Genomic DNA, 121896 nt, shown 5'->3' with positions numbered 1-121896 from the left:
CTCAATCAGACACTTGGGGGCAGTGTGAGCCGTTTATTCCGTGGAACAGATGAGTGCGGTCACAGAGGTGTAGCTGCACGCAGTCAGCTCATAATGAGACAAGAAAGAAGGAAGATCATTTATCTGACCAGATGGAAGTATTTTATTTACTGTTATTTTACTTCAGTCTGTTTCAGGACCATATTAAAACCCAACCTGTTCACCTGCACAATTGAAAGATCAAAGTGAGTGATTGACAGTATGGGTCAGAGACACGATCAGCACTCTATCGCTTAAGTAAACAGTCTCTGTTTTATGCTTCAAAACTATGAACATCTCCAAGACAGTCTGCATGTTTTTTTTTAAAAATTTTTTTAGCACAATCATTAAAACAACTTTAAACTATCAGATACTAATTGAGGTGAGCTCCTTCAGGGTCATAGGACAAGTGGTGGAAGGAGATAAGTGTTGGTATAACTTTGGTTTTGTGTGTGTGCTAAAGGGAATTAAATTGTTCTCATCTATTCAAGGACTGTGCTTAAGCATAATTTTGCCTTGTATTACTTGAATATTTCCGTTCAATGTAACCTTGTTTCCATTTGTCTCGCCAACATTTCTCACAGGGATACTTTTTACTCTATACGCATTTGAAGCTTAAGTGACAAGTTATTTTTGAAACAAGGACACACAATGTGTAACGAATAAGCAGCTTTTAAAACACGGCTCAAAGTTAAACATTAAGCGTGCCGTCTCTAAACTTTGCATCTTGCTCGTCTCATTTCAACTGAATTCATAAAAGCTCCAATAAATGAGATGGCCCTTCATTTGAAGTAGCATATTTTTCTCTTTTTCCACCATCCAAAAACCAGTTGACTGTGAGCATTCTTGCTAGGTCGTGATTGATAATAAAAATAGCTGAGCCTGAAGAAGAAGGATAGATTAGTGTCCTTAAGACTCACGGGTTATTTTTGTAAATTTGATCGTCTTATTTTCTGCAGGGTAAAACTAAGACACAGCTACTGCCTCTCCAGTAGTGTGTGTTAGTGCCTTCTAGCAGAGTGTTCTGGTAGACACTCTGACAGCTTGTCAACCTGTGCTGACAGTTAATATCGACACTGAGGCTGCTTTATTGTATTCACCCAGGGTCAGAAGGTACTTGTTGCAGATTTGAGGACAAACCCCTTTAAACTCTTTTTAAATTTGTATTTTACCACTGTAAAATGTAAAAAAAAAAAGCCCAAACACGTTGCAGATATATAAAGCCATAGCTGTTCCATTGGGCTGCTTGTTGGAGGGAGATACCCCAGATTTATTTTCTGGCATTTATTTTATGATATGCTCTTCTTCTGCAAACAATGTGAGAACTTTTTACAAACCTTGCATCTTATTTTCAGTCGTGTTTCACAGTGCTGAAGTAGGTGGACAGATATGTGTCGTGTCAAAATGTCACACGAAATATGTTGTTTCTATGGCAGCAAGCAACATTTTTTTAACCAGCTGGGGCCGATGTGTGTGATAACATGAAATATCAAGGCCTCTCAAGGAATAGAAAACCACTGTGCTAATGTTTACCACATGTCATGACCTTTCCTAGTTCCCCTAAAACAAATAGACATCATTAAAACACAATCCTCATTTGGTCAGTGAAGCAGGAATCGCATCAAATGACGTCTATTCTCTGTTGGTATTATGCTGTTGCGGTTTCTTCCTCTATTTGTCCTACTTAGAGTAGAAATATCACAGAAAAGTGACAATCCTGTAAATCAGCTACGTGTCTATGGCAACGGGGGATATATCTAGTGTTATTTTGAAATGCCATTGAATAATTGATTTCCCAACTGTGACACTGACTCTCTTGTTCTCCTGATTTTGCGGAGGAGTGTTGCAAAGAGAATATTACCCCGTAGATATTATATGTGTGTGATGTAAACACACCCATGCAGAGGTATGTTTCACAGGGTGTTCTTATTTGTAGCAGTTATTGTAATCTCTTTTTACTCCAAGCAGGGGGACCTATTGCCATTTGCTGATCTTTCCTGTAGCCCACACAGCTCATAGACTGCGGTAACAGGATGATTTCCATCAGCCTAATCATTAAATTCAATTCTCCATCGTTTGATATGCTTCATACCCTCAAATGCAATTGATTTGTCACAGGCTGGTCAATGTTAATTCACTTATTGATCCAAATTTGCATCAATCAAGTTTTAAGTTTCTCTGTCAGTGATAAATGAGTTTAATCTGTGAACATGTGTGTGAGCATGAGACAAATGGACATTATTCATTGGTTGCTTGATCATTTTCTGTTTTACCCCAATGTGGCAGGGTTGCCATGGAAATGGGACCTCAGATCACTCAAGCTCTATTTAGGATATCAATGACAGGATATGATGTGACAATAGACAGAAAAATATCCTGTGTTTGAGTTTGTACGAACGGTGGACGTCTGTGTGAGAGATCAAAGAAATCTTTAAATCTTCTCTGTGAGCGAGATACTCTGATGTCCAGTTTGCCTGAAACTTCTATCTAACGTAAGGTGAGGGTTTTCTAAGCTCTAACCTCCAATACTCTTCATTTAGGTTTAAAGCTGGGGCATATGAACAGATGAGGGATTATTTTACATCCAAATTAAGAGCCTGGAACCTCCAAAGTCTGCACTTTAAGACCAAATGTGCTAAAAAAAAAAAAGAAAGCCTAATCTGCAGCACACATCTGGTACGCAGTCATCTGAATCCCATAATCCATTGCAGGCAGTCAATTTTTAAAGTGGTGCATTCAAGTGATCACCAACCATGTTGTCACATCTGTGGTTGTGTGGTCATCAGTCACCACTGAACACATGAGGTAATCTGAATCAACGAAAAGAGAAACTGCATGATGTAACTGCTGGAAATCAGTCCTGAATCTGAGTGTTTTTGTTGGCGTTTTGATTAAAATGACACTGAACAAACTCTGGAGTGAAAGTTAGACACAACAAAAGTGATCAAACCTATAGCGCTGAAGGAATCAGATCCTGGTTATGTAATGTTTGTTTTTAGACGTAGAATGAAGACGAAAGTGAAGCGTCATAGCCTGACGATAGCAAATAGCCTGTGTAAGAACATAATGCAACTAAAGGAATCACATTTGTTTTTGGAGGCAGATTGGCTCATCGAGGAGATGAACAATACCAGTCTTACAAAAATAAGTGGAGACAGGACAGATGATTCTGTTCAGCCCCCGAGTAAACCCAGGACTCGCTGGAAGAATTGCATCTCTTGGCTGGCTTAGGAACTCCTAAAAAAGAGTCTCTGAAAGAGCTGGATGTTATAGCTAGGGGGTAGAAAGGTCTGGGCATCTCTGCTGCCCCTACAACCTTGTCTTAGATAAGTGACAGAAAATATATAGAGGGATTGATTTTTTTTTCAGCTGCTCTTTCCCGGATGCTTTGACACTTTGACCCTCCCAAAGTGTGCAGTTGATTTAAAGCAGCCCAGTCGCCACAGTAAAATGTAGTAATTGCTCTGCCAAAAGAGCCCAGTGTCACCCTCATGTCATCGCACGACACTTACTGTAGAGCGGGCTTCCCCAAACAGCACCCAAGTTGCTGTTAAATTCAACCACAGTTACGAGTGTTCATTCAAAATGAATGAACATATTATCTGTCAATAAATTAGACTAAACAGAGAGTTATGATAATCGCTGTTGGAAACCTTTTTGTAGTCCTCGCTAAGCAAACTGGGTTTTTTTGTTTAATCTTAGTATTTGCAAAATGTTCATCAAGCTTCTTTTGATGCTGTCTGGCAAAGTTCTTTTCGACAATATCCTTTGCAAAACCACAATGGGGCTAAAATGGAAAATTGTGCGACGCCTCATTATTTATACAAGAAAGTTTTTGTGTTGCATAGATTTTATACTTTCGGGGACCTGTATTTTCAAAGGAATCAATCTAACTCAAATGTTTTTATCGCATAAGATTAAAAATCTTGCATTTACCCAATGTAAGGAGGAAAAAACATCAGAGGGGAGCAGAAAAAACAGCCCTGCAATTCTTAATAAATTTATTGACTGTTCATGGGAATTTAATCAGTTTAGTTGTGTGCAGAATGTCTGACTATACTTTTATAGAGTATTGCTAGCTCCTTAAATAAACTTGTTTTTAATAGGCTGGCACATTTATACTGTGTCAACAGAAAAGCGGTTTGGTTCTGGTTCACAAGCAAAGCTCCTGGTTGTTTGGAACCTAAAATGTTGGTTTCTGACAAGACAAGGTGTCTGATCCATGGAGACATTGGGGTCACCGGTGGGTGTGTGCTAAACAAAAAACTTAAACTGGGAACCAGTCACCAGCGGACACCAGATGCAACTTGCCGACCTCTCTGATTGGAGAGTGGCACCGGGGCTGCAGTTGAAATGTGTCGGTTCATCACAGGGCAACTAGAAAGCCTCTCAGGTGGACCAAAAAAAGCTTGAGAGTCTAAGGCAGGGATGTCAAACTCAGGTCCTCGAGGGCTGCTGTCCTGCAGGTTTTAGATGTTTCCCTGCATCAATGCACCTGAATCAGATGAAATGAATCTCTTCAAAAGATTGTTACATTCTGCACAAACCAGCTAATGAGGCATCAATCTGAATCAGGTGTGTTGGAGCAGGGAAATATCTAACACCTGGAGGACAATGGCCCTCAAGGACCGGACTTTGACATCCCCTGTCTAGGGGCTAGAGGGGACATTGTTCTTATTACTGCTTGTGTGATTCGTCTTTCACACTTTAACCCCATAAGTGCTGAATATACTTTGTTCATTTCAGCATATGCTTGTATGACACTTAAAACCTGCTCCATGTAAACTCATATATTTGACAGTTATCTATTTGCTTTAATAAAACAAGCTAAGAAAAGCAAGAATGAGATAAAACAGAGACCTCGTTTTTAAGCTATGTTACGAGATGAAGTGTGTGAATGCAAGCAGCTATGTGCGAGCATGTATATGTGTATGCTCTTTTAATGGTCGACTAATCCCAAATGCATTTGGCTGACAAATTAATCCAAGCCTTGTCAAAGCCGAGCTCTAAAGCCTCCACTATCCCATACAGCTATCTCCATCTCACCCTAGATCTCTTCCCTGGCTTCGCTCTATCAGTATGTATCTCCAGATGGTATCTTGGAACAAGGTGTGATGTGAGATAGAGGAGAGACAGACCGTACACACAGAGAGCGGGTGGGTGACCTGTGACGAGGAGGGAGCCTCTTCATTAGAGCGCTGCATAGAGGAAGAGAGAGGAGAGGTGGCTCATTTGTTGCAGTCGTGAAAAAGTAGATTAAGCACCGCGAGCATGATGCCGTGATACACGCCTAAGGGATGCTGCGTTTCTCCAGGAGTATTCACCCCTGCAAGGAAAGGTATGTGACTCCAATCTCTCCACAGGAATAGCCTAGAGGCATGAAGAGATGATTAGATGTCCTAATCTAAGATCATGTGTCAGTTATGCATCTCCCCAGTTTGACTGCTTTTCCTTCTAATAAGTGAACCTGCAATGTTAATTTTTCAATCTCCCTAAACTGCTATTTTCGTGTTACTTTGACACTGAACTGTTACGCGCAGGTCTTGATTTTTGCACATGCAGTTGCAGCATATTGTTTACTGATTCATCCAAGATTATAAAAACATTGACGAACTCGGGCTGTACGAAATGAAAAGTTGAAATCTCATTAGAAGAAGCCCACACAAACGAGTGCCCAAAATAGCCCGTCGCTAAAGGCTGTTATGGTCAGTGTTCGCGTCGTGGCTGTGTAGGAGAGAGCGGGACGTTTCCATTAAATTTGTATTGATTTAAAAAAAAAATCTTTCATGATTTGATCTCAGTAACTCCTTTTTTTTTTCAAGTGGACACCAGACTAAGCTATATATAGGGTAATGGCTCTTTTACTCCCGTGACCACTGTGAGACTTCAAATGTTATCGATCTCTTTCACTTCACCCTTATCCCAGCCCGCAGTGTTACCACTTGATCAGTAAGGAGAAAGAGATGAGCCCATGGGCCTCGTCCACCGTCATCCTACATATATGTGGCTCATGGAGAGGAGCTTCTGCAGTGCATCTTCGGCTTATGTATGAACTTTTTCACATCTTGAAGTTGATGACGCGAAGATGAAACCTGCTGCGTGAGGACCTGCTGAGAATCGCGTCAGAGAGGGAGGAGGGGTGGGGGGTGGTCGCGAGGGACGCGAAAATTGGTTTAACCTGGTTGAGAGACAGACTGACAGACAACAGGCGACATAAGCCTTAAAGACACCAGGGACACAACTTGATTAGCTCCCTTTTCTTAGTTTCTCGTCTTTGTGTAGTGCCCTCTTGTGTTACTTGATGTTTCCAACTGATATATGGTGTAACAGGCCTTGGTAATACCATTCGGTGTAATTTCTTGACCCCTCAGCCGTTGTCCAATTAGACAGAGAAGCCGGTCTCATGTGGAAAAATCTGCCGCCGGCGGTCACAGCATCGGCGACGAGTAACGAGTTTGAAAGTGCAGCCCGCTGTTGCAGAAACCTCAAATAGCTTGTGAAAGATGAAGGGTGAAAAACACGTTTTTATTTTTTTTGGTGAGACCAAACTTAAGCATCAAACGGGGATTTAGCAGACAAACCAAATGAGTCTTTGACACAAGTCAACAGGCCTCACCCTGTGATTAAAATAAATAATGAAAATGCTATGAAGGTAAACAAGTAACTCTGTGGAATGTACAGACAAGGCTAAAGACTGCATATTTACAAGCAATGTGTGGTTGGTCATCATTTTTCACCGCATCATCAGGAGGGTAAATGATTACCCATCAGGAGGGTAACACAAGATGGCTTATGAACTGTCTCTAATAGAAATTGATGGTCAACAAGCACGCTGTTCATATAGGCACGAAACAGCCAAGCTGTGAGGGCGAAAAGGCAGATGGGGTAAAAGGGTGTGTGTTGGAGTACAGGGACAATTATAAAAAAAAGAAAAGAAAAGAGCATCAGAGAGGTAGAGACAGAGGAGCGGGAGATGTTGGGCAAAAAGAGGGGCATGTGGGATGTGAAATGGGGGAAGGGGGTGGGGGGATGCTGTGGAGAGGAGGAGCAGAGGGATGGGATGAAGGAGAGAGGTGTTTGGAGAGAGACTCAGGTGTGCGTGACTGGAAAACGGAGGAAGCTCTGAAGCTGCACAGCGATCAGGGGCAGCTTTGGGCTGTTTGACATTGGAGTATCGACAGGCTCTCTCTTTTTTTTTTTCCTGTGGTGGCACCACGCATCCTGTTTATCAAGCGAGACTCTGCGAGTGCCTTCAGAGAGACATGTAGGTAAGATTTCGGTGAAATACACCCTGAATGGAAAAAAAACAACAACTGTAATTTATTCAACAGAAATGTACCCAGTGTCCCTACTCCTGCATTCGGCTTGGGAGTCAATTTGCCGCACTTTTCTGGCGTTTTTCTTAAAGGCAAAACATCTGGACCAGTTATCACTTAATATAGTAAAAGGCATCGTCCCGCGTAACCTACTTAAAGAAAGCAGCTCGTCGCACTGATGGATAGCAGATGCAAATAAGACTGAGTGGGCTAAGAAACCCCCTTTTATTCGGTGCATGCTGTAGCCATGTTCATTTCAGACGGTGTCTCTGTCATGTTTTGCATCATTCACTCGTGGTAAATTGTGTGCGTGTGTGTGTGTGTTTGATTCGGTGCAAATGATGGACTCATCTTCTTTTGCGGTTGACGGATGCAGCGCTGCGCCAGTATTTCTCCTTGGAGAGAGGCAGTTTGACCAGACGCCGTTTGTCAGTGATTTATTAAAAGCTTGCAAAATGTCACACCGGTCAATTGATTAAACTTAAAATGGATGCTGTACGAGCACAGTCGAAACCACGATAGATGGAGAAATTGAAGTAGATAACAGGTTGCTGAGGACCGATGATTGAGGACTAACAGCGCACGTCGCAGTTAAAACATTGCAGGACAAGTGATTTAAGGTCAGTCCTTGTTTGGGGAAGTTATGCACTGTCACACCTTGTCTGATGTTTTTGCAGCAGGCATTGCGTTACTGTGGTTGCACTCCCTGGTGACAGCGGTTACATGTGTGTCACTGACACTAATTAATATATTAGTGCCCATTAACAGGTTTCTGATGAAATGCTCTCTATTCTGTGTGGATACTGTATTAATCACCTGGGTTTAGTTTGGGCATGGATGCAATATGTTATTTATTTAGGCCTTTTTTTTTTCTTTTTTAGAGAAACAACAAATTGTAGCTCTCAGGTCATTTGGAACACCAGTAATGCTACACCAGTGTTGGTGTCATCCTTCATCTGAGCACCAGAAACATTTGTCAGTGGCACAGAGATAATTCCAGAAACCATTGAGCTATAGGCTACACATGATGAAAATAAACCTTTAGAGTTTCTTTTAAAACATGCTGAAACATACTGTTTCCTGGGGCTCTGGCAAAAAAAAAAAGAAAAGAAAAAAAGAATCTTTTGTCCAATCTGTAACAAGAAACAAGAAGCACACCGAGACACTTTTCACAAGCTCACTCAGCAAAAAGCCTCTGCTAAAAAGCTCAATGTGTACAGTCAACAGAAAAAGCAATGTGACCCATTTCAGATCCTGGCAATTAATTTGAGAAATGTGTTTCTGTTAAACATCCTTGTCCCTGAGTTTACTGATGCTGTTGGATGGAGGTACACCAAATTCTTCACTCAGAGACAAGGAACTTCTCTTGATATGTGCAAATCTGTACACCTTATGCAAACTCAAGCCTGAAAGAGTCTGCCGTAAAAGAGGAGCACACACACACCAACAGGATGATAAAGGAATAGTCTCTTTCTCTCATAAATTCATGTGGGTGGATGCATGTCTATTTGTGAATGGCATTAGTGAATGCTTGCCTCACAGTCTCAGTTTGAGCATGCGTATTGTGGATAATTGTGGGTAGCTTTCTGATGCATATTTGTTTTAGGACCCCCCCCCCAATATACCGTTGCAAGTCTACATGTACTGACTTTTTTTTTTTTTTGTGCTAAGAAGAGCAGCTACAATGTATTTTGAAAACTCCACACTACCTCCCGCCCCGTCATTAATTACAAGCAAAAATGTATTTGTGTCATATTGAGCAAGATGGAGGAAGTGAATGAATATTTGCAAGGGATGTCTCTAAATATTCCGCTGCAGTTAATGTCCCCTGTTTAACACGCTGTAAATTAAATGCTTTCTCAACATGCAGAACAGCGTGCCAGCACTAATGAAATTCAGTGAATTAAAGAAAGGAAAGGGGTTTGTTTGCTTCTGCCTATGCTGTGTGTTTATATCCGTGTAAAAGTGGATTTGGAAGGTTTTATATCACATTTGTGTGTAGTTTGGATAGAGCTAAAGATATTAGTGCCTAATGGTGTGTTGGAGATGTTTGCTTAGGGAATGAGTAGTTGATTTGGTATGGTTAGGCCTGCATAACAAGAAAGCGACAAAGATGGAGTGTTACAGAGTAGCACGGCGTGTGTGTGACTCAGAGAGCGTAGCAAATGAAATGGTGGAAAGAGAAACGTGTAAAAGGATCTTAGAGGGAATGTGTGTATGGCTATAAAGCAGTAACATGAAGTAAAAAGAATTAGAATTAATGTCTGACCCGTGTGTGCGCACTACGACTCGTGGAGCCCTCTAAACATGGACACAGATGGGCTCATATGTCGCACCAGGCCTTAATGGGTTAATGGGCTAGTAGACAGAGAGAATAGGAGACAGAAACAGACACAGCACTGATTCAGACAGGGTGTATGCGTGGGACAGAGCCGAGTTTTGTTTGATTTGTTCATTATTGGAGCAGCAGTTAGCCTTTTTGCCATCCTGACACAGTCAAGTTAATTACAGTCAGGGAGACTCTCTGTCCCCTGATGCCTCTTTTTTTTTTACTGCCCCTGCCTTCCTCTCTTTCTTTTATCTCTTTCTCTGTCTGTCTGTACCTCCTGAGGCATACACTTCCCCTCTCTATTTCTTCTCCCACCTTCCCCTCTTTTCTGCTTTTTTTCTGTCTTTTCATCTGAGGCACGCAGCCTCCTTCCATTTTCTGTGTCCTTTTCATCCTCTATTTCTGTATTTCCTAACATTCCCGTCACGACCTTGATCCTGTTTTGCATAAGCAGTGGCTTCTTTGCTGTCCGAGCCGTCCCGGGTCACCTGCTATTTATGTTCAATAAGATCTTTGCATTGTAAGGGAAAAAATGTGAGTTTAAGCAGACGATAAGTCTTATCCCTTCAGGTAGAGAAATGGTCGCTTTTAACACTCCTGAGTGGAAGACACTGATGTTCCCTCTGATTGGAATGCTGTTAATCTCAGGATGCCTGTTGGATGTCCTGTTTCTTGATGTGTCCTGTAAATTTGTTGGAATCATCCTCTCCGTAGCTTTCTTACCTGGATTTTTCAAAGGGGATTCTTCACGGCTGCCTAACCTCAGTTTTTGAATTTAATAATTTATGATAAGACGAAACGAGCTGAAGTCTACCTTATTTTCTAGAACAAAAATAATCTAAAATACCCAGAAATGTTTCCTCCGTTCCTGTACACACTCGTTGTCTGTATTCAATAAGGATCTTTAAAACCTGAACATAAGTTATATTGTAGTGGCCAAAGCAGTGGTTATTATGTGAGTTATATTTGCAACATCTGAATTCTCATCACATTGTATTGGCTTTGAAATTGGCCCAAATAAGATATATCAGTTCAGGCTCTCATTTACAAAGTTTTCCACACTTTTCAAGACCTATCTAAATAAATAAACTTGTCTCCAAATGAAGATTTTTGAAAAGAACAAAATCATACTCTGATTTTTAGTAATGTATTTGCCTTTGACCTTATTTAGAAGATCGATCCAAAGCATTGTATGTACTATAAGCGTTTAACCAAAGCTCAATAATGCTGATCTCCCAACTTGTTTGTTTGTCTCAGGTTTAATGAAGGGATACCAGATCCCATGCTGTCATTACAATGTTAGAAGTAAATGAATAAGCTTTTCAAAAAGATTGAACTTGTGTAATTCAACATCGGTAAAGAATTTCAAATTCTAATCGAATCTTTTTCTGCTCACAGGTTCACGTGAACATGTATTTCTGTCAGCTGTTACAGTGGAGACCAACTCAGCCTTGTAATTGGGGAATCCTGGAGTTGTTTCAGCCGACGAGAATTAGTCCAGATTTTCTTTTTAATTTCCCAGGTTGCACCGCTGCACCTGTCTCAGCTGTTTCACTGATGGTCCCACCTTGACATCCAAAGGAAAGAGAGGCAAGCTGGGAAGCAACATATTAAAATACATTTTTCAAGTCCTCCACTGTGCTACAAGCTCATGCTATGGGCAGGGAAAGTGTTTCTGGGACAAGTGGTACCCTGTGACGACTCTGCACGGCAAGTCTAAGATCTGCTTCTGCTTTGTTACCTCAACGGGCAAAGATGGCGCTTTGGCTGCTGCTCGTTCTGTCCATTTGGCTGGAGCTTGAACAAGTTGACTCTGCTCATTCCAATGAACGGAGAGTTGTGGCACATATGCCTGGTGACATCATCATTGGAGCATTGTTCTCTGTCCATCATCAGCCTACTGCTGACAAGGTGATTTACTGTTTTCTGTGTCTCTGTCTGTGGTTCACTTACTGCATGCATGAAATTTGTAAAAAGGCGGTGAGAAAAATGATATAAATTTTGCCAAATTGATTAACTACTGAGCCAAGAGTATTAATGTTGTTTTGCTTATTAAGACCAAAGGAATACATTCGGTTTGTAAAATGGTTACCTCTTTTTGAGTCCATGATCGTCCAAGCTTCATTAGTTGCCCAAGGAACCAGTTGTCACCCACTGACATTTAATCTTTTTTTTTGTCTCATTATGGTTAATTGCAAAAAGGGGGAAAAACAAGAATCTTTTAACCTGGCAACCATGTAAATGTAAAACCCTTCTTAGCAAAGCACTAAGGCGTTCAGTGCATAGTTTAGAAAATGTTCTCATTTACTCGGCTAAATAAGTATTTAATAATCTGCCTGAATAATTAATAAGATTACTGGTTGTGTCAACACAAAGACAACGTTGGTATCTAAATGGCAATTCGCTTTGACTTGATTTACTTTCTCCTTCTACCCTGTCTGCTCAGGTACATGAGCGCAAGTGTGGTGCCGTGCGAGAGCAGTATGGCATCCAGAGGGTGGAGGCCATGATGTATACGCTGGACCGCATCAACGCCGACCCGCAAATTCTCCCCAACATCAGCCTGGGCTGTGAGATCCGAGACTCCTGTTGGCACTCGGCTGTGGCTCTAGAGCAGAGCATCGAGTTCATCAGGGATTCACTGGTCTCTTCTGATGAGGCTGAGGAGTGGGGCGGCAGTTCTTGGGGAGGTGGAGGAGGCGGGGCAGCGACAATGAAGTGCTCAGACCCCTCTGCTACTCCGATGCGAGGAAAGAAACCCATCGTGGGTTTGATTGGACCGGGGTCGAGCTCAGTGGCCATTCAGGTCCAGAATCTGCTACAGTTATTCAACATACCACAGATTGCCTACTCTGCTACTAGTATGGACCTCAGTGATAAGGTGAGCACGGTGACTGATGTTGTTGATTCTGCACAGATGCAGACATGTCAATATTAGAGAGAATCGATTTGTTCCACTTAGATGTAACATAACTGAATTATGCAAATGTATTCATTATCCACTTTGCTAAATGTCCTACTTCCTGCTGTATAAGTGCTTGTCACTGATTCAGCCTCCATTGTTTCAGAGCCTTTACAAATATTTCATGCGGGTGGTGCCTTCGGATGCCCAGCAGGCACGAGCTATGGTGGACATTGTCAAGAGATACAACTGGAGCTATGTGTCTGCCATCCACACTGAAGGTACAACCACCCACACTTCCAATCTCCAGTATACTCTTTTCCTTTGTCTTGTTCTGTCTTTGTCCTCCATGCAGTGATCTTGCCTACTCATTTTTATTTAACCATGTATCTTTTATGTGCAACACTGTCCAAGTAATGGTGTGCGCTAGAATGTTTTCATTCCGAAAACAAATGTCATGTTTCAAGAGAGGGAAGTTCTTGAGAACCAGAGAGCAAAAAAGTTGCATTACAAGCAGCGCCGGGCTGATTTATTAGTTAAAAGAAAATGAGAAATGGGAGAAAGAAATCTAATTGACAGGAAGTGAAGCAACACTGCAGCAGAAAGAGAGGAAGAAGTTGTTTAAAGCGACAGGTTTAGAGTTTATAAAGGGAAATGTGGTGAAAATTGAATTACTGTAGCTGGGATGAAGCCAGCTATATGCCAAAAGACTGATGAAGCAGGAGTGTCCTAAAGTGGGGAAGTAGATCAGCAGGTAATGGCTGGAGGACAGAGGGAACCAAAAGGTCACAAGAAACACATTCCTCTGATTTACAAATGCTTCTCAAAATAAAAGTCCAAACTCACAGTGAAGAACGACAAGGGAGAAACACCTCGGGGAGGATTATGTACTACAGACAAGAGAAAATCCTTTTTAGAGCAAAGGAAAAAATCTTTCAATTGTGTTACTCATCCATTCACTCACTTACTATGGAACTAGTATTGAGTTGAGTCAGAGTTTACTAATGGGAGATGTTGCAGATAGTGTGTCAGCCACCTGAAGTGGAGGACAATGCATTGGAGTCTGAGTGCATTTGTCCACTAAGCCAAGGGTTGCTCACCCCCTGTGTGATAAAGAGTGATAAGCACACCCACATATGCACACACATATGCACACACACTGTTCCACATTAAAGACTGCAGATTCAGGCTTCTGGCTTTATCGGGGGTGTAACAAGGGCATTTGAATGTAGGTATAAATACTGTGTGTGTGTGTGTGTGTGTGCTAGTGGTGTGGTCTGCATGTGTTTGCGTATATTACATATATGTACAGAATATTCATGTATGTGTATGTGTGTGAGAGAGAGGTTTGTGTTAGCCTGGTGAGTGAAATGGAGGAGGTGGAATATATAATGCAATGCTGTAGCTGAGGCCAATTTGTGTGAGGCATACTGTTCAAACATTGACAGATTTTAATGTAAAACTACAGACAACACTAAATCTAATTTATTTATTTGTTTATTGATGACCCGTGAGCATTATTTGATTTTAAGAGATGTTCTAATTCATTAACTTCTGAATCCGTGATCAAATTTTCTGTTTGTCTGAATTCATAATTCTTTAACTAATTTACATTTAATGTTCAATCATTGAAAGTCACTGCATTGAAAGTATAGTATAGCCATTGAAATCTGCAGGTCAATCAAAATTCTGTTCAAAAGTTATAGCAACAACTTGAAAAGGGGATAAGAGGGAAAAAGAATGTGCCTCCTCTACTTTTTCATGCCAAAGATGATTGATATACACAATAATCAGCAGAAGATAAATGGCGTCGTAGGATGACACGCTTAATGAGCCACAAATGACATCTCTTGACCAGTCCATGATGTACCCTCCTATAGTCCAATGGCAGCCGGAATAGGCTCCAGCCACACCCTGCCAATGGTGAATTAGATTAAGTGGGTATACAGTGGATGGATGAAATGTCTGAAATGTACTACATTTAAACAGAGGCGGTCACATCATAATTACATGCACGCTGACATGCTCTAGGCATGGATATTCTTCACCAGGAGTTTTGAAGGTTAAAAACGTACAAATTATTCCAATATTTAGGTTAATTGGTGAGTGTAAGATTAACGAAATGTATATATAGAGCCGTGAGAGCGGGCACATCAGATCAGCCTTTCTCCTCAATACTCACAGATGAAACCACTCGATCAAAAGCAAAATGTTGTTTGCACGCGAATGACACTTCTAGGTGGAAGCTACAAACAACTTTTTCTTCTTACCAAAACTATCGGTCCTCTGAGCCTGATGAATTATAGGTGTTTTTTTTCTAGCAGGGAAAAGAGCAGCAGCCCCTGTGATCCGTCATGTTAGATTTAACATCTACGAAAAAGATGCTCAAAGTGAGAGGGAGAGGACGTCCTGTTTAATTTGGAACATACAGTTGAATTTTCCCTGCCATCAGTCATTGTAAAAAAATCTAAAAGTCAAAAACTGGAATTGGTAGGTTAGATGAGAAAATGAGAAAAATGAAAGAATCAGTTGGCATTGACCAAGAAAATTGCAATTGGTACAAACTCTATAAATAAATGTAATTGAAATAGTTGACACTGGCCAAATCAGACAGTGTGTCATTCCATTAGAGAAGACTTAGAGGAGACTGTGTCGCCTGATATAGCCTCATCTGTTCGTTTGAACAACAAGATGACTACGCAAGGATCATCGGCGGGAGCGAAAAATGAGAAGCTGCAGTTGTGTTCCACGCTCAGATGTGCTGAAAAGAATACAAAAAGTAAATGCCAAATGATTTTCCACCACACGTTCTCATAACACGAAGCGGAAGGGTCATTTTCTCACCTTCAGTATTGTGCTTTTTCTGGTGAGGTGGGTCTGATTGTGTTAGATTCAAAACCGAAGAATATCACTCTCAAATGTGAGCTCTATTATGGTAAATGTTACATTAATATGAAGGGTGAGAATATAAGGCACTAATACTACCCATGTTAATTATTTTTATAATAATTATTTTTATTTTCTGAAATTGCTTTAGTTTATGTAAATAAAGAGTTGCAGACAAATCAGCCTACGTATTTATAACAGTGTGGCATCAGAAAGAACATTTGTTTTACTCGTGACATTTATTTTTCCTTCTCCTGCGAGTAATCAGCATATGAGTGGGGTCCTGTGCTCTTGATCATTTATCTTAGCAGCAATGCGAGGAGCATGTGCGGTATCTTTGTCGGAATTTTAGGAGCCTGTTGTTGTTGTTGTTGTTGTGTGTACAACGTGCAACTTTGTCAGGAAAGTGTCGGTCTTTGTGCGCACACAGAGAGGTGGGTTTAACCTTGGAACTGGTTCTCAAGGTTACACGCTGTCTTCTCAAACACAAGCTCTCAGACACAGAGTAAGAGAGGAGGGGAAGGAAAGAATTTGTAAGGGCTGGAATATAGAGGAAATGAAGGGTCTGCTGAGGGGGGAAAAAAGGAGCAAGGATAATTGGGGGTGAGGAACAAGGGAGGAGGAAAGAATGGGAGAACAAGTGATAACAGTGCCAGAAAACCACAATGTGGGTATGTTTGTGTGAGTCTATGTGACTGTGTGCATGGGTGTGGGGTGTTTGGGATAGATAGGACAGCATACAGAAGCTGCAGAATCGGAGAAAAATTGGTGGGGAGGTTTGTAGAGACTCATTAATTCTCTGCATTAACATTTTGCATCTGGGTGCGAAGGACAGGGGAACTGATATACAGCAAACTGAACAATTCATGTTATGTCAGAATAGTAAGTATACTGAAGTAATAAAACTTTTTCATTGTAATGATTTATCAAGTGCTTAATTATGTAACTGTTTTTATCATATAAAATGGATATGGAATGCAAAGAAGTCTGTCTGGCCTAGACCATATTTCTTTGCAGCTGGGGCTTCTGGAGAATTCTCAGTAGGTTCCTTAACGTCTGGGCTGGTGTTCTGGTCAGAAAGAAAAAGATACTTAACCTATCTTTACGCCACTTTATCTGCTCAGTGTGTTTACATTTTATTTTCTAGAATTATGACTGTGCACCATCAGGATTGCAGTAGATAAGGCGGATGCTACTACCTGAAGCACTCCCCCCTCCTCCAAATTTGTTAAAGGTGGTCAAGACCACACGGTACCACTTCACAAGAGGTTTTGGATGCAGCTTGATTGGTGAAATAGAGGACAAATGAGCACAAGACTGGCAACTCAAGACAAAGAAAGATATGAGAATGGTAATTACTTTGGATTGTCACAATGTCAGCGTGTTTCCTACAAAAATATCAAAGTCGGCAGCCGTAGATGTTCAAAAGATAATCGAAAAAGAAGCACTGAACAACATTTTAAAGCAACTTCAAGCTCAAGCTGTGTGTAAAACAACAACCCCTGTCCCCGGCTGAGAATGATGAGGATGAAGTTGAAATCCGTCGTGAGGACTCTGACTCCTGAGAGAACAGGTCGGATACCGGTTTACACATCACATGTGGATTCAAGTTATGGCGGCTTAGTAGAAAATATTCAAAAACAAGGTGTACAGATGGATTCTACATGAAATCTATATGGTCAGAGGCTTCTGATTATCATCTTGTTGTGTTATGTTAATCAGAATAAGTAAATCAGTCATACTGTGCCGCTGGCTGTGATTTCAATGCTGAAATTGATGCACAGCTCAGTACTGTTACTGGGGGGCTTGAGATGGACAACAAAACCACTGTAGCATTTTCCTGCAACACATATACAAAACAGGGTTACTCTGGAAACCCTATTTGATGAGAACATGCTCTTCTATGTTCCATAATATTCAGATGTTCCTCAAATGTTAGATGACAAACCTGTCCTAGAGGCAGGTATATGTTCTCATTTGATCTTACCTTGTTACTTACAAGAAGGTACAGAAGTATTAGAGGATTATTTGCTACATGTCATAAGTCGACTGATTCTGTAACCGTCAATCTGTCTCAATCTACTACGTGAATGAATTATCATTGAGCTCTGTGGGGCATCGTTAGTCACACAGTAGGAGGAGAAGCAGCAGAAACACGGTCATTCCACTGCTCTGATATGTACGGCTGTTTGTGTTTAGAGAGAGTAGAAATTTGACAATGTTTAAGTCCTTTGTAGATCACCTTGTGAAAACCAGCCTGTAAGAGGATGCTGTCAGGACACAAGGAGGCACTGGACTTTTTTTTTTTTGTTGTCAGCATTATCCTTTAATCCATCTAATTTTAAATGTATGTGCACTATACAGGTCAAGTGTGCGCATATTGAGTTCGGTTTCAGTTTTTTATCTTAGCCTTTTTCATAGTTTGTTCATCGAACAAATGAATAATTCACAGCTCCGACAGGGTTATAGTATTCATTCACTGTGTGTTACAATGAAGATGGCCCCCATTGTCAACATCAACTATACTGAATTCAGTATTTTATAATCCTCATGCTTTCTCTGCTGTCTCTCTTTGTTCTTCGTTTCTGTGTTTCTCTCTTTAGCTCAATTCAATTCAGCTCAATGGGTTTTATTGACACAAAAATTGACATGTTGTACCGAACCTCGCTCCGACAGCAATTGATCGATCTCTCAATTAATCAAAATACGACCCTGCTCTCCATCTCTCTCTTTTTACTCTCACTCTTACTCTTTTTCACTTTTTCTCATTTGTTTCCTCTATCTGCCGTTAATGGCTCGCAGATTCTGTCTCCCCTTCTATTGTTGTGGTTTTGTCTCCCTTTCCGTTCCCATCATCCTTTTATCAGTTGCACTCTCTCTCTGACTCTGCAGCACAACATGGCCTTTACGTATTTAACTTCTGTGGCATTTGAAGGATTACGGGAGAGAGGAAAGTGGGATTTGGGGGAGACGGTATAGAGAAGGGTTTAATGAATGGAGAAGGGGAGAATGACTGAAGCAGCTTATGTTTTTATAATCGTTGCTGGTAATGTTGCCTGAGGGTGAACATTCAAAGTGGGTCATGGGCCAGTTTTTTGTGGGTCCTGGAATAATACGAAAGCTTACTTTAATGATCATTGGTCACAAGACTACATCTCCACAAATTGGTCTCCTGTTTCGGAATTCCTGTTCTGGGAATCTACTTAATGTCTTCTGTTAGGATAATAGATGAATTGCCAGTCATCGTAATCCTCAAGCTTCCATGACATCTTTAAAGAAGTGTTAGGGCTGTGCAATTATTATTTTTTAATACAATATCGGCATGTTCTACATAAAATGGGTTATCAATTTATATCACAAAGATGATGATGTTTGCATGAAGACCACTTTCCACTCCACAAATGAACTGCAAATTCATAGATTTGGTAATTGGTTAAAATTTGAACCAAATGAAATATTCTTAATTGCAAATGTGCTTCATACAAATGTACTTTTAACGGCGGAGCCTCTCCACCTAAGGAGACATCTTTGTGGGTTTTCTGATTGTGATGTTATTACAGTGGTTGGTCAGGACGCAGCAGAGCCTGACCTTGCTGCATCTAAGAAATGCATACAGTCAGAGATGATCAGATTACTCTTATTCAAGACGTGTCTGGATAGGCTCAGATTACAGAATAATGTTTTGGACAATGTTTTGTAGGGTTGTCGTCAAAAAGTCAATACTGAGATATCAGTGGATACCAAAAGTTCACGCTGGACTAGATACTCTCTTTTCCCCATGGCATTGAAGGTGATATCAGATATGAAGTGTTTTCTCTGGCACTGGTGTCGAGTTTGAAAACCCTCGTGTTCAGCGTCACAGAAGTTAAAATGAAGACCAGAAGCAAGGTTACAGTGTTGTCCCTCTTTGTCCCTGTGATGAAAAAGCGAGAGATCAGCTTCAAGGTTAGGGGCCTTTGTTTCAACAACAGGAATGGTATTATCATTATCAGATAATTCAAGCACTGCTGTTAATTTGCTTGAGGTTGACGCTCTGTTGATTTTAGCCAAGAAGTGTCAAGGGTGGTCTGTTGCATATCACCATTACCTGCCTGTGAAATCGAGTGCTTGGTTTCCATTTGTTATCCCAAGCAGAATGTACTCAACTCGGTGGGTGGAAAGAACTCAGATTTATTTCCTCTTCTTGATTTGTGGGGTGATTGTCAAACAATGCTGTGGTGCATTACATTTTGCTCAAACATTCAACAGTGTTGAAGTGAGATTGTCAAGGATTATTATCATATTAACTTTAATGGCCCTACTCCAAATGTTTTGTTCATGTGGAAGCTGTGACTGCCATGTTCAAATGAGTACCTACAAAATCAGGTACATAGTGCACACAGAGTACTACAACTGAGGTCTACTAACTTCAGTATTGGAATGGAGACACACATGTCTTTTGCTAACAAAGCTGCAACTGTTTTTTTTAATTATAGAGCTGATTTCATTGCAAATAAAATAATACAGATATAATAAGAATGATCTGAAAGTTTTAAATGTTTTTTCACATCCCGTAGATACTTAGAGTTATAGTTAGCTGCTTGAGTTAGTAACTGACGGTAGAATTACAAACAACATTATCAGCAGGGGTGGAGTTAATTTACATTTCAGTTATTGTGACCATGTGAAATTATTTTTATATTGGTATGTAATAATAATACAATGTTAATAATAATCTATGAATGCGTTGTTCAGCAGTCAGAAGACTGACTGAGGCTTTGACTGGAGCTTTTATTTGAGCTCTCGGTTTGAACAGACAAAGGCACATGCGTCAAGCAAAAATCCAGTTTGATTCCAGGCAGCAAAGTTCCTGCATGATTTTCATAAATGGTTCAAGTTTATTTCTGACTTGTTTACTTTCTAAATCCCTTATTGAAGAACACTGACTAAAATTCTTATTTCTTTTCCTACGTGCTTGCATCCCACCTAAAAAAATAACATGTACCATATATGGGCTTTGTTCCTGTCATACGTGTAAACAGGATGACACAGAATCTCTGCGCTGGGCCTGGAGTTTTTTTGCTCGGAGTTTGCACATTACAAATTTACATCCTAACCAAAAGCTTGTTGTACCACAATACAACAGTTTACATCACAGAATAAATGACAAAAAAAGTAATTAAAGTTAAAATTTTAGGCAGTCCTACAAACATAAGCACGGAGATTAGCAGCAGTAAATGGGGTGATCCCCTGAAAGCCACCACAGACATACATTGCACCCACATCTTCACATGTGCACAAGTTAGGGCAATGAAACTCTTGCACCATGCACAGATGCCCACTCTGCACTCCAGTGAGAATGTTTGCGTAACACATACCCATTAATCTCTCAGTACTGTCGACATATATTGACACAGACAATTAAATATGATATTAGATTTGTGAACCTCTACTTGTCTGTCTGAAAGTCAAGCTTTCTCCAACAGATGTTATGTGGAATTTTTGGAGTACTGGGAAAATATTAGAGTATGAAAGAGATCAAAAAGAAAAGAAGACTGGCCTTATGTATTTTAACAACGCGTTTTTTTCCCTCCAGCTCATGCTGTGACAGAGGGGACTGTGGAAACAGAAACTGAAGAAAGAGAGGGGAAAGAGGAGAAAGATGCAAATGTTTAGACCAAAGAATGCTGAGACTGAGAAGGATGCCAGGTGGTTGAGAGGAAGTAGAGGGAATGAAATGAGGGGCAAAAAGATGTCTGCTGGCTATGTATCTAAATTTCAGTACCTGTATTGCTGCTGCAGACAAAGTGACAAAGCATGATAGAAAAGGAGAGTGGTGACATGTGGAAGAGTGGGAATTTCACAGAGGGCAGCTTTGCATTTGATTGTGTGTTGCAGTGTCCCGCTATAACCTACCGGACGAATGACACAATGGAAGTGGGGAGGGATTCATGCAATTTTCATTCCTGTTTTTAAAACTTTCAGGCGAGGCAGAAATTTCGAATTGAAACTACAGTGTATCCTTCTCTACTTTGTGTTTTAACCCCATTTCCACCAGACAAGCAGAGATATGTGCACTCCTTAGAACAATAGATTTGATTTAGGAATGAAAGAATATCTGCTTTTTAGGGTAAAGGAACAGCCAGACGACAGTGAGGGAAGAACTATGTCTGAAAGAAACTGTGAATGTGTGATCTCGGTTGTTTTTTTCTGTGGAAGGTGATAAAACAAAGTAGCACATGTGTGAATGAGTTAAATGTCCTGTGTATGAGGCAATTTGTTTCGAAATGTGATAATTTTGCCCTTTGATGAGAAATCAAACAAATGGATTCAAAAGAGTGACAGAGTCCGCACAGACAATAAGATCAAATAAGTAGATATAAGGTATGGCTGAGGTAATAGAAAGTGAGTAAAGTGAACAGAAACCAGCAGGGTGAATGGTGGTGTGGTAGTTAGCACTGAAAAACGTGTCTGTTTGGTTAGTAATAAGTGTGGTGGCCCTGTGATGGATCAGCAACCTGTCCAGGGTATACCCCACCTCTCTTCCGATGGCAGCTGGGGTAGGCTCCGGCTCACCCCACTCCCCCATATAGCTCTTAGCAGATTTAGAACAATATGACCTTATTTGGACCTTGTGTTATGCCCAAATAAGATCATATTTAAAGTAAGCAACAACTGCATTGAGCTTTGTTCTTTGTTGCAGTGTGTAAATCTTTTAAATCTTGCGTCGCACACTGTTGCTCTACGACGTATATTCGAGACTCCAGCAGAGTCGGTGCAGAACAGCATGGCTGTGGGTAAAAAGAAGACAACACTTTTGGGGTTTGTCTGTTTTTTAAAGGATACAAGTGTGTTGAAGGATGAGGAGAAACACGGCAGCGGCGTAAGGGGATGTAATCTGGGCATGAATCATTAATCGATCTACGTTCCTTAACATATAAACGGAAACATAAATGGAATATCCTTTTATGAACAAAAGACGATATGTATTTAGAATAAACTATTAAGTTTATTTAGTGTAAACTTGTATTGTTGAGTTGAAGGGAGAATGCATTTGTATTTGAGAAAAAAACGAGAGGCCCGAGGCAGATTTACCAACGAAAAGAGAAATGATTCTCACATGAAAATCCCTGCAGAGTCCAGCAGGTTACAAGGTTTACAGACTTTTTTTTTATAATGGTACCAGTATGAATGCATATGTGTGCATGTGTGTGTGCCTCAAAGTGCGCACGGGAGGGATAGTCTGTACCATCTGTCTCTCACTCTTCTCACTGAGACACTAATTACAGGACTTTACACTTCACTCCACCACCCTCATCACTGGACTGACTACACATGCGTTGGTCTGGGATTATGGGACCTCGTCTTCCTTCCTCCCCTTTCCCTGTTTCTCGCTGTAAGCTCTTCTTTCCCTGAATAATTTTCCATCTCTTTCCTTCGTTTCCTTGTCTCCGCTCTTTTATCACCGTCTGTCTTCTTTGTCTCCTTAAAGCTGTCTTTTTTTCGTCATCTTATTTATGTAGAGCGTAGGGATCAATGATACCAAATTAGAATGCACTTTGTAGGTAGTTGCACACAATAAAGTCATCAGAGATGAAAAGAAAAAGCACAAAAAAGGAGACTTCTTTTGTATTTTCTTCAATCAACATGGAAGAGGGAAGACGCAAAGAAGAAGAAAGAACGAAAAATTACAGAGGGGAATCCTGTCATATTCTTTGCCAATATGCACAACCCTTCATTAGCATAAATTCCAGGTCACCCACTTTCTCTGGCAAAGAAAGGGGTGCCACAGTGGGGAGACGCTTTCTCTGACATATATTTGAGCTGGTATGTGGAGTACAGGAACAGCCAAATGAATGCAGTTTTGGGCCTAATGGGCCTGTTTTTGAGAGAGCATCAGGTCCTTCACATATTTTTCCCCACAAAGGAGAATCGTATCTCTTTCTATATCTCTGTGACCCTGTCTCCTTACATACACCCATCCACATACTTCACCTTTACAGTTGTTATTTAAGTAACCTCAGCACAAAAAGTGAGCCAGTTCTGCAACCCTTCTGTACTTTCTGTGGTTTTCCAGGCAACTATGGTGAAAGTGGGATGGGAGCGTTCAAGGACATGGCGGCCAAGGAGGGCATCTGTATCGCCCACTCTGGTAAGAGACAACAGGTCAACATAAGCACAGAAAATTCAACATCAATCTTAATCATTACAGATTTTTTTTCAGTAGGGAAAAAGTTACTGTCGTTGTTGTACAGTTCAGTGTTGATTCAAGTATGACTCTCAGCATTTTTACACCCACTTCAGAGTGTTCCTTTTGCATACAGAAGAGCATTATTATTATTTTTGTCCTTTTACTCCTTCTTACACCAAATGTTGTCAACAGCGATAGAAAGGTGTTGAGCATAATTTTATGTTAACTGCAGTAAACATGCACTACATAAGAAAGCATATCTTCTGATGATGGTCTCACTGTAGGACCATATTTATGCCTGGTGGTCGCCACTGCATTTAAATTAAACTACAAAAAAAGGCTCAAAGTTAACTCCTCAGATGAAGAAACGGTGATCTGGAATCGACACGAGGGTCACAGGCTTGTGTTTGTCTGACATGTTTTCCCCCCAGGCAAAATCTGGAGCAATGCTGGAGAACACAGCTTTGATCGACTGCTGGAGAGACTGAGGGCACACCTGCCCAAGGCCAGAGTGGTGGCATGTTTCTGTGAAGGTATGACTGTCCGTAATATCCTCATGGCTATGAGACGTCAGGGACTGGTGGGAGAGTTCCTCCTCATCGGCAGGTCAGTGAATCTCTGTTGTGTTGACAGATCTTGGCTTTACAATGTTTTGACCAAGAAAATATCTCAAACGTATTTGATAAAGTACTAAGCAGATTGATTTGTTAATGACATCAATCACTGCTGTTAATGATTAAGAAGGATGTTGACCATAAACTGTAGGCACCTTAAAAAATAATAATATTCAAATTTTACAAACATGTTTTTCTCTTGCACAGAGCAGCTCACCCCGACATTGCAGACAAGACATTGTTGCTGTTTATGAATTGCCCAAAATAAAACAAAAAAAAACAAAGTCTGTGATTTTAGATTATGGTTAATTCCATTACAATTACTTTCCTTTTAAAACGAAGCTCCTAAAAGGATTTTTGTTGTTTTACATCTGAGCATGTGCATGAAAGCTGTAACAAAGCCTCTTGAGTTTGAGTCGTCATGCCAACTGAGTAATTAACATAAGATGAATAATAATTTCAGCACCTTTGCCTGCTAACCTACCTTGAAGAAAACAGAATTTATGTAGACTTGAGACAATATGATATGATTACCATTGAAATGCCAAAAATATAATTATTTTCAATTCTGCTCTACTTCTCCCCCAGTGATCAGTGCTGTGTAATTAAATCATCGTAGCAAGCATATTTTGTCTAGTCGTCTCACTCATCTAACTCATCATCATCCACATCACCATCATCATCATCGTCCTTCGGGCAATGAGGTAAAGTCTCAAATCACACTAAATCTCTTGTTTGTCTGTTTTGCCAGTAGAAAAAAGGGTTGAATGAGAAAGATCATAAAATGAAGACAAATGTACTGTCGTCACTTAATTTAATGACTGGGTTTGTCATAAATTTGATGGACTGTAAGAGGATGATTAAAAAGATTAGCAGTGACAGTCCAAAACTGGTAAAACAATATGATAAACTACTAAGATAATTAATTAGTTAGACATTAGACAAGCCGGATGGTTTGAACCATTGGTTTGAACCAAAAAAAACAAGAAAAAATATTTATTTGGTTATTGGGTGAACCGTATCTCTATATTTATCACAAGCAAACTTCAACCAATCATGTCAGTTCAGAGGAGTAAGTTGGAGAAATCAAACTTTGACAAATACCCATGTGGAGAAAAGCGAAACAACCTTCCACCAGGAAAAGCCTTCAGTGCCCTTTTTTTTTTAAGAGAAATACCCTCTGGTTCTGATACACGAGATGCCATAGCATCATCTCTGCTAAAATCTTTTGGAGTCACTACTAATCCCACTCCTAAAACCTGCCCATAGTTGCCTGTATAGAACACATATGTACTAACGCATAGCCAGAGGGTTAGCGAGATGGAGTCTAGCGAGAAAGCTGAGCCTGGAGGCACTTTCATTTGAACTGCCTCTGTAAAATACTTTGTTAAACTTTACTTTCCTCATGAGGTCATCCAGAAATGCTTAATGACAACTTGATGTCAATATCAGATCAACTTCTTTGATCAACCACAGTTTCCTGACATCATATAAAACCATCTTGAACACAGTCATAAATTCATATTATTTTTCTCACTTTGAAATGTTTTTTCTATGAAGCAAACTGGCTTTTAGATACTGAATCTCTCACCATTATGCATTTTAGTTGCTGAAGAAAGTTGTTAATAGTTTGCTAAAGTAGATAGTTTTTGCAGTAAGTCCTCCGTCTCTGTTAATTGAATATCATCCTTCGTTAGCGTCTTCATCATAAACGGACTGCAGTTACAAATTGGAGACCGTCATGGGTGGGTGCCTTGCTCACAGGGGGTCTGTGGAAGCAACTTCAGATTAACTGAGTTGGGCAGACACTCATTTAACACCAGGATAATTACGTTACCAGAGGAGCATACAGATGATGATAAAGCAGATTATTCAGTTTCCGGGGAAGATAGTTATGAAATGCCTTAAGATCTCTGGACCCTAACATTTTTTCTTACTTTTTAAAAAGACATATGTGCCACATACCAAACAAGACTTTACAATGAGCATGCCGATGTGTTATGTTATTACCTCTAATATATCCTGGCCTAAAGATTCACTGCCCTCTCCTTTTTCGTCTGTTGTTCAAATGAAATTGGGATCTTGATGAATTTGTTTTTTTCAGGAACATACTTAAAACCCTTTCAGTGACACCGTACAAACCCACTTATTGTATATTCAAAGTGAGATTGTCTGATATTGCTTCATTGCGCTGCTCAGAGTGCATAATAAGTAATCTGTTGTAGACATTTCACCAACTGCAAACACATCTTAAAGAAAAAAGGCACAAGCAGAAATGGTTGCCTGTTCAAATGCTTACTCATGTGATTAGAAGTGTGATTGAAATGTTCAATACATCAAAAGTAACCCCGTATTTGCGTCAACTAATTTCCAAAAAGGCAAGGTAAGCAGGTAGAAAATATTTTTTTGCAAAACAAGGAAGTCTTTCGGAAATGTATCACGATCCCTTTTGCCAGCCCACTCCCAAGTTCTTCTTTCTAAATAACTGCTGTCGCAACATACAGGCTAGCAAAAAAACTTTTAAAGCATGTGAATTCTTACGACAGTTCCCTGCTGTATTCCGTTGTGGGTACATTTGGGTACATGGGTACATATTTTCCAGACCTAATTCTGGGCAGCTGGCTGGGTAAACGTCCAGCTGTGTTTAACATTTGTCTGACATTTTTGCTCTCAGGTGAAGAACCTAAGGGAGATGTCTCAAATAAACAGCTTATGACTGTGCTGCTTCTCAGTTTTCCTCCTGCATAAAAGTGTACCTGCACTGTCGGCGATATTGTAATGTTGAAATAAAATACTGCAGTGCCTATGCACTTTTAAAGAACTGCTCAGGTGAGTTTTTTTGTTGTACATAAAGGTTACCTCATTCCCACACGTTATAAATCAAATCACACAGTTTCAGTGTGTTTCTGATTTGTGTGTTTCTCTCCTCTTAGAAATGATCCTAAATACCCACATCTGGTCCTCGAGCTAACTACCACATCCCCAGAAAACTATGTCACGCACACATACACACACGTTCAACAACGTAACCACACAGGCAGACCTTTCTGCCTCAATTTATTGATTATTTAAGTCCTATAATTCCTTGTGGTTCCAGAGGGCTACAGACATTAATGAGTAGCTGGACTGAGATAAATATCTTTTGCCACATGGGACACATTGATACCACTCTCGCTATATACGTACACACACGTTTGTCGAGTCATTAGCTTTTAAAGAAATTCTCCTTTGTTTGGTTTCATGCAGAAGATCCTCTGTTTAGTGAAATGTCGATAAAGATTATCAATTCTTAACACAATTCTTCTTAGCACCACTAAAATGTTATATTTCCTTTTTTCTGTATCTTTTAACTATACACGAGTTGCAGAGCAGTTGGCGTTAAGAGCAGTGACTTATTGTGTGGTGACCACACTGCAATATCACTGTATTTTATGGTTGGCTATTAAATGTACACGTGCAGCAGCTTTGCACCACATTTTTATAACACTGTCTTCTGCGCATAGATTTACACATTTGCACATTTACACATGGTGAGACCTAATTCGTTAAGGAAAGAAAAACTAATTGGCTAAAATTGTACATGGGTTAAAACTATTTGATTCAAAATTTGCTTCCCAGCTTTCAGTTCAAGCAGTGGATTACCATGGTAGCTAACATGCAACCAAACCTGGATTGTGTGTATTTCCATAAGAGGCAGGTATTCTGCTTTTGCTGAAAGAATGACTATACGGTTGAATGAATTGGAACAGAATAGTTTGAATCAGAAGTCAAGCTGATTCTCTCTGGAGATCATCCCGCACAAGTCTGCACCCCTTCTATCTGCTGTTGCCATGGAAATTTCCCCTACCGTATTTGGATGATTCCAGCATAACAGCAGGGGCGATGTGGCGCATGCGCATGTGTTCATGTGAATGGCTATTTGCATGCGTGGGTGCTCGATGTGTATAAATTTGAGACTGTGTGGGTAAATCTGCACTGTTTGGCATGTTTTCTGTTGCTAAATGAGGTAGTTTGTCATGATATTCTGATATTATTTGACACATCTTGTCTTTGTCTTTCTTCATACAATTCTTTTTAGTCTTTCCTTGTCTTATTTAACCAATTGTTTTTCACTAACAATCTGAAGCTTTTTATCTCACCATTTCTCTCCAATGTGCTCCTCTTTCCTGCTACGTTTTGTTAGACTGCATGAGTGTGAGATAGAACAGAGAACTTCAGCTGATTGTTTGTTTGAGGTCAAACCCCACCAGTGTCCCAGTTTATGCACAGCTGTATCGTAAGACTGCACTTTAATCAGAGTCACTCACAACATCTCAAAGTAGTCTGTCTTTAAAATGGATTTTTGCTGTGTTATACACCTGTGTGGTATTGAGATGAGATCAAAGACACTGTGACGAGAGAGCAGGGAAACAGAGCGAGGAATGAAGGAGGGATTCAAAAAGGAGTGAGAAAGAAGGGGGGGCTGGGCTGGAAAGTGAAGAGATTAGCAGTTATGGGCAGAGCAAAGAGCAGTATGTGTAAATCTTTATGTAACATTATGGTAGTGAAAGGTCTCTTTTCTGAAATGAAAAATAAATCGCTCACAGTAGGAGTGTAATTTACACATCACTGATGCATTTTTGATGTCTCACACAGGTGTTGATACACACATACATGTACATGCACAAGCAGGGTCTTTTTCTGTCTATGAGCTAATGCAGAGCCGTGTACTGTTTTCTAGGAACATGTTCACTTACTCTTGATTAAAACAAGAGCCGTTTCGTATAATTTAATTGGTGAAATGATTGAAATTAATCCTGTTGTTTCTTTTCATATTAATTCCTTGTTGTGAAAGGCTGCTTGTAATCTAAACACTGAGGAATATGTTAGGGATGATGGGCGGTTAAAAAGGAGGGTGAAGATCAAGCAAAAGTTATCTTTTATGTGCATGTGCACATGTGTGGTTATCAGTTGATCAGAATATATTGTCTCACAGGTTGTACAATTTACTTTATACAAATATGGTGCTCTCTGCATGTCTGCTGCTGTGTGTGTGACTGCGCGAGTGAGCGATCTTTCTATGGTGCCCTTTCAAGCGTAAAGGTTACACCATCGGTCTATAGCTGTTCTATGGCTTACTGAATACACACATTCTGTATGTTCTTGATACTGTTAAATCCTATTTTTGATACTTGCTAAAATGGAAGTTAGCTGTTTAAATGTAGCAACGGTACATTGTGCTTCTCTCAGCCTAGTGCATCAGGTATATACTTAATACTGTTGCAACAAAGAATGCTAAGCTAATTGGAAGTCTAGTCAGTAAGCTATCCCACATTAACAAGGAAAAAAGATTCCCCATTCCTTTGGGTAATGAGTTATCAATGTCAATCTGCCACATGCGTAGTAGTTTTTGTTTTTAAATTGTTAGTTTGTGATTTTTGTGACTGAGTGTTAAAGCATGAGATCACGATGAAGATGATTTATATAGCATGAAGAATCAGAAACACGGTATGGTTTTATGACTTTCCATCTGTCATGATCTACGTTGACACATTTTGTGGACAGAGTTTGGCAATGTGATTGCATCAGAAAATTATACAGGTTTGTAATATAGATTGAAACTAAGCCAGAGATGGGCCTAGTCCGATCCATGATCTTTGGTTGGACTAAATATGATATGGTGATGGCAACTTGGTACTAATGGGCTGGAACTGGTGTGATACCATCTCACAGTGGTCTCCAGTTTCCTTCCACTCATTTACAAATTAAAAAGGGTGGGGGAGTGCTGTAAGAGCCCTTTCAGACAAACTAACATCACTGCAAACAACACTGTGTTTGAATTAAACCAGATTACAGTTCAAACTGTTAAGTTTCTTGTCTGCACGTTGCTTGACTTTTGTGTTTTTGGGGGATGTAGCATTGGTTTATGTCCTCCCTTGTTGCACCTTTCGATGCCCCTTTCTCTTAAATTTGATATAGGAAGGAATTCACTAAAGTGACTTGGATCTCTCTGTTCCTTAGTGTCAGAAGTGTCAAACATGTATCAAAGAACTCTCTAGCGAGATGTATGTCTTCACATTTTGACCTTGACTTTCATTTTCCATTGTCAGTTTGGGTGAACTCTTCTAAGACGGCAAATCAAAAAGCTGTTGAACTGAAACTACCCAATATAAAATATAAAATTCAATGTTTTTTCCCTACCATTCTGTGTCTGTCACTACCTGTCTTTTCCTTTGACGCCTCTGTTTCCTCCCCCTTTTCTACTGCTCTCGGCTTTTTAACATTTTGCTTGTCTCTCCTCTTGCCTTTGATTTATTTTTTTTGTTCTTTGTCTGGTTTCTCTCTTTAAGAGGACATATTGTACTGTCGATAAATGTGTTGCAAATTTGATCTTAAATCACCATGGATTAACAAAACAACCACACTCTCACTTAGGATCAGTTGGTCAATTAAGAATGACTAAATAAACCAAAAAGCATATTTTTCGACTATTTTAGGGAATCTATCTTTCATGAATATCCAAGTGACAACATGTAATGAAATAACCACCCTAATGGAAATGGGCATTAAAATATGTCATTTTAATGCCCATTTCCCAATAATGATTTAGAGTAGGTCTGGGCAGTATGTCAGGAAATATATTCAATATAATGAAACTATTCTGCAATTTTCCAACAGGTGTTAAAAACAAAATGAATCATCCGAGTCTTGTAATGTAGAGCGCAGCTATCGAGAATGCTGAAACAATACTTACTTTTATTGGTGGGCACAACAGAACAGAGTTAAAAAGGATATAAGCAAATATGACCTGATTTAGTTTTAACTTAGATATAATCAGACTGGTTCTGATACTAATCCCTGCTCAAAATGGCTTTAAATGAATTTAATGAACTAAACACAAACGAGAACAAGGCTAAAACAATACAAACTTAATTAGAGCTGTTATCTGTGCTTTCTTTGTTTTATATGTAGGGGTGGATAATGAATAAGAAATAAAGTAGACATCAAACTTTATAAACCAATGGAAGTATTTAATCTGACGCAGCAGGCAGGCATGATGATCAAATCACTACTGCGATGCCTGTCTGCTATGTGCCACGAACATTTCATTGCCTGTCATCCCAACTCTTGTCTTATTGGTGGTATTGGTATTGGTGCTGCAGTAAAAGTTAATTTCCTCTTTCATTCTATCTCAGAGCCTGTGGCAGAATTTAAGCGGTGAGTTATTGTCAGTATGTTGCCGGGTCCCCTGAAATAGGATTACATCATTCTATATCTGGAGCTTTTTGTAGGTTTAATGCTGCTCTGACCTTGCACCAGTTGTGTGTCACAAGTAGGAAGTGTTTTGATTTAGCAACTAAATTAAACTCAAATAGTACAAAAGCAACATTGGAAAAGTGTTGCTACAAAAGAACCCATAGATAATTTGAATTAAATGTCCAGTTTAGGTGCAATAAGTCGATCAAATTGTGGTGATGACTCATTCTGCTTCCATACTTTTGAGTGTATCAACATATTAGGGGCTACTTCAAATATGTGCCCCAAATCAGGTCAGTCTTGCCATTCCAGTGTTGTACATCCACTTTTATCCTTTTTTTCCTCTATCGCTGCATGGAGACAGTCTGATTAATAACAGCAAGTGATCACTCTGCAGTCAGAAAGAGGAAAAACACAGAGATTCAAGAACAGAAGAAAACATAGGGGTGTCTAACTCGGTGTCCCTGGGCAGGGAATTAAGAGGTCTTCTGTATGTAGGGCGGAGCTCTAGGCATGTAGATTTACACGCTCACACACATACCTCAACACACCCATAACCCACATATTGTTGACAAATTTACACTCTCTCACATACATACAGACAGAAGTACACAAATCTGTTAAAAACACGTTCCGTTACACATTGACTGACCGACATGCAGCACCTTCAAAATGACATGCATATGCACACACACACACATACTTAGGCATGGGGGGAAATAGAAATACACACCTACACACATATTCATCCTCTTATTGCTCTCCCAGGGAATGGTCTTATCCTCTTACAGCACTCCAATGGGAAAAGTGCTTGGAATTAGAGAGTATAGGAGAAAGTGACAGACAGACAGACAGTGATACCAGGAAAGGGAGGCAGATAGATGGGAGAGCAGAGTGAACAAATATCTGTCCTTTTGTGACTTTGTGTTTGGGATTTTTTTGTGTTGGTGCAACAGATTGTTTGTGCTGCTTGTCTGTTGTTGTGAGCTCTCATTTCGGTATTTTGCTGCTCATTTTCTGAAATTTACACTGAGGGATTAAACTGACTGTTACATCAGTGGCTCTGTTGGTTCAAACACACACACATAAACACACACCAATACACACAAAATAATCCTTTTAATGGGGGTTGTCAAAGTAATCCACACCAGCATCTGAGGGTTTACGCTCCCTTTTTTCTGTTTTATATTTGATGCTCATGTCCTGGACATTCATTAAAGCGTACCTTCTCACATATTCAAAAACAAAGATCTCATCAGGACACAAATAACCTGTGAAGCTCTCAATTCTCCTCATTCACTGCCATTCCATCTCAACACTTGACCTTTTATTCCTGCTCCCTTGTTTCAATAATCATTCCAGCTTCTTTCTTCTCCTCAATACGCTTACTTTGCATCATTTTGAAAGGCTATCGGTAAAGAATTACCCTGCTTGCCTGGAGAGGAAATGAATTGGCCCTTCATTTAGCTCGGACTGCCTAACAAGCAATGGTAATTAAGAGATATATGAACTTTGATTCCTCTGAGAAATAAACGCAGACCTCCAGTGAAGCGAAATATGTGAATAAAGTAATAGAAGGGAGCAGCTGAGGGTTGTGTCTGATATTATATTGTGAAATTATTTAGTGCTTTTGTGTGAAGAGCACCGACAATATGAGCACAGAGAAATGGTTTTACATAACAAAGGCGAGAGACAGAACGTGGCTGTCCTTCAGTATTTTATTAGACATTCTCCTTTATGTTATTATTCAGTTTCTAAGAACTTGACTCTTTTTGATATGTTAAGTAAAATAGATTGTTTTGTGGATTCATCTCATAAGGCAGTTTGGTCAGATACTTAATGTATTAATAGATTTAAGCTACAAACAGGCCTTCAAATGAGTAGGTTGACCCTTTCTTAAGTGACTTACAAGGGAGGAACACACAGGGGGCAATGCTCAATATTTTGCCCAAGGACTCGATTAGGAAGCTGGTTATGAAACCTTCTGAAACTACCAATGTACCCTCTGAGCCACAGCAGCCTCACTTGCATAATTTTGTATTTTTACAAGGGGTTTAATGGCACACAAAATGTATGGTTAGAAAAAACCTTTGAAGTGTAAATGCTGAACAACAACATCAGAAGTCATGTCTCTCTCATTTTTCCCCCTCTGCACTATACAAGTATCAAAAGTTTGCTTCAAATTCACTTGATAATTTATCAAATCCATGGCTATTGTCCTCCAAAGCCACTCAAATGATCACTTTCCAGTCTGCCTCCGTCTCGCCGTCCTGATTCACATATTTAATTGATGCCATCATAAGTGGCAAGTTGGTCCATTTCAGACTTCAGTTAAACAGTTAAGTAAGGTTTTTCTCTACAGCAGCAATAGTATGAACTTAACTAACATGGCTAGTCCCACTAGTATGCATACTTACCTATGAGCACAGTCCTAATTGATGTAACTCCACCTGTGAAACTTGGTTTTGCATTACATTCATCAATGTTTGTACCCCATATTCTACACGTTACATCGTGCTCTCGAGCATACCGCCCACACCATGATGATTCGGGATAACCACATGCACTGTTGCTCCCCGATGTTCAACATTTTCTTCTTAACTTTTTGTTTAGAATGTCATCAAATACTTGAAGTGAACGGTCTAGTCAAGGGAAGGTTAAACATTGAAGCCAACTAGGTTTTTCTAATTCTCACTTAGGTCTATAATGGGCATTGATGCGTGTGTTAGATGGTCTTTGAAAAGATTTTATTAGCTTCCGTGTCAAACTAATAGTCTGCAGTTTTTAGACTTTGGTCAGTTTTTGCATCGACTCAAAAAAGAGCCAGATTACAATGCAGTCTGTAATTGTTAGTTTTAAGTAGGAAATCTAAAAACAGAGTGTTGCTCCAAGTTGAGTATTCTTTTCACCTGGGTGTCAAGTGACATTTATCCTCTCCAAACTTTAACCGACATGCTAAACCCTATCATCCATTTGTCTCTGCCTCCCATGCTTTCCCTTTCTTCTGGGGAGCTCAGTGAGACGGGTGTGATGTGTGCTGCATCGCAGCCCCCGCACAGCTTGTTACCATAGCAACAAAGGAGACGGAGCGAGAAAATTATAGAAAGACAGAGATAGATAGTCTGTGAAAGAGAGGAAGTTTACAAGTGAGGGATCAAGAGGTTTACTTGTGTACTATATACGCGCCTCCATCTGCATCCCAGTACAGCAATGAAAGATCTCACAGCTAACAGCTCACAGATGAAAATGATGCAATGTAAGGAGAATGTAATGAGTCAGCGAAGCCTTGTCCACCGTAATAAACAAAAACAGATCTGCTGCAAAATCCAAAATCTCTGCCTCCCAGCTCAGAGGGGCAAATATAGAAATCCAAAAGAAAAGTAGCACAGCCAAGAGTGCTTATTAAAGAAAAACTTAGTAACTACTGTCACCAAAACCTGTTTATGTCGTGATAATCTTACATATTAATCAAGTTCTTATTTTTATATTAGAAATTAACTTTTTGGATTATGCCTTGATTGAGATGCTTTAGACAACAAACTCAGAAATGAGAGTAGATACCGCTTTCCTCAGTGAATACATCCAGAAAATGTTCAGTTCGTCCTATCATACAAAAGCATGACGCAAAATGTATTGATTGTTATCATATCCCATTGATATGGAGTGTTCCCTTTTTTCATTTTGCCCAAATGTCTTAAGATAGTTGCAGACTATTCTATTAGCAAAGTCTTGGTAATCTAAACCAGTTTTATGTTGAAACTGATCATTTTCTTTTAAGCAGAGCTGATATTAGGAGACTTAGGAAAATTGAAACATTTATTTTGTATCAGGGACTTAAGTGACTTGAAATAATCTCTCAATGCTGATGACCTTGTTAAAGTTTTTCATCAGCACAAGTAGTGCAACAAAACTTTTTTTCAGCGATATCACAAGGCTGGAGGATTATCTATAAAGCCAGATAGAATGGAAGTGGCGGTGTTGTTATGGTCCAAGACCATAAAGCACCTCAAGAGAAATAGAAATATATGTCTGGACTGCAAATGATTCCTAGCCACTCATTCTAAAGTTGCATCATTTTCACATAAAGTTTTAATGTAGGAACCTGACAGATATGACAGTTTAAACTGTCATAATTCTAACTACGGTAACATTGACATTTAATATGCATTTAAAATCAATGGAAATACTGAAGTACAAACTCAATGAATGTGATCAAAGTAGTTTGTTATAACAAAACACTGCTGCCCGAAGTCCAGGATTACTGTTGAAATTCCTAATTCTTATTCACATAGGATAAACATAATTTGTGTTATCCCGTTTGAAATATAAACAGATCAGAGAAAAATACATTCAAGATTAATGAAAAATACAAGTAAGGGCAATACAAAAAAAAAAAATTCTGAGTGCATGACACAAGATACAAATACAAACACAAATATGTGCAGATTACGCCATCAACCGCAATCAAAATGAACACATACATTTTATGATGCACCTATGTAAATAATCTAAGTTAAGTATGAACACTGTGTCCATGCACTTATTTACATTTTTTTGTCAAAACAAATACAGAAATGCATTTAATCTTAATTTTACCAATAAAATAGTTATCCAGTTACAACTAGTGTGGTCCGAAAGTGTTTTAGGTTGTATTTTGATTATAACTTATCTAGTTAAACATCTGTTTTGTTTAGGTTAATCGGTGTTATTGATATGCTGACATATCTGCATCAATGGCTGTTTTCCATGCAAATGAGGCTCTTCTAAATTCAAATGTGAAAGAGAGAAAATGGAGGGGGGGGTAGTTTACTAATAAGAAGTGGGAAAGTCGTATTAGTTTGGAAAAACACATCTAATTTACTGTAGATCTGTATGATACTCTCTTTTGCTTTCTCTGATACACACATGCACACACAATTCTGTTGGCGATAAGCTGGATGCTTCATTATTGGGCATTAGCTAAACTTCTCCTCGCTAATCCCTGCAGTCAAACAGACACTCTAGCTCTGTGTGTGTGTGTGTGTGTGCGTGTCTGCACATGCAGGCCCGACCAGTGTAACTATTGCCATCGTGCAAAGGAAGGTATGGCTACAACTGCTGCTTTGAAGTCACAGGAATATAATTTGATTATGCTGAAATATGCGTGCGTACATATAATTTTGGTTGGAAGTCAACAGTTGACATAAACTCATCGTGGAGGTAATATTGAGTTTTCAGTGATTTCTTTGAAGTTCGCTTTTTCATGGGCAAAACTATCATTTCACGCACAAGATTTGGACTTTTTTGAATGTGCGCAGGGTAGAAATTGCAGGGTCTGGGGTCCTGCAGCTGGTTGGTTTGTTTGGCAGCACTAAGTGGATGGGCCAACACACAGAAGAATGGAAAGGTCCAAGGAGTTAAATGCAGATCTGAAAGAGGATAGAAGTTTTACCCAAGTCTGAAATTTCTCCAGATACCTTTTACAAACAATTCATCCACAAGACGATCAAGTACAATTTCCCTGGAAATGTAGTACTCTTTCCCGAGGTCTGGAAAAGGTTCCATATTTTTACACTTGGCTGAGAGAAAGCTGGTTCAGATGTTCAGGGTCAATCCAAGAACCACTAAGACCATGATGTCGCAGCTATTGGGACACCAGTGTTGCTGTCTGATTTTAAAATTAATTTGAAGAAGAATTAAGTTTTTTTTTTTTTGAATCTGAATCCTGTTAAAAGGTGCAACTTGCGTAAGTATATTTAATCCAGTATTAGGTCTTCTTAACTTCAAGTATGTTTGTCTAATTTTACCTTTTGTTGATTCCATGAAACCCAAAGTAAATGAAAACTTTTATTTCCATTAAATTTGCATGTCCTATAGTTATTTTGCCCCAGAACCGCCCAACATTGTTATGTTATTCATGTTTATGATGAGTGTGTGTAAACCTCAGACTGCAGTTTTTCACGCCAACTGCTGACTTTTCGTTAGAAATTATGTCTGAAATGCTGATGACATCTGAAGTAAATCAACTGAATGTGTGTTTATTTTTTTCATGTTATTTTCATTTGTCATTTGTTTAATTATATTGTCCCAGTATATTGACATGTGAATGACGCTCTCAAGTCTATACCCATACATTACTGAAATGTTATATATACATGGCACGATCCCTGTAGTATATGATAATTACTATAATCATGCCTTGTGTTTAGTTGTACTGTCATGAGACTGCTTTGGTTGATATGAAATGCAGACTCACTGATCGAATTTCAGACTCACCTTCGAGACTGGTCCCAGGCTGGGACATCGCTTTTGAAAGTCAGTTCAATGACTTGGCTTTGGCACAGTGGTTTTCTGAGTGCAGAAACTGAGAAAGTGATGGGAAGCTGAGAGAAAAAGAGAAAATGATAGTGAGGAGGTTGACAAACTCAGACAGAGAGAGGATCAGGAAAAAACGAGCAGAGGGCCACTATAGTGATAAAGATGAGGCAGAAATAAAAAAGACTCCAAAAGGGAGAGTAATGTTATGCTGGAGGTGTATTTCCTCAGCAGGTGATATTACAATGTCTGCTGTGCTGAATATGAGAGATGACACTTTTATGTGTGAAGCAATAAAAAGTGATGAGGCTAGACCAGAAGGAATAGGTAGAATATACAGCCCGTGTTTCTCTCTTTACTCTTTCCCCATGACATCATATCTCCATTTTTTTTTGTTGCAGTGTGTGCGTGTGGTTCCTCTGCTCAACTTACGCCCTCGCCTCAAATATTATTGCTCTTCATTTCACAACCTTGCAGAAAACACACCCTAATCCAACCTTATAGAACGCCGCTGTCTCCTTTTTTGATCTTCTTTTCTCTCCGTTCATAATTCAATCTCTCCGCAAGAGATCATATCTGTGTCACGTTATACGTTCTCTGTCTCGACTTATCCCAGCGGACTGTGTTGTCTTTAACCTCTTCACTCCCTTTAGTGTTCCACTCGTAGATCTCTTAGTCTCTCGCTTGTCTTTTTGATTCTGCCATTTCCCTTAATCCATCCAATCTTTTCGGTTTGCCTTTCTGTGTTCACCCCTGTTTGTTGCTCCACTTCCTTGTTGCGATCACTTCTTTCTTGGTTTTGCTTTATTGTCCATCGACCGTAAGCTTTTTTTAGGCTATGTCTGGCTTAAAGTTTTGATGAACAAGTAGAAAATGCGTCTCGTGATCATAACGCATGACATGACATGAAAAGGTCAAAGGTTACATTTAGCTTGGGGTTTGCTCTTGGTCTTTTTTCACTTGCAGCGTCCCTTTTATATAGCAGATGAGATTTTTTATAAACCGGTGTCTTCCACATGTGTGTACTGCTCTCACACCTCACTGCATCCAAACAAAGAAGCCAGCTGGAGGGGAATAATTGTTATCTGCTCTCATCCATCCTCTTTACTCCGTTTCCCTCGTTACACCTATTTATTTCCACAGATCTTCTGCTTCCTTTCTTCTACTTTTCTTGCCACACTGTGTCTGTTGGTAGAGAAAGAATGGGCAATCAGGCTGTAAATGGACACTGGTGTTTTTACTCATTCCACGTGCACAAAAAAATGAAACAGATTTCATAGTGCAAGTTCATTGTTGGTATGAAGATTACCAAGATTTAAATGGAAATTCAAGGTCCCCTTAAGCCTAAGCCTCCATGCCTTCAGCAGCACAAATCAGTTAATAAAAAAATACACACATTTTTCAAATGTAATTTACTGACAAAGTCAGCAGGAAAGCATGTACTTTGTATTTGAATAGTTCTGTGTGAACATGAGTTTAATGCCATGCTTTTGGTGCAGAATAAGAGACTTTTAACGCTTTCAGTTATGTTATGAAGAATCAGCCTTAGTTTCCAGAAAAGTTAGAACTCACGCTGTGAGGTGCCTCATCACAAACATTTCATGGGCTGTAATGACTTCATGTCCCTTGTTATGTGATAACTTTTAATTAAATGGCATATGCTCCAACGTATTTCCCACTACAGCACGGAATCAAATGGTTGTTTGCACGGAATGAAATGGTTGTTTGCACAGAATCAAATTAAGGTGTTCCAACGTCTCGCACAATCATTTCTGTCTCACCGAGTCATGATTGCTCATCTTGTGGAAGGCCTTAAGACCAAAACATCATGTAACTGAATAGAGGAGGAATTCTTACAAAACAAGAGTGTGGTAGGGTCTCTTTTTATTTATTACAAAACATCATTTCCATATTCATTTTCAAATACAATATTTTTCCAAGGACAAGGACGACAAGTGCTGGGCAGTTTCAGTAATCATACTCTGCACGCCTACACTTGAATGGGCAATCTGTGTGAGTGCGAAAAAGAGTGTGTCCCTCTATCTGTGTGACTCTTGACATCTCAATGCCTTTATGGTTGGTGCATGTTGCTGATCTTTGGTATGACAAAGGTTTTGTTTTAATGTACAGTTACAAATTAGCTCAAAAAGAATAGTACGGTAGACATAAGAAGTTTGCATAGCATGAGAATGAAAAAAATAGTGTGAGAGATATAAATTGGAGGAAATGTGTGTGTGTGTGTTTGTGTGTGTGTGGGGGGGGGGCTTAGCTGTGATCAGCTGAGAGTGTCAGAAACAGACAGAATGTAATGAAGTGTGGCATTGATAGATGGATAAAAATGAACCTGCTGCCAAGGTAAGTGTGCACAGACTGTTCTGCCCCCTGTGTGTGTTTGTTATTGAATGATAGGCGTATAAACTGGTCCGATCACTCAAAAAATTACACAGTTGAATACACACATGCACACGATGCTTGTATCTCTACCTCCATGTCACACATACACACTCGGAGTTTAGCCCCAATGTGTTTGTGTGTGAGACAGTTCTGACATTTTGCTAAATGAGTTTTGCTGTTGTCACTGTGAACTTTGACCTCTGTTTGGTGGAGGCTGGTGATAAATGACATGAGCTGTCATTGCTCAGAAGCAGTTAATATTTTCTGTTTATATTACAGTTTTCACCTTGAGCTCATTGCAGTCTTCCTAATGTTTCCCTTTAAACCCATTTCAGCAATTGGCACCATATTAAGCTTCTGTTTGTCAGTCATACTTATCTAAAACCATCCTGTGTGTGCTGGAGCAGGGAAACATGGAAAACACTCAGGGCGGGGTACCTTGACGACCAGGATTGAGAAGCACTGATCTAAACATTTAGTAATGTCCTACTATTTGCTACAATGCACTTCACATTTCATGTCCACTCACACATAACTTGGAGAGCTGCACTATTTGGCAACGTTCTTGTACTTTAAGTTCATAATTGGTGCAGGGTTTGCTCAGCTGAATCATTTATTGTCATAGCTTGTAAGAAAGATGGATCTTGCCACTGTTGTGTTATCTGTTGGTTGTTGGACCACCGTTTTGAAACCTAAAATTTGTCATTTGGTTGTAGCATTTTTGAAGGTGGGGGTGATTTACATGGTTTTGACTGACACCTTGAAGACACTATGCATATTCAATGAGTGTCATATTGTACTCTGTCACTGAAAGCAGCCCAGGTGGTATATTTAAACAACAGCTTTTGTTCTGTTGTAAGAAAGTGGGAAATTAGCCAAAGACACCATCATTTTAACATGGAAGTCTGTGGTGACAAATACTCCTCTACCACAGAGGTTGCCAAATGTTTACTGTTTGTACTGCCATAAATGGAATAGTTTACAGTTTACAGGATGCATATACCATATACTTTGCATTTTGTGTTGTATTTCCCCCAAGCGAATCATAGTAACAATGTTATAATGCTTCTTATCCTCAGCTATTTGCATGTCACCTCTGTCAAACTTGAATTATAGCACAACTATCAGGCAACTGCCATAAGAGCTGACACTGAAAATGTGTTCACAGTTTGAGATGATGTTGCTGCTATTTAGTGCTTGGTGTACTCACACAAATTAACAAGTGTTGCTGTGTCATGGTGCTTGACAAGTCTTCAGCTACCATGTCTTATCCATGGGTTCATGAACAGCAGCATATTAGATAGTTTGAATTACAAGATTCAGCTAATTGTTTTGACAAAATCAGTTTTTTTAACTAATTGCGTGGTTTCTTGATTTAAGGTCAGACAGCTGGTTAGCTGCCATTAAGTTTTTGATGTTCATAGGTATTTCTTTCGTTTTATTTTAAATTTTTCAGCACTTTCAAGTTGTAAGCAGTGAGCGCATCGTTGTATTTTCTTTTCGCTCTCTCTACTTGTGTTATCTCTCTAGCTAATTAATGCTGTCAGATTCTGTAGTTGCAGTCCTGGTGTGTGTTTCTATGTTTATGCATGTGAGCAATGTGTGCGTGCAGTCTTTATGGTTGTAAGCAGCAGATGCTCATCTAGAATATCTGCCAGGTTGCCATGGCAGCAAGAGAGTGAGTGGGCTGGGGTCGGATGGCATGTTATTATTGAACTCAGACATTAATTACTAAAGTGACCTATTGGCAGCACAGCTTCAGATCAGATTCAAATATTTCAATCAAACAATGGCCTTGTTTTCTTGAGCTAAATAGACTTTACCACAATGATTGGAGAAGAATGCAAATTTGTACATTTAAATTAAACGCATGCCTTCATTCTCCACTCAAACACCAGCAGGTTTCTATTTGTCACACCTTCTGTAACCGTTCTGTGTCCAGACACAACACTACAGAGGTCAAAGGGAATCGTCGTACAGATGTTTATTTACTATAAACTGTGAATTCAAATTCAGTGATTAGCACGACCAACTCAACTTAATCCAGGTGAAATTAGAATTCAAATGCTTAGCTTTGGAGATGTTTCGACACAGTCAGTCTGTGATCTGATTTGCTATCCAGACCTCACGTTATAAAACTTTCTATTAACCACCATGTTGACCTCAAGCCAGCTGTCAATCAAAACTTAATTTACATACAGACTGTTTTCACTCTGACCATTTTTCATTGTTTTCATGTGCTCTTTAAATCTTATCGAGTCCCTGTGAAATCTTATTGATCTTGATTGTTATTTCACACCACATGCTCTATTCAACATGTTTTCACAGCTATAAAAAAAAAAGAATGATTTGATATGTTGGACTGCATTACAGAAGAACAAAGTTTTAAGTACGACATTTACATAAAAACTTAAAACACATCAGATCATTGCTGTTCATATTGTAATAACGATTGTGACAGCAGCTGTGATGAAAATAGGACTACGGAGATCTAAAATTCAGGTTGTTGATCTGTGGCATACCATCTAGCTGCATATAAAACATCAAAAGATCTGGGAGAAATATTACAGGTGTTAACTTAGTAACCTGTGATAAAATCTGGCTGCACTGTGCCTGTCTAGTTTTAAATGCATTGCTACATTACCTTACCCTACACTCAGATCCTTGTCTCCATAAAACTACACTTAATGTAATAAATAAGAATGACTTAATGGGTATTGATTTTGATGCAGGCCATTGTGTCTCCTATTCTTCTGCTCTGTGATGTTTATTGCCACATAATTGAACTGCAAAAATAAAATTGTGCGACAGTATTTTGCTAACATCCCTGTTCAGTTGTGTTGACCTATTAGCAAATAATGTAAATCATAAGTATGCCTGTGCCCATGTCTAGGAGGAGCTCAATTCTTAATGAATTGAAAGCAGGCTGCGCACACAGTTGCAGATGTTAATGATGTTCATGAAGTTGCAGGTTGCATCACAACCCTTTACATAGTACATTTTGTTGGTTTAGGTGAATCAAATCAATTTACATTTGTGTTTACTGGGCATGTAGCAGATGCTGTTATTCAAATTGACTTACAGCAATCAAGCTTCAGTGCAGTAAGAGAACCAAACTTCGATAAACCATTGCTGAAATTTAATTAGTCAGAAACTTCTGGCTTGTGATGGATTTTAGAACCAAGAAAGAGCCAACTAAAAATTAATAATCATTTGCAAATGAGTTCCAGTTTCTATTAATACACTGTATGAACAAAAGGGGAAGGCAGTTGCCCCAGGCTTCAGTATGTAGAATTGGTTTGCTAAAGTTCTACTTAAGGCAGTGGCCTACAACACTGGAATACTGTACTATTATCTAAATAGCATTTCTGATATTGGCACAGGGCATCTAATGTTAATTGAACAGTAAATAGAAAAGTACGTGTGTGCGAGACAGAGGAGGGAGAAGGTGTGTGTATGTGCATACACTTAAAATCCAGTGTGCCTCTAATGAGACATAAAGTACAGACGGCAGTTTGAGCGTGGGCTGGAAACCATGGCAACGGCCTTGGGCTTCTAGACATGTGGAGAGAGACAGAAAAAGCGAGAGCCAGGATGTCATTTTAAAAGAGTTGTTGTGATCAAGAATATAGCAAGTGATTGATCTGTGTAAAGTATGATGAAATATAAATTTTACAACTCTAATCTTTTTGCGTACACATACGGCTACACACAGCCAGTGTGCACTCTCATACAGTGTTTGTATACATATACCCTATAGGCTTATTCTAAAACCTTCTTTCTGTTGCATCATCGCCCACACAGCTGCATATGATGTGAGTTAATTTTTATGCAGTCTTTTTTCTTTTTGTATGTATATTTTTTCCTTTTTTTAGTATTTTTGTGCCTTGCCCTGCATTTAAAAATGAGGTGGGCCTGAGATGAATCAGTTACCATTAGTTATATCTATGTTATGAGTGTGTGTAAGCTAATGTCAGACACTGGCAATGTCTGCAACTCCTCTCATTCCCTATAAAAGAGTATACTCCATGCCATGATTCACAGACACTGTGCAATTAAACCGTCTCCCCAGAGTATAGTCTCCTAAAATGATACTTATACTGCTGCTAATAGCTTCCATACTTTCAGTTTCATACAATGCATGATAAAATAATGACACAAGAAAGTTAATCTTCAGGTTTTTATTGGTGTATGATTAAAACACAGAGATCCATCCATTAGACAATTTGTGCTACACAACTTGTGGTACAGATATTTTAGAAGGTTTTTTTCAAGCATGTGCTCAGCCTTGGCAACAAAACCTGCAGAAACTGTAGTTTTGTAGTTTTTCAGGGGTTGGAAAAAAATATTCAACCTCTATTGTGCCCACATTAATTGGTGCCTTAGCTATGGGGCAAGTGAAGCAAATGGGAACGGTAGAGGGAAGCAAGGTTATGGTATTATTATCCCAATTTTAGTTTTTTAAATAAAACATATCATATAATGAGGGTGGGAATTTATGCAGATGGAGCAGTGCTTTAAAAAAATCCAACAAAGCAAAGAACAATATTTAGATTCAAATCATGTGTCTGTTTTTAATGACTTTCTATACGAGCTCATCAACCATTCAAAATGACTTGAAGAACATTATATCTGATCTTAATGGCCAAACACATTGCACATTGCTTTTTAACCTTTGCGTCCAAGTTTAGTTTCAGTTGTATGCATTCTTGCTTTGTCTTTTAAAAACGATTGAGACAGATCCGACAGATAACAGTTAACAAACAGCCATCCACACTCAGTCCAAGGGTCCATTTAGAATCACCAATTAACCTAACATACATGTTTTTGGTCTGTGGGAAGAAACTAAAGTATCCTGAGAGAACCCACTCATGCAGGGCAAGAACATCCAAACTCCAAATGTCAGGACCCCATCTGAGATTTGAACCAGGAACCCTCTTGGTGAACCAAAATCACATATAAGCCCTACGTTCCTTCCTGCTGAGGCAAACGAGACAAGTGTTTACACACACGTGAACAACCATCAAAGTATTTCAGTTAAAAATGAACATGTGGTCTCTGGTATTCAGATGCAAATGTGTTGTGCTGTTGTGCAGACAACTTCCATTTTCCAAGGTCCATGGTAGACATAGTGCTAACTAGAAAAAACATTTAGGTATTAATTAGTTGTGCTAGACAGTGAACACAGCATTTGCTGTGATTGCTCTGAAGAGGTAGATAAACATTGGACTTCCTGAAGAGCCTATTAGAAACTTCTTGTTAAAATAATGCACATCTCTCTCAGCCATGATAGCAAAATCGTTTTTTTCCACCCTGCAGTGCCTCTGACTGTTGGTGTGTGTGTGTGTGTGTGCGTGTATGTGGAGGGGGTGCCATTCATATCAGAATGGTAAAATAGGCTCTTGATGACACCCACAGAAGTGACTAGCACAGATTTGTTATTGCCCACTTTGTCAGGTGTTACATGTCTGTCTGACCGGCTTTAGACAGCACGACAGAGATGAGGATGTGCATGAGACAGTAACCTAATATTTTGCTGATTACAACTGAGATCAAATTTGAAAGTCTGAATATTTTTCTCAATTGTTATGGCTGACAGTAAAGGTGACAGATTTAGTTAAAAACCACAGCAGCACCATCAAGAGTTTCTTATTGAAGTCATGTAACACCTCGCGGAAATGAGTTTACTTTTAGGAGATAATCAATGAAGTGAGTGGTTATGGGCATGTTTATGTGTATGTTGTCAGTCTGGCGTGTCATTTTTCCCTCTGAGGAGCTGCAGGTGTGACCTGCTGGGAAGCTTGCCAAGCAGGTGGCAAGCCAAAGAAAGAAAGGGAAATGAAAGGATGCACATGAAAAAAGAGAAGGATTCTAAAAAAAAAAAAAAGTTAAAGATCTGATGATAAGATGGTGAGCATCATGGAGGTGCAGTGGTTCGCATTCTGGTCTCACAGCAAGAATGTTAGTTAGCTTCTGATTCTGAACAATGAGTGCAAGCGTGCATAGCTGTCTCTCTGTTACCTGTAATAGACTGGTGATGTTGTTTGAATCATACAGTTTTTCACAATTGCAAACACAGACTTCTTGATACATGCCACCCTTTTCTCAAAACTGTAAACACAAAACCCAGTTTTCAAGCCAACTTCAAAAAACCTCGACTCTCCATGCGAAATAAATCTGTTGCCTCCAAACATTTTTATCTGAGCTCAAATTTAGTCTTCCCATCTGAAAAAAAGAGTTCAGGTATTTGAGCTCTAAACGATTTCTATTTTGTGTGCTGCAATGAATTAAAATTCTGCAAAAAGACAATTAGAAACGAAAACATAAATGAAGTACTGTAAAATTAGACTAAATGTAACTACAATACACTGCAAATAGAACTACAGAACTTATAGAATGATTTAGTCTGCTTTACACTCGAAGGGACACTGTTTATCTTTCTTTAGAATTTGTCTCGTTTCCATCCTTGGTTTTAGGCATCGATAAATCTGAAAGTTGATTCAGAGAATTTTTCAGTGAAAAGGAAAAACTGTAACAGAGACATTAGGTACATATTCTGTCCATGAAAAGGCGAAAGTGTAATTGAAAGGGTGCTGTGGACTGTGAAACACTGGGGGATGAACAAGAAGAAGAGGATCAAGACAGAGCGAAGAAGCTCAAGGCAAAGATGAAAGATTTAATGAGGGAGGATGAAAGATACTGATGGAGAGAAAAACCTGTGTCGGAAAAAAAGAAACCTATTGATGTGATGAGATGAGAGAGGGCTGATTAATGATTGATGATATTGATTTCTAACTTTTCTGTTTTCACTGCCTCTGCCTGTTAGCCTCATTGATTTTTTTACTTTATTTTCTGATTCCTTATCATCGCCTTGTTTTGTTTTTTTTCTTTTTCCTTCTGTGATGTCTCATGTTTCCTGCTGAACATGGACCAGAAACAAATTTTCACCTGAAACATCCAAAATCTTATTTTTCATTGCTTCAGGGGAGCTACTTGTAAATCCATCAACAAAAAACAAGTTACAGCAGCCGAAACTATTTCAAGCTCCATTGACTTTTTCTTTTTAATTAATCAGACTAATTTTACAGACATGGTTTTGAATCAAGTTAAACTATAATGAATGTAGAGTAATGTGCAGAGTTCCGAATATTGAGGGGTTGTTTATGCGTGTGCTTGACTCTTGGATCAATCATGTGATCAGTCATGCTGTCAGATGCCTGCGCTTTCACTTAAAAACAAAACATCAAATGAGGAAATACGTGTCGCCCAACATTATTCGTTCTATCTTTAATTTGTTGCATGTTTGTTTTTCACGCCTATTTGACAAAACAATGAAGATTAACACATTAAAACTAGCGAAACCACCTTCACCAACAGAACCACCATCAACTGCCCCATTAGCCCCATGTTTTCTCTTTATTCTACAAATATGACACCACTGGTTTACACACATTAGCCTCTTGTACACGTTTATTTGGATGGTTGAAGATAACTGATGGCAATCTAGACGTGTTTCCACCGTGATATATGACCACAGCTCAGAGGGTGACAACAACAATAACTAGAATAAGAGCAAAGAAACAGACAATCACACTCTGTGGCTGGCAGAGGAGGCAGTTTACACGCACACTCACCGGGACACTCACTCACACACGTACGAGCTCCAACCAGACTGAGGCTGCAAGGACTGCTTGCAGAAAATGAGATCTGTACTCTGGAGGCTCTTTGAGAGAGAGGAAAAAAAAGAGACAGAGAGGAAAAAAGTGAAAGAAATAAAAATAGAAGATAAAATTAAAGAAACAATACACCCGAAAGAGCCTAATTTTCAGTGGAAGAGAGGAGGATCATTGTTTCGCTCGAGGCATGTTGGCAATAACTGTGAAAGAAACAAGAGAAGATTTGTCATTCACATCTGCTTCCTTTTCGCCATTTCTTTCACACACAGACACACTCGCTTTGCCATCTGTTCCTTCTTAAGCAGTAAACCCAAATGTACAAAAACTGCTAACTTTAGTAATATATCTCCCTGCTTTGTGGGTAACAAGTTATTTATAATTGTTTTGCTAGTGTCTGACAGGGCATGGCAGCTGAGCTGCAGCTCAAATACTCAATTTGACCCAGATCTGCTCAGCAGCTGGCTGGCAGCAGTGTCGGTGCATAGTAACTATGCCCATTTCACTGTGATATGATGAATTTTGGACGTTGTCCATAATGATGTCAGAGTTCCCTCCCACATGTCCTCTGGCTCTCTGGTAATCGTTCTGTTTCTGCCTCCTTTCACAGTGTGTCTCCCTGATTTGCTATTTCTGTTTCTTCTGTCTCTTTGCTTGGCTTCTCTGTCTTTCTGTTTGACATTTTCTTTGTTTGTCCTTTCCTGCAAGGAAACTGGAGCACTCATAAAGTAAATTCCTTCTATGTATGCTTGTCATTATGTGGGAATGTTGTGTGTGTGTACATGAAATTGGGTTTATTCATGATAATGTATTGTTGATAGTGTTGGACACTGGGTTGCCATTTGTTAAGGGAGTTTCTTGCATATGGATATTCTATTATTAAATTTGGACTCAAACAAACGGATATATTGGAAAAATGTCATACTAATTTTAACAATGGTGCATGCAGCTTACAACAGTAGCTCCCTGGCCTTTCACTACATTCTCATTTTAAAGGGCAGGAATAATAGAAAAGAGAAACTTTGTGTCTGAAGTCACTACTAACTACAAACGAGAGAAAAAAAACACGACCCTGGCATTTTGTTTTAGGCCACACATATCAGTGAGATGTTCAGATTTCCAGGGTAAGTTTACATCACTCTACAAAGTTATCCAGCCTTTTTCCCTAAATTATCTTGTCCTTACTCCAGTTTTAGATGATGCTGCATTAGCTGCACCTTGGAAGTGGAAAGCAGAAACTCTTCCACTTGCTTTTTGCTTTAATATTAACATCAAATCTCTTCATGTGGTCCTGTGCAGTGATGGATGGGCAGACCGGTATGACGTGACAGACGGCTACGTGAAGGAAGCGGCTGGGGGTATTACCATCAAGCTCCAGTCAGCTGACGTGAAATGGTTTGATGATTACTACCTGAAACTTCGCCCGGATAACAACCAGAGGAACCCTTGGTTTCCAGAGTTCTGGCAGCATCGTTTTCACTGTCGACTCAAGGGTCACCCACAGGAGAGCAACAAGTACAACCGCACTTGTGGCAGTAAGTGCAGAACCAATGAAAGTAGTTGCTAGAATGGAACTTGAAAGAGGTACTATAAGCTACGGTAGGTAGGTTAATAGCTGTTGTTTGTTTCGTCCTGTGAGTTCTATCAGGATAAAACCAGAAAATAGAGCTCAACTGTTCACTGAGATATAGAAACAGAGAGAGGTGGCATTGTTTTAGGTCAGCAACACAGACTACTGTACCAGCCTGCATTTTCATTGATTGGCTTTCATAATAACCACTATTACTGCAAATATCTTTCAAACAGACAGGCTGAAAGCACTCCCACTCACCTACAAACAGACCATATGGATGCGCACAGCTTTCTGGTTCATCTTGAGCGTGCACCCTTCATTTTCATTGTTGCATTCAATTCTCACCCCTTCTCTTTCTGTTTCATTCTTTCCATTCATAGGGAAAACAGTGTGTGAGTGCTGCATCAAAGAGAGTCATGTCTAATGTATTCTAATGAAATTGGACGTGAAAAACAAATGAACAGGACACAGACAGAGAGAGAGAAAGGAATTAGATGTGGAGGTGTGAAGTAACTGATGAAGAAGAGGAAAGAGAGTGGTCTTTGATGTTAGCAAGAAAAGAACAAAAAGAGTTTTTCTGGTGAGAAGTTCATTATCATCCTTACCAACCCAATTCTCATGCCTTTCAAACTCTTCCTATCCACCTCTGCAGAACGGGAGTCTCTTCGGCAGCAGTATGCACAGGACACCAAGATGGGTTTTGTCATCAATGCCATTTACTCAATGGCATATGGCCTCCATAACATGCAGCTGGCTCTCTGCCCAGGCTATCAGGTAGGTCCAGGATAAATGGAGGGGCTTACTACAGTGAAAAAAGACAGAAGTGGGAAGTGGAAATGGCGGAATCACAATGTACTCCAGCTTGAGCTGTTTTAATACCGTGTTTTTTAGGTGTAAAAAATATAAAAATTCCTCATTAAATCCCCCCTCCTCCTCGTTTCCACCCATCCATCCATGTTCCATAGTGGCAGTGCTGGAGCATATCCCAGCTGCTATTTGGGGAGATTTCCCTTTGGTCATTCATACAGAGTGAACAATGATCGTTTTGGGCCACATAATTTGTATTTACAAATAAGAAAACAGACATTTCACAGACAGCTGAATGACAATGATGTCGCTGGTTAAAGCATTTTGTTCCAGCATCCCGGTTCTTTGTCACACGCACGCGCTCATTCGCCTCCGTGTACCATCTCTGTTGTTGTCTCAGAAACATCTCCGGTGCGGATAAGAGCAGCATCAAAATGTATAGAGTCAATGCTCCCTCTGCATTTACACACAGGACACCGAAGCATTAGTCCCTCTTCTAACAAACGGTGTGATAAGGTCCTGAGGCGCTGCTGCCATTTAACAGTGAGCTCTGTGCAGTGTGTATATTGTCAGCGTCTAAAGCACATCAGTGTTGCTGCATTTTCAGTCTGATGTATTTGTTTTAACTTTGTGGGGATTACTTAAAACATAACTTTTGTACATAGACACGTAACTATATCAGATACAAGTTTATCGCTGACTAAACGTGATGAGATGTCTTCAGAAATGTAACAGTAATTGGCCTGTGTGGGAGGGTCATATGATGGTGGAACAATACCTTTTAGTCTGCATGTTTAATTTGTTTTGTAACGTAGTGGGCTGCTGATATTTGGTCGGTTAAAATTTAGACGCTCAGTGTTCGTTTGTTAAACAGTACAGTAAACGTGTTTTGAGCATAATTAAGTAAATTAAGCTCAGATCCAAAGAAATTATATTTAACCTGTTATTTGCTATTGCTTTAAGTTTTTTTAATGGCGAATCACCGCTGTTTCCTCACCATGGAATACTTAGATTAAATGATGTTTAGTAAACTGCTGTTCATATTATTTAGTTCAAAATGACATGGCTGTTAATGTATTTTAAGGGCCTTTGTGATGCCATGCGACCTATAGATGGTGCTACACTGCTGGACTTCCTGATGAAAACCAACTTCACTGGTGTGTCAGGGGAGGGAATCTTATTTGATGAAAATGGAGACTCACCTGGCAGGTAGGCATTGTTACTTGGCAGACATATCAGACATGTCTGTTTGTTTGGTCTGTTGGGTGGCAGAGGTACAACTCTGTAGAGTTTACGGTGTGATGTCCACTGCACATGTGCCTTTTTTATTAACAGGTATGAAATAATGAACTTTAAAAAGATGGGAAAGGACTACTACGACTACATTAATGTTGGTAGTTGGGACAACAGGGGGTTGAAGATCGATGACGATGAAATCTGGCCCACCAAAGATACCATCATCAAATCTGTCTGCAGTGAACCCTGTGATAAAGGTCAGATTAAGGTAAGATGACCAATACACGTGACACGTGTGGTTACATTGGAATTTTTGCAAGTATTTACATGCTGCAATACATAGAATATACAGTATCTAGTTTACAGGCTTTGCAGAAAATAGCTGTTAACCCAGCTCGCTAACATCAAACATCCAAATAGTAAGCAGCCATTTTGAGTGTTCTGCATCACTGACCTTCACATATTAGATCACAAAATATTTTCTCTTTTTTTCTAAGTATGTCATAGATTAGAAATGCTGAGTTAGTAGGGCTTTCTGGCTTAAATAAATCTTTATTGTAAGCTGATTAAATTAGTTTATGATGTTCTGCCTTCTTACCAGATCGCCTACACTCATACTGTCCAGCTATTTGCTCCTTAGCTGTTCTTGTTCAATGTCAAAATTTAAAGGGATCAAAACTTCACTACTTGGCTTTACTGAATGTGAAGCTTTGCATTAGACTTTTGCATTTAACCTTTATTTAACCAGGAAAACCTCTTTGAGATGAAAAATCTCTTTTTCAAGAGTGTCCTGGCCAAGATGGGCAGCAGCACGTTAAACAGTTTCAGACCAACACAGGCAATCACACACAAAAAACATGAAACAAGATTTCAGTACATTAATAAACACAGAATCAAGTCAAATATTAGTCAGGAAATTTCCCATGAGATAAGGATTAAGTGCATCAGTCAAAACATCTGCAGCTAGATGTGTCCGCCTCCAAGTCGCTCAACATCCTCTTAAAAGAGTCCAGTGAAACCAGATCTTTAAGGTTCAGGTCTTTTTGTAGTTCATTCCAAGTAAATGGAGCCGCAAACCTGAAACGCAAACGCCTTTTTCCCCAGTTCAGTTCTGACTTTACGAACAGACAGTGAAAAAAGATCCTGAGAACGAAGATTTTAAGACTCTGTGCTCCCCTGACTGATGTAGGTCAGAAGGTAGGATGGGAGCAGAACGAGAATAGACTTATAAATTAGAATACGCCAGTGATTGAGTCTACAAGCAGACAAAGAAGACCATCCAACATGAGCATACAGCAAACAACGATGTGTAAGAGATTTAACCTCTGATATGTCTGATATGAACCTCAGAGCTCCATGATACATGGCATCCAGGGACTGTAAGCTTTTTAGATGCATATACAAGACAGCATCAAGATATTTTTAGGTAGAGACAAATTCTATCTTAGTTCCTTGAGCAGTGACAACTGAAGGCAGGTTTGAAAGTCTGGACCTTGAATTAGAAAACATCATGACTTTAGTTTTATCTTTTAAAATTTTGTTGGACGGTGTTGAAAGCAGGTTGTAACTGACTCGGCAGGTGGTGGCTGGTGCTTATGATCTGACATGATGATGAAAAAAAACCCCCTTCTTACCAACTCTGTGGGCGAAAGAACAAAGATCTGTGCGCTCACGAAAACTGCTAATTCTGTGTCCTTCAGGTGATTCGTAAAGGTGAAGTGAGCTGCTGCTGGACGTGCACTCCCTGTAAAGAAAACGAATTTGTGTTTGATGAATACACCTGCCGAGCCTGTGAGCTGGGCTCCTGGCCTAATGATGGCCTTACAGGTCAGTATGTATAAGTGTGTGTGAGTGTGTATTTGTACGTTTATTTGTAATATTAAACTGAAGTAACAGAGACATTACTGTAATATCTTAAGAGTGAAACATACAATGTTGATGTGAATGAACACGTGGGATTGTAGGGCAGATAAGGAATGCTAAGTGGAATTACAGAGATCTGAGAGTTCTTTCCTTTACCCTGTGTGTTATATACATATTAGTAAGTCCTGCATCAGTTACACTACAGAGAAAAACTGAGATATGATCCCTTCATTTTACCCACAGAACTTCTTTCCCTCTTCTCCCATCCCTTTCCCTTCCCATCTGCTCGCTCTCTCTCTTATCTTCTTAACTGTCACATGGTCATGGGTGTTTTAATTATTCTGCATCAATAGAAGCCTTCAATTTTCAATTAAAAAACTATACTGTTGCAGTGAAAAATGTATTTCCCCTCCATCGCGTTGCAAACGTTTGGATAGTGCTTTGTTGTGCTCTCAGCTGCTCATTATACTGCTTGCTAACTCCTCACCAAGCTCAATGATTAAAACATGAATTGAATCCTGCTGAAAATTTAGATTACAGGCAAAACCATACGCAGACTAATACAGGGTGTAAACCAGTGTGAAAATGAAAAAGAGGACTAGCTGAAGACATGATTGGGGCTGCGCATATATTAGTTGGTGGATACAAGTTCATGCGTGAGACTGTGCTCCTGTGTCTCTTATCATCAACAATAAGCGCTCCAAGTCCCCCTGCAGGGCTGTATGGAACTGTAATAATCAAGCAAACAAACTGCGACAGAAAGAAATAGAAAGTCTGAGATGAAGAGGCAGAGAGAAAAGATGAGGTAGAGCATGGATCAACTGACAAGGGAGGGAGGTGAAGTGTTTGTGAAACCTCCAAAAAATACAGCATAGGTCTTAAGACAGCAATAGGGCAAAAACAAGAAAAAGAGTGAGAGAAAAAGTGACTTAGAAACATGAAGTGATGATAAAAGTAAGTCTGATAGAGAGGGGGAAGTGAGAGAGATGGAGATGAATAGAGTCTGTGACATGAGGAGCAGCCAGGGACAGAGAAAGGAGCAGACTAAAGGAGGATTAGCTTTGGGATTTGAGCCTCTTCACTGATCGGCAAAGTTTGAGAAAGTTTAAAGGAGTTTGCCTGAAAACTTCATATTGACTAAACTCTCTAAATGGACCTTCTTCCGCTGAATGCGCCAGGTTGGCTTAACTGCAATTTCTTGCAAGTTCTAGGAACTAATTGGGAATTAAAAAGCTGATGTAGTCAATGCTTTTTTTTCTGCTCTGAGTAAGCCCATGAGGAAGAACACTGATCTAGGATTTGCTGCCTCCCATCAAGAGTTATGTGCACAGTATTAATTCACCATACATTTTCTTGTGTGACCTTACTGATGACTAGGTGAGACAGTTAGAATAGGAGGCTATGTTTAAATAGTGAAAAACACTTCATATTATGTGGAAAAATATATCGTCGCCAACAGTTATTGTTAAGATGAAATGATTCAATCTTGCTGTGTGATTTTGTTGTGCAGCTGCTCCTTTTGCACGCATTTAATGTATTTCTATATAGTCTTTAAATTAAAATTAATTCGGTATTGTTTTACACATACTCAGTACTTCTCATATTTTAGATTATGATTTACAAAGAATAATAGCAGTGAACTACATCTGAAATTGTACTTTGAGGTTTTCAGTAACATGAGTCTACAGCCTATGCCTTGTGTCTGCCTGTCTCTGCAACTGTCCTCTTGGATGCAGTCAGCAAAAAAAAAGAAGCCTGTTGTTTATGCCCCTAGACCTAATCACATCACTGACTTAATACACTTCATTAACTGTGTTAAAGACAAAGTTATTCAATTACTGCACTCAAATCTTTTTTTAATTGCTCTTCTGCCTCTTCCTTTCTATTTATAATCATCCCCTCTATACAAACAGGTGTGTGATGCGTGCATGTGTGAGTTTGTCTCTGCAGAAACAAAGGAAGCAAAAAGTCAAGACGGTGAAAATGTTTCGGTTTAGAAAGTCGAAGACAGATTAAGTGTGCATCCCTGCTCCTACGGCGTGTCTAGACCAGCCAGCGTTAAGATGGAACATAATTAGAACTGTCCCTTTAATTAATGGGGCTTTATCTCCTTGCCTATGGAGAAGACAGAGATAGAGGGAGAGAATTAAGGAACAAGGTGGGATGGAAGAGGATGTGGAGAGATAAGGGAGATATAAGAGGATATAGAAAAAGCAAAATGATTAATGGCATATTACATGTGGAACAGAGACACAAATGGAGGGGGGGAATTAATGAATGGGCTAAAATACTTAGCAGAATAATATAGCAGAAGTCCTACTGCAAAAGAAAGTTGCAACATAGACCAAGATGTGTGTGAGAGGAAAGATAGGTCTTAATTTTTAGTTCAACAGTGGACAATATGGGGGGGTTGTACTCAGTAATTGGTGTGATATTAATTTTTGGTGTTGTTATCTTGAAATAGAACATATCTATCAAATGATCACAAAATAGCCCTCTATGCAAAGAACTGCTGTTCAGTCCCGCTACTTACAACTTGTTTCCTACACTAACGCCTTTACATGCTGAGGTTCAACCCGATTGCTTCAAGACCAGCTGCAAAAGGATGTAGAGAGAACGAGGGAAATGAGGCAAAGAGCACAAGGAATGAAAATGCACTTAAATGTGGCTGTCTTACCACCAGCCAATTCTGCATAATGCAGTTGCTTGACTTCTCTCGTATCATATTTAAGATCTTGATTTATTTTGGCTACATATTCACATGCATACCTATTCTGTCCCCAGGCTGTGACGCAATACCAGTGGAGTACCTGAGATGGGGTGACCCTGAACCCATTGCTGCAGTAGTCTTTGCCTGCCTTGGTCTTATGGCCACGTTCTTTGTGACTGCAGTCTTTATCCGGTAACAAATATCTTATCTCAAAAAATATATAATATGAGGAGAAAGACTAGACTAGATGTACATCACAAATACTATCTTTGAACTGCATGTATTTATATTTACTTACGTGTGTTTCGTATGCATTTGTGTGTAAGGTTCCGGGACACCCCAGTGGTGAAATCCTCTAGTAGGGAGCTGTGTTACATTATACTGGCAGGGATCTGCCTGGGATACCTGTGTACCTTCAGTCTCATAGCAAAACCCCACATCATTCACTGCTACCTCCAACGACTGGGAATAGGCCTGTCACCTGCCATGAGCTACTCTGCGCTTGTCACCAAGGTAAGGACTGAGCTGGGGAAGTGAAAATTACCATTACAAATGAAGTTTTTCTCATTGATATGTCTGCCTAATTTTAACAACAGGAGTGTAGACATACAGACAACAGATGGATGGTAGATACAATATGCTCAGTAAATGCTGCATTTCCTAATGATATATCTGACCCCAGACAAACCGCATCGCTCGGATCCTGGCAGGAAGCAAGAAGAAGATCTGTACAAAGAAACCTCGTTTTATGTCTGCCTGTGCTCAGCTTATCATTGCCTTCCTCCTGATACTGCTACAGCTGGGCATTATTGTGGCTATTTGCCTCATGGAGCCGCCTGAGGTGAGTAGATTCACATGATTTGAAATTTAGTGACAGAGATATTTAAAAAAAAAATTATTACTAAGGCATAACTAAGCCTTTAATCTCCTTATCTTTATCAATGAAATTATTAGTTCAGCTTGGGTTGCTTGTAAGTATTGAAATCTTTGCTGGCAGACCTTATTACACTGTTTACTTCTGCATTGCACTGCTTATTGCATCATTGCAGCCATCAGTTGACTTGTAGAAGCAAAGAAATGATAGATGTAGCAATAGCCTTGTCAAGCTTTGAACCGTTGGCAAGTGATGTTTACTCCTGGATCTATAGGTGATCCATGACTACCCCAGCATCTGGCAGGTCAAGCTCATCTGCAACACCACTAACCTTGGTGTGGTCGCCCCCCTGGGATACAATGGCTTGCTCATCCTCAGCTGCACCTTTTATGCCTTTAAGGTACAAGCTATATTATCTGTTACTACAGTTTTGTTGATTGTTCTAAACATTTTGTGGTAAATTTGTGGTCAATTTTCATTCTTTCATGAAACGAATATGTAAAAGAACGTGGTACAACCTAAACCCGCGTCTTTTTTAGTGGCCACCAGCAGGCAACCCCTGAGGTTGCAGGTTGCAAGATGTCAGAATGTGTAGAAGTCTACGAAAAAGTGACCCTTTTCAGTTACTTGATTTGTTAGTGAGTTTATGGCCTCAATAACTAAGTGCATGCTGTTTTGATAACAAATTAATATTGGTCCATCTTTAAGACTTTAGTAGAAATACTGTAGTCATATGTTTGTCCAGTCTAGCTACAGTATGTGTGAAAGTCACACAGACCCAGTGTGAGAGGAAATGACTGAACAACTGTGTATGTTTTATAAAACCTTTCAACAGCAGTAAAACTAATTCTGTTGCATCAATCACACAATAAAGTCAGTGTCTGAATATCAGTTGCCTGCAGCCATTGATTTTATATTAAGTGAGAGAGCTGAAGCAGATAAAGAGACAGCCTGAAATGCAGTGCATTTAAAAAAAAATGTTTGGAAAAAACTAAACTTAGGTGGTTTAGGTCATGTTTCACCTAACTTTGACAAAGATCTTTGGTGCCATATCAGTGAGTTAACAGTTTGTTTCAGTGTCTAATCTGGCTCAGTCAGGGGTAGTTATCAAAGTCTAACATCCCTACCCTAAAATTAAGGTAGAATACACGTAAATAAAAAAATTCAACGATATTTACTGATGCTTGTCTTTTCTTTTCACTCTGTCTCCTTTCTTTAAGACCCGCAATGTCCCAGCCAATTTCAATGAGGCTAAGTACATAGCTTTTACCATGTACACCACCTGTATTATCTGGCTGGCATTTGTACCCATCTACTTTGGCTCTAACTACAAAATTATCACCATGTGCTTCAGTGTCAGCCTCAGTGCTACTGTGGCTCTATGCTGCATGTTTGTACCCAAGGTAAGCTTGAAATGAATGTCCAGTTTCTTCTTTTTACTGTTTTGATATATAGATTTCCTCAATGTTTCTATGTTATGCAACCAAATTTACCTTTTTCTCACTGTTTTTGAGGGATTCATCAATACTGCATATGAGACTATATTTGATTATATTGTCTGTGATCAGATCAGTGCACAAAATATATTAAAATTCAGATAAACTTTGCAGCTGGGCTTAGGTGTCAATATATCTCCATCTGCACCAATTCCAAAGTATTTTTGCTAAACTTAGAATTAAGCCTTTGAAGTCATGTTATACTTAGAATATAACACAATATGTACCTTCTCGACAGTCTTAAGAGGCTTTCACATAGAATACAGTGGGTGCTGCTCTCCACTTATGAACCCATTCATATCTGCGTATTGCACAAAATGAAAACAAATCTTTGCTGAAGTTAAAGCTTTCAATTTGGATGCGTCACTTTCTGACACATCGGCATATCAAATCGGTGGGGATATGGCATTTCAACTAATTAAGAAACCCCAGGTATATTGCTATTAATTATGTAGCATAACATCTACCTAAAGTTGATTCTTATCTTTGTGAGTCTTGGCACAACTCTCCCCAGCAGGCTATCAAACTCCTGATGGAGACCTGGAAGCAGTCACTGTACAGGTTTAGCTCCTGAACAAGCCTTAACTCTCTGAACTTCTGTTTTTGAGGATATTATCAACCCACACCCCCTGAGCTGCTGCTCATTTCCTCCTCCTCAGAAACTGTAAAGCCAGTAGTTTCCTCTGACAGCTTGAGAGATGCAGCCTACATCCAGTCCACATCTTGAAAAGCTCGCTACTTCCCAGATAGCTTTACAGTCACCTCTCAGCTGCCGCCCAACTTTGGCACCATTTGCGCAGGTTCACCCTCTTCCTGCCCTGCTCCCTACCTCCACAGCGAGTGCAGCTCATGCTACATCCTATGTGAAAGTACCTTTGGGTCTGTTATACAGAAAAGTAGCGTGGAGAACAATCGGCAAAGAAAGGCCCCCTGTTGGGTTTACTCACGTTGCCGATGTTTGAACAAACAGAATAGCGCTTGAACACACCACAAATGTGCTGGCCAGGAGGTAGAATCTACATATAGATTCTCTATAGTGAATCACACACATATATATAGACATATATATATATGTGTGTGTGTATATAATTATACAAGTTGAATCGGTTTAAAAAGAAAAGAGACTGCCAGAGTTAAACAATGGCAAAAGCGGGCACACAAATCGAAAATACAAGAAAGATGTACATTCACCAGATGTGCCCAAGTGTAGTTTATGATGGCCCTTGGTGAAAAGTGAGGGATCAAACTGTTGAAGTTGGAATTGGCCAAAACACTGCTGTTGCTTTTGAGAATTCTCTCTTTATCATAGTTTTACTTTTAGATAAAAGAGCTTGAGTGATCAGATTACCCCTCTGAAAAAAAGGCTGTTTTGTGTTACACAGTGATGTATGATGTGAATTGTCTTATTTTCCAAACTGTTGAGTCTTGTTTAAAGAACATGCTTTATGTTTCGTTTGATATCAGGTGTACATCATTCTGGCCAAACCAGAGCGTAATGTGCGCAGTGCCTTTACCACTAGCACAGTGGTGCGCATGCATGTGGGCGACGGCAAATCGTCCTCAGCTGCCAGCCGCTCTTCTAGTCTGATTAACCTGTGGAAACGCAGAGGCTCTACTGGAGAGACACTCAGGTATATCTGTGTGTGTGTGTCGGCTGTGTGTCCCCAAGAGGCTTGTTGGCCAGGTTAATGCTAAGTTAGTCGTCAGATACAGTCAGAGGCCCCATTTCTATAATGGCTCCACTTAGACAGTATTTATGGTAAGTGTGTTTGAACTTTCTGAGAGATTGATTCTCCATGATCCCCTGTGTTTGCTTGACTGGTCTCCTGACCCCAACATGAACTGCTGAAAATTGCCTTATGGAGACATGGCAAAGAAGAGGAGACAGGACTGAGAGGAGGGGTGGAAAGAGGAATATTAAAAATGAAAAAAAAAACAGATGGAGAAAGAAGTGAAGCAGAGGGAATGCAGCAGAAATTCTGTTATAGAATAAATACATTATATCTCTCACACCTCAATTTTAAGGCCATCCACAGTCGTCTACATGTACAGTGACAAGGAAGAAGGAAGACTCAAAAAGTGACGCATAGCTGCTTGTCCCAGAGAGAAGACAGGAGCACATTTTCATTTGTCAGCAGGTTACTCCAGCTCATGCTGCTGCTTGGCAAGCAAGATTTCAATCACACGCTTATAAGATGTGTCAGGAGTGTTTCCATCTTTGTTTCTCTCATTCCTGTCTTCCCCTCCCTGTCTCTTTTGGTCCTGTTGTCCTCTGTGGGTGGTGGTAAATTGGCAGGGCTGTCTGTCTCCTTGACTGCTGGCCTTGAAACTGTTACTGTTTGAAATGCTGAACAGATGCAGGCAGACATAAATTTAGCTAGACCAAAGAGAAAAGACACTTTTCAAAGAATGAATTGTTTGATGTTTAAGTCAAATGTTTGAACTGCCAAAGAGGGCTTGGTTTAACTTCACTGGACATTAGAATAAGCCTCTGGATTTAGTCTGTACAATGTGCATCTCTGCTAGATCCTTCTTATGGGATCAGACAAGTAGATCACATCATGTTTATGTGCAGGTGTAAGTCAACCAGCATATGGACTTACGTGTGCGCAAGTGTGAGTATCAAACAGATTGTGTGCATGTGTGTGTCTCCAAGGTGATTTGAGTTCATCTCTTCCCCAGGCACGGTGATGTGAGGTTTAATCAGAAGTTTCACCATAGATTAATCACACTAATTAACCCGACAAAAGGATGTAGGGGCAGTAAAGGACAGAGTGCTGTGACTGATGTGAAGCAGAGAAATGTCGTGGAAAAAAAAATGTTAGATGGAAGGTGAAATAGAGAAAGGATGAAAATGTGACACAAAAAGGAAGAACAGACTAGAGAGCTGAGTAAGATTGGGAATTAATTGTAATGAAATTACTCTGCATATAAAGTCAAACTGATGGAATGTTTTTATTCGTTGATTGGCATCACTTAACAAAATAACTCGATGGATAATGAACAGAATATTGAATTTAGTAATCTTCCTCCGAGCTCCTAACACCCCTGCTGCTTTCTTCTCTCTTTTTCCTTCCTGTTCTGCAGCTCCAACGGTAAATCAGTGTCTTGGGCGCAGACAGAGCGCAGCAGTTCACGTGGAAACCACCTGTGGCAGCGGCTGTCCTTCCACATCAAGAAGAAAGAGAACAATCAAACTGCTGTTATTAAGCCCTTCTCCAAAACCTCTGAGGAACGGTACTGTAGTGGGGCTGACCTGCCGCCACATGTACCGCTGCCCTCCCTCCCCTCCATGTCCTCCCTGCCCTCTCATCCCGACATGAGCACAGACAAGACCCTGTATGAGCTCTCGGAAGCAGAGGAGCATTACTCGATTACATACCGGCCACAGACACCTTCACCAATCAGCACTGTCAGCCAGAGAATAGGAGCAAGTTTTGCAGAGGAGCCCCAGATGGTCGGTATTCCAAAGTACTCCAGTAGCATCTGCAGTGGCGGCAGCGGGAGCAGTTGTGGACCTCCCAGCAGCGGCTCTGTTGCAGCCGGGAGTGACGGACATTTGGTTACTGTGGACGACCGCCTCCCAGCGGCCCAGAGCACACTGATGGATCAGATCAGTTGCGTGGTAAACCGGTTTACCGCCAACATCTCCGAGCTCAACAGTATGATGCTTTCTTCCTCTCCGACGCACTCACACACGCACAAACACTCACCACCTCCTCCTCATCCCACCGACCCGTACCTGCTACCCCGTGAGCTCCCGATGCCCCCGACCCTGACAACCTATGCTGACGTTCAGCCCCTCCCTCCTGTTGAGTCCAGCTTGGCCAGCCAGGGTGGCTGTCTCGCTCACCCTATCCCTCTTTCACCCTACGCACTGCCGCCCCCTCACCCCCACGCCTCTCTCTCCCCTTTGAGAGGAGGCCTGGTTGCCTGCATACCCGACTCCCCGCTGAGAAGGGCGGAGCTGGAAGAGGAGCTGATTGCTTTAACTCCTCCATCACCCTTCCGGGACTCTCTGGCCTCCAGCAGTGGCTCCCTAAACTCAGAGATGAGTCTGTGTGTCCCTCCTGTCCCTTCCCATCCACCCCCCTCTCCCCCTTCACCCAGGTACACCAGACTGACACTCAGAAACTACAGCCAGAGTTCATCCTCACTGTGAGGCAGAGATTTCATGGGAGAAAAGATGGAGGATACACTGAAATCCATTCATCCCTGTTTGGAATAAGAACCTGAAGAAGAGTAGATGTAGAGGGCTGTGTGGTGAATACACCAAACAGTGTTAGTGTTTACATGTTTGCCGTGAGACGCAAGTATTAGCAGCCTGCCAATGTTGTATTTTCTTGCTGTCTAGTGAGTGAGGATTTGACGATGACCACTGTAACTTTGGCATCAGTAATGGCAGCGATCACCTGATGGTTTGAGTCTAAACAGTATCATTTAGGTTGGGGTAGTGGCCTTAAGATGTCTCGACTATCAACTAATTAGAGATAGCGTTTGTGTGCTTTAGTGAGCATGAGTGTATTTTGGCGGAATTTTAGTGAGAAACAAGTGGTGGCAACATGACAACAGAAGACTCCAACAGCTTGTAAGAACTACACAGAGGCTATGAAGGGCACATACACTATATAAATGCTCATAGACATGCACACACTCAAACACATAAGTGTGAGCACACCCATACAAATACATTGTGAGGAAAAACACTGTAAATATATTATATGAGAGGTTCTGGATTTTTCTTTGGTGATGAAATCCAACATGCTTCTGACAAAAAGTGCATTGTGTGAAGAACTTTATGACAAAAGCATCTTTTAATTTGCTCATCTTTCAATCTGCTCCCACTATATAGCTGTCATGTCCTCAGTCCCTCTCTCTCACGCAGCTTTCTTTTATCCTGCCAGTTTTTCAGTATTTTCTACTCTTCAAGTTTAAGTATCTTCAGAAGTTTGAATGTATATTTTCTACATGATTCCTGAAGCAGTTGGGACCAAACCTTTTTTGTAGCTTCCAGTCTGTAACTCAAGAAAGAGAGAGAAGAGGGGTTGACAAGACCAGACCTTGTTCTACCGTAAACATCTTAGTCTTTAAATCTCACTCAGGTGGATTACTGGGACAAATCTGACCTCAAAGCTTATTGTTATTGTGTGGCATTTAAAAGTGCATTTTATCAGGCTTAGCTGGATCCCAGTCATGACATTTTCTTGATACAATGTGTCAGCAGGACGTAGTAGCCCCGTTTCATCAAAGACAGTGCTTTGAATGGGATTAATTGGAGTCAATGTCCTCTCAAATGTTAGTAGGCACAAATTGATAGCTGCAAGCTGGGAGGGAGCCTCCTCCTCAGCCTCTATTAAGGTCATCCGTTGTACAGTAGCTGTGACTTTTTAATGTTTTCCAGTGTTTTCAAAAAAGTAAATTCAAGCAAAAACTAATTCAGATTGAGCATTTGGGTAACCTTTTTATATTATATTTATTTTATTTTAGCCACATTAGTGTTTGTCTCACAAGACCACACTGTAAAACAGTAAGACATGACTGACATCCAGTAAAGCCCATCAAACTGAAGGGACGCCAGGAAAATACTAACACGGAAATCCCCCACACCTCTTGTTGAACCAACTTCAATTAACACAGATGATAACAAGGGCAAAGTTCATTCTTTTTTTCCTCAACCTGTTTCCGGGTCTTTAAGCTGAGATAATTGGCTTTTGGCAAAAACTTTACACTGACTTAATATAAAGTTGTATCAGTAATTTCACCTTGCGCTTAGCAACAAAGTGAATAAGGGATTTCTCATATTGTAAGACCATTGCTTTAAGGTCAGGTGTGGCCTCATGTCATACCTCAGGATTGGGAAGAAAAACTTAACACACTCGAAGATGTAATTAATTTTTTGAAATTAGGTTTGGCAAAATCATATATATACATATAAATGCTTTTTATAGGAGACGGGGCTCAGTTTACAGAGAAGGAATTAACTGTCTTATACTGGGTAATGTTTTTCTGAATATATGACATATATACGAAAAGATTTGCAAAACCTGTGGTGGCACAATTGGACAAATCAAGAATGGGATATGCCTTTTAAATTGAATGTATTTACACGTTCCAACTCTTGAGCTGTGTCGCATGGCAGCATAAACATGTGCAGATGAATGCAATCTGTACAGTGAGAGGAGGCCTTGGCTTTGTGTCATCTCCCTTCACAGAAGAAAACACCCACCTACGCAAAGAAAACACACTCAATCAAAAGTCAGAAGGTTGTAATACACAATGCATACATTTTTTTTATTTGATATATCTGGTACAGAAATATAACTCTTCTTATAGCTGATCTGAACAGTTAGTATCACCACATTAATCAGTGCTCCACAGTGTTGCCTGTGCAGTTGTTGTCCATCTCCATCTTTTTCGCAGCAGGTGCATTCGTCTGCTCTGACAGCTGACTGGTGCAGATACAGTCCATGGTCTGATTTTTGTTTTGCATTCGCGCTCCACTGTAGCCAGCAAGAACAAACTCAGACAGAGATTCTGTAAATAATAAGGGCATGCAAAGGAAGTTCTGTTTCGTTTCAGATGAAAGTGACTTTATTTACATATCAACAAAGGTGACAAAAAAAAAAAAAGTTTTCGAGCTATGTTATTACATACGGTACCGATTATGTATTACGACTAGAGAAACTGTGTTACTACGCTGAATGTGTGAGTGATCATTCCTATTCAGTTGTCTTGTAATTCAATAATATAATAACAATTGATATTAATATGATTATTGTGCCAAAGGGTTAATGGGGATTTAGTTTGCTAGGTTGTGGGTACATAATGTGATTTCATAACAAAAAAAGAAAAAAAATGTAAATGGAAACTGTTTCTATTGTTTTGGATATTTTCTATATAAATATTCCATATTTTTAAGTGTAAAAGCAATATTATGTGTATGTATACAAGATGCACATGTGGGGTTTCTTAAATCATGAAGAATAGTTGTTCTTTTTCACTCCTCTTTATTCTCTGGAGGACAGTTCAACAAAGAGGATGCTGGGTGGACAGGTCGACATCTACTGTATATTTAATGAAAGGCAGATATTTATCTATAACTACTAACAAAGATTATTCAGATTCTTTATTTTTGAAGGGACATTTGATCACTTTGGGCCTGCAGTTCCATTGTTACCCTTGTTTTCACTGTGTATTCCTGCTTTAGTTTCTGAATCAATCTAATTTACCAATGACACAGCTGCAGTGAGACAGCCGAGGGGATGAGCTGTGTGATAATCAGATTTTACGAAGAAAAGGCATACGACAGGAAGAGGTGGTCATAATTGTTGATTGTAGATAGTTGTCCCCTGTATGAAAGTGCTTTCAGTCTATCATTACCATTGCGCCGACTGTCTTAATTCTTATAATCTATAACCTGCTGTTAAAAACTCACCTGTGTTGTTGTGGAGATGTTATGGGGGAGGAGTTGGTTTATGTGCTGCTTTCACTGACAGCGTTCACAATCTTGAGAGACGGACTAATCGCTTGCTTCAGCACTTCAGCTGCGTTTAACAGCCCTCCCGGGTGAAGCCTGACAAAGTTGTGCTGCCTCGGCAGAAAAAGACAGGGTCCATCTTAATCTCCTTCAACCTGTAACACCTTAATGGTAGTTTGACATCAGACATGTAGGATGGTAATGTCATGTCAGAGAGCTTAAAGAGCACATTATGGCGGTATTGAAGGATGGTATTAAGTTTGAAACGGATGTACTGAATAGTGAGCTTAACATAAACCAGTGGACCACAATGAAGTGAAAAATACGATTTGTTAATAGAACATTTGGACGGAAAGATGAAGATTATTTTAATCTCTTGTAAACATTCCATGACGAACACAAAGTTATCATCCCTTTTTGACGATGGCCATCTACAGTAATATTGCAGGCAGGACATTTTGCCAGCAGACTATTGTTCGAACCATGATTTCCACTCAAAATGCTTGTTTTTTGTAAACACACTCTAACAAATTGGACTGATAATCTCCTGCGCTTTAACATACTTTAATCCAGACATTTTCATCTGTTTATTGGGTAGAAAAAGACACTCAGTCGTTTATTTAATTCATTTTGAATGAACATTTAAAATCAATCCACTGACTACCGAGTGGTGCCTTTTGATCTGTACCTGTTCTGAGTCAGGTGATCCTGGTACTGAGCCACACATCTAACTCCAGGATTATTTGTGGTGGTGACCAGGGCTTCGGTCTTTACATGGAAAAGTGTCTGCTATCCCCCTGAAGTGCTCAAGACATGAGGCTGTTCATCAGGGCTGTGAATGATGCACTTAAGGAAGGCCTGACTTCTCTTTAGAGGCACACATGAACCAACCTTATTTAATAATTATTCATGACACAGCTACAAACGCAGTGAACTAAAAAGTTCTCTTCTATAAAATGTCTTCACTACTGGCGCACTGTTTTCTCTCTGTGTCTTCAGTCAGCAGAAAACGTGACCTTTGAATCATAGCAGGCTGCCTTGCATGTCATGTGTTATGCGTCATGGCATCTTAAGCTTTTTCAGTGTCAGTTCTGGCTGTTTTGTTCCCATTGTGAAGTGAAGTTTTCAACACTAATAAGATGAATATCTTGGTGGCTAACGCAGTAGAGTCCTTTCATAAAAGTATAAGACAATATATAAAGCTTTTGTTTATTAACTTAGGCTAGTTGACACGTCAAGGATTGGAGTATAGAAGACAGGGTTAGGTGAACAATAATTGACCAGTTTTGATTTCCAATTGACTTAACCACTTTATGACATCCCAGGTGTTACATTTAACTGGGAGCAGCCACTCTGCCCTGTCTGCTCGTTTGATTTGGTAGAGAAAAACAACTATGTTTACTGTGTAAACACCACATAGACATATGGTTGTGTACACTGTCAGGACAGACCTGGAGAAGTTTGCTACCTTTGTGAGATTAAATCGCTTAATTGTTTCTTAAGTATTATTATTGAGGAAATGAGGGAATCTCAAAATTTGCACTCTCCCTCATATTTGTTTACCTGCATTGTATCCAACAGAAATGCCTAAAGATGATTTATTTAGTGGTTAGCAGACTTTTTTTTGGAAGCAGTATAAAAACTTGCTTTGAAAAGAAGTACAAGAAGGAACCAAAAAGGGTAATTTGGGGATTCAATTCAGCTGTTGACAGAGATCCTTTTTTTTTTTTTTTATGAACTGAAAAAGTGTTTCCAATCGTGTTCTGCCTTCATCTTGTCAAACAAGCATTTTTAAGGATAAGCTAGAGGCATTTCGACTCTAAACTGTGCTGTACAAAACATCTCAAGATGCATATCAGTGTCCTGAATGTTGCAGTTCTTGGAGACGTGAGATGAATCCCCTGTCGCTGCAGTCAGTAAGTTTAACAAAAACCCAAGGCCTTGAGGGTGACAACTAGACGTCTTAAAAGAAATCATCAACAGTATTTTTGTATGTTTGTCTGAAGCTGCTGATGTGAATGTCGCTTTTATAAGCACGTGAGGAGCATGTGTGTTGTAATGTGTGATTGTTCCCTCAGCCAATAGAGTAATTGTGGCTTGTGAAGAGAGAGTGAAGAAAAGGGATTATTATAAGAAGAAATTAAATATATTGATAAGTAATAAGAGGGGAAATTGTTTAATAATTCTAACATGTATAAGAAAGTGAGATAAGTTATTTAGCAGGTCTCTTTTTTATTTATTTATTTATTTTTAGAATGTTTTACTATTTTACATAAGTATGTAAGTTGCAGAATTTTCAACATTATGTGTCGATTGTTCAACTTCTTTCATCTTTCTATTTAGAATTAAACTGAACTGAACTGTTAGAGGTGTAGTGATCACATCAAGGGAACACCAATCCTTGTGTTTTGGCATTTTTTACATGTGGACAGTCTTGTTTGGATGATTGCTACGGACACAAAGATGAGCAAAATCCCCATAAATCCCCCCGATGAGAATCTGTTTTCAGTCGAGTGTTTAACAGTAGAGTGTTAGCGATATAAATAAGATGAGTGTTGCCGTTAGAAGTGATCTTTACAGTCTTACTTCTCATTTGAGATAATCAAAGCTATCTTGTGCAACTACAGACTTCTTCCACAGTTAAATGTTACAAGCAATTGTTCGTGTGTTGTTTTTCCGAGGTGGCCGACAGGAGCAGAAGAGCAGATTTCACAAATTCTTGACCGAGGCAGTTCATCTACGTTTGAATTAAGGAACACTCTGTTCTAATCTCTTTACGGCCCAGATTTATTATTGAAACCATAATTGAGTTGAGCTTATCGGAGCAGCCACTTTGGGCTTCAATTTGATAAAAGGAAATGATGATGGGTTACCGTAAACGTAATGAAACAGAAGAGGAAAGAACGCATGTCCCTGTAGTGAGTGTGTCATATTTAATAGCCTACTTTTTTTTTTTATCCATTTGGAAGTATTCATTCACTCCTCGCAGCAAAAGAGCGACTTCTGAAAATCTACGGTAAACATGATCAAGATATTTATTTCCTCAAAGAAAAACAAAGTTCTTTTCAAATTGCGGCTTTTCCCCAGTCTTCACTGGTGTTTCATCAGAGCAGTCTTATTATATCATCATTTTTTTAATGTTATTTTTTATTTTTTTTACATCTTAAGTGCTACTACTTTCATGTTTCGTCAGTGTGGGTGAACACTGGACAGAAACGTGATTAAACTCAACTTACATCTACTTGGATTTCTGTGTTAAAAAAAAAATTCAACTAATCTTTTTCATAAGCTGTATAACAGTGCCAATATCTTAAAAAATGTGATAAAGATGGCTTAAATTTGTTATTTTATAAAAGGAAATGTGATATTGTTTACCCTCCCACGGGGACATTTGATTGTTAAGTGAATTACTTTTCATGTATAATATAATACTTTTAAAAAGCTTTGCTGCTTTGTTTTTGCTTTTTTCCTGATGTTCGGAGCAGTAGAATGTAACTTGATGCTATGTATTGGTGTGCAGGAAGATGGCTTGTATGTGGTTTATTTTATTGCCAATTTCTCTCAGCTATGAAAACTTTCATATTTAGAATTATTTACCTTTTTTTTAAAAAAAAAAATCTAAAGTAAGTATTTAGGTGGCTTTTTTCTCTTTTTTTTTTAGCAGGAGTTGGCCTATTATTACACTGATTATGCCCACAGGTGAGTTTTACACTTGCCTCAGAAACAACAAAGTGGTTTGTGTTGTTGCTGACGCCCGAGCCTTGTTCACGGGTTTTTGGAGGTTCCCCACTGACCTGCAGTATATTTTGCCAAAACAGACTTTCTCTCCTCTCCCAGTTAATTGATGTTTGTCTCCTCTTTAAAACTGGTCTAGAGTTACTGTAATGATGACACTTTTCTGGGGTGATTTGTGAACACTAGGAAAAGCGGGAGTGTTATTTTTACAAAGGTTCACATCGATATCCTATGTTGATATGTTCTAATATATGGGCCAGTCAAAAGAATATTTAGCATTGTTTGGTTGGAGAATAATTCTATTTCTTAGTTATCTTTGAAAAAGAAATCCCCAAACATGAAATTCAGTGCAGCATAACATATCCTGTCAACGGGCGCTGCTCTGCTTGGTCAGTCCTTGCATGTCATCTGTACTTTTCTGCCTGGTGTCAAACACAGAATCCCAGTCCTCCAGAAGGCTGTGCAAAAAGAGGCTTGTTGAGTATGAAGCAGCTGGAAGGTGTGTTTGTTAAAAGAACAAATGAATTCAGTCTTTTATGGGTCACGTTTCCTCACAGTGTGCTGCCACAGTTCTTTGCTATTAACAGGTGTTTTTTTAAAAGTCACAATAGCTTGATTCAGTGGAGTCCAACACCCACCTGCTGGGCAGCAAAAGGTAGCCTATTTAAAATGTAAAAGTTTTAATAATCCTTAACTTAAAGTTCTGAATCTTGATGACGTTTGGCGTTTTTTTTCTTCTTTTTTTTTCATCCACGGTGGGACCTCCATGGAGCATTGCTGAGGAGAAGTGATAGAATATACTGTGTGTGTGTATGAGTGTGTTTGTGTGTGTGTGTTGGGGGGAGGGAGGTATATTTCTTTTTCTTTTTATTTAATTTAGCCATTTATAATCATTGTGTAAATGTACAAGAAAGTACCTTTGAATCATTATTGTTATTAAAAAAAAAATACCTTTGACCTTTGTCTATTTATGTTTTTATCAAATAATTAGACAGTTTTAACAGTCTGAATACAATCCCTGTGCAATGTCCAAAGAGGTAGAATGCAGAGCAATTATATTTGGCTACGCTCTCCAGTGTTTTTCATTATGAGTCCAAAACATCTTCCAAAGCAGTTCATCATTACTCACAGCTGCTGATAACCTACGCCATTACATCAGATAAGAGGTTAAAAGGGTTGTTAAACTTGAGAGAGATTACTATGATGTTTCCTGGGCATAGAAGATATTAGGAAGGGACGCCACCTACCTCATAAACAAAAATACCAAGATGTCGATGTGATAGAAATCTGTAACGCAGAACAGGTGAAAAGCAGGTCACATAATGTTTATGGTCAGATAAAGCTCAAGTTTGATATTTCCCTGGCTGAGCTCATAACAGATGTATGAACTGGCTCCCCAAGTAAAAAAAAAGGCTTGGAGAGGGTCCCGTGAACTTTTGCTTTAAAAGAAAGTACTTTATAATTTGTAAGAAAATACTACAGATAACTTTTTATTTTCCAATCTAAGGTTAATTCTTCTGCTACAATAGCAAAATAACTCTGGGTGTAACTAAAACATCACAGCCATTACACAAGCTATTAAAATGGTCAGCTTATAACCCTTTTATTTTAGCACACTAACTGGACTACTAAACAAGATACCAGGCTAATCCATAGAAGAAAACCCTCCTACTTTGGTTAAGCAGCAACTAATGACAGAAAGACTGGACTTGAGTAGCTGAAAGGCATACCTGATGCTTGATGGGTCAGGGTAAAGAAGGGTCCATTTGCAGCAGCACATCAGGCATGTGCAGCCGTGCACACACAATACAAGGGCAGAGGGCCGGTAAAATCATGGATCGAAGTAGAAACGTACTACACCAACTTCGAAAAAGTTTGGCTGCTGTGTCCAATGTAAATTAAAACAATGCGATGATTTTCAAATGTCATAAATCACAATGAATTCACAACATAACATAAAAGACATAAAATGTTAAAATTGAGACATTTTGCTATTTGAGGAAATATATTTGGTCTTGAACTTTATTAAATCTCGGATTTAATAGCAGCAACACGATTAAAAAGTTGGGACAGGGCCATCTTCACCACTGTGTAGCATCCTGTCTTCCTGTAAGCATCTTGGGACCTTTGTCCCATTCTTGTCTGATATAAGATTCTAGCTGCTTGACAGTTCTTCTTTGTCATTTTTTTGCATTTCATGATGCTCCAAATGTTTTCAGTTGATGAACCCAGAACCACCCAGACTCTACTACGAAGCCAATACAGCCTGTTGTATCCAGTACAATATCCAGCTGAGTATTGTCTTGCTGAAATATGAAAGGCCCTCTTTGAAAGAGCCATCGTCTGGGTGGAAGCATATGTTGCTCTAAAACCTGTATAGCATTGATAGAACCTTTCCAGATGTGCAAATTTCCTGTTCTGAGGGCAGCATGACAATTAAAAAAGTTGGGACAGAGTCTCTCTCTTCTTTAGTTCAGAGGGGTGCATCTATGATTCCAAAAAAGTACTTAAATTTCAATTCTTCAGACCACAGAGCAGTGTTCCACTTCTCCTCCTCATTTTAGGTTAGCTCTGGCCCAGGGAAAATGGCAGCATTTCTGGATTATGTTCATATATGGCTTCTTTTTTGCATGATAGAGCTATGGCCTTTATTTGTGGATGGCACAGTGAACTGTGTTCACAGACAGTACATTTTGAAAGTGTTCCTGAGCCCATGCAGGGATTTCCATGATAGGATCATGCCTGTTTTTAATGCAATGCTTTCCCGAGAGCCTGATGAACATGAAAATGTCTGGAGACATCTCCGAATCTTTTTATGATATTATATACTTATGATGGAGTACACAAAGATTCTACATTGAGTACCATTATTATGAAACTGTTTCACATTTTTTGATGCAGTTTTTTTGCACTTCTGAGAGCATCTGCCTCTCAAAGGTGCTTTTTAATGCCCAATCATGTTACTAACCTGCTTAATCGACCCAATTAGCATAACATGTTCCTCCATATTGGACTAACTCCCAGTTTTATCATCTACAATACCCAAACTGAGCAGTTTTTGGCCTCTACAGCCTCTGTTATATTTGCTCTCTCAGTGTCACACAATAGCCAGTATGACAGAGAGACGCGGCTCCACTATGAATCAGCCCCGAAATGCATTTAATTCATTTAACTGAAAGCATACAGGTCAAGACAATGAAATTACCCTGCCATCTTTTACTCACTCACCTGCATCTTCCCCTCCACATCTTGCCACTTCACCCTCTTTCACACTCCTCCATCACCCGTCTCTGCACTCTTTTTTTTTCTAATTCTCCTCACCTCTCAGCACAGAAATTGCTCTCTCCAAAATGAAACCATCAAATTGAAGCAAATGGCACATTTTTCACAATAGATTGAAAGGCAGCAAAAACACAAATAATTATAATGATAAAAAAAAAAAGACAAAGAGAAACAATAGGTTGTTTTTACTTTGGAAGCTATCTGGGCAAAAACATACTGTTCATGTAATCTGTCCAAAATCTTGTGTACTGCATGAGATGATGACGCATAGATATTTCTCTCAATAATATCCTGTTCAATGCTCACATGTGTTCTCGAGGTAATTATTATCAATTTAGTGATCACAATTTCAAAATTGACTCTGCTTCTCTTGTCAAACTAGAGGAACCTGATAATATCACAGTTAGCATCAAGAGTTACCGTCTTCACTCAGGATGCAGTATTTCCACACCTGCTGTATTAACATTTACATTCATATGGTTATCTGAAGAAACAGATTTAAAATGAAACTGTGTTGCGTAAGACTTGCCTTTCGGTTTGTGTTTCAGATGTGCTCATGCTGTGATGGAACTGGGAGATGACTTCAGTGAAATGAATTAACCTTGTAAATATGTCATATCGTAACGAGTTAAAACAGTTACAGTTGGTATTTTGTACAACATTATGTACAAAATAGTCATGTAAAAATGGAAAAAACTGACACATATTTACAGAGATCAGGCAAAAGGCTAAGATCACCTGCCTCTTTGTGTTGCTCCCCCATCCCATAAGAAACCTCATCGACTTGCCTTCCTCCCACACAACATTCTGCTGCCAGCTCTTCTCCATTTTAAAGGCTGCATATATGTTGTATATGTATAGGTCATGTAGGCAGACCATCTGTCTACATGATGTAAAAGGAAAAACATCATCCATCAGACTGGGCCATCTTCTTCTACCACTCCATGGCCCAGTTCTGAACAAGACATCGAGAGGTCCATCACATGTTGCTTATAGTCAGAGTTAACCAGATCCTCCTTGGCTGGCTTTCCTGCTTCCAACACATCAAGATCTGAATCCCTTGCTGCCTAATAAATCAAACCACTTAACGAATGCCTTTATAATAAGAAAATGAATATCATTCATTCACCTATAAGTAGTTTTAATGTTGTGACTGATGGGTGTACAGCTTTAATCCAGTTAACATTGAATAATGCATAGATTCAACTTTTTTTGTGTATAGACTATTTTTTCACTTTGATATGTTTATAGAACCTTCCCTGATGTGTTATATTAAGCTCATAAGCTCACTTTTTTCTAGTTTTCTTTCATTTCCCATATGGTTATCTATATTCTTCTCTATTTCTCCTCTTAAATGTGAGCAACTGCAATATAGTCCAAACTCTCTTGAGGGATAATATAGAAAATAAATAAATGAAAAATCTTTAATTTTGGTTCTAAAACTATTATGATGAGTAATCTTCAAACAGCATCTGACAGTATACATATACTGCATGTAAATGGAATAGGATTTATTTAGTGTATTCCTATGGGAGCTATTCATATAGTCTGTGTGGGGTGTCATGACAGCCTGTGTAACAGTGAGTATCAGGCTGTAGGTGCTCCTCAAAGTCAAGGGAGGATCCTTTATGCCTTTGTTTTCAGGACATCATGAAATCTTGCTGAAGGACTGTTCTGACGTCAAGGATCATTTGAAGTGAAATTTCAGTGACTCTTCTCTGTATCCTTGGTCTTTTCAAAGCCTCCACAATCAAAAGATGGACTTAGATTGGTGCAATATGCATTGACAATTTTTTCACTGTATTTGTTCTCACCGTCAAAAGACAACAAAATATAAATTGCCAGTTTAAATGACTGCTAACTGTAAACAAGCAAACAGCTCTCTTACAGCTACGTATTATTTTAGCTGTTGCGTGTGTCGGGTGTATCGGGAGCAGGGAAGAAGCCTTTCTTGGCCAAAGACATATGTGACTTGGAACTTTCCAAGTCACATCTTTCCAAGAAAGCATCCTTGACTTTAAGAAGCACCTTTTGTTTTTGTTTAGATTTTTGGTGAGTGATTTTAACTGATTGCACATTGTCTGATGGAGATATTGAGGTCAAAACAAGTACAGGAAAATAAAAAATGGAGAAGAAATGCAATGGACTGTCCCCATGTGGATATCGAAACAAATGTGGGTATGTTTGTGCTGTCATATATATTTTCAGTATAAATACATTACAATGCATATGTGCAGTCTACGTGTATAAGCATGGTCATATGGTGAAAACGTTTAACTCCTCCCGACTTGGCTCTTGTGTGCAGTATGCATACTGTTGTGGTAAAGTGAAGCCTTCACAAATGTGAAGGGTGTCCTGTTAACACCCCTGGGCTGAGCTGTCCGACAACCCCCCTCTGTGATGGAGAGGCTCCAGCCTCACCACAAATGTAATGACATGCTGTTCCTGCATCCTCTTTCTGGCTGATCAATGCAGGTACCAAAGCACAGACAAAGGCAGTTATGGTGCTGCCGCTAAGAGATCCGTTAGATAGATGAAAAACCCTGTTAGCTGTTCAAATGAGCTCAAAAGTCCCATCGAGTCAAACGATAGCGACGCTAATATAAGCAACATGATTACAAAGGCCTTCAAACACCATGCTTAGTCAGACCTCATCAAGTATTTAAGGGCTTTGAACATGACCAGACCCAACTGAACTGTGGACTGTTTCATAAGTTACTGTTATTACACTTGCTAATTTCAGTAATTCATTGAGGGCTTACATTTACGGAGCTGTAGTTTTAACCTCCACAAAATACAGAGAGGTCAGGCTGAGCTGACCGCTGCCTGTTAGGGGGGGATATGAGGAAAGTAAATACAGATGGAGACACTCCTATGGTCACACACATTGTACACCTGTAAATACACCCACTCACAAGTACCACCAAAGTTGATGAAGGTTCAATATGATCAGATAATCGTTCTTTTCTGACATTTCAAGGAACAAAAGAAAGTCTTTATTGTATTTGTGTGCACTGCATATTAACCACTGAATGTTTGATAGGCAGACTTTCACTGGAGATTCAACAACAATTTAACAAGCAAAGGAACGGTACACAGCTACAGGGTTAAGGACGCTAAGAAGGCTTGACAGAGGGAGAAAAAAATGTGACAGTGGCTGAGAGGAATCTGAACAAGCAAATCTGTGGCAGCCAATAAAGCAGAACTCAAAGTCACTTGAGTTTTAATTTCCTGCCCGTGGAAACGCGAACAATATCGAGATTCAAACAGGACTTTCAATGAGTCACTTTTAGAGGCTTAGTGGGTTCAGGCTGTTAACATTTGTAACATCATCCTCCTGTCTCCCCGCTTCCTGCTTTTCTATTAGCTTTACTGCACAGGAACACATACACGCACATATACTTGAGCATAAAATCACTTAAATGCAGTAACTTAATGCATGTTCCCAAACTACTGCAAACACACACATATTCACACTTCCACACAAACACAGTGTAATGGCACTAATGAGAGAGCGTGACTAATACCTCTTCAGTCCCTTCTTCAGATGAGTGCTTATTATGGTCTGTCAAGGAGATGAGTCAGTCTATGTCACAGTTACTATGGTGATCAAAGCCTCCAGCACTTCCCTTAAGTGCCCGCCAGCTAAAATAAGCTCTTTAACCCCTTTAAGTACAGACCCATCACAGCACATTGACACCCACACACAAACATGACAAGAGGTACGCTGACACTCTGACCTGTCTCTACAGACAAGTGAATAGAAAATTCCCCCACAGAGATTTTTAGAAAACTGCTTTATAGACGTGACAGCCAATAGGCCAAACAAGAATGGAAAAAGAGAGTAAAGACTACAAGATGGAGAACACATTGTCATCTATTCAAACAACAGAAAAAATATCATTTTGTGGATTATTCATCACTAGCACCTCGAGTCTCAGATCACCCACTGCTCCTGATTTTAGATCATTCATGTTTTTCTTCATCATACAAAGCATCCAGACCCTGCTGATATTCAAACATGAGCTCATGACCAAATTACCAACCAATGACCAATTTTCTTTTGATTAAATGTAATTTTATTTAAAAATCAAATTCCTGCTGTGTGCAAAATCCCAGCCTGGTCAATTCATTCAATATTACTCACGTCACACATATGAACTATTGATATATTCTAGACGGCAACATTGACAGGTGGGGTGTTGCATAACGGTGATTTCAAGGTCATTGAAACGTGATGAGACCCACTGTGGAGATATTCCTGAAAAGTACTGTGCACGGACATTTTTGGCTCGCCCACACCTGTGTGAATAAGTGTTGAAACAGATCTTTCTCGCCCAGCAGAGATAGGATGAAAACCACAGGTAAAACCAATTTCTATAACAATGACTGTTGCTTTCAGGGCCTATGTGGACCACGACAGCGAGCCTGCATGAACAATAGCTGGACCACCACTAAGAGTGAAGCAGCCCTTGCAAAAACACTTGTGCTTTTCCTGCTATGGCATGTTTGATATAAAAAAAAGTCTCCAAATGACGTTATTGACAACTCCTGGCTGCACTTTTTCTGCCATTTATGACCAAACAATACACATCAAACCAAAAACTAAAGCAAGGAACTAAACCATGTAAAAAAAAAAAGTATACCATCTTTGAATTCTAAGGTGTAACAAATTAGGATATGATATTAATCTAGAAATAAATCATCTGCTTCTTATCAGGTCTTCAAATGATGTAAATGCAATTTCAGATCAACAACACAACACATGACATGTTATCCTGTATCATCTTTTTTCAAACTAAGCCCGAACTAAACAGAAGAGATGTGTATGAAATAAAGTACTTCTTATGACTGAACAGCTTGTAGCAATAATCTTTAGTAGCATTAACTTGAAAATTTGAAGTTTTCTTCATGATATTTATCAGTCCTGCCCATTGTTTAGGGAGAAATTTAGTCTGCACTTCTTTGTAAACATTCTCATCTGCACAGAGTCATATTTGACTCCAGAATGCTTTGGCATAAAGAAGAGTTCACGGTCGTTTCGATGACAGGAAGATGTCCAGGTCCCGTGACTGCAAAACAAGCCTAAACCATCAGTCCTCCACCACCATGCTTTGACGGCTGGTATAAAGCTATTGTGCTGATGTGCTGTGTTTGGGTTTCGTTAAATGTGTCCTTGTGCATTATGGCAAAATGTTTCTACTTTGTTCTTTTCTGTTCAAAGGACGTTGTTCACATGCAACTTTGTTTACCTAGGCTATTCTGCCGTGTTCTTTTTTGAGAGAAGTCGCCTGGCAACCACTTTTTTGTACTGTCATGAACTTTAACATCTAACGTGCTAACTGAGGCCTGTGAAGCCTGAGATGTAGCTTGTGTTTTTTTTTTTTTGCTTTTCCTCTGAGCATTGCATGTTTTGACTCTGGGGTGAACCTGCTGGGATGTCAACTCCTGGGGAGATTCACAGTCGTCTTTAATTTTCACTCTTGTGATCTTTCTCTTTCTTCTTCCCAGATTGATGAGCAGCAGCAATTGTTTCTTGAGTACATTGCTAATGCCTTTACTCCTTGGCATTGTGTTATACATATATATATATATATATATATAGTATTTTTATGCAGTGAGACTATGAATAATACAAAAGTAAGTAGTAATAAAACATAAACGTCCATATATATATATATATATATATATGTATGAAATATATGTTAAGACTATTGTCTTGGTCATCTGGGGTACTTTCCCACTTTCCGACAGTCTCTTTCCAAGTTTAACGCGCATGCTCTAAACTGTGGGTCATATGACAAGAAGGAAACTGCAACAATAAAAAGGGAAGTGGAAACAAAGGACCGTTGAGAGCGAGAGCTTAATTGTCGCGAGTTTCCTTGTTGGTTTTGATTGATATAAAATGTTTAATTGTATTTGGAAGGTCTTCAATCAGAAGATAAGTGAATGGAGCTCAGGTGCATATCGTTGAATAAGTAATTTAAGAGCTGATATTTTGGAAATGTCCTTGTACTTTCTTAAAGTCAGAAACTATAGCTCGTGTCCCGGCTTTATACGTTAGCTATTTGGCGACATGGCTACGTAATCTTGCGCATGCGCGTCGGATTGGGTTTCCGCGACCCATCTTGACAGGACAACTTAAATGCTGGTGCAAAGTTGTAGTTTGCACAACCAGCTGTCCGAACACAGGGTACCGTTCGGGTCATAGCTGAACCAGTGGCAGAGAAACAGGCCTCAAGTCGCGTTTTCACCATTTGTGTAGTTTCTTAGATTTACGAGTGGGCAGGCGGGATAACTGTGAGCGAGGATGAAGTTTGGCGGTGTTTTAGTGTGTGTGTTGCTGCTTGGGGTTGAGGGGTGTTGGGGTGACACACCGGCCAACTGCACCTATGAGGACCTGCTGGGGACATGGGTGTTCCAGGTGTCCAAGGGGGCAGGGGATAAGACCATCAACTGCTCCGCTGAAGGTAAAGCACACATGGACTAACTACACAAAGGACCGAGCACTTGAAGGGGGAATTGACTAATAAATTTGATATCGTGTGACATGTTCAGGCCTGTTTTTAGAAAAGACACAGGCTGCTGCGTCCCGCCATGTTTAGTTTAGTTTTAATTCAACACTGTCACAATACAGTAACAAATGTTAGCTTTCACGTGTAGCAATTTGCATGCCCATGAACTCTACTACAATTGAGTTGAAGTCTATTAAAAGTCAGATTTCACTTTGTTTTGGACTGATGGATGGTAAGTAATCTACATCGTTGTGGGGTAAATTCCTGCCTTTCGTGACATGTTTTGGGGTTTTCTCCTCAGCCACAGGTGAGCGCACGGTTACTGTGACCCTGGAAAAACTGTCTGTAGCCACAGACGAGCTGGGAAACACAGGCTTCTTCACCCTCATCTACAATCAGGGCTTTGAGGTGGTCATCGGTGGGTACAAGTGGTTCGCCTTCTTCAAGGTGAGAGTAGGAATGGACTCATTTACTTCATCTGAGCGTCAGTTTGAGTGTTGTGACCCTTGCAAGATGCTGCAAAAACACATTACCTGTTGAAAGTACTTGTGTGCATTACCTAATATGCAACGTCTCATTTGTCATTTTTGATCATGAGCATTTTTGTGTGGAAAAGAAGCTTCGCGGTGGGGAAACCACTATGGGGGCTGCAGCATATTTTTAAAGCACTCAGTGGTTTCACTATTTCTCATTTCCTCTCAGTTTATCTGGTGTGATAATCAAGAATATGCACCATTTCAGAACCGCTGTGTCAATGTTCCTCTCGTGATCATGTGGGGTTTTTTTTGTTTTACTCACATGACTCTGAGTTGAAGGATGTGTAGCAGACTTTCCGTTTTCCAAGCTGTGTAATGAGTTATCCATGTCTGGTTCAACTTCCTCATTCTCTGATTCTTATGAAAGGTGTGATTTGATTGGTTCTTTGGTTCAGACTTGGACAGACTCACATTCCTTAATCATGTGACACCGGTGACACCTGAATACTTTAAATACTGTGGAGGGGAACTTGTATATCAGACAAAAAATGGGTGTTTCTCCACACTTTCAGTACTCCGAGGAAGGCTCTAAGGTGACCAGCTACTGTGACCAGACCCTCCCAGGTTGGGTCCACGACGTTCTGGGACGCAACTGGGGCTGTTTCGTCGGAAAGAGGGTACAGCCAGTGCCCCCCCGACCGGATCACAAGGCGCTCTTCAACAGCAGGTATCTAAATGATGGCAGTTTAGGACATTCCCTAAAATTCAAAGGAACCTAAGCTCACAATCACGATACATCAGAGAACTCCGTGGCACCCAATAAAAGCTGCTCTCCAGTTTTTACATTTCTTCTTTAGCCTACATATTCTGCCCGTTAGTTTTGCTCGCCTTCAGCAAGACTGAGACACGAGTCTACGAGATGAGTTTCCATTTGATAAATCTGATATGAAAGCGCAGTCATAGATTAGGCGGTGCATACTGACTCTGCTTGTTGTAAGATAAAACTGCCGCCTCCTGTTTAAACCGGGTTAGCTTGAGGGAGAAAGGCCATCCACACATATTTTATCACTCTAATAACTTCTTAATTAACATTTTAGTGCTAAAGCTAAATTGTAATCATTGTTTACAGGGACAAAGTCAACGCTGAAGTGGTATTCCTTAAACCTTTTTCCAGTAACCAGCGGCCGAGAGCTCCTTTAAGCTGCTCCTTAACTCGCAGAAAATGAAAATGACTAATGGCCACAAAAGAGACGACTGAGATGTTGGGAGAGTATTTTATGGTATAATTGAGATGTTTCTCAGTTTGAAATGTAACTTAGAAATGCCCATTTTAAGAAGTGTTGAAAGCCCATGTGAGGGCTTTAAAATCAAATAAAACTGCTCATGAAATGGCCAGAAAGGAAAGTCAAAACCTTCGATCGACTGTAAGAATTTTCAGGAAGATATGTGGGGAAGCATGGATTCACTAAGATAGCAGCAAACTGTGGGAATAAACATCACACCATCTGTTAAAGGCTGAGGATGAGCAGAGGATGGCTTCTACAACATTATATGATCACAAAAAGATGTTAAAATTCACAATAGTCTAATTCAAAAGGATCACGCTGAAGCTTTTGTCATGGCTCTCTGTCCCCCGAGCTAGATCTCATCTAAAATCTGTAAATAGACTTTGAAAGAGCAGCACATGCGTGACATTGAACAACTTCATAGAACTAGATGCATTTTGCAGGAAGATTTTGTGAACCCCCCCCCCAAACAACAACGGAACGATTCTTCGCATGAGATCTTTGGCTGTCTGTGACAACGTTGATGTTGCACCCCCTCGTAGTTTCAAATTAGAAACTTTGGAGCCATGATAATGATTATCATTTAATTTGAAGCACATGGATTTGGCTCAGTAAGTATTCGTAATGTTAAACGATGTTACAAGAGCTAGTGGGTTGGTAAACTGACAAAAACGCAGCTCATTTGCATTACAACTGCCTGTAGTCCTTCTGCAATAAACAGCACCTGTTCTGCAAGCAGTAGATAGGAGTCAGTCTATTGAAAAGCTTCAAATACAGCAGAATAAACGGTGGCCAATGTCTGTAGTCCTTCATGTGACGGTGCAGAAAAGAAAAGAAATTAGATGGAAGAACAAGATTAGCTGCAGGTATGCTGTACTTATCTTTAATTTTCTTCTACTGGCACCCAAATAAAAGTACTGTAGCACTGATTTGGTTCTATTAAAATGTCAAACCTGTATTCGGGGGAATCTCAACCTAAACCTAGTAATGTGTGTTACGTGCTGCGATGCTGTTGTTTTTCTTTTATTCCAGCCTGAGGGTCAGACCAGTCCCTTGTTTGAAATTAGCCTCACCTGTTGTGTTATCCACCCTCCAGGCTGTTGCAGAAGCCGTACAAACACAACCTGGACTTCATTGATTTAATCAACTCCGTTCAGACGTCCTGGAAGGCCGCGCCGTATCCAGAACACGAGATGTACACTCTGCGGGAGCTGCATTACAGAGCAGGAGGGTCGGCCTCCCGCGTCCCCGAGTGAGTATTTCCTTTCATTTCTCATTTTCTCGCACAGAGCCGGACATTTTTCCAGTGGGGAAAAACTGTGACTCTTTCCTACACCGGAGGTAAAATGTGTATCTGTGGATCACCTTGCTTAAGCACACATTACATTTCCATCGTGGGATGTTTTCATGTGAAACGGTTGCAAATGTGTCGCAGAAAATTTCCACCAAATGTGCTTCCTTACTTTTTCCTTCAGACGCGTTCGCCCCACGCCTGTGAAAGCAGATTTAGCCAAGATGGCCGCAGGTCTGCCTGAGCGCTGGGATTGGAGAAATGTCGACGGCGTGAGCTTCGTCAGCCCTGTGAGAAACCAAGGTGACTTTTGATTTTTCTCCCCTAAAAACGGTTGAAAACTGTTGTATTTTTTTCTTACTCTAGGAGCACCACATACAAAGTTTTCTAAAACCAAAACCTTCATTCGAGCAGGTGTATGATTGACACCGAGCGGCAGCCACTTTGCCTTCTTCCCTCTTGCCTGGGTCTGCTTTCTGCTCTTGTTTCTGCGCAGCCTGCAGTGACTGAAGAGATTATGTGTGCTGAGTACTTTGAGTGTCTGAGAGGGCCTCTGTAGGGTGGGGTTTAAGGATTTGGAGAGAGCCAAAGTGTTTCAGTAGAAGCCCTCTAAGTGACTGTGTAGGGTTGTGGAGCTTATTTCACTTCAATGGTATGAGTTAAGTGCATTCTTGGTTTCCATTGCTGTTCACAAAAATTGGAAGGATGAGGATAAATTGGTATGGCTGGTCTTAGAGTGGCTGCTGTGCATGGAGCAGCATGCTCCAATTTATAGTATATTAGACATTTTGACTTATTCCAGGTCTTCCTAGAGCAAACGCTAATCTAATAAATTGATATTGTTTTTAATGTACCCCAGAAGTTGGAAGTAAAAGATCAAAATTACATCTAAAAATAAAAGAAATGTTGGTTAAACACCACAGATGACTTTCTTTCCAGTGAACAAACGCCTCCAGTGGCCATTTTATACATTTTTCTTTAGGCTGCATGTGAGAAAGCAGACGTCTTCCTCCACATTACCAAGCCAGCCACCCTGTAATAACTAATTTACGGAGAGCGATCGTGCATGCTGATAACAGCTGCTGCATAATACTCTTTTCTGCTGACCTGTATCTTATTCTTTATTACTTAAACACAATGTACTTAGAGTGATTTTCTGTCCCTCGGACCTCCTGTGTGCTCCACACAGGAACCATTCCCGAGTGGTTCCCGTTGTGAAAAAGAATTGTCTGGCGTTCCTGTACAGACGGCTTCAGTGATGGATTTGTTCCTTCACAGCGTTCTAACGTTGTGCGGGAGATGTGAATACATCTCATAGCTCAGCCATAATCATTCCACCTGTGCAACCTAACAGCATTCGGCTTTTGGAGAACATTTCCTGTCAGACTGTCTTCTCTCTGCTCCACAGTTTTTCATCTCGGGGACCTAACAGGCTTTGTAAATGGCTTATCTTCACAAGGATCTATTTATATTAAGGCCGTTTGTCTAGAATTTGAATATTGAGAGAAACTGTTTTTTTTTGTTTTTTTTACTGAGGCTTTATGGCTGCAGTATCTGAACCTTCTCAGTTCAGGTCAGTGGGTGTCAGTCTGCATCGTGTCTCACATGGAAAAGCTCTTGAACCCGACGAGATGAGAAATAATAAGAGTTTTTTTGACAAAAATGTAGAGATCCAGGCGTGTGTTTGACTAATGTTTTAATTTCCTTGCGATGAGAGATTTCTAGAGACGAGGGAACTTGATTGGATGATTGCAGTGTGGCCGGTCATGACTACGCTGTAGTTATTAATCCTAGGTTTCTCGCGCGAGGAAGTTGCACAGAAATGTAAAGCTTGTTGTGTCCTCACTTTGAATGATCTCAACAACTATTAAAGCACAACTTTCCCACTTGTTTAGTTCTCAAATCAAAGCGAAAGGCTCTAAAACCCAATCTGTTTTAAACACTAATAAAACTCCTCTCCGTCTCACCTTGAATCATTACCACAATTAAATCGCCCTTTACGTCCCTGCAGCCTCTTCTCTCTGACCTAATTTATTCCTGCAGAGCGTTTTATGAGGGACCTGCTGCCTGACACTATGAATGCTAACCGCTTTCTTTCATCTCCGGCGGTCTCTGCCTCCCTCCATTGTTATGCATAAGTGTAGTGGATAGTGAGGGAGCTGCATTACAGAAACATTAAGTGCTGAGCGGTGCACTGCATTCTTAAACAAAAGTGCACATGGTTGCCTGCCTGCTAGAATTCTGTTTGGGGGGGGGGGGTATTGCATCAGGTCGTATCTACGCTGTTCAGGCAGTTTTTTTTTTCTTTTTCGGAATATCTGAAATATCAGAGGTGTTGACACGCTTTAGAACAGAATATTTGAAGTACATATTTATAGAGTTCTATGTATTGTTATAGTACCATCATTACAACTCGATTAATCGGCACTGATTTGAGTTGATTTAGGCAATCGTCAAAGACCCCAAATCGCAAACTCTGTCGTGGCTGCATGTATTCCCATTTAAACCTGATGTTCTGTTTCAGCATCGTGTGGTAGCTGCTACTCTTTTGCCACCATGGGAATGCTGGAAGCTCGAGTTCGAATCCTCACCAACAACAGCGAGACTCCCGTCCTCAGCCCTCAACAAGTGGTCTCCTGCTCCGAATACTCTCAAGGTAAACTAATAGCCTAAATACTTGGTTCTTTTACCCCCTCACCTCACCTTATAATGCGATGGTTGAAGCTCAATATTACAAATGATAATTGGGGAACACTCAGGAAAAAGTGTTTGATGTATGGAGTCAAATATTCGTATGGTTTTGCATTAGAATCGCTGCAAAATCTAGTGTCGCTGTATGAGAGACAGTTCTGGGGAGGCTTTAAGTGTTTTCAGAGAGGGCCTCCTTGCTGCCTTTTAGAATGTCAAGCATTTCATTCTGATTGGTGCATTTTTGCTAATTACTTTGAAGAGACTTCAAAAGGCCTCATTAAATTGAGTATTTTGGTCCACATAACAGATTTGATCCTTTTTTTTTTTTAAGAAAGTTGGTTCAACAAATAAATTAAAAAAGAATCTGACTTTTGATTCTGTGGAAAGACGCACACACTTTCCTCTCCTTTTCAAGGTTGTGATGGAGGCTTCCCGTACCTGATCGGGAAGTACGTGCAGGATTTCGGCATCGTGGATGAGTCGTGCTTTCCGTACACTGCCATGAACTCTCCCTGTAGTCTTCCTCAAGCCTGCGGCCGAATGTACGCAGCGGAGTACGGCTACGTGGGCGGGTTTTATGGCGGCTGCAGTGAGACGGCCATGATGTTGGAACTGGTCAAGAACGGACCGATGGCCGTGGCCTTGGAGGTACAACACCTGCTCGCTGCCTGTTTCAATTCATGCTTTTTTTTACTGAACAATTTGGTAACAGTTTGGTGTGTTTGTGGGCAAATTGAACACTGCAGTAAAGCATCTTAGGGATAAATCTAAGATATAGAATATATTTGGACCTTAGACGCATGGTTTAAGTTGGCACATTTTAACCATTCAATTTATATTGAGGTTAAAACTAAAGGGGAAAATGTTCCTCCACAGGTCTATCCTGACTTCATGCACTACAAGGAGGGCATCTACCACCACACAGGCCTCGCAGACCCCATCAATCCCTTTGAGCTGACCAACCACGCTGTGCTGTTGGTGGGCTACGGCCACTGCCACATGACTGGGCAGAAGTACTGGATCGTCAAGAATAGCTGGGGTGCCAACTGGGGCGAGAGCGGCTACTTCAGAATTCGCCGTGGAAGTGACGAGTGTGCGATCGAGAGCATCGCAGTCGCAGCCAAACCCATCCCCAAACTGTAGAAGCTGGAAACTGCATAACTGATGCAAACGGGCACCATGATGATTCTGAATCAAAATGAGATGCATAACCCCATTCGGCTTAGTTAGATGTGTCACATGTGATAATGTGTGCTTGGGAGTTAAAATCTGTAACATTTGACAGTAGGTGACAGCATTGGTCACATGGGAAGCAGTCTTCCTTATCCACCGGGAGGAGTTTTCCTTAACATGAAATGTTTTTGATTTAAGCTTTAATGCAAATATTCTTTAACCCTAAAATCTGAATTAGGTTTTTTTTCAGGGTGTAAGATTTAAACTTTTTTTTTTTAGCCTCAAAGGTAGCGTTTTCTTGTTTTTAATCAAATGTCAGCTGTCACGTTATTGTAGTGATTCAGAATTGCATCTATGGTTTCTGTAAATGGATGGCCACTACTCTGCATTCATAATAGTGGCGTTTTAAAAAAACATAGGGGGTTATTTTCAAAAAGTATCTCCAACTATTAGTTTACAGCAACTCTGCTGTGTTTTAATGAGAGGAAAAAAAACCCCCAAAACATGGCTTCTCTTGATGTGGTTTAAAGGTTTAATTTATTCTGTCAGCCTGTGTTTCTTGTTTTTTGCCCATTTCAGCAGTCATTGATTAGCTGCCTATTAAATTCAAGCTGGAACTGCCAACACACACTTGGAGCTGAAATGGATTGTTAGAAACTGACGGGTTGTAAATCCTAGTTGGAGCATTATAAAGGGAACTGAGGTGTCTGTGTTTGTTTGATTGTTGCCTAAAAGGGCCTTTGATCCTTTTTACTGTCTCAGGGAAGCTCAACAGACAAATCGTTTTGTTTTTTTTCTTCTGTCCTTGCATCAAATTGACACCATGGCTGCCATGTTTCTCAGGGATGTTCCCTGAGGAGCACTTAAAATGAATTTCTTGTTCAATAAAGGGATGCAACTCATTGTGGGGATTTCTATTGTTTTTTTTAACTTTATTGTAAGTCAGGTGTTTATAGTAAAAAAGATTAAATTTGATTGAATCTCCTTTGGATCTTGGATTTTTCTGTAGGTCCTTCGTAATTTTGGCTGCTCTGGACTTTTATTTAGCAGGGTCACTATAGATAGTTATATTATTATAGATCAGTTATATAAACCAAAAAAAGGCCCTGAATCATATCGAATACTGGAAAGTAAAGTCTGTTTACTGTTTGTCTCGTATTTAAGCTTTTTCCTTTACTTGCTTCTCTGTTCAGTGCCAAATGAAACTGCTCAAACTTTTCATTGATCTATTCTTAAGATTTAAAAATAATTTGTTAATTTCACTTCAGCAGCTCGGATGGCATTTTGTTGTCCTATTAAAAAACAAAGACATCAGTTTAAATTACAGGTTGCAATACAACCTTATTCTTGCAAGATACTCTGACAGCTGTGGCTGATTAACAAAATATTGGGGACAAATAATTTTACAAAGTATGCTGTTTGTGGATTACTTTACATAACAATAGCTCCTCTTTAACCATGCATATTGCATTAGTAACTAACTCCTGTTGTACAATACTTTAAGCATTAAAATAATTCAGTTCCTAATCATTGGAACTGAATTATTTTAATGCTTAAAGTAGGTTACATTTTCTGTAAATGGGAATTAATAACTAAGTTTCCAAATCAGATCATTTTCTTGAAGTGCTGCACTTTATCATTGCTACCTTAAACTAAGTTCACAACTTTAATACTTATTCCAACACTGCTGACAAACAAGCTTTTATCATCTTCATCCTGGAGGATTTACATAAACATTTGTTGCAATTAGCATAGTGCAGTCCTCAGCCGTCCCCCTCTGGCAGCAGCCCTGCGTCAGTCACAAGGTGCACGCGTCGGTTCTCCACGTCCCTCTGCTGGCCAAGGCGTAACTACCTTACTTCCCCTTCTCATTCCCAGCCCTCCACTTGTCTCAGCATTGTCCCGCGTCTCTCCCCCGTTCATCCCCCAAGTCCTATCAGCACGGTGGATTCATGCTCAGCTCTCGCCCTCCTCGGTCGCCATGCAGAACAACCACCACAAGGAGCACCTCTACAAAATTCTTGTGATAGGGGACCTCGGGGTTGGTAAGACCAGTATCATCAAGCGGTACGTCCATCACAACTTCAGTCCCAACTACCGAGCCACCATCGGGGTGGACTTCGCTCTCAAAGTCCTTAACTGGGACCAGGAGACGGTGCGCCTGCAGCTGTGGGACATCGCAGGTACAGTCCAACTTTTACGCACTGCTCAAAATCACTTCCAAGTCGATTTCTGAAACTTTTTTCACTTTGTTTGGAAGTGTCTTTACACAAATTAATAGGCTGTATTACAAATGTGTGAAGGGGCTGTGAAGAGGTATCCTATATAATACACTCGGATTAAAAACCTTTTCCTGGTTTATGGACACTCTTAGGAGCATAAAAGAAATCTGCTTAGTCTGCTTAATTGGTCCTTTCAGTAAAATTACCTGAAGGCTCCATTTAAAAGTTAAGTCCTGTTTCTGGGAATCTATTATCATGAGGGTAATTATGTTTTTAATGGTTTAAATTGTGGCTCCATGCTTCTGCATGTTATATTTTAAATCGCTCAGACACAAAATGAGCTCGAGCAGATTTTAATGACAAAGCGTTATGATAAAAACGGCCATTGTAACCATCTGCCACTGTTTCAGATTCACTGCAGCAGCTGCTCTGTTGGGCCTAAAAATGGCAATCTCCCCTCAGTTAGAACCAAACAGAAGCACAGGCTCCAGTTCAAGGCAAAATGCAAACTTACTCCTCACACCATGGTTACAATGTCATGTCAGCTGCTATCATCAGCTCCTGTTTAAGTAATCCAGAGCAGTCATACACACAGTGTCTTCTGTACTAATAACTGTAGCGTATTCATACTGTATATTCCCACTTATGTTGTGTTGTCACCTCTTCTCTACAGTGCTGTTCTGTGTGCTGGTTTCATTGTTCACACCTATCAAATCACCTATGAAACCTATGAAATAGAAACACCTATAAAATTGTATAAGTGTATTACATGTGGCACACTGTACTGCATGTATTTAGTAGGATTCAGATGTTATGGATCTGAGGAGTTGAGGGTTTGTTTGATTTATTTATTCATTTTTTTTTCAAAGCCATGGTTCTCAGAAATCGTAATATATTTTCTCGATAGCATGTAATGTTTTAATTGCTTGCGCCAACCACGGAATTCAGAAATAATGCAACCTTTTGACTGGGATGCTGTGCGGTAAGATGACAAACCTGAGGGCTACAGTCATGTCACATGAGTGTCGGCTGAGGTTTAGAAGAATCCTCTGACCTGCTGCTCTCTCCCCTCCTGTGCGCTCTCTCCAGTAAGCGCAAGCAGTCATGTGTCTCAAACTCATGTGAGGGAGATTTGAGGCCCAAGACCTTTTATACAGAAAGCTTTTATTACGAACCAAAGAAGAGTGTCTCCGTCTGGGGAATTTGCCATAGGTCCTGGATTGCACTGTATGTGCTCCCTGCAGTTGAATAAAAGTAATGGGGGCCCTTCGGTGGGAAAGCCTAAATAACTCTGACTGTTTCTGCATCATATGCTTTTTCCATTTAGTTTGGATCAGATATTTGAATATTTTGTCAAACTGCTCACATCCAAAATATGTCTTTCAGTATGTGATTACCCCCAGCATAGCGGCAGGTCTGTATAGGGATTGATGATGGGCTTATGTAATCTTAGGCCTCAAAACCATTAAATCACTTGCTGCTTCTGTGCATTTCCGAGGATAAACAACTCTAACTGTTCTATTTTTGTCTGCCATTTTTCTGTGTCTGGGACTCTTAGGGGAGAAAACTTGCTTCTCAGACATAAAATGAAAATGAGAAAGGTTTGGGTCTTATCTTAGTGGCCGTATGTATGTTCAGCTTTTTAAATTTACATAGATCTTGTGGACCAGATTTTGGTGTCCCGTTTGAACACAGAATATTAAAAGATATTAACTGGTTTAAACTAGCTCACATTTGTTTTATTATGAACATTATCCTAATTTTTTGGAACTTGAAAACACTGAAAATAACTGTAATAATTGTACAAAAACATCAATTTGCAACCAGAAATATTTAGATTTTATCAGCTATGATCAAAATCATAATGTTGAAATAAGTATTATAAACGCAACGCATATATTCTATTCTTTAAACATCATAATTATTATCTGGTATAATGTATCCTCCGTGTTAGAGTTTTGCTATTTTTTTTATTGTGTTCTTGGTGAGTCTAACACAGAAATATTGAGCTTTATTGTTTCCACCGCAGATCTTCTGTTTAGCAAATGAGAAGTAAACCCTCAAAATGACAAATTTAGGTACATTTATTTACCACAGACCATGTTTAGATGTAATGTGCTATTTGTCCATTTAAGCACAAGAAAACATTTATCTTAAATAATAAAATTGGAAAGTTTAATAATCATATCTTTGTTAACTTTTTTATGCAGTGACCTTTGAGGCCATTTTTCTCCACTTTAGTTGCCCTTACTCACCAAGCTTTCCACTTTGATTAATCTGTACCCTGAAGGGCCTCATAGTCTGATTTATGTAAGATTTTACATCTAACAACGTGGTGTAAAAAGGATTTTCCTTGTCATTGACAGAGTTTTCAGATTTTTAGACAAGTACCTTTGTAAAACTCTTTTACTTCAATATGTCAACAGAATTTAATGAGAGCTGGCATCACCAGTGTTGTATGAAAATGCATGAAATGCATGAAAACTGCTTCATATTTGATACCTAATACCTCATTTGCATATGTAGACATATTATTTAGATAAATATTGTCATGGAAACCATACTTGTTTCAATGTCAAGAGTGAGCTTGGGAAGTTTCATGGTGATATTGACTGATGTTTTATGTACACTGAAACACCTGTAAACTGCTGTAAACAGGTCACAAGACTTTATGTTATCTTTAACATAACATCTTTAACACTTGTTTCACAATCAACTTTTTATTCAAACAGTCTTGTTTTGGTCTTAATACAGACTGGTTTTAGTCATGACTTAGTTTTGTTCTGATTAGTCATCAATACCACAGTGCATCAATCAAATCTGAGCGACATCGGTATCAAACTGTAACTGTAATGTTGACTTTGTGTGACATCACACCTGCACTGGTAAAAGAAAATAGAACGAGTTTGAGCCTATTTGAACTTTTTTCTTTCTTTACGTTTAGCATTTTCTAGACAGAATGCAATGATTTTCAAATCTTACAAACCAACTTTTTATTCACAATCGAACATATAAAGCATTTTGAATGTTGCAAGTCAGACATCTTACTGTTTTATGAAAAATATTCTGCTCCTCTTGAATTTGAGAACAGTGTGTCTCAAAACAGTTGGGATGGGGGAAACAGAAGTAACTGGTATTAAAAAGAAACAGCTGGAGGATCATGTTGCAGCCAGTTAGGTTAACTGGCCAGTAACATGTTTCGGTATAAAAATAGTACCTCAGAGAGGCAGAGTCCGTCAGAAGAAAAGATGAGCAGAGGTTCTGCGATCTACAAAGACCTGCATCTACTAATTGTGGAGCGATATTACGACATCTCTGTGCACCAGGGACTTGGCTGAAAATCAATATTGGATGCCCATGATCTTTGGTTAGCCTGTTAGCTTGTCTGCATTCCAGACTTTTCACCAGCTGAAAAGATTTGGAACATAATGAAATATAAAACCCAAAGAAAAAAGACCCAGGACTGCTGAGCAGCTAGAATCCTGTATTAGACAAGAATAGGAGAGCATTCCTCTCCCAAAGGTCCAACAACTGGTCTCAGCTCCCATTTGTGAACAGACTATTGTTAAACTACCTACCTCAGTCTCTCAGGTGATGCAACATCCCTCAGGTGATGCAACACAGTGGTAAACACAACCTGCCCCAACTTTTTTTATTTGTGTTGCTGCCATCAAACCCAAGATAAATTCATACTTTGCTTGAAATATTGAAATGTCTCATTTTCAACAATGATATGTTTTCTGTTTTTTATTTTGAATGAAATGTTGGTTCACGATAATTTGCAAATAATTTGCATTCTGTTTTTATTTACATTTTACACAGCATCTAAGCTTTTTTTGCAGATTGAGTTGGCCTTACACTTTACTGGCAGAGCTTTTTAAAGTTATTCTCTGCTAGTGACTGAAGAGAGATGATAAGAGATCTGTACACATCTCAGCATTATTGGTCAGAAACCTGGATACTTAAATGATCCTGTACACAGGAATGTAAATATATTAATGTGCGCTTAAAGACATTGTATGTTTGAGAGAGAAAAGTGTCTGCTTTGTCTGCTGTGAGAGCTGGAAGTATAAAGACATGGTTCAAAGAGAACGTGCACATCTGCCTTGAGCAAAACTGTCATCTTGCCAGCTGTTCTGCAGCTGACCCTGTGCTCTGATCCACCTGTTCTGATGAGAAAGACTTCAGTGACACTCAACTTTATTTTTTTTCTTACATCCTTTGCTGGGCACTGTGCTGAGTACTTTAAAAATTCAGTTTTAGTTATTTTTGGTTAGCCCATGATGAAATTGCTCACAAGATGACATTATTCAAACACTGATTGTGCTCGAGAGGAGTTTATAGATGGAAAGTCTGTGTGGATACAGCGTTCCAGCAGGGCTTATCAAATTAATTTTACCGCCAGGAATCTTTGCAGACAATTTCACAGGCAAGCAGACACAAACACCAAGTAGACATCTCGTCCCCTTTCCACCCTCTCTCCATCTTATTCATCTCTCTGTGCCGCTCTTTCTTTCTTCAGTATGGACATGGACATAAATGGGGAATGAATGAGGTGAAGCATTCAGAGAAAAGATACATGGAAGCATGTATGTGACAGAAGTATGATGAAATGAATAACCGACTCATTTTGAAGAGCCTATGCCAGCTGCTTTGTGTGTGCTGTAAATCAGAAATATCTCATAACAAATGGAAAAGATGCATTTTCCAGCATGCATCAATAGAAGTATGAAAGGTTCACACTCATTCCCAGTGGCACCAAACAACAACCCTTCTCTTTTTGTGTTTCTGCATGTGTCTTCCAGGTCAGGAGAGGTTTGGAAACATGACCCGTGTGTATTACCGTGAAGCCATGGGTGCCTTCATAGTGTTCGATGTGACACGGCCTGCCTCCTTTGAGGCCGTCACGAAATGGAAGGAGGACTTGGATTCCAAATTGACACTTGACAATGGGAAACATGTAGCCACTGTGCTTTTGGCTAATAAATGTGACCAAGGTCGGGACGTGCTGACCAATAACGGAATAAAGATGGAGCAGTTCTGCCAGGAAAATGGCTTTGTGGGGTGGTTTGAGACATCTGCAAAGGTGAGAACCATGAGACGCACAACAAGCATGTCTGATCTGTTCAAATGTCCTTGAGAAGCAGCTGACATCCTTGACTCTGACTGACCCAGCACCTGATTGTCTTGTGTGGACGCCACAACAGAAGCACATTCAGATGGGAGAAAATCCTTTAAATGTGTTGAGTTTCACAGTCACAGTCTGTTTAGCATTTGCATATGAACAAAGTCTCAATCACAGAGCACTGCTGCTTTCCCACAGAGAATCTCAGCAGACGTTCCTTCTGTATTTTTTCTGGTCAGCTGCACTTGTATCAGGTGCTCTGTCATCTAGACTGGATGTCCAGGAATGCTGAGAGAATATATCGAACCAATGTTTTCCTTTCCCCTGCACAAATTGTAAAGGAGTAGTTTGTCATTTAGGCTGATTCTCCTCAATGTGAGTCAGATGTTTTGATAAGAAACTGAAAGCTTGTAACTGCAGAGGTGTTTTTATATTCTCTGCCCTAAAACAGAAAACGTTTCCTGGGCAACCTAGATTTGCTATGTCACAAATTCTAAAGTCAATTACCAGTTTATTTTTAAAATGTGGAAAAAAAGCTAAAACCTCCAGCAAAGAGTTGTCATGACCATACACATTCAAGAAGTTTGTTAGTTTTGAGAAATTTGAAAGAAAACACAGGCTTTGTCCACCACAGCCAATTGATATAGAAAGCTAAAGTTATGACATTCACTATTCTGATGAACCCGCTCGTCACTAGTTTTGATGCCAAACAGATTCCACATCCGAGTCCAACTGAGGTTCAAACATATACGACTGAATCTCCTTTGCATTTACTTTTAAGCTGGTTTAGCTTTTTGTGCTGTGTTCAAGGACCAGTGTGGACTTTGAACAGAGATAGTGGACATGCATGTTGTTCTTGATGCATACTGCTTTTTGACTGGTCAGCCTTACAAAATGCTTCTTGCATTTTTTTCATAGCTTTTCTCTTGTTTGACTTACTTTTCATGCTGGAATACCATACCACGACTTGGGGAACTTTGATCTAAGCATCCTAAATTATGTACGATGCCTGTGGTTGTAATAATAAGTGCATTTCACTCTGTCTAACCACATATCAGTGTTTTGTCTGAATTTGACACATAATTCTCACAGTATTACTATGATAAACTCATGAAATCAATGTGTCAACACAAAATTAAAGCTATTGTAAAGCACTGTACGACTCACAGCTTATATGTAGACAGGAATGGAAAATATGTAGTGAGTATCTTCTGACTGGGAGGTGAGCTGCACACTGACACTGCCTAAAACCTGACTGTGGCAGTGCATGATCTCACAACTGAGTGAGAGTGGAAGAAAATAGACTACACACACATATCCCAACATCTGGGACTGTCATTCAACCAACCTGAGTTTGCCTAGTGTTAAGAACAACAAAGAGGGCTTAAAACTAATTGGACTTTAAGCTACTGAAACCAAGGCATTAATCCTGTCAAGGAAGTGAAATGCAGTCATATGACATTTTTTAAATACCATGCACGATTGAAGCTGGTATGTGAAAAATCCAGCAAGCTGCACCACTGATTCTGTGTATACTACACAGTTAAAAAAAAAAATTACCTTTGTAACTTTTGTATGAATAGTGAGAGGCCATGACTGTTAAGTGATTTGCTTATTTGTGTCTCAAATGGTGTTTGTACAAGAGCATGTTTAGTTGTTCTTTGAGCTGAATGAGTTTCTAAAATCTGCATTTCTACAGAGTGTTAGCTGAGCTCACTGCCTAAGTTATCTGATTATATAATTACTCCAATGTTTGATCTCAATCAGCCCTGGACATGCTCATCATGCGCCGAAGAGCAAGGAGAAGGAAGTTATGTGTGCAGAGAATAGAGGATGAATTTCTTTGTGTGTGTCTTTATTTGGACATGGAATAGTCTTAAGTTGTAAATCTAACAGTAAGTTCAAGAGATGATTGAGCACAGTAGGAGTGTGCATTCTTCTGAGTTCATCACAAGACACGTTCTGGTTATCTAATGCTGTTGCAGCCAAAGATATGTTATAAAAGTGTGTGTGCGTGTATGTGCGCTGGTGTTTTCCCATTGTTAACCTCATCATGTGAGCTTCACCCAGAGTTCTGGTCCAAGTAGCTCCGAATCCTCAGCAAGGATGCTGTTGTGAGTATTTGTTTGGCAGTTGGCAGAATTTTTCCGGATGACTTTAGTTGAGGCGAAATCAGTTTAAGTTTTTTAGAATAGTCTTTTAACTCATTTGTACTTCCTCTATTCATTTATTGATTAGAGATCCAGGTTGCTACTTATATGATTGAAATATACTTCTGTCTTGTGTTTTCTAGAGTTGTTATAGCAGATCAATACATTTACTATGTTCTGCCAGCAGTTTTATAGATAATCAGCTGTCTCAGATGTGTGTTAGATACAGTTTTTTTTTCCAAAGTAAGAGTCAGATGTTAAAGCAAGGCAAATTTATTCAATTCAACAACACGATTCAAAGTGCTTTAAACTTTAAAAATCAAAGCAAATGGATAAAGTTGCTTTGGTATTTGTCACCATCTAGGACCACCAACAGCAACAGCTTATGCAAAAGTCCCATTTCAGTTTTTGCTCATACGATGGCTGCTGAGGCTTTATCCATGCTCTCAGTCTTGTTGTGGTACCTCCTCCGCACACATCTTTCTGTCTTCTTGTTCAGTGCCTCATAGCAACAACAAATTGTTTTCTAAACCATATTTTTATTTTTTCTAATCTTCTTTCCTGCCCCCCACCCTCCCTTTTTTTTCCCAGGAGAATATCAACATTGATGAGGCAGCCAACTGCTTGGTGAAACACATCATTGCAAGTGAGAATGACATGCTCCAATCGGACGTCTCCGACACCATCACCCCTCAGTTAGATAAGGGCAAAGGAGGGACTTGCTCCTCCTGCTTCACATCCCAGTAATATTAATACCTGACAGTTGGAAGTCCTTTTAAATCTCGTTTCACACAACACAGAGTTTGTGCGTGCACAAGAGGAGGAACCATTTTGGTTATTTTTGAGGAGGAGGGTGGGGGTGCCAGCTCTTTTCCTGTCTGGCAGCTCGGGGCAGGCGGGTGGGTGACAGAGAGGCAGCTGGCTCAAGAAATGGATAGATTGAAACAGAGACAAAATGAGAAAATGAGAGATGGATGCAGCTGTGTCAATGCCAAGGTCACCCTTTTGGTGACTTCAAGTCTTGACTCTGCCACTTCAGTTACCATGGTGACACAGTTAACGAACAGATGTACAGAGAGATTGCAGCAAATCATGGCATATCTGTACTAAAGGTCTGTGGAGGTAAATACTACATAGTAACCAAGGTAGCAGCCTCTCTCTCGCCCTCCTGTAAACTCCAATCTATTCTTCCACTTTCGTCATGTTTTTTTACCCCAAACTGAGAACATTTTAAGTTTCTCCACATATTTTGGACCAATAAGAAATTTTAAAATAGTTTTCTATGCAAAGCAACTCGGTCTCATTGTTGATAAGACCCAATCCTCATTTCAATATAATTATCCTTCTAATCTGGTTTCATTAAAATTCTTTATCAACATTTTTATTTCACCTATAATGTTGGCCCTAATAACACCATGTATAGAAGGTTATAAGGATGAAATCAAAGAGCCTTTTCTAACACAGGCTGTTTTATTTAATGTCTTCAGTAGATATCCTTACTCTAGCTTATTTATAAGTGCACTTAAAGGTGCTTTATTTCTTATTTCATCACTGAGGTATAATTAAACTCATTACCAAGGCAAAATATTGAAAATTCTATGATAAACATGAATGTGTACAAAAGTAAAAGCTGTTTTAAAGCAAAGACCATGTCTGTTTTAACTCAGTGGTTTTTATATTCAATTTCTATTCCACTGTGAAAGATTTGTAACATTTGTAATTTTGGGATAAATGCAAATATGTATACAGTTATGTATATATTATATAGAGTGAACTAAGATAGATTGTAGAACCAAAGATGTATCCAGTTTTCAAAATGGTCATATGAATAAAAGCTTTTCTGGCTTGATGACTGACATGTCTGTTTCTCAATGATTTACGCTATGTTATTATGTAGTAAATCCATACATTTGTTTCCAACAATGTAATGATGTTCATTAATGTAAATGATAACTTGGGACATATGATCATGGATATGTGCTGAACAAATATAAAATATCATGTTACATTTTTGACTCATCTTGACAAATGACGTGGATCATTGAGGCTCAGGATGAACAGATATTGGCCGAACATTATCCGATAATCAGCTTGTTCACTGCAATCAGCTCATCAGCAAATAGATTAATCAACCAATGGTCGGTGTTGAAATTTATTCATTGTGTCCTAGTTGTGCCACATTGACTTTGCTCTGAAATGGACATTTATCTACATTTAATTTTATTGAGCCATGTAAGCCCAGTGTAACGCCTGTAAGAATGAACTATAGCTGAGTGTAAAGCAAGCCAATAGATGGTACTCAGGTGCTGCCCTCAGTTGAAATGTTTTTGTCTGTCAGTAACACCCTTTTATATATCAAAACATTAGTTATTGTTGGAGATAATTGGTGCAGTAGCTTCCTGTCTCTGCCTGTGTCTAAACAGCTCTTTTATTGACTATACCCAGTCAGTGGAGTGCTGGATTTATCCATATCCTGCAGTCTGATGTGACAAGACTCACACAGTAGTAGCTTAGAGATTTTTGTCTTCACTGTCAACAGCAAATGGGAAACCCAAGATGTCAGCCTCCTTCAAAATTATGAGAATAGTTCAAGACAGTTTTGATTTAGAAACTATAGAAGACTGACTGGATCGATAGGCTGTCTTAAACAGACAACGAGCAAGGATCAGTGCTAACTGGAAAAACATGTCCTGCTTAGGTTCAATGCATATTGATGACATCTGAGAACATGCACAAGTAACATGGGCAGTTTTGCTGAGGCTGAAATCAGCACAGAAATAAATTTAAGTGAGGTTCCTGTGAGCTAGTAGAGTCTGACTCAAGTTGTATAGCAAACGGATGACTCCAGAGGCCATAACAAAAAAGAGAAGAAAAAAAGAATTGGAGATGCCCTTATCATGGAATAGTTTCTCAAAGGTCCAGAACCCAGAGCTTTGCAGGTGGATGAAAGGCTGGAACCAGGCTTGATTCAGAAAATACACTAATGAATACATCAGAGGAATTGCAAACATGTGAACTGGGAAAGCTGGGGAATGAACCACCAAGCCTACTATTGGCGAACGACTGCTCTGGGCCACAGCTGCCTCTATGGAAGGAAGAAATCTGCTTCATCACATGCTGGAAGAAACAGGGTCTTGTGAAAAAAAGTACACCCTCTTTCAATTCCAAGGTTTTATATATGATGGCATAAAAATCTTCTGGTACTCAGCAGGTTGTAGAATGCCATAAACACAGTCATGTAATGACATTGATGTAACAAATGCTAAGCCAAAATGCAGAAGCAGTGTGTAAAAAAAACTGAGTACACTCCATGATTCAACAGCTTGTAAAGTCACTTTTAGCATCAATAAGTCAAGGTAATCGTTTTCTGTATGACATGATCAGTCTCTGACAACAGTGTGGAGAAATTTCTGGCAGTTTTCTTTATAATATTTTTTGAGGTTTGTGGCCATTTATCTGGACACAGCTTTCTCTCTTACAGCTACAGGATTTCATGAAAGTGTAGTCTGGACTTTGACTGGTTCATCGCAACACCCTGATTATTTTTGTTTGTCAGTCATTCTGGTTGCACATTGCTGCCGTGTTTGGGATAATTTTCCTGTTACATGACCCAATTTTGGCTAAGCCTTAGCTGTTGGACAGATGACTTCATATTTGTCTCAAGACTACTTTGGAATACAGAAGAGTTCACGGTCGACTCTATGACTATCAGGATGGCCAGGTCCTGTGGCTGCAAAACAAGCCCAAATCATCAGCCCTCCACTACCGTGCTTGACGGTTGGTATGAAGAGTTTGTGTTGATACGTTTGCTGTTCACCAAATGTGGTGCTGTGTGTTATGACCAGACATCTCCACTTGGGTCTTGTCTGTCCAAAGATCATTGTTCCAGAAGTCTTTGTGCTTCGTTCAGATGCAACTTTACAAATTCAAGCTGTGCGTTCATGATCTTTTTAGATAGAAAATAATTTTCTCCTGGCGACCCTTCCAAACAAGTAATTTTGACTTGCAAGTCATTTGTTCACACTTATTTTTATTGTACTGTCATGACCTTTAACATTTAACATGCTAAATGTGGTCTGCAGAATCTGAAATGTAGCTGAAATTAAGTTTAAGTTTTTGTCATTTCTCCAAATTGTTTGTAAATGGGTTTGAATCCCGGCTGGGGCCTTTCTGTGTGGAGTTTACATGTTCTCCCTGTATTTGCGTGGGTTCTTTCCGGGTACTCCGGCTTCCTCCCTCCACCCAAAAAGAAGTTTGGTTAATTGGTGACTCTAAATTGACTCTAGGAGTGAGTGTGGATGGTTGTTTGTCTCGTTTGTCTCTATGTGGCTCTGTGATGGACTGGCGACCTCTCCAGGGTGTACCCTGCCTCTCGCCAAATGGCAGCTGGGATAGGCTCCAGCCCCCCTGCAACCCTGAGTTGGATTGCTGATGATCAATTACTCAAGTTAATTTAATTAGCAGCCAGGTGTGGCTAATCAAATGAACTTTTAATAGCACCTGGCTGCTATTTACCTCCTTAATTCCCACAGAAACAGTAAAAGTGAACTTAGTTTTGCACACACTGCTTCTGCATTTTGGCTTATTTATTTAGATTTCTAAAAAGAATTTAATTGATTTTTAAAAAAAAAATTTTAACAAATGATAACACTGTGTGATATGTCTTATGTTGTTCCATTGAGGTTACATTTGCCTACTTTTAAGACCCGGTAAGGACCAGATGATTTAGTAATTCATTAATTTTCTTTTAATGATGCCCTGATACTTAAAATGTTTTAGCTGAAAGAGTGTGTATTTTATTTTTCTACATGTGTAGTCTTTCTGCACATATTTGTGAAAACTTTCTGGCATTGACAGAATCATATGGATCACCTCCACAAGGCTTATAATATTCCTCTCGTGCATGATGTCATGTCATTTGCAGTTTGCATCCATTCACCCCCCTCCCACCTCTTTGCTAATTGACCTTCATCCACCATCTCTTTGTCTATGGTTGAGGAGGAGCATCAAATTGTTGGTGAGCTGTACGATTCTTCTTACAATCCGCTCTCTTCTATATTCTCCCATCACATCAGCTGTGAGAGATTGCAGGAGAAACTTGTGTTTCTAAGAGCAAAAAAAACCCCATTAATTTGGTCATAGTGGAACATGATGTGGGTTCACCTTGGATGGATCTGTAAAAAAAAAGAAGCAAAATTCTGATTAAATGCTTTAATGTGTGTGAGCACAAATCTTATCTGATCATTTTATGTAGCATTCATGAACAGTCAAGTTGGGGTCTGTACTCAGGATGATTACGGTTGGATTGGAAAAATATTTGTCCCTATAACTACAACAAATCTGTTTAAAATTTCACACTGATTGAGATGGATTAGGTCAGTCTGCTCTGATAGAGGTGATTACGTGAGGCATTTCAATCAGATTAGGCTGTGATTCCAATTATAAATGGGATATTAAAGTCCCTGTTACAGCTGTTGTAAGTATTGTTTTCACCAACATCACTTTCAAATAGAAATAGAGATCCTTGTTTATTTCAAGATTAGAAAAATAAATGATAAAATTAGTCATGTGCTTTCGGAGTACATTCACTCACATTGGTCTGAAACTTTGTATTGAATGATACAGTGATAGTTATTGTAAGTGACTGGCTGAACACATCAATATTTTTGTGTATGATTCTGCTTAAAACACTCAACTAAAAAAGAAAGTAAAGTTTTCAGCCATATATAGAAATTCTATGGTCAATTCTATGGTCGATTCTTGGTGTCAAGATCTAATTTAGACCAACAACAGAGATCCAAGTATGGCTCAGTCAGAGTAAAGCTGATATTTAAGAGGTGAATATACTTCCATACCTTGGTCCACTGACCACAGTTGATTGGCAGCTCCCTGATTACTTCTTGGTGACATTAATCAAGCAGTCTACTCTGTGCTATCAAGCACATGCAGACTGAAGCTGACATTTTCAGCCTTGTTATGAAGCTAATTTTTTAAAAATAAAATGGAAATGCTTTACAATCAGCAACTTCACGACCAATCACTTCAGATGTCATTTGAAGATGTGGTAAATTAATGCACCATTCTTCAATCACCTCACCACAATCCTTTATATAAAAGACTGCTGATCGGTGCTCAAAGTTACCTCATCATTGCCAGATTGGGATGACAAACGCAGAGAGAATTTATCTTCTTTTTTTTTCAGGACACACATGCACACAATTAAGTCAAAGCATGACACTGCTAGATGCAAATCAAACTTATTTGGCGTATGAACTCAAAATATTTTTCCCCTGCTGCCCTCTTAGATGAGGGTTTTTCTCAGCATATGTGTTATCATTCTCAATAATATGCTTAAAATCCAATTTCACAGAGGGAAAAAAATTTAATTCAGGCATGGCAGAGGTTGCTCTTTTTCTTTATCGACCTGACTCTAACCTACCATGTGACTGCAGCCAGGAAGCGCACACACGAGACTGCCCAGTCTTTACCGTCATACCTACAGACCACTGTAGCGAGTTTTCTTGCATACATATCAAACACATTCCTTAAAGGTCAGCCAGGGTCACCACATGTTGTAGGACACAAGAATCACTTTCACAGAAGAGACGTCAACTGAAGAAAAAGTACAGATATTAGTACCCATAAACTAACTCATCATTAAGTTTTAATCCGGTTTCAAACAAACACTGTCTTATTATCCTCCTCCTCTAAAAAGGTTTTGTTGCTCATTTAAAGCTGCAGTTTCTCTCCATTCCCTAGGTAAAAAAAATCAATCTGTTGTGCTGCAGAGTCTCTGTCAGATATTGGTGTACAGGTTACGCCTCATGCCAGCAGAAGACGGAGTCATTCTCTAATTTGTAATAATTGGATCTGATTTTCAGCATTGATGTAACAATTTCCGAGAGAGTACACAGGATGGCTGTAGTAGAAAGGGAGGTTCAACAGATACTCCAGGTTATGAGAGGATTTTCCTTTCCTGCCATCTGAATCAGTAACCCCCCCTCCTTTTCTGTACACCCACACAGACACCTTCCCCTCACACAAACATACACAGATGATCAGAAGAATTTACAGATTTATCTCTCACTCTGTGCTGGTCTCTAAGGCAACACTCTGCTGGGAGGGTGATAGCTTTGTTTCTCTTTACTTATAGGCCCTGTCCTTGTAGTTCTCCTTGATTTCCCTTCAGAAAGTGAAAGGGAAAAAAGAAGGGAAGGATAAAGAGAAACAGAGTGATAGAGCAACCTTAACAAGGCACTGTAATCACATGATTTCTGAATAAAAGAGGATTCGAAGGAAAGCTGCATGGGGTTTCAGGATGACTGTTTCTCCAACACAAATACTGCACATTGACAGCTCTAGACACCTACACAGCTTAACCTATCAGTGCTGTCACAATTATGATGTTGTGATTTTACTTAATGATTGAAAAAGTTTTCACTTGTAAGGTAACTCCAGATAAATCCTCTGAAGGCTGAATAAATGTTTGCGTACCCACATGAATTCATCAGCTTTTGGTTAGATGAACGATTATCCTTAAGAGATAAGGGAAGTGCATCTTGCAGTGGTAATACATCAGTTTGGATAGTGCAATATTCTGACCCTTGCAATGAAATAACCACTGTGAAAATTCAAGCACTGAGGCAAGAAGCAGCCCCACTATATGGTCGATAAACACAGAGAGAGGTGTTGGACGTGGAGGCAGTGGCAGGCTTTCTCTGGCTCAGAATGAAACACAGCGTAAAAGAGAATCAATAACAAGAGCCAGGAGACTCTCAGGATGAATGAAAATAGCGGCTGGGTCTCCAGCTTTGATCGATAAGAGTGTGTGTTTGAGAATATGCGTGTGTGTCTGCTTGTCTGACTATATCTGTAAGGAAAACACGAGGCCCACCATTCTTGTAGGAATCTAAATGCTGGACCACACATGTCTGAATGGCTGTTTGAAGGCAAATGCCTGGTTATGGGGTCAGGATTTAGAATTGGTGCTCAGGGCAAATAAATAATAATATATATATCTATATATACATTTATATATAGATATATACATTTGATTTGTAATGCACTTTACATTGTAAAAATCCCAAAGTGCTACAGAACAGAATAAGGATAAAAGCATTATACAATTAAAATAATAAAATCATATTTACAGAGAGAAAATAAGGTAAGCTTCAAAAGGGAGTCAGCAATACCTGAAGGAGAATTATTTGAAAAACCAAAGGTTCTGCTTCAAAGAAATGTCCCGAGAGTATCAGGAAGTGTGTTCCACAGATGTGGGACGGCAGCACAGAAGGTCTAATGTCCCACAGTGCTTAACTTGGTTCTGGGGATGTGGAGGTGGTTTATGGGGCTGGGGTGGAGGGAACGTCTTGTAAATTGTAGAGTAAGCAGTTCTTTTTAGGTGGGGGGGGGTTGCATTTCCATGCACCGATGTTTGAGGATTCAATCATGGCAGAGACAGGAAGCCAGTAAAGGGAGCGAAGAATTGATGCAATATGTTCATATTTTTGCACTTTGTCTTTCTCATACATACATGTGCAATACTGATTAGATTTAAGGATTTGTTGCATTTGGTATAATTTGACATATTTGTGTCGAAAGGGGGATTATTAGTGTATTTTGTCACTGACAGCACTTACAATCCTGTTGTGTCAGAGAGTGTTCTGCTTGTTTTTTTTGGAGTAGTTTATATGTCAGTGCAAAATTGGCAGATATTGCAGAAGAAAATGGTAATTTGTGTAGCAATTAGGCCTAAACTGATCTGATCTGTTTAGTGTAGTTAAATTGTGCCAGCATACAGGCTGAAACCGTTCATGTAAGGCAACTCTAGCATGTGACAGTTCTACCTGTTGGGCCATCATTACTTCGCATCATTAAGTGAGAAAAGACTGATGTTATGCTACCCTAATCTATGTGAAGTTACTGGTGGAAACTATGAATTTATTTTGGATCTTTTTAACACTTTGATGAATTCTGCTGCTGGTAAAATTAAGATATAATGGCTGGTTTAAGATGTAATGAGCGGCTGCTCATTACATCTTGATGAGCCAAAAAACATAATCTTGCGTGCTGATCAGTTCTTGATTGAGGGGGCAGGTTGTTCAGACAGCAAATAACTTTGAACTATTCTTTTTGTCTAAATCAGAAAAGGTTGCAGAACCAAATAAGACAATAAAGAGTGTCCCATGTCCCTCTTATGCATGTGATTACAGTCACTCAAGGACTGTAATCCTGCAATTTTTTAACCACTTTAGAAATTTCATATCACTGGTTTGCTTCCAGTTTTACTTAATTAATGTAACTGTCACGCAAATTGAATCCTGTTGTAACTTGAAATGAATTCTTTTTAATCTTTAAAACAAAACACAGCTTTTAGATCCCACAACATTTGATTCCACAAGACTTTGATTTTTAACTTCATGAAAGGAAAAGGAGACTGACACCATAATCTGCTAAGACTACAAAAGACCCAAAAGTCCCTGAAGAATTGAATAGATTGCTTTCCTTTCCTTTAAGGGAATGTTAGAGAATAGTGTCTGTTTTTTTTCTTTAAATGCAAATAGTGAAATATCTTCATTCACTGTTAATTCTACAGACTGTAAATGGAAATCACAGAGCAGGAATTCAAAGAACTCCAATGGAACGTACACACAGATTTCACTCTTTCATCAGCACCTTTTGATCATGTGATTTTCGAAGTCAAACATTCGTTTTATTGCAGTCTTCACAAGCAGCTTAGTTTGCAGATGGATTGCTGCTTTGGAAATCCGACAACATTACTCAAGTCATAAATTCTGTCTGTTCTCCATCCCACCGCACAGATCACCAGAGGACCTGACAGAGCCTTCCGATTTAAACAGACTGTGTGCAACTGCAATGTGGCACAGTGGCCTTTAAGATTAGCAATGCCCTCTTACAGAAAGAGATCGTCAGGTTTGTGGAGGTTTTTCCAGTTTCCACTGAACTTCCCCCATAGCGCTCCACTTTCCTCCAAAGCCCTGTGAACATCAAAGTCAAGTAGAACTGAGACTCAGGTTTGCCCACAGTAATGTGTGCATGAGTTACCCTTGTCGATTACTCACATCTTCAGGCTATTTTCTCCCATTGAGCAAAGAGAGGCTCAATTTGTCCTCTTGCACATCACTGCAAATGGCAAATAGAAAAAAAAAATAATTCAAGGTCAGTTGTACCTCAGCCAGAAGTGTCTGAGTAGAGTGAAGGTGTGTGTGAGGGGTCTTGTCTTGCAAGACATACTCCTGTGCAGTAATCTTAAAAAGCAAAAGATATAGAAAGGGTTAGACCTTTCACGGTTTTCACTAAAATCAATTGCAGAACACAAATAGGAGCATTCCAAGAGGCATTGTTGAGGTACAATATAAAATATCCTGTGTTCATATCTTTCGTGAAGATTATTTTTCTTTGGAACACAACTAATGTTTGAATATCCATACTTGAAAATTGTCAGCATATCAACACTGATATGACTTGGCCAGATCAGCACCTTGGATAGCGACAGTGACATACATATAGTTTAAGATGAGGTTGTGAGTTTTTGGCACTACATTAATTACACTGGCAGTTTACGTTCTGGGTGCATAATGCCACACTGCCATCTGCAAAAACAATGGGACTAGTTTTATATCACATTATTACACAATTACAACCGATATGTCCATTAAAACCTTCTTCTCTTCTGGCAAGAGTGGGTCGGACATCTGAGTGTAATTTACGTCGGTATAGATTTAATTAGTTCCTCTTTATATCAAGTGTCTCTCTGCTCAGGAAGTTAATTGCTGCTGCAGTGTTTGTCCCCGGTATGGATCTTTTGGCCAAGGCCAGTGTGTGTCATTGTGAGTTTGTATGTGTTACTGGCTCACTTTTCCTTGGCAAGAAAAAGGCTACATGGAAAATTGGTCAGCGTTGCCCTTCCCCTCTGTGCCAAGTGTGTCTCCTTTTATGGTTGTGCACAGAAAAGCATGGAGACAGGACTTCAATGTCAATATAACCTTGTGCTGTATGTTTTATTAGCTCCCAACTACTAACAGCTGTGTTGAAATTGTATGTGCCTATCAGTTTAATTTTGAATACGCACATGAAAAACTGTTGGTGAATTTGTTTTTGACTTGAGTCACTTAAAGTGTCTGTGCACTGATTTCGGCAGCTGGGGTCGTCACCTTATAGCGCTATCTAGCAGTGCATGTGTGGCACTGCGCACACTGCATAACAACAAGCATATTCCCACCTCTTATGATAACACAGGAGATTAAAGGGTTACACTCTGTGAAATTAGAAATCAAAGCTCTATGACAGTAATTCATTGTAAAATTTCGATGTGTTCAAATTTTATCAGAGAATTATAAGCATACTGAAACAAAACACATAAACTGAAATGCATGGATACATGTGATTGATGCTGATGTGTTGGGAGGTTAACTGTGTGGATGGACGGCTGTTTAGAGAGTAGGAGGTAAGTTGCCAGGCAGCGTGGGAGTTTGAGGGCATGTTTACGAGTTCTGTCTATGAGGGAATGTGTGTGTGTGTGTGTGTGTGTGTGTGCGCTTCTTGTCTGTGTGGGCAAATGAGCATGGGACCGAGTGATGGCTCACATGTAGGCAGTTGTCATGGCAACAGAGGATGTCGTCTTGTTCCACCAGATCACAGCTGTCCCAGAATCCTACAGACCTCTCTTTTTCTCGGCGGTCTTTCATTTTCTATTGCTTTCATTTTCAGATGCTGTTTTCTTTTCTTTTCACCTCTTTTTTTTACCAAAACACCTGCCTTCTCTTTTCCCCATATCTCCCCCTAACTTTCTCTATACATCTTTTTCCATTTTCCGAAATTCTAGTTCTCCTCCTTCCGTTCCCTCTCATTCCTCCTGTCCTATACATCAGAAATAGATATAAATAGAGGTAATGAACTGAAGTCAAGCTGCTGGGGTGTATATCTATGTCCGTGTATGTGTGGTTAGATCTTTCCTCCAATGGCTTCATAGGAATCTGCAACCCATTACATTTCTGCCTGACATGGTGCACACACACATACATATACAGACACATACGCACAGCTCATTAATAAACACAGCAATCGCTTAACTCTGTCAGACTTGTGACCCTCAGACATTACCCGTATCCTACTGGCAGTGGAGGCTCCTTCAAAGCAACACAAAATATATCTCAGATATTGCATCAAAAACCCTGTAAGAGGCAACAAAGCATCAAAATACCATGAGACTGTTGCTGTTTTAATTCTTTTTTTTTTCATTTTCACTGTGTGGTTTGCTCATATATCATTCAGAGAATGACTTGTATTTCATACAAAATACAAAAAATATACAGGAAATATCCAAAAATTCCCACTTACGCCCTCTACAGTTTGGAATCAGGGTAACATATTTTAAAGGCAATAGGTAAATGTAAAATTTCTTTCTCTCTTTAAAGCATTGAAGCTTTTTACTGGTAGTGTCTCCTTCTACAATAATTAGCAACAAACACACGATCTTATAAGCTTGCTTTTAGAAATAGTTTCTGTGAGCAATGGATAGAGACCAAAAAAGAGATGAAAACTCATTTTTTTCCATCTGTTTGACAACAACTTGAATTGAAATCAATGCTAATGTTGCAGATTGTTGCTAACTCACCACAGAGGCAAACAAACAAATACAATCTATTCCCTTTCATTATCACATATACATGCCAAGAGGACAAACTCTCGAACAAACTTATGTATTCAGTGTTTGTGATTGTTGCTGTTGCTCATTTTGTGATTGTGAAAGCATGTGATGTGATGTTCTGACTAATACTAAAACCAGTGCACCACCCTGACCCACTGTTCCCGGTTATAGTAACACCAGCAGCACTCAGAGTGGATTGGAGCATTGTTATCGATGCAAGACATCACATCCAAGGTCAAGGAATGTGACCTGAATCAGGCAGAGCATCTAATCTCTTTCCAAGATCCCATCTGTAAAAACAGACTGCCGCTGTATTCATTTTTGCATCCAATCAGCGGTCACTTTGATCCTGACCACAACAAAAGAAGCAATGCTCCTACACGATAAACTGAATGTGACAACTCATTAAAGAACAGGTAGACAGTCATAGAAATATATGACTGCGGGTATATCTGTGTTTTTCATCTGGAATGCTGATGACAAGCATAAGAGAAACTATCACATAAAAAGGTTTAAATTTTCTTTAATAATCTCCACTAACACCAACAGGTTGGTTTGTATGTTCTCAGTATCCAAATTACTTTGAACAGTAGTGTTTTCTTAATGACAGGGATTTAATCAAATCAAAGTGTTGGTATACACATCATCATCCTTGCCTTTAATGAATCACAGCTACGCCCCTAAACTTTATACTGCATGTATGTACTGAAATGGAAACAGACACTAGAGCTGTAGGTAAAGTTGTCTAGAGTGTCCACATTGGATCACTATCACTATAATATATCTGCACATACATATTTTCGGGCAAAATAACATAACTTCCGAAAGTATGATAAATGACCAGAGGTAAATGTGCCAAAGATTTCTATTCTCCTTGAGAAAGAGGATATGGATTGTGTCATATGTCAGTAATGCAGAAAGTGATTACATCAAATCAAATCTGGGAAGCTGCAAAGCAGACCTGTGCAGCCTCTGTCTCTGTTCCACCTTATCATCCCCCTGTGTCTCCACCTTTTCTTCACTCACTGCTCCTAAATCATCACTCAGTCACACAGAGACACAGAAACCCAGAAACACACACTTGCAATGTGATTTATAGCTATATCAGCAACAATTTCAAGCCCTGGGAGAGGAAATATTGGGAAAACAGCAGAAACATGAGGCCACCTGGGAACCAGACTCATTGGTCTATATATACATATAGGACACAGAGAACGGTCAGAAAACACAAGGACATGGGTTGATAAATGTTAAATTTATGACAAATGTTAATACACATTAATTTCAACACAACAATTGAAATGTGTTTTCACATCACAGATGGACCATTCTGTAAGTTGTAATAAATTAAAATAATTAAATCACCATTTGTTTAAATCATTTCAAAATTAGTGCTGCTGTCAAACAAAGCACAAGTTCAGTAGTAGGAGGTGAAAGCAAAATAAAATTAAAAATTTTTTAAAAACACCACCAACAGCAACTTTGTTTTAATATCAGAATTAAATCATCAATACTCTTCAAAACAAATCAAAACAATTTCTGTTGCCATTTTTAAACAGAGATTCTGAGAAATCACGTGGTTGCCTGTAATGTTCCACTAAAATATACAACACTCTTTGACCTTAACTTTATAAATCCTCACAAGGCAATTAAATAGAAGAGGTTACTACCACTGGATGGGTTTCAATGGTTAGTGGCAGACGTGTAAAATAAAAAAGAAAGCTTAATGAAATGACTTCAGTTCTTAAAAACAAGTTAGAAGCAGACTGCAGACAAAGCACAGGAGATGCCACAGTATTAGAAAACCCTAGAGGAATCGTGAAAGTGAGTCGTGATGAAGAGATAATGATGATGATCTGTAGAGAGCAGGGGAGTAGATAACATTAGAGAAAGGTTGGATGAGCTCTGAGAGTCCCAGCGAGCCAGTACAGCTGTCTCTTCTTCCCATCGGGCCACTGCGATTGCAGATGCAACAGGGCGTGCGTGCGCTCACCTCTCCCCTCAAAACAGAGACATCTGTCTCCTCACACAAGCCATATGCCTTGTAACTCGAGCCCCCTCTAGTCTCCATCCCCCTGTTTCACTTTCATGTCTTTTTCTCTTTCTGTCCCCCATCTTGTTGTCTTTGATGGAGAGCCAGGGGCTGGCGCGAGCTCCTGCTCCAGGGCTTTATGGTACATTGTCCCCCTCTGCTACTGTCATTTGCAAACTAGCTCACACATTGACACACACTCAGAGGCATGTGATTGAGAGATAGATAATGTAAAAGCAGATTCTATTATGCCCCATGGCTTACTTTACAAAGAGCAGATTTGCATTAAAATCCTCTAAATTACTCTGACTCTGTTGGTGGCCTACCTTCATTATGGCCTCATGTACAGATGTGAGAGTGGACATTATTTCATGAATGTCAACATACAATGAAAATCGACATCACACCAGAACTCTCTATTTTCTTGGTTTTAACTCGGTTTATGTACTCATTCTTTTCTTTTACTTTAGATTGATGGCGCTTTTTCTTTCGATGGCTTTTGCTGCCATTACTACAGTAAACCAACTAAATGTAGGTGACATTAAATCAATTTTTCACATTGATTTAAAACATCAACATCGAGTTTCAGAGTCTCTTATCAGGTTTCTGCTTTTGTTTGAACATTCTGAACCTTTCAATCATGCTGGATGAAAAACAGCAACACCGAAAAGAACAAGCCATTTTTGCTGCTTTGAAAACTGATAATCTGTCATGTCTGATGTCACACCTCCCATCAAAATAGATAAGATCACCCAAATTACTGCATCTATATCATCCATGACATGTTGTTGTACCTGAGAGTTTGTTCTGTCTGAATTGAAGTCAAAGACAATTTTACACACTGTCAACAATAAAAATGCTACTGCAAAGTAAAAGGGGTCATTGTGCAAGATGGAGACAATGTTTTATTCTTATGGTTTTGTTCAGGAATTCAAGCTCCTTAAGTAGACAGTTCGGCAGTTTGCAGACTCACACATTAATAATGTATGCACACAAGTTTCATAGTCAAGAAACTCATCAGGCAGAGTGCAGTGGCCTTTGTCTCGTATGGTCAGGGGCAGCCTCTATTAGCTGTGAAACCCACTAAATTGGTCAAATATTAAGTGTTACAGTGATAGCATTTCACTTTAAATTGTACCAAAATGTTGCATCTCCCTTATGTAATCATAGATTTAATATATGTTTTAGAGGCCACTGTGAATTCAAAGGGTCGGATCTGACTGAGAACGCAGCCAAAAGCAGCACTCGTCAACATTTTCATCCTTAATCGACCCATTATGACCCGGATCCCATCAACATTTTCAACACTTGCTAATCAGATTTTTCAAAAATGTTGATCAACATGAAAGTAAAGTCAGTAATTGCCAATAAAAGTTTTAAACTATCAAATGATTTTTTTATTTTGTGTTTCAGGTTTATTCAGGGGCTGAGAAATAAAAAGCTTTATTGGACAGCTATAAGTTTTCTGGAAAACCCTCAGGTTGAGAGAGCTGTTTTCACAAAGCTTTAGGTCTGAATGGGTTATGGTATATCCAAAATCTGTTCGGGATTTTTGTTTTGTTTTTTAAGTGTGATGATTTGATTTTTGTTTTCTACTTTTTTTCTTAGTGTTTGGAGTTACTGGTCTTCATATTCTAGTTTATTCTTTGCTCTGTTTAGTTTCTTGATTTCTATGTCTTGCCCACTTTTCTATCATAGTCTGTGACCTTTGCTTTGGTTTTATTTCTGTGAGGTGTTTACTTATTTCTTACTAATTACTTATTTCATTTCCAGTCTCTCTTTTATAATTTGCCTTGGTTGTTGTTCTTGCTTTTGCTTGATATGTATCTGTCTGTATCTAGTCTTTGTTTTGTAATGCCTCAGTTCTGTTCATGTGTTTAGCTTTTGGTCCTGATCTTAGTTCAGTTTCTAGTTTATTCCATCTTAGTTTCCCATACTCACCAGAATTTGTCCTCACTCCCTGCTGATTGGTTTCCTCAGCTCTCCCACACACCTGTCTATAGTTAATTAGACTCAGCCTGTTTCCCTTGTTTCATCTGTCCCTTCAGCATGTAGACTCCATGTTTTCCAGTCCCACCAAACCTTGACAATAGGTTTGTTTCACTTATGTTTCAAATGTTTTATCTTCATAATGTAAGTTATTGTTAGGTTTGTGTTAGGGAGACTGCCATGCTAATAAATAAGTGTGTTTTATTGCACCTGCTGTAAGTAGCTTGTCTATAGAAGATACATTTTGATTGGACATAGGGGAGCAGTGTCGTCAGTTTGATTTGAAAGAAGAGCCCAGAGCAGGACTGTTTTCCTAATCTCGTCCCCACTGGTTTGCCGACTATTAGTGACACTAATGGACAAGTTCTTTTCCATTTGATGTGTTCACTAAGTTCACAGCGGTGAAATTAGTGAGACCTGCCTCGTCTTGTTTTAGTATTCTAAATACCAGCCGTGCTCAGCTTTTCAACTTTGTTTGTTGAGTTTACATCTGTAGTCACAGCTAGCTAAGTACAGAAGCTTAAGAAAAAAACAATGAATTTATTTCAATGTGGCAGCGATTATAACTGTCAAATCCTGCAAGATTTACTTGGGTCCCTGCAGGATCCCAGTGCAGTCCTCTTACTGAAAGTAAGTATTCTTATTGGATTGATGTGAGAGCTCTGCAGGTCCAAAATGAGTTTGTTGTCCTGAACTTTGTATGAATGAATTGCACCACAGACACCAAGCACACGAGCAAACATGCTGACACGCATTTATCAGCAGACACAGATTTATTATGGGGAGATGGACATGAAGTGAAAGCCACAGATGTGCTTGAGCACACACATCTCTTCTATATCTTAGAAATCCATTTAAGCTATGTACCTGCCAAAAAGAGGATTTGAGCTCAGCGTCTACAACCAGTCAGCTGCGCTGCACTGCCCAGTGCACATCATACACAGACACAATCACACCCACAACCTGTCTTTTCCTTACCTACTTCCACATTCATCCATAATACATTCAACCCCTGCCTTGTAATTGGAAAGAGAGGCCACGTGCATTCTGCCATGTGTGTGTGTGCCTGTTAGACAGAAATATGCAGCATAAAAAGGAAAAGCCTCTCTTGTCTTCAAGGTTCAGTGTGAAACATTTAGGGGACTCAATAGGTAGAAATACAATATCATAAATATTTGTTTTCAATTATGTTGAATCACATAACTAATGAATATTTGTGTTGTGCGTGTGCAGCCACTGCAATGCATTTTTCTCTTCCATGCTTGAAAGTGGAGGTTGACATGAGAGATGTTCAGCTGCTTGTAACCTGAAACGTCATCACTAGATGTCATGGAATCCTGCAAACAGGTGAGGAGTGGCATTTCTTATTTAAGAAACCACCACAGCAAACCGCAACCTTCAAACTTCAATCTACACGCTGTAAATAAAATACGGTATTTGGATCCTGCAGTAAGGCAGGCCTGTAAAGATCTACAATGAAAGTATTACACACATTTTAAGGATGCTTGTGCATATTTTTTAACTAAAACATGTTCTCATTGATGCATCCTTGGCTAACACAACTGCAATTGCTTCAAATAAATACAAACTGATGTGTTTTCTCCCCCGTCACAGAATGTTAAAGCATTTCAGCGTGACTGGCACAGTGCTCTGGAGCTTATGCAATATATGACTACATAAATTTTAAGGAGACCTATGCATGCTGAGGTTGGGGGGGGAATGAGATGAGTGAAAACAATGCCAGATATCTCTTACTACTATGTTTAGATGCTTTTTCACATCAGCTTATTCTGTCTGTCTCTCTCTGTCTCTCAGATGCTCCATTTGCCCTGACAGTCCTTTGGCTGCTCTTTCCCTGTGGACCCAATTAGTAGTGAGCCCTCGAAGACAGATCATGGCCTTTAGCAGTGCTCAATGGGTAAACTGGGGAAAACAGGGATGGAGAGGATGACAGGGCCTCAGGTGGAAGCGAAGTGTGAATTTTTGGGAAATGGAAGATGATGGTAAAAGAGGAGAGTGACCAGAAGGAAATGGGAGGAAGTGAAAAAATTGATGAATAAAATGGGGGACAGCTCATGTGAACGTGTGTTAATGGAAGATTATGAGAAGTGGGAGAGAATGAGATGGAACTGTCTAAAGCAAAACAAGGCTCAAAGGCTACTGTTTTCATTTGCCTTGTGCTGCCCAAAAGTTGGACTTGGTTTAATTGATTACGAGAAAGTAATCAGAAATACCCTCAGGGAGCTTTGAATGATGACGGAAAATAGATTATAATATTGACGTACTTCTCTATCATGAGCTCAGTGTTGTTTTATTCTAAAGCTGTCTGGCTTGCTTTTTGATCACTTCCTTTTTTATCTAATGGATTTTTGCCTGCTCATTTCTGTGACTTTGGCCTCTTTTGTCATTCCCTTCACACCTGTTTCGTGTTTAGTTAATTAGAGCTCTGTTCCTGCCATCAACGCCTGGATAGTTACTTGTGGGTGAAGTACATGTCAAGTAAGAAATTAAAGCTGACTGCTGTTTTTGGTTGAGAACATGTTGGTGTGTATCCACATACTCAAACATAGACTTGAGCTATAACTATATACTATATACTCTTTGGAATACTAATACATATTCCCATGAAAAGAAGTCAAGCAACTAAAAACAAAACTGTTTGTAAACAACTGATTTTATAGCCACAGTGGCACCATTATTGTAGATGTCATACAAATATTTCACAATTAAGCTACATAACAAAGTATTCCCAACAGATTTACTACTCAGATTGAACAACTTAAGTTTCAGATATGGTTCTGGTATACACTTTTCTGATGACTTCTCATATATTGTACCTCAGGCAGAGAAAGTGACAGACTAGAGAGTATTTCTGCTCTCCAGGCATTCCGAACCGGAGAAAAAAACATCACAATAATGAGCTGCAAACAATAGCTAGCTGCTAGCTCAACAGCTGCTGGCTCCATATAGCAATGCTTGATGGTCCATGTCGAGTAATGTAGTGTAAAGCTTCTGTACAATACTTATATCAAATGTTTGTGTTTGTGGTGCAATGTATGATGAAATGTTTAGGTTGATATTTTGAACAACACTACAGAGTGGACTATATAAAGAATAAGTGCACATTCCAACACAGTCCATATTCCTCTCATGAGCAGTTTTCCAGCCCTATTTTTATGTGGAGGATGGATTTGTCAGGGACGGCACAGAAATACTCAGGGGGGTTTAGAAAATGTATCTCCAAGTTTTATTTACAGAGGATGAAAAAAAGAACAAGTTTCTAAGACAGTAATGCTTGGGTTCAGAAAAGAGGGCAACAAAACTAAACCCACGGGCATCAACGCAGGAAACTAAGCAACTGACTGACCACCCGAATTCAAATGAACTCATAAGGAAAATGTACACACTGGTGGCTGATCAGGCCATTCTGACACAAAACAAGGAAATGGACTAAATACTCAAATAAACTACAACAAAAACTTATCAGTAGAGTGCTAAGTAGTAACCTAACCTATGAAGAGAAAAATAAAAATAATCAGATGTCTCACTGTCAAAGGGAAAAAGAAAAAAATCCTGCTTAATCCAACGCAGGGCTGGAGCCTAACCCAGCTGTCAATGAAAGAGGCAGAGTACACCCTGGACAGGTCACCAGTCCATCAGTCTAAAACCCACAAGGAAAACCAAAACCCTCCCCCTGTTGCCTGAAACACTTGGTACAGCCCAATTGGGCATCAACCTTGTTTAACCAGATGTAAGGCAGCTGAGAGGCCTTTCATTGATGGGCCAGGCAACTAGGTGTGTGCATCCAAGTTGTCAGAATTTGCTCATAAAATATGGAAATTGTCTGGTTATTTTAACTGTTAGTGCATCTAACTATACATTTTTAGTAAATTCAACAAAATGGTTGCCAGCCTGACCTTTGCTAAGGATGTGGCTACTTGTGCTGCCATCACAAGATGTCTACTGTAAAAGGCCAGCTGGCACTCACATCCCAAAGCACATTAAACCGTTCACTTGTCTTGACTCCCTTCAGGGAAATTTGATCAGTTTAAAGAATAGAGTGCCTGACTTTCCAGACATCTTAGTACTATGATTGATTAGAATGAAAGTTCCAAAGTACAAAGTAAAGTGTTGGAGGTGAAGCCTACTCATGGACACAATTTTTTTTCTTTTTCTTTTGCCACAATAATGCAGGATACAAGAGAAGCAACAAATGAAAATGCAGCAAGGGTCTTGCATGAGTTGTCTGTAATATATATCTGCTTGTATGTGGTAATCCTTCAGCGGATCAACTTTTGTGACATTTTAGCAATACCGTCATTAAAGTTTTGTCTGACATTTAACATTGTCATTGATATGACTGCTCCCTTGTTACTCTACAGTAAGCCTGATAACCCTGCTTATTTTAGGCAGTTGTTCTGTGTTATGTCCAGTCTAGGAGTAACCAAGACACAACATGAAAATGACCCATCTTCCTCAGGTCTCAAGCAGCCACAGAGACATAGTTAAGATGTTCCAGCAATGAAGGTTTCTTCACAAGTTGTATGAGAAACACAGAGTCGACTTGGAGTTAAAGGATAAGCTTCAGGATGGGACAAGGCCAAAACAACAAACAACACTATCTACGTCACCTAAATAAAGAAAAGCAAAAGAAAAGACAATTGCTTACTTTCCTAATCTAACAAAACAGATGAAAATGATTGGAAAACAATATGGTAGCCTGCTCCTATAACCTCCAAATTGTGAATGTGGGAAGTTATGTTTCAATATTGTGACAAACCGTGTGGCTGGTTAGGATGAGAGGGAGATGAGTGACTCACTGTCATCGTCCCAGCTGTGTGCAAGACTCCCCAGATACATCCACAAGTACCAAAGCAAGGAACGAAAATACAATATTTGCTCAGTTCCTAGGTAAAGGGTGAGAATAGATTCTGCAGGATTTGAGCTGAGCAGCTTTAGGGCTCTTTGAATGTGATGCTGAACATGATGGAATAATCTAATACAGGGAATATGAAAAACGCCAGAACTTCTGCGTGGGGGGAGTGAGTGATCTAGAGGCTGAGTGGGACATTAAGTGCTGTCATATAGAATGTCACGCTCAGTGTACTACTCCTGGACTACAGAACGCTGGTGTTCATAAATTAGATTTGTGCCAAAGCTCCATGAGCTGCTGATTAACTTTTTAGTTGTTTAACGAGACCTGAAGCTATATGCTCTGGACACTGGCATGGATCATTTTAAAGAATGTGCAGCGCTACCCACTGTGCTGGAGAACAAGTTCAAACTAATGTGAGACTGCAATTTTAATAATCTGAAAGGTGCTCATAGATTTTATTTCAAACGCTTTTGTAGCCTTTTATTTCTAGATGAAGTTCACATATATCAGATGGCATATAATAAATGTAAATGAAAGGAATTAACTGATGACCTTGCCTAGCACACAACCAGCTTTTGTTTGATGTAATCATGTTGTACAGAATGCTTGGGCCAATTTTTCTGTCTCAAGCAAAAACTACTATGTAGCTACTAATGTAGCAGCGTCAGAGTCAGTGAGACCGTATAGTCCATTTGCTCCACATACCGTAAACTCTCAACATCAGTATATTTGGATACGATCACATCATCATCATGGGATCAAGGGGGAATCCCTTGAGAGCAGGATGAAATGAGAGGGAAGGACGGGTCAAGAGACTAGCAACTACATCTTTTTTTGTTGTTGTTGTTGCATGTCAACAGATTTCTGATGAAAATGAGCTCTCTGTCTTCTTTGCTGTTTCCACAGGGAAAAAAGGAGAATTTCTACACTTGCAACAGCTACCTCAACCAGAAAGTAAATAAAACCAAATCCGTCATGACATAGGAAGCTCTTGGCACAACAAGAAAGATAGTGATTGTACATGTAGAGAACTCTCCGCATTTTTATTTTTTTTGGATTCAGATCCAGTGGAACAGGTGGTCCAGATGATATGGTTCAAATATATTTCTGTCAAAATGGGTGAAAAATTAAACTGTAGTTGTCCAGGTTGGCACAGAAATGTCTGTCTGTCTTATAATGCACAGTTACCCTGAATATTATTGAGAAAGTATTACATCTGACTGGCCAAAAAAGTAGATAATAGATTTATTTGGAAGCTTTAAACCAAAAGGACTTTCTTTTTGTCTTGTTTATACTTTTAGCCTAAGGATTTAATCAGATTAAAGCAGTAGCATATAAACTCTTCAACAGGAAGTTTTTCCCAATCCTGGTTCTTGGCCCCCCTGCTCTGCACATTTTACACGTTTCCCTGCTCCAACACACCTGATTCAGATAAATGGGGAAGCTCAGAAGCTCCTCATCAAGCTTTGCTGAAGCCTGGTGAAGATCCATTAATTTGAATCAGGTATTTCAGAGGAGACAAACCTTTAACACATGCCTGGTGGTGGTGTCTCAGGACCAGCACTGGGAAACACTGTACTGACTGAAGACTACAGTTACCACAGTTTTTGCTGCTTAATAACTTCCTGTTTTATTTTATAGATTTCCCCCTTACGTATTGTAGTTGAGTTTCCTTCATGTTATATGTTCATACCCCCGACTGTCACACCTGTTTTGCTTTTGTCATCATTCCCCCATGTATTTGTTTTACCTGTGCTGTTAAATTCCATTATGCAGTCACCAGGGATGCACCAAGTAATTGCTGTTTTAGAATTAATTTCAGTTAATTTTCACAGCAGCATCTGTCACTATTTAACATTTCCAATGAAGTCCCATGACAAGCACTCAATCATGGAGCCTCTGGCTCTGGCAAAATTTCCAGTCCCAAAACAAAACCTGTTTGATATACGGTAAACAGCAGAACAGCAGGTGTGCATCCATACAGTGTAGCACTTATTTGCCAGAGAAAGTCCAAAATAATAACCATGCACTGCATGCATTTAGTTCTGGCTGTCACCATCATGTTTTCTAACACAATTAGGGTCCAGTTTGCAGAAAACCTGTCAGAACTGTCTTTTGTCCATCGTCTCCTTCCAGATACTGCAGAATAATTGCGACTAACAGTAAAAGAGAAGATCAACCATTACCCTACCGCTATTGCCCAGCTGGTTTCTGGCTGAAACTGTAACGTAGTTTGATTATTTCTGTCTAACCTGCTGATAATATAGCAGGCTTTGCTGTTTAAAGGAATCCAGTATGCCACACTCCTAATACCAGAAATTTAATTAAACTTAACCACAAGACATGGTGCAACAAAGTTGTAAACATGTAGAGAGAAGGAGAGGAAAGCCATGTAAAACCCAACATTTCACTGCAACATTTAATTGAAATCTAGACAAGCCCTTTGTCATCACTGCTGGCTATCAAACTCACATGATCAAAATTCTGACATTTTCTTGTGAGTAACTTATAGTAAAGCTAATTTACTGTTGAAACTTTGGGCTACCTGAAGCCACAGGTGAATGTTTGCATGTTAATCTAACACAATTTTAATAAAATCTCATGTTGTAGCCTTTGCAAGAGTATTTTGGCCTAATGCATTGGTTGGAATGTTGGTGGGCATGCAGTGGTTTTATATCATACCAAGTGTACCCGAATCTAAATTTGTGTGTGTGCAATTAAATATGTTTAAGGTCTGTTTCACAGCTTCTTCCTCTCAATTTGGCATATGTGATTTGTGTCTTACTATCAGAAAATGATGTGCCTCATTAATCTTTAATTCCTCCGCTTCAGTCACTCTCTCAGGCTTTTCCTATAATTAAGACAATCTTTTACTTACGATTAAATGTTGTTGACATTTTTCATGTCTTGTTTTTAATGTCACCCCTTCCCATTTATGTTACACCATTGGTACAAGCAGCAAGGATTAGCTATTTCAATTTTGCAGGCAGCAGCTTCAATCACAACAAACATTCTGACTTGCCATTTAGTTAAAGGTATGGGTGCTCTTACAACAGTAATTACAGCTCTTTCTGATTCATGGGTTCCAGTAGCAGAAGACTGGAACTGAAATAGCAACCCTGGATCAGCGGTTTTTTCTTTTATAATTGAGTCCTGTTTGGACTTTTTTTTAATTTGAGCTTTTTTACACATGACACCAACATGTTCAGTTGCCTCCAGTTTAATGGAAAGCTGTGCATGTGTGAAGGGGCTTCTGTTAGTCAGAGAGATGGCTCCGCTCACTGAAAGCCCACTTTCTTCTGATTGGTGCAGGAATCTGACAGGCCGTGATTTTAAATAGATGGATTGACAGATAACAAAATAACAGTGCTGTTTAAATTTTCCTCGGCCCCGGTTTGATCTACGGTGACAAGCTGCAGCATCAAGTTTGTTTTACTCTGTATCGGAGACAAATGAACAACAGAAATCTGAACTGTAAGGTTCTGCTCTCTATCTAACTAGATATCTATATTTTCAAATTTTACCATCCACCACTGTTTTGTTTATCACAATTCTGTGTGTTAGTTTTCTTGATATTAGTTCCTGTGGCTAAATGGAAACTGTAACTCTGAAAGGATCTACAGATTTAGTTGGTTTTTTTTCTCACTAGAAAACATTCAGTCGATGGTATCCCAACCTCAGCAAAGAGTTAAAGGTTCAGCTGTTCTAGTTACAGCTAGTATCTTCTCAAAAGCCTGACACTACAAAGCCTATACCAGACAACCATTTCCAGATTTCCTGTGCTTTCTACTTGCATGTGCTTGTCATTTAATTTCCATGTCTGTGTGACAGGTTTGCAACTCTAGTGTTTTGGACCAGATTTAATAAGCAGGGCACAGCAACTCCTGGATCACAGGCTTGAGCTAATTGTCTCATTCTTATTCAAGCATCCAGTAAAGTATAGCTGGCAGTGCAAAGTCACTGACACACAGATGGGGAAAAAAAACAAACACAAATGCGCCAACCAATACTGTCGAAGCTGAAGCCATCATAGACTACGGCAAAACCAGATACAGATGCAGAACCTATCAACAAGGGTGAAAAGCACATAGTAAACACCAAAACATGAACACCCAATAGGACGTTTGCATTTATATACTTACTTAAATGTTTTAGAATATAGAATAGGCTGGTTTCATTTTTTATTCTTACAAAATTAATTAGTTAATTGCTGTACATCAAAGACGTAAGCTAAGAAATATGATGATATACATGGAATAAGTCAGCTCACATAACCGATATAGGTATTATGTACAAGTAGCTAGTTATTAGGTTGTTGGTGGTTGAAGTGATTGTAATTTAGCATAAGTGATCTTATTTTTTTATAGTTATAGTTATAATTGGAATATCGTAATTGATACAATGCTGTGGTTTATGATACAAACCTAATGGCATCTCCACTGTATAGAACATTTGTATTTAGTTCATTTATATTTATATTTATGTAGATTATATGGTGACCATGGAACACATATT

At 39.5% G+C, this 121896-nt stretch overlaps 3 protein-coding genes across 3 annotated transcripts; all 3 read left to right on the top strand.

The window, feature by feature from the left end:
- The first annotated feature begins 5244 nt into the window (after positions 1-5244).
- On the top strand, positions 5245-70479 carry grm5b (glutamate receptor, metabotropic 5b). The gene is made up of 18 exons (XM_072392600.1): positions 5245-5356; positions 11062-11574; positions 12110-12544; positions 12732-12846; positions 23508-23582; positions 24053-24227; positions 49132-49367; positions 50058-50179; positions 51297-51421; positions 51548-51716; positions 53149-53275; positions 56096-56213; positions 56348-56534; positions 56704-56862; positions 57170-57295; positions 58116-58298; positions 59856-60022; positions 61479-70479. Exons 2-18 carry the CDS (start codon positions 11419-11421, stop codon positions 62551-62553), a joined length of 3750 nt encoding a protein of 1249 aa, XP_072248701.1. The 5' UTR covers positions 5245-5356; positions 11062-11418; the 3' UTR covers positions 62554-70479.
- Positions 70480-78853: 8374 nt separating this feature from the next.
- ctsc (cathepsin C) lies at positions 78854-87219 on the top strand. The gene is made up of 8 exons (XM_072392599.1): positions 78854-79355; positions 79702-79847; positions 80449-80603; positions 82259-82414; positions 82638-82756; positions 84978-85109; positions 85560-85792; positions 86021-87219. Exons 1-8 carry the CDS (start codon positions 79196-79198, stop codon positions 86285-86287), a joined length of 1368 nt encoding a protein of 455 aa, XP_072248700.1. The 5' UTR covers positions 78854-79195; the 3' UTR covers positions 86288-87219.
- A 997-nt stretch (positions 87220-88216) lies between these two features.
- rab38a (RAB38a, member RAS oncogene family) lies at positions 88217-97091 on the top strand. The gene is made up of 3 exons (XM_072391744.1): positions 88217-88500; positions 93345-93625; positions 96406-97091. The coding sequence occupies exons 1-3, from the start codon at positions 88299-88301 to the stop codon at positions 96559-96561; spliced, it is 639 nt and encodes a 212-aa protein (XP_072247845.1). The 5' UTR covers positions 88217-88298; the 3' UTR covers positions 96562-97091.
- Positions 97092-121896: the final 24805 nt, after the last annotated feature.

Source organism: Leuresthes tenuis, unplaced genomic scaffold (genome assembly GCF_036924035.1).
Source record: "Leuresthes tenuis unplaced genomic scaffold, fLeuTen1.0.hap1 SCAF_9, whole genome shotgun sequence".
Taxonomy (NCBI): Eukaryota; Metazoa; Chordata; class Actinopteri; order Atheriniformes; family Atherinopsidae; genus Leuresthes; species Leuresthes tenuis.
Note: the sequence above shows the minus strand (reverse complement) of the source record. Positions and strands in the feature narration are given on the sequence as shown.

What these genes read in the sequence shown, in the direction of transcription:
- ctsc (XM_072392599.1), top strand. Translation starts at nt 79,196, where the DNA reads ATGAAGTTTGGCGGTGTTTTAGTGTGTGTGTTGCTGCTTGGGGTTGAG. An exon ending in AAGGCGCTCTTCAACAGCAG is followed by an intron (nt 80,604 to 82,258) that starts GTATCTAAATGA and finishes TCCACCCTCCAG; the next exon opens with GCTGTTGCAGAAGCCGTACA. An exon ending in CAGCCCTGTGAGAAACCAAG is followed by an intron (nt 82,757 to 84,977) that starts GTGACTTTTGAT and finishes GTTCTGTTTCAG; the next exon opens with CATCGTGTGGTAGCTGCTAC.
- rab38a (XM_072391744.1), top strand. Translation starts at nt 88,299, where the DNA reads ATGCAGAACAACCACCACAAGGAGCACCTCTACAAAATTCTTGTGATA. An exon ending in GCAGCTGTGGGACATCGCAG is followed by an intron (nt 88,501 to 93,344) that starts GTACAGTCCAAC and finishes TGTGTCTTCCAG; the next exon opens with GTCAGGAGAGGTTTGGAAAC. An exon ending in GGTTTGAGACATCTGCAAAG is followed by an intron (nt 93,626 to 96,405) that starts GTGAGAACCATG and finishes TTTTTTTCCCAG; the next exon opens with GAGAATATCAACATTGATGA.
- grm5b (XM_072392600.1), top strand. Translation starts at nt 11,419, where the DNA reads ATGGCGCTTTGGCTGCTGCTCGTTCTGTCCATTTGGCTGGAGCTTGAA. An exon ending in GTCTGCCATCCACACTGAAG is followed by an intron (nt 12,847 to 23,507) that starts GTACAACCACCC and finishes GTGGTTTTCCAG; the next exon opens with GCAACTATGGTGAAAGTGGG. An exon ending in GTGATAAAGGTCAGATTAAG is followed by an intron (nt 51,717 to 53,148) that starts GTAAGATGACCA and finishes TGTGTCCTTCAG; the next exon opens with GTGATTCGTAAAGGTGAAGT.